This window comes from Sebastes umbrosus, chromosome 9 (genome assembly GCF_015220745.1).
Source record: "Sebastes umbrosus isolate fSebUmb1 chromosome 9, fSebUmb1.pri, whole genome shotgun sequence".
In the NCBI taxonomy this organism is placed as follows: Eukaryota; Metazoa; Chordata; class Actinopteri; order Perciformes; family Sebastidae; genus Sebastes; species Sebastes umbrosus.
In genome coordinates, this window is record NC_051277.1 from 20,670,179 (window position 1) to 20,772,599 (window position 102,421).

Here is a 102,421-nt window from a genome sequence, read left to right on the forward strand (position 1 = left end):
ACTCAAAAGCCTCCAAGAAATTCCAGGAACCTACAGTGTGCATTTATAAATAATGTTTTTAGAGATCACGTGGTCCAAAACACTTTGTATTTTGTCAAAGAGCCCCGAGGAACAAAATGGGGAACGGGCTAAAGTCAGGAGCAGGATATATGGCTAAGTCATTACATCTGACCTAGAAATGGAACTCCCCACTATGGGCTTGGCCAATCAAAGGCGGAGTAGGAAATGCCACTCTAAAAACAAAAAACACATAACACACACCTACTAAATGAGCTGTGTGATTATCTGCCAGAGCAATTATATTTCTGCATATTTTCTCCATACAAAGCAGGTATTTCCTTTGAGTGTTAATTAGGTCATACGAAATTAAAACCAATTATCATATGATGAGGGGGTGTGTTTCCGACAATAGCGCAGGATTACTCAAGGTGAACTATGCTTCATTGTGTGAGAAGAACCGGTTGTTTCTGAGTCACGCAGTCCGTAAAACTGAGTCAGATCAAAAAGTGCGATGAATAAAATGAACAGCCGAGGTAAGGAAAATGTAAGCACTGGTGAACCGGAGATGTGGGAGACGACTGGTGACGTTGCGAGTCCCAGCTGACCTGCACGGTGCAAAGCAGCAAGCTGTGAGGCTACGGCAGGTCAGGTACTTCGTGCCATGCGAGGACCCCTGAGCCTCAGCAGGAAGCGGCAGCACCGTTGCGTGAGAAGCTGGAGGAGATGATGACCTGATACCAACCGCAGAGCAACCGCACTCGGCTAATATCAAGCCGTTAAATGTCACACAGGTTGAGGCGAACAGGCACCGCACAAAAACACACTCCCACTCACTAGACACACACACGCACACACAGAGAAATGCAAAGCTCACACACAGATAAGCCAACACACAACAGCCACACACAAAATTATCTGGGCTCGCACTCACACGCACAGACATAATCCTATGCTTAAACACACACGCAGACACTGACACACACACACACACACACACACACACCTCTACACAACACAAAGACAGGGCAATTAAAGCCACATGTGAAATGAAAATGAGGTGTATCTCGTGTCCCTCCCCATCTGTTCCTGGTCACTAGGCATTAGGACGACTGTCTGTGACAGTCGTGAAGATGTTACCAAGTATCATTTCCACAAACAAAATAAAAGAAACCCACAATAACCACATCTATGCACTTGATGACGTGACACACACCTTTCTGCACGCCAATCTTTGAGCTGATCACTCCCTGTCAGATGCAGTGAATCAGACGGGCGTGCATGCACAAACAAAAAAGGCTTTAAGACGCGTGACTCCACAACTGTTGGTGAAGAATTTCTATTCAATAGTGGATCCCAAAGCCTCAATCACAGCTGCACCCGTACAACTTTATAGGGCAGTAGAGTAATAACTGTACAAAAGACACTTTGTGGGGCCGTGTGGAGTGCAAATACTGTGACTCTATACTCTATATTCATATGAATGGGAACTCTCTAGCAAGAAATCACAGCAGAAATTAAGATTAAGCAAAATCACATGACTAAGTAGGTGGAACATGCAGACTTTTCCACTTTTCTCTATTACAGAACTTACTGTACAGGCCTGACCGCTCTGTAAAGGTCACAATTCATTCATCCCTATTGTTGAATGAACTGTTCCTTGTGCACAGATCTGCTTCAAGTTAAGTGCACGTCTCAGGTTTATTTCTGGCATAATGCAACTGGAGGATCGAAGAGATCTGCCCAAAACAACCTCATGGACCCTCATTGAGTGGGGATGTCTGTGAGAAGCCGAGCAGAGCCAACAGGCTGCTAAACTGAAAAGTAAAAATGAATAAAACGCTATCTGGTATAGAGAGAAAACTTATGATGATCACACATTACAATTGGGACATGCCACAAACACAGACACGCTGATGCGAAAGCTTGTCCAGTGAGAGGGAAAAATAGATCAAATGTCTGACTTGGATAAAAGTGGAATTCCCCCGTCTTTTTAACAGCACTTCCTTTCTCCACATCGTGGTGATTTTTACTGCCGCCACGTCCTATAGAGTCCACGAGCCTGTCTCACAAAGCAGCATTAGTATGTTGAATAACTAACATAAGGGTTAACCCATTTTTGTCTCAGGATGATGGCTCAGTTTTAAATCGAGCTCCGTTGCTACGGTAACCAACACCGTAAACCAAACCTGTAAGGAGCCGTTTTTTGTTCAGGCTTATCAAAAACGTATAAAACGTCCACCTCCTCAACCATCAACTGTGAGGGAAAAACAGTGTGAGAAATACAGTAGATGTTTGTTTGTTACTATAAAACGACACTTTACAGGTAGCTAATGATGCTTCTGTTAGTAATGTATTTAATTTGCTGCTATGGTTACATATTAATTGTGCTGAAATGACTTCATTATATGACTGACAGTGCAGCTCAGGTGCACAAGAGGCCCCTTGATGAAATCTAAAACTATAACTGAGATGACACTGTGCAAGAAGTTTTACCACTGTGCTCTAACAAAGTGCTGCCTTTTTTTCCAAAACAAAAAGAATTACAGTAATAACATGACATCAGCCTTATAATTGAAACAAGGAAGAGAATCTTCACACTAACAAGCAGCTAGTTGTGTAATGAATACCTTGTTTTCTTCACAGCCTCTTTAGTTACACGTCAACCATTTCCTGGACTGTGTTCCAAACCCAATCCAGGCTTAGCATGAGAAAAATGCAGAGCCCTAAAAATAACACCAATTATAGATCCGGTATTTCCGGCATTAAATGACTAGCATCACTTTTTCCTCCATTCTCGTCATTAAAATGTATATCTTTTACTTTGTTTACATTTTGAAACTGCAATATCGTGATTAATAATTTCAACGTGTGTTTTATGTGACGCTGCTGCTGCATGTGACTGGCTGTTTGCCGCAAACCCTAAATCCATCATGTGCATAAACTCATAAACTGGAAAATCCTGGACTGACGCCACTAGCTGATAACCACCTTCGTGAGAGCTGTTGTGCAGTATCGCCAATGTTTCATTTGTGAAGCCGGATAACAGAGCCTGCCTAAGATAAACTATAAACAACACATGTAGGGCTGAAAAACTAAGTCATTTCTAGCACTATTCAATAATGTTGTCAATGTCCCATCAAAAATAATGATGATGCCGATCACAAGTTACTGAAGTCCAAGTAATGTTTTTAAATTAGAGGCTCACAGAGGCACTTTTTAAATAGATTGGTGCGGGGTATATGAAGCCCTCTCTCTTTCTGATCCTTTGTTTCAGGTTACATGAGCTGTCAAACGCACCTCAACTACTCAGCACCGAAACAATAGATTAGAAACAGGTCAACAGTAAGGTGGCGTAGACAGATAATCAGCAGCCAGCTGTTTTAATTAAAAGATATCCACCCAGTCAGTGAGCGAAAAATCTCTTCGGGTTGACATTTCACACGGCTCAAAAACTGCATTCAAACGTCAGTAATGTGTTCATGCTGAGGATAAAGAAAGGCTACTGTCAGTACAGTAGAACACCGACAATCCTCTATCCATGGTTACTACACGAGACAATATAAGACACTAAACACTTAAAGGACACAATACAAAATAAGTAAAGAAATGATTCAAGGAAAGCTGTGATGCAGGTTACCATTTCTTAATATAGTGTTATTCAGCTTTCTATTATGTCAACTAGATTACTAAACTAATAAAGCAAAAAGCAACAATCGTTAACTCATTCTGCTGATCAACTAATTAATATAATGACAAATCATTTCAGGTTTTGAGAAGTTTAGGCTTATTTCAAATATTCTGGAGGAAGATAATAAAATAAGACATAACTCGTCTCACCACATAAATGTCTTAGCTCAAGTTTGTCAAACTGAAACGACAGGTTGGAGTACATTTCTTACCTGGGAAAGCTGGTGGGGTACAAGGGAGAGTTTGAGAAAGCATCGCTGGCCCTGAGCATCGCAGAGTTGTCCACGACACTCTGGATCCTGTTCCAGGCCCCGCCGATGGTCGTCACTGGGATAAACAGGCTGGACACTTGCTTCTGATCCTTCTGTTGCTGAGCTTCATTGCTGCTGGGGCTGACTCCAAAGTGGTAGCTCTGTCCTCCTGAAGTGCTGACCCCACAGATGGAGATGGTGTTGGCGCTGGGCATGTCTGTGGAAGACGTGCCGCTCATTTGGCAATAACTCTGGCCTGCTGACATCTTCTCCTGTTTGATCACACCTTGCGTGCAGAGCTGAATGAAGCCAGCATCTTTTTCTTTTTTCACCAACGCAGACAAAGTGGTTGTAGGAAGTAAGGAGGGAGCTGTTGATACGCTAGGGCTGGACTGGTCTGGGCTTGTCAGACTGCTGCCATTAAGAGCAACAGAGACTGCCCCACTGCCATTAATGCTCTCAGCCACGGCAGGCTTTATGTCCCTCTCTGAGCTAACGTCCCCAAGCAGAGAATCGTCCGCCAGTGTGGACAGGAAGGCGTCATCCCCTACATAAAAGTCTGAGGGGGAGCCAGTGAGCTCGAAGTCTTGGAGCAGGTCCAGAGTGTTGTCACTGAAAAATTTCTGGTTCACGTCCACATCTTTCCCTATGTGATCAAAAGCATGATCAAGGTCAATGGGATCCTGGTCTCCTTTATCCATGGAGAAATCCTCTTGTTTCATGTGGAAGAAATTGGGATCTGATCCCCCAATAAGTGAATCCATACAGGACTGGGAAATGTCTGCTATACTGGCCTCCAACTGGGGCAAATTGTCCCTCAAGGTTTGACGCCCAAACGTAGTGAGAGTCTGTGTCTGGAGTAACTGCTGCTGCTGCTGGAGCTTCTGATCTTTGGCCAGACCCCGGGGCTCTGGATCTTCCAACAAGGGGCCTACTGTGGCGGTGGTGGTGATGGAGGCAGAGGTGAGCTCCTCTGGAAGGGGGCTGTTGCTGAGGCCGTTAAGCACCTGTCCTGGCTGCATCAACGAGCTGGATGGAAGAACGGAGGCGATGGACATAGCACTGTGAGGAGCCACTTTCAGCAGACCTCCCTCCTCAGGGCTTTCAGTGTAGACCAATTTGCTTAAATGGTCATCTCTTCTATATGTTATCTTCTTCACTCCACCTTTGTCCATCTTGTTATTGTATTTTTTGTGTTTGTGTGTGAGGGGAGGGGATAGACAGAGAGAGGGTTAGCAAACAAGGCTAAGTAGAGTACATAACAACCACATTAAAACACAGTAAAATGTTAATTTTCAATTCTTGACTTCATAGATATAGCAGGTATGGAACACTGGGCTGCAAACATGCACTTGACAAAAAGAGAAAATATATCACATTGTAAACAAGCAATCACTACAATTAAATCCTTCATATAATTGTTCTCGGTGTCCCCAAGGTCTAGGGTGGGTGGGATGGGAGGGACCCAAAGGGAGGGATTTGGGGGTGGAGGGAGAGGGGGCTCAGAAGTTTTTATTTAAATGATTTTTTGCTGTTGTTTGTTGTTATATTTCTTCTTCCTGTTTGTTTGTTTTTCTTTTCTTTTTCTGTCGCTGCTTGCCAATTTTTGTATTGATTAGTACATGGACATTTGTGATTATATTCTTTTACTCTGTCGGTGATCTGTCAATTTGTAACACCACCCTATATAATTATGCTTAAATACCAATAAAAAATATATCACACAAATATTGAAACAAAATACTTATTTGGAATATTGAGTGTAGCTGCTAGAAAAGCAATTACTAAGAAATGGCTTAAACCAGATACCCCATCTTTAGAGAACTGGTGTAATGTTATTTATGAAATATTTGTAATTGAAAGAATTACTTTCTCAATGAGGTTTCAAGAAACTAAATCTGAGGACATTTGGAAAGAGTGGAAAAAGTGTATTTCCCCAAAACGCCCGTCTTTTGTTTAATTTTTCTTTTTTTTCTAAATGTAATTTTTCTTTAATTATTATTATTTATTTTATCTTATTTCACATGAAAAGCACCCCATATTATATTTGTGTGTTCTATAATTTCATTGTAAAAAAGTGGGAAAAGTTGGTTCACTTCATATTTGTATCTAATTAAGTATGTTTATGTAAATGTCTGAGTAAAAACAAATAAAGGAAAAACAAAATGAAAAAAGAAAAGAAAATAAGAATTCTACCCCATCATTAGAGAACTGGTATGATGTTATTTATGAAATATTTGTAATGGAAAGAATTACTTTCTCAATGAGGCTTCAAGAAACTAAATTTGAGGAAATTTTGGAAGTAGTGGAAAAAGTATATTTCCCCAAAACGCCCTTCTTTTGTTTAACTTTTCTTTATTTCTAAATGTATTTTTTTTAATTATTATTATTCATTTGATGACTGCATGAAAAGCACCTCAGGTTTTATATGTGTATTCTATAATTTCATTGTAAAAAGTGGGAAAAGTTGTTTCACTTCACATATTTGTATCTAATTAAGTATGTTTATGTAAATGTCTGAGTAAAAACAAATTAAGGAAAAAAAAACAAAAACAAAAAAACACCGGACAAACTGGATTATCAGACATGCACTGCAATGTACGTTAACCTAGATTCAGGTTGTGTACATGCAGAGAGCAAGTAGTAGTAGAGCAAGTCTATATGAGACTAAGGAAAGTTGCCAAGCATGCCCCTCCTGCCTGCCTGCGCCCTTGATAGCTATAGAAAGCTAAAGCTACGTTCACTCCAAGGCCTATAGAAGGAGGCTCGGACACAGGTCTTGTTGAGAAGGATACACGCATGCGCAGTGTACCTAAAGCTGCGGCCGTGAGTTACAATTGGCTGGCCAGATCTTACTGCGCATGTGCAATACACCCCTGGAGATATGACGCGTTCATGACGCAGCCTCCTTTCTATAGGCCTTGGCTACGTAGCAAACGAAGCTAACGTTAGCTATCCCCTTTTAACAAAAACATTCACACGATCGCACAGACAGCAGTGTCCATCTGTTATACACTGTAAAGTAAACACACATAACAACGGGTCCGACCTATGAAAGCACACGCAAGACAAACAGTTAAAAAGCAAAGTTGTCCCAAGTCTAACATATGCTAACTTTAGCTTCTTTTATGCTAACTGTTGCTAGGTAGCAATGTGGCTAACGGTTAGCGCGAGCCTACATGTCGTTGACAGTTAGCAGCTAGGCAACACAGCCCGTTATAACTGCACGTTTAGCGTTAAATGTGCTACGTGGCTGTGTTTGTCTGCAGCTAACATGTATATATTAATGTGAATAAAAGCTCATATTTACCGTTGAAATGACTGATGTGTCCACAAGTCGTCTGTCAACATTGTTTTGGTGTAAAGTGTGCACAACACGCAACACTGACTCAATGTTTGTTAACGCTGCTCCTCAAAGCCTTCTAGAGCTACTTGATCAAAACACGACAACAAAGCACGTCAAGCTGCCTGTGTCTGATCAGTCCAGCTGTAAATAGTCATGCAAACTGCGTTAAACTGACTGAGCTGTGGAGAGAGTCGCAGCTAGCTGTTAAGGAAAGTAAGTAAGGCGCTAACCTCCACAAGAAAAACATACAAAATGGAGAACTGAGTCTGAGTCAACCCCCATGACCTGTTTACAACACGGAGCGCCGCCTGCTGGGCAGCCCGGCAACTGCGACTTGTTATGAGGCTGGAGCCGCTCATTTAGCACTTTGAGGATTTAAAATTAAAAAAAAGCAATCATTACGATGCATATTCACACACATATTTCCTTGGCAAAAAAATAATTCTAGTGCAATTTTTTTTCTTTTTTTTTTATACTTTCTTTTTTCCCTTTCTTCAAGGTTGTTTTCATATATGCAATTTACAGTTCGTAATTACAATAGTTTATAAACCATTTTTTAAGCAGATGAGCTTATAGACAAACTCATTAAGTACGCTAGAGAAAACAACTTCAACATTCAAAATTGAAATAAAATTAAGAAAAATAATAAATAATAATAATAATAATGATAAAAAGAAAGAATAGAGTTAAAAAAAAACAAAAAAACAAATATATAGTAATATCATTTACATGGGCAAACACATCCTCCTTCACGTCAGGTCATCTCCAAGCATATGTATATGTGCATGCCTGTTAACCCATGTAACTATATTTTTCCTTCTGTTTCCATCTCTTCTCAAAAACATCCTCCATATTCCTTATTTTGTGAGTTCCCTTTTTTTCAATATTATATATATATTTTTTTTTTATCATTTTGAAACAACAGAACAAACATTCACAAACGTCCCCAATAATAACATTCTCGGCACAAAGAAACTTAACAAATCTAATATTAATATAAAAGAAGCCAGTATGGATACAGGAAAAACATATTATTATTATATTATTATTATTATTATATACATTGTGAATCACAGATCAGTGTTAGTGCTGCATGTGATGTACTGGACGTAAGGGGACCTTATTCTTCATATATAAAACAAACAGGTCCATAAGTCTACCAGATTCAGGTGAGCACACACTTTTGAATGCATATTTCCAGGTAAACATCCACATATGACCTTTGCTATACATAACACCAGCTTGTGACCTATATAAAACAGCATATAGAGATGATGACATGCATTGTCATGCCTTAAATACAGCCTTGCATCTCACTTCTTCCAAACTGGATTTTCCACCCGACAGTTCTTGGCTTCACTGTGCAGTAATGCTGATGGCTCTATGACAAATTCACTGAGCAGGACCTGAGCAATAATACATAAGTTCCAAACCCCTGTTCTCCTGCTATAATCCAGAAATAATGACTCAGTAACGAGGGTTCATATTTCTGAACATTGCTGGGAAAACTGCAAGGAACATGCACTTTATATGTGCCTCATATTGATGCATTATGTTCATTTTACATCAAAATACATACCTGTGTAAAATTAAGAGGTATTAACCAATGCATTGTTTGACTCTTTTATCAGTTTATTTGAGAGCAGATGGAGCATTTTATATACAATATAAATATATATAAGTAAAAAGAATATACACAAGTAACAAAAATAAAATTGAAAACAATCAAATAAAATAAAATCTATTTATATATACATATATATACTGCATACATATATACATACATACACATACACGCACACACAGCATATACACATACAAAAACACATATACATATAATCAATAAAAGAAAAATCAGTGTACAATTCATTCATTATCCTATTCTATCTCACTATTCACAATCATCCTGCTCCAGCAATGATACAAATTACAAGCTACTTGGAGTGATGGTGGTAGCACCAATCCTTATCCGATCACAGGGATCTACAGTCAGGCCGTTCATAAATTGTATGAAAGGTTTCCACATCATATACAAATCCTCAACTTTACCTCTTACTATGAAAGTCAGTTTTTCTAATGCCAGACTAGAAGACATCTCTTTAACCCATTGACTAGAGTTAGGTCTCAGAATATCAATTCCAGTGCAATTTCATAATGCTATCTGTCTCACACAGAGGTTTTACTTTTTTATTTTATTTTTTATTTAACCTTTATTTACCCAGGTTAGTCCCATTGAGATTAAGAACCTCTTTTCCAAGTGAGACCTGGCCAAGACAGTCAGCAGCAAGAACACAAAGTTGCAGACACAGACACAAATAGAGAGATAAAATACAATTCACAAACACTAAAAGCACACAATTTGCATTAAAAGAGAACTATCTAAAGACAAAATGGGGGGACAAAAAGGAACTTTTCTGGGAGTCAGCTGTACAACAAGGGGGCTAAAAACATTGACATGCCATAGAGTCTGCTTCTAAAGCCTTCATTTTAGATTTAATAATATTTAATGATACCAGCTCCTTGATTTTTAGGTAATTTTGGAGCAAATTCCAGGCTGAGGTTGCAGAATATGCAAAACCCCTTTCCCCAATTTTTGTCCGAGCTTTTGGGACAGAGAGCACAAAGAGGTCCTTTGAACGCAGTGAATTCTGTCCACAATTTGTTTGCGTAATAAAAATACTTAAGTATTGTGGGAGCGGACCCAGAATCACCTTATATATAAGGCTGTACCAATGGGAGAGCCTACAGTCCAAACAACTAAGTAGCCTATAACAGTATGAGGTGTAAAGGCAATCCAGGCAAAGTGTGCATTAGCAGTGAACAAATGGTGCTCATAAAAACAACAGCATGTTTCTCCTCTTACATGATTGTTCACACAGCTGCACACCGTGGGGGCTCCACTGTCCTGCAGCTGTTAGGAGCCTCTGAGACAGACAGGCAAGCTGAGACAGCAAGAGAAACTATGAATGGACATAGTCATCCACAATGTAGTGAAGATGATCACATGATGAACTGAGGTTGTTTTTTTTTTATATTATTATTATTATTATATTTATTTATACCTGTGAAAAAATACCAAAGAAGTGGCCAATAGCTACAGATCTGCTCACACTTCTACTACTGTTTATTTGCATTTATTTGTTTTATCCTACAGTAAACTGAAGCTCACTTCGTGCTACACTGGCCTATTGAGTGCCATGACCCGGACAGGATGCAACACAACAGCTGTTGGTGTATTGGTATAAGTAGCATGGAATAATATGCCATCTAGACTGCAGTGTGATGTTTAAAACTAACCTGGACTTAAAGGAATTATTGTTATGTTTGCTACTGAATAACCAATATCATGAAACTACAATTTCCCAGTTGGTCTACTTATTGTACTGTCTCCAGAGGCTCAAAAGGACACTCAATGTCACTGAAAGGGCCCCATCAGTAAACGATAAACCCCTATTGGATAATTATTAATCAGTAAGCTGTAATGGGTGACCTTCTCGCCTTACTGTTAGGAAAGAAACCATCTATATGTGCATTTTTAAAGATAGCATGAAGCAACTAATGTCTTTATTTAAACAGAAGGGAGCTATAGAGTGTTTTTCAACCTAAACTTGAAAACAGAAAAATACATTTTGTTTCTTAAGACATGCAAGTTCACTCTTCTGCCTCTTTCATCTGGAAATATGAGTGGTTGAAAAGTGCCTGGTAGAAGAGGAAATAGGGTAAGGCAGGCTATTACTGCGCGCATGGGGATAATAACTCTGCAGAGATGTTTGGGCCTGTATTAGTTGTTGCTTTCAAGGCTGCACAACGGTGCATTACAAGGTTTTCTAAGACAGCAAATTCACTGGCTTTTTTGCAAGCTTGCACACCATGGGAACAATGTTTGGACACCAGAAGTATTTTTTTATCAATGAACATTTCATCATAAATCATGTACGATTGTTAAGCTTTAAACCATTTCCAACTCAACAGAGGTATTTTGTGCAGGCAACCCAATGTCAATTGTCACTTTTAATGTTAGAGCACATGCAGATTTCCTTACTTCACGCTCAGCTGGGACCCATATTGTCTTACATTATTCATGCTGAAGTTGCATGAAACTCAACCCTTTCCAAAAGATAGAATCTAACCTGGGAATAGCGCACGAATAAGAAATAAAGTGAAGACAGGAGGCTGGGAAATTGGCTCTAATGGGAGGATGAGTGAGATGAATAAGAAACAGGGTTTATAGCACATGTGGGAAGAGAACCATCCCCAAGCAGGGGACAGGGAATGAACTCCAAGTCTTCTATTATACAAGTCCAACACCAGAGATACACTCACATCTATATGAATATGTTAAACAAATAAAAAAAAAACATATAATAATCTATATATGTCACCATCTCATGATATTAAACAGTTTTTCCTATCTGCACTCCACTGTTAAGGTCACATAATCCTCAAAACATGACAAAATGATGTATAATGTAAGCAGCGAAACCTCACATCACAGGAAAAGAGATCAGTGGTATGCTCACTGTAGCTCTAAATCCCCACTGTTTGAATCCCACTCAGTCCCCTGTGGCTGCTTAGCAACCCCTCTCTAGCACAATATACTCTGAATTAACAGGGTAAAGCGTGACCGCTGCCTCCTCAAAACCACGAGTCAAGGGTGCGCTCCCATCATCAACGCCTTCTCTTAGTGCTGCAGCAAGTACAGGCTCTGATTTATTACAACGTGGCTTCAAAAACACACAACAAACAAGCTGAAAAGCAAACATGAAAACATTGTGAATCACAGATCAGTGCTGCATGTGATGCACTGGACACAAGGGGACCTTATTCTTCATATATAAAACAAACAGGTCCATAAGTCTACCAGATTCAGGTCATCATACACCTTTGAATGCATATTTCCTGGTAAGCACGCACATATGACCTTTGCTATACATAACACCAGCTTGTGACCTATATAAAACAGCATATAAAGATGATGACATACATTGTCAGGCCTTAAATACAGCCTTGCATCTCACTTCTTCCAAACTGGATTTTCCACCCGACAGTTCTTGGCTTCACTGTGCAGTAATGCTGATGGCTCTATGACAAATTCACTGAGCAGGACCTGAGCAATAATACACAAGTCCCAAACCCCTGTCCTTCTGCTATAATCCAGAAATAATGACTCAGTAACGAGGGTTCATATTTCTGAACATTGCTGGGTATTAACCAATGCATTGTTTGACTCTTTTATCAGTTTATTTAAGAGCAGATGGAGCATTTTATATACAAAAAATATATATATAAGTAAAAAGAATATACACAAGTAAAAAAAATAAAATTTAAAACAATAAAATAAAATAAAATCTATTTATATATACATATATATACTGTATACATATATACATACATACACATATACGCACACACAACATATACACATACAAAAACACATATACATATAATCAATTAAAAAAAAAATCAGTGTACAATGCAATGACACAAATTACAAGCTACCTTGGAGTGACGGTGGTAGCACCAATCCTTTTCTGATCACAGGGATCTACAGTCAGGCCGTTCATAAAATGTATGAAAGGTTTCCACATCATATACAAATCCTCAACTTTACCTCTTACTATGAAAGTCAGTTTTTCTGACACAAGTCCCAAACCCCTGTCCTCCTGCTATAATCCAGAAATAATGACTCAGTAACGAGGGTTCATATTCTGAACATTGCTGGGAAAACTGCAAAGAACATGCACTTTATATGGGCTTCATATTGATGCATTATGTTCATTTTACATCAAAATACATCCTTGTGTATTTGTTGTTTTTTTTCCTTTAACTTCTTATGTTCTTTGTATTTGCTTGTCTCCATTTTTGTTTGCCCTTAGTTCCTAGTATTGTCTGTTTTTGTTGATATATATCAGAAATGAGGCATGACACACACCCCACAGAAGTCTGTATCACTGACATGCACATGCTTCCTAATAAAGATATTTGAAACGAAAATACATACTTGTGTAAAATGAAGAGGTATTAACCAATGCATTGACTCTTTTATCAGTTTATTTGAGAGCAGATGGAGCAGCTGAGACTTGGAGAGGGCTGAGATCTGCCCGTGGTCCTGAAATAGGACTTGACTCGGTCAAATCGATGAGGAAGGGATCAATTTTCATATTCAGTCACAGTGTTCTTGGCTGTAAGCAGTGATACTAACTGCCTGGGGGTTCAGTCATGATGCAGAGGAGTGCAACTGATTTTGGTTTATTTCATTTGATGTTTGAGCCATCAGTTGGATAGAGTTAAAGAGTAGTGGTAGATCACCAGCTCCGTTCAGCTGTCACTGCCGATGAGTCTCTGAGCAAGTCACTGCATGGGACCTATAACCTCCTCACCCGCCTCTGGGGATAAGCGCGTCAGCTAAAAGCGTTAAATGTAAATGTGAAAGCCTGTGTGAGGACTCAGAAGAAGGGATTAAAATCGCTGGATGTTAAAACTGCATTTAGACCTGAATCCTCTCCTCCAGCTGCATCATGAAAAACTGCACAGATGCAACCACACCAGCCTGCTTCATGTCGATCTGCAAATGTCATTTTCCTTTAAGATGATGTAAGACATTACTTCATGGGACGATTCTCTCTCTCTCTCTCTCTCTCCCTCTCTCTCTCTCTCTCTGGCTTGCACAGCTTGGAGCAACATTAGTCTACATCTTAAAGCTTCTGCCGGACCAAACGTTTCCGCACTCAGCAGTTTGGAGAGATGGGTGCGCACAGGAGAGTACCACTCTCATCCTCCTCTCTCAGCATCCCAGTTGTCAGGAGCGACGCTCCTAGTAGCATGGATGATATGGGATGCGCGCACATTCTTCAATTGATCTCGGACTGATTGAACCATGAAGCTGGACGCAAAACGGTGAACCTCTCCACAGAAAAACTTCAACCTACTTTTTTTTCGGATGGTGGGGAATTTCAAGAGTGAAGTGAGGATTGCGTTTTGTTTTGAAGTCACAGTAATAATGTTTTATCATCGCAGCAGATGATGTGTGTAACATGAGGCGCTCACTGGTTATTATGATAATCGATTCTGTTCATAAAAACGGATGCACCGTGCACATTTACGCATGGGGTTAAAGGATATACTGTAGGGCACACCTTGGGATTTGTTTTGTCATGAGACACTGGATGCGAGGACTGGAGCTTGTATCGAGACTATATGCTTCTGAGAGTCTGAGAGCATCAGCACCATGCAGCTACACCCAACACCCTGAACTTCTGGTGATCGAGACTTCGTGCAAGATCTGAAAAAATAAAATCATGGCACTGAGCGAAAACTGCAAAACGCAACCTGCAAAAGAGCAAGGCTCTGTGCAAAACCCTCCATCGGATGTTATTGAGCTGAACGTGGGTGGACAGGTGTATTACACGCGCCATGCCACCTTGACAAGCTTTCCAAATTCCCTACTTGGGAAGCTTTTCTCCAACAAGAAGGGCTCTTCAAATGACTTGTCCAGGGACTTCAGAGGACGGTATTTCATAGACAGAGACGGCTTTCTGTTTCGGTATGTGTTGGATTATCTTAGAGACAAGCAGGTTGTCCTACCTGACCACTTCCCAGAGAAAGGCAGGTTGAAAAGAGAGGCGGAATATTTCCAGCTGCCAGATTTGGCCAAACTTTTGTCTTCCGAGGATGCAAAACTATTTCCAGACGACTTGTGCTGCAGTGATCTGGACGATGCATCGCAGAGCAGCGAGCAGAGGTTTTACCAGTCCTATTCCTTGGACAGGAGGTACGGATACATCACGGTGGCTTTCAGAGGAGCATGCACAGGAGGAGGTAGAGAAAGTCAGATTGACTCAAAGGCCAAAAAGTTACCGAGGATCTTCATCAGCAGCAGGATCTGCTTGGCCAAAGAGGTGTTTGGAGACGCCCTGAGTGATAACAGGGACTTGGACAGACCGCCGGATCGGTACACCTGCAGGTTTTACCTGAAGTTCAGGCACCTGGAGAGAGCTTTTGACATGCTGTCAGAGAGTGGCTTTCACATCGTGGCCTGCAACTCGTCCCTGACTGCGTCCTCCATCGGTCATTACGCGGATGACAGGGTTTGGTCCAATTACGCACAGTACATCTTCTACCGTGAGTGAAGATTTATTCCTACTCTATGCTTTCTGAGGTAATGAAAGATAAACTGATGACCTCCAGAAATAATTAAAATGCACATTTTTTTTAAATATATTTTTTTTAATTATTATTTTGAATTGACTTATTTTTCTGTTTTTGTTATCCTTTCCTTTTTTTTATTCTTTTTATTTTTAATTTTTAATTTTTTTTTAAATGTATTTATTATTATTATTTTTAATTTACTTATTTTGTTGGTCCTTTCCTTTTTTTATTCTTTCTTTATTATTATTCTTTTATTTATTTATTATTATTCTTTTTAATTTATATATTTTTCTGGTTTTTTTTGGTCCTTTCCTTTTTTTTATTCTTTTTATTTATTTATTTATTGTATGGTATATGTTTCATTTATGTTGCTATCAGATTTCATTCATTTATATGTATAAATGTAATTGTTTATGAAATTAACTCTGCCTATTTAATGGTGCAGTAATATTGTTATAAGGATGGGGGGTGGGGGGAGGGGAGGTATAATTTGTTTATACAATTTATTAATTGGATTTTGTTCAGAATACCAATAAAAAGACTTTGAGCAAAAAAAAAAAAAAAAAAAAAATGCAAACAGCCAAGTTAAAAACACCGAAGTGCCCCTCCCTCCACCATATAACCATAGGGGAGTGATTCTATAATTAGGGGTACATGTCATGTCCATGGGCTGTATTTATCAATTTTACTAAATATTCACTTCAAGCAATGGTCAATTTTATATCAGGGCACATTTCTTTTTCATTTAATACAAAAAAGTCAACAGGTCCCATCACTTATTTTGCAGAAAATGCATATTCTATACTGGAATTAGCTGTTTTTGTGCTGTCCAATTTGCTAAATGTCAGGTTTTGCTCTTCAGATTAACATTAAAATACAATTTCTTTGTATATTATTTGCATGATGATCAGACAGGGCGTTTTCCTTTATTAAACGGTGTTAAAAAGTTTATCCACACAGCTTTTCCATAAGAAAACCCCATGCAATTTGTTTCTCTAGATTTGAGAGGTGCTCTGCAGAAACTGGTGTGTGTTAGCTCACACCACCAGGAGGCATGGTGGGGTTACAGCACATCCTACTTGAATCAATCCCTGGCAGTGGCTGACTTTAAACTTCTGTTTTGGGGCCGAGATTAAGAGGCAAACTTGCCCACGGGCCTCGGGGGAGTTGAGTCACAATGCTGCTACACTTCAAGTACACATGCGTCATGCGTAAACGCGGCTTATAGCTCTGAAATTCTGATGGGGTTATGAATAATATAGCACCAGTGGGCAGCACAAAATTCACATTAATGCTGCTGCAATATTCTTGAATTATCTTTGCTTTTTTTCACTTAAAAACAAAGTTTGTTCATCAGCAAAATGCCTTAATTAGCTGCAAATATGGTTCTCTCTGCAGAGGGAAGAGAGGAGTTGAGCCATATGGCCAGTTAAAAATCACTTTGTTCATTATTATTGAATGGCTCCCTTTGGATAAGCTGAAGAAAACCCAGTTGGTGGGTCAAGGTTGGTGGTGCAGGAGGGTGGGCTGAGGAAGACATGGCATATGGTTTGCTAATGATTTACCAATGCAGTCTAATTATAACAGAGAGGTTTGCCTTGACCTGCGCAAACAGCCAGCCAGGTAGGATTTTCCTGAGTCATTCAACTTTCTGGAGCACAGCATATGGTGTAGGTGTTCACCCCCTTCCCTATTAACAGTCACTGCCCCTAGGACAAAGACAGAGGTGGTGGGAGGTGGACGAGGAGGAGGTAATGAGACAGGGGAGGAACTGCAATAAGTATAGCATTGGAAGGAAAGAAGATGCAGAGTAAGGGAAGCACATAGAGAGGAAGAGAGGGCGTTTAAGGAAGCAAGCTGAGGGGAAGTGAGGAAGAGAGAGATACGAGCAGATGGAGGGGAGAGGGAGGGATGTGGGAGTAAAAGTTGCATGAGACCTGGCCATGGGGAGAAAGAACTGAAGCAGAAAGAAGAGAGAGCAAAAATAGATTAAAGTAAGTATCAGACAGGAAAGTTCATCGGGTGTGAGGGAGCAGAGAGGGAAAGAAAATGTTTGGTGGTGAGACACGGAAGAGGAGGGCGAGACTGGGTTTTCATTAAAAGAGAGGAGACAAGGTGAGGGTGAAAGGAAACACATATACAGCGAGCATTGGAAGACAGAGGCCTAGTCAGGATGATGGATAGACAGTTCAGAGGCAGACATGCGTGAGAGCCTTTGCTTCACAGCAGCACAGCGGCCCGCATCCACTTTCCAAACTAATACTGTAACCTGATTCTGAATGTGGGACACTGGCTGGCCTAGGGCAGGTAGTCCGAACGCATGTAGACAAGTGCACCTTTGAGGTTGGCACAAAACAGATGTGCTCTATTGTTGTTTTCAGCAGAGCGTTTCACTGCTTTCCTTTTAACCCCCCCCCCCCGCAATCACAGGCTCATATGGAGTGAAACGGGGTTTGTTCAGAGTGTAAAAAGAGCAATCCGGCGCAGTAAATAAATTGAGAGACTTTCTTCCAGCCTGTCAGTTCCTTGGCATCATCCATGTTGCTCTTCTTGCTAAATGCCTCAGTTGTTTTCTACAAGCTCCACTGACTCTCAGTAATAGTGTGGACTCCAATCTCCAAAATGCCAACAGTAGATATTCATCATTTTACTGCATGGCATCATCTGTCCTAACAGTCATGGGACTCATTCTCCCATAAAGTTAAGACCCTCTACTCTCACTTATTGTCATCCAGTCCAACTCAGAAGGATATATGTTGTTGGTTTAAAACAAATGATTCTTGCAGGAAAAGGGCACTCTCCCCAGGTGGCCGCAGTGTCCGAGCATTCATCATGAACAAGAGGTTTTGATCCGGAATGCCATGATGAATAATTCACGTGTATGTCTTTGTATGACTGGTTCACCCTTGAAAAAACAACTGAGCCAGAGAGAAATACATCAAAACTGATAACCAGCACACATGAAAGTGAATGGGACGGAGAATAGAAGTTAGTTTGATATGTATGGATATGTATGGAAGCCCAAAAATGGATGAGAAGTTAGTCATGTTAAAAAAGAAGAAAGCAAGTGGTGAGTCACACTTATGATATAATTGGCAAAATTATAAATAAAAAGTCAAATTTATGAGATAAAAAGTCAGAGGGGGGGTTTCTGAAAAGTGAAGCCAATGCTGAAGTGTCTTACATTTGCATTCTCTCTAACAGCCAGCAGGGGGCGACTCCTCTGGTTTCAAAAAGAAGTCTGATTGTATAGATGTCTATGAGAAAATGAGCCTACTTCATATTTGATTTATTACCTCAGTAAACATTGTAAACATGAGTTTATGGTCTCAATCGCTAGTTTCAATTCTTCTTCAATACAGCATGATGTTCATTTAGTAAATTATGGTCCCATTTAGAGTAAAATAGACCATAAAGCAGGGGATGCTTTAGGGCGTGGCTACCTTGTGATTGACAGGTCGCTACAACAGCGTTGTCTGTGTTTGTGTCTTAGAACTTTAACCCTTTCACAGTGTGTTTTCAGTTCATGAAAGTTCATTATAACCTTTTGGTTGCCTAAAAATGTCTAATTCAGCGTTCGGTTGTACTTAGCTCCACCCTCTTGTGTCACTTCTGGTTGAAAAAATCAAGATGGCGACGGCCAAAATGCCGAACTCAATTCTCAAACGGCAGTCTGCAAACCAATTGGTGATGTCACGGTGACTACTTCTGCTTCTTATATACAGTCTATGTTTTTTACCCCCCTATACTTCCGGACTCCTTGACTTCATTTTGATCTCAGCTACACACCCGTAAAGTTTTGTGACTGCATCTTGCACAGTTGTGACGCTATCGCGGGGATAAAATCAGTCCACAGACAGACAGACAGAAATATTAACACCTGGCAAAGTGCTCAAAACCACTTCAGTGATAGTTCCCGCTACAGCATATGTCTCCAGGATCACATTTTGCCATGATGACATAGACTGACAAGGTGAAAACAATATCAGCCACACGCTGTCGTGGCTGGTAAAGATGAAAAGTCAAAGGTATGAGATAGTTCAAAACTACGATAGAGTAAATCAAAATGATTAGATAAAAGAAAAGTCAATATTCTGATGAGTTTATCAAGAATTATGTAATTTGTAAATCAAATTTGAATTTATCATGGGCATTTTTTTCATCGTGACTAACTTCTCATCCTTTCTTTTCTTTTTTAATGGGCAGCAATGGGCTTCTGGTGATCCTGTCAGGTTATTTGTCAAGCAGGCACGGCGGTCGATTTACATGATAGAGACATTTCGTTTTTTAGATTGTCAGTGACAACATTATTGCTGTAATGATTAACAACTCTAACCTCCCAATTGTTTCTTGGGACCAGTCTCCTTATTGCTTATTATCTCTGGGGAAAGAGGAGAGTGTTGGCTAATTAAAAAGCAATCTGTGATCCCAAAATATTTCCAGTGTCTCCAGCCATGCGGGATAGAGATGCAATTTAGAAAGATGAATGCTAACCTACTTTAAAGGCAATTTGAAATACAAGTCATATCTCAAAATAGGACTCAATTCATCGATGAAAATTATCCGTCGTCATCGACACAATAACCTGCTTTGACATGACTGCTTCCACATCACAGAGGCAGAGCAAACCATCATTGAACAGTAGGGCTGCTAACATCAGGCACTTTCACATCTAAAAGGCCTGTGCAGAAGTGCATTGTCAAAATGGGAGACACGTACAGTAAAGATGGAGAATGATTGTACTTGCTAGGTGTGCTCTGTTAATATAACTGTGCAGTCTTCATTTGGGCGGTGAACGAGATGATGTGTGACCATAATGACTCCTGAACAATGGCCACAATGCGGCCCGGGAAGAGAGTCGGGGGGGGGGGGAAGTAATCAATTGCTTGGGTGTAATGGAGGCAAAGATTGGGCCGTCCGCGGACTCCCAGAAGAGCCTGGTTGGACTGTGGATGGATTGGCAGTGCCTACAAGAGATGGATGGTGCTCCCATGAATAACTCATATACGTCTTAAAGAGCACCTAGGCAGGACGATGGTCAGGAGTGAGGTGCAGGGGTGTGTGCTTGTGCCATTATTTCTCACAATGGTTGCAGCACCTTGTGCACTACATCAGTTCAAGTAGACAAGGCGGCTCACCTTGGGAGTAAATATGAGCTTATTGAGAAGCTGCAGATGCAAAAGGGAAATATATTTTTGGAAATAAATCGCTCACGCACTGAATTTTGAAGGACCATGCTGGTGGTTTTTCATGTTTTAGGTCATTGACTGACTACTAATAGTATTCTTCACATCACTGCTGTATGTTTTAACCCTAACCCTTTTAGTTTTTGAATGAACTTGCAGAGACATAGGACATGCATAAAATCTGTCATAATGAGTCTTTCAGTCACAAGCATACACTAACCCTCTCACACTGTGGTTGTTGCTTATTGATTGTCTTCTGGGTTGGATTTTCCAACTTTTTTGACTGCTGACTCACAAATCACAGATGTTGGGATTGTCCTTGAACGCATCAACAAGGAGAGTTTTCAAAATCCCTGCTAGTAACTTCATTACCAAATGATGATAATGCAAATAAAAAAGTCTAAATATAGACTTTGATGGATTACCCACATTAAGCAATTTGCTCTTCCTATATTGAAAAGACTGCCAGCAGAGGCTGCATTAAAGGTGAGCCATCAATCTAAACATGAAACACTTAAAACCTCCAGTATGTTCCTTTACAAGAGCAGATACAGTTGGAACCTAGTTAATTCAGTAGCTGTTGGAGAACAGGTATAACAGCTCTCACCATCTGACACCCAACACCTTAATGATCCCTCCAGAGACATTTAATGGCTATGTGGATGGTGGAGCTCACAATGTGGGCAGGGCTGAGAGTTTTCTGAAGACAGGGGATCCCCTGTGTTGGTATGCAAAGGTCACTTTTGCAAGGTAGTGACTGTTTTAGCGTTGCTCTCTCTGACGGTGCCTGAAGGTGGCCTGTAAAGAGCAAATAAAAGCATGTTTGGGGGGGTCTACTGAACATAATGCATCCCAAAGACTCAATTAATTTTGAGTCAGTGATGAAGAAATGAAAAGAGGATCTAATGCTTGAGCTTTAGAGTTCACTTTCTTCAGATGTCACTCTTTGAGTATCATCTACTTGACAGGGCGGGATCAGAATCGCCCCTCGTCTTTCCTCCAACCTCTCGGGGCTTCATTTAGGTGATGACAAGAGCTTGGTGAATACTCAGGACACCTTCCTCGCCTTCTCTCCGTCTAATCTTGCTTCATCTTGTGCAGTGGAGGTTGTGTGGCTCCGGGTCAGGGGACAGGCCCACGGGGGAGACGCTGATATAGACGTTTCAATCTGGCTGAGTTGCTTGTTCATCTCCCTGTCAGGGAGAAACTCAGCGGGGCAGCCACCCTCTGACTCTGGGAGGGGACAGCACCCCACTGTCATTAACAATCAGCCAACGAAGCTGTCATTCTCCTCATGGAAAGCAGATAATTTGGGACGGGGCAGTAATGGGACTATGAGAGAGTAAGAGTGTCCTTGAATTACCATGTAAAGCTCGTTGGGTCACTCCAACTATTCCTCTCCAGCTCTTTCCTGTCAGGCTGATGCTGAGGGTTGTTTCAGCAAAGTAGAGCTGACTGGGTGGAGGTAATTAATATTGACAAATTCAATTGTATGCAGATATTACAGACATTATTATACCCGGCAAGAGGATGGCTTTATCAGTTCGGCTTGACACAAACTGCTGAAGTGATACTTTTGCAGCAAATCTTGGTGAAATGGATTTCCCTCACCCTGTGAGGACGGTCACTGCCTTTGCAAGACAAGCCTTTTTTCTGCTGCAAGGACACGCTGGCCTAATTCGTGAGCTAACAAGCATGTAAACTACACTCCCCCTGAGGCAGTAGCAGAGTAAAAAAATATTTGTGACTGGATATGTGAGCTGGAGAATAAAAAGTGTGTTTAAGATCAGAGCGATTCCACTCATATGAGCTTAACTCCCTGACTGGCTGCATGGATATGCATATTTAACCTGCCACAGAATATTACTCCTAATACATATAGCTTTTTTCACCAAACTAATCAGGGCTGATCAGGGCTTTTTAAAAGTTAGGTGCGGGTTAGTTCGGCACCATGGAAACAACCATAACAATGGAGCGCTCACAAAGACAAGACAAATGAGACAAGCTGGCTAGCACACCCCACGGTCTCTCCGCCTCACTCCCCGCCGCTAGGAGACTACTTCACTGGGAGGAGAACGGTCTATAGCTACGGAGACAGACCTTCAGTTAGCAGCTGTAGAAACTAAGCGAGCTGAAAAATTCTGCCTCGGGGAGCCAAAAAATTGTGCTTCCCCAAGGCATCAGTTGCACCAAGGCAAGGTGACAATAGTGCTTAATCGAAGCTACAATGGACCCCTCGGCGAGGATACAATTGTACTGTAGCCTACCGAGGGGTTCACTGTAGCCTCAGCAGGCGACAGGCAATTTTTGTTTTGCTACAGCCACTAACTAAAGGTCCATCTCCGTAGCTGCCATCCGCTCTCCTCCTGGCGAAGAAGTCTCTAGCAGCGGGGAGTGGGGCAGAGGGACCGCAGGGTGCACTAGCTAGCAAATTCTTGTCTCATTTGTAGTCTGATAAACAGCAAACTCATCAAATTCAGTGCCCGATATCGCTATTTTCCAAGCAACTGTAGCTGTCATAGGGACCCAAAATTAAAAAGTTTTGTGAGATCTTGCAATCTATTTTTTTTTCAACTTTTATTGATTTTTCTCCCTCCATGGCCCTCCCGGGCCTCCGTAGTTTCACGCCCGAAGTCTTAGCCAGAGAATATAATTGCACCAGAACCAAGCAGCAACTGAAGCATTTGAAGATGATTCACACCACTCAGCCTCGCAGGATTTGTTTGTGTTTGGGCAAAGAAAGCGAGCATGTTTATTCCAGAAATTCAGAAGTTAAGTGTGTTTTCTGTCTGACTCTGACAGCTTGGATGCAAAGTGACGCTTTGTGTTCAAACCCTATTTTCATTGATTTAGATTGAGGGCACAGTTCACGTCACGGCTGAGATTCAAATTTGAAAAGCAGACAGCTTCGGGTCACTCGAGTGCAAATCTGAAATAAATTGCATTATGGCCTCCTGGTCGTGTGCAATAACAACATGAAATTGCTGAGTGATGAGTCTCTCTTGTTCGTCTTTATTTATTTTTTTGCCTCTCAGATTACATGACCGAAGCACAGAGCTGCTCTGCCGTTAAAGAAATAACCATCACACACCCTTGATGAGTCAGATTAGAGGCTCAGATGAAAACAAACACACACGTCTGGCATGAAAGCCACTGACATTTGAATTTGAGTTTGTCAGAGCCCTCTGCTTTCAGCCCCCATCATGTCCTACTTTTCTGCCATTTAAAACCTCTTAATGGGTAAAAACGTGTCATTTTAATCCAATATCAAGGCAGCTGAATTTCCATAAAACTCTGGTCTCTCTCAGGCACGAGGACAAACATCCCTGGTTCTTTCATTAGAGATAGAGGGGAGTTTGAGGATACCCCGTGTGACACGCCTGCATGCCTCTGTGCCGAACTCGACTCCCTCTCTCTGTGTTATTTATGAGAAGTGCAGACACAGTCTCAGGACCAGCCCCGGTCTTTTAATGTGGTTGGAATATGATCTCTTAGACAGGCTATATGGATCTGAGAAAAAACACAATGCAATCAGTGGCTTCCCTGAAAAGATACCAACGGATTTACACACACACACACTTGTTTAAATGTACCCGAGAAAGACTGTGTTTCCTGACAAGGCTCTTAGTCGTTTCCTGTCTTGGCTCTGAAGGGGACATCAAAGCTTGACACTACACCGCTTTGTCCAAAACACACAGTTTGTGGTTGTGTTCTGAGACAGATTTGTTTTGTCCATGTCCACGTTTCACTTAAATTATTGTCTAAACCGAAATGCAAGCCCAGGTGCTTCTCAGTGGCTTTAATACAATTCATTCTCCTGCATGGCCTGAAAATTTTATGATGCTATTATTGGGTATTGGCTAGTTTCCTAAACGGGTTGCCCCTCTGGACTACAGCATCCATCCATTTAGAAACAATGCTCAGCCTCCCTCCTCTTGATCCTCCTCCTCGCTAAAGCGCCTGCATCCATTTGCCTGGTGCTGCTCGCCGGCTGGATTCAGCTAGATTCATTTTCTGCGGGGGGAAATTGGTGCGCTGATTGGCCCCTTTACTCATGGATTAGCCATTAAAAAGCTGTTAGTGACTCTCTCACTATCAGCTCAATGCAATCATCGCACTAGAGATAAGGTCATTATTACAGTGCGCGCAGAGAGGTTAAAATCCCCCTTGAACTCTGTTCAGTATAAATTGGTGCATGCACTGGAAGGAGGTAATGGACAAATTATTGCTCCCTCTGAGATATCATTGCTGTTGCGTCTGCATCATCACATTGGAAAAAGCCATTAAGAGGTTTTTAGAGTCTGTGTGCACAGGTTTATTTCTCATACACTGTTGTTTATATTACATAGAGCACGGCAGCTCTCAACACTGCACATTTCTACCTGTTAGTACATCTAATTGAGACCATAGTTCAGGTATATTTTTGGAAATGAAAGACAGCAGTGTTTACTGTCTTTACCTGAAAACTTCACAAGCCAGCAGGCAGTACAGCACAGTATTTCTGGTTCATAATTAGATGTGTAGGAGGATGTGAGACGATACAAGAAGTAGGTACAAGAGGAAGAATGAAGACTACTAAAATCCTCTGTTACCAGTGCCATAAAAAAGAATGAATTTGTAAAAGAATGAGAAAATAAATGTTGAAATATAAAGACAAATAATTAAATATGAATAATAATTCTAAGCATTTTCATTTATTTTCACATTTATTTGTTCATTTATTAGTGTATACATTTATTCATATATTTTTAAAACGATATATATATTTATTTTTTGCATATAATTTATTCTTTATTGAATGTATATGTGTGCAAGAATTGACTACTCAGCCTAGCCAGTTGATTGACAGCTTGACTTTTCAAGGAATAGCAAAAGCAATAGGGAAAAGAATAAGTTAAAGTAAAGGAATAAAATTACATTATATAAAAATAGATAATAATAAAAACACAGTAATTTAAATGCAAAAAATACACTAATATACATTTTCTAAAAAGATATAAATAAACAGAATAAATGAAAAAATGCATGTGATAATAAATGAAAATGCTTATAATTATAATTTTATATTTTGTTGTCTTTATATTTACACATGTATTTATTCTTGTATTTATTTCTCTTTGTATTTCCACATTTTTTATTTATTTATTTATTCTATTACTTATTTCTCTTAATATTTCCACATTTATTTTCTTATTCTTATACAGATTTTTTATTTTTATTATGGCACTCCTTTGACTCCATAACTACCGGGTTCACTGCCTGTCCAAACTTCATGACAGGCGGTCAGGACACCTGGGAGAACATCGATTCACTCCACTGTACACTGACCCAGTTCTGTTACCACCCAAGATGAATTATACTTTGTGTTTACCTGCTTTTTCTACCTTGTTGCCTCCCTAAAGGTAGAAAGCACCTTGTCGAGTTATTTGACTCAAAAATAATACACCACCTTCTTAATACAAGGCAGTCAGGTTACAGTTCTAATAAGAAACTGCGACTGCAAAGCAAATTGTTTTGGCTCTGAGACAAGCTTTGCCTTGGGAAATGGGAAAGGTCTTTTAGGGAGCCGTGCTGAACCGCGCTGAGCTCTGGGGCTTCTCCTTATCAGAGGAAGCAATATGCACAGCCCACAAGCTCTTTGAAATTCAGCAATTAAATGTCAAAGCCAATAACTTGCATGTTCTTACATCTGTACCCCCCTAAATACCCCCACACACACTCATCTGATATTCTTTTAAAGATATTTGTATGACATTGAAACTGCTGTGTAGGCATTTGTCAGCATTTGCTTGATCAGTGCAACTGTTTCTTTTGATTACAGCTTGAATCTGTCACCATACAGACAGCTGGGACATTAGTTTACAGTGCGTGTCTGCATGGAAGATGGTCTTGCCGCAACAGAAAATGCACTGCTTGTGGTCAAAACAAGTGACACATGTGTTTGTTTTCTAGGTGGACCCTCAAGGTGGTTGTCCTCTCACTGTGACTGCTGCTGCAAGAGCCACAAAAGTGAACGCGAAGGAGAGAGCGGCACTTCCTTTAACGAGCTCTCCACTTCCTGTTCTGAGACCCAGTCGGAGGCCAGTTCCCCTCAAGGGACCGTGATCTGCGGCCCCGTGAGCCGGCATCCCAATGTCCAGACGCTGGACCGTCCCATGCCCAAAGGACCAGTTCACATGCTGCAGCAGGCAGAGATGCGCCGCAAGACTGACATGCTCCGCGTGAGGACTTTCGGGGTCCGAGACCGAGAGGCCGCGAAGAGGAAAGCCAACAAGGATAAGATGACTCCAGAGCAGGAGATGGAGAAATGCATCCAGGACTTCCGGCGCATTAGGATTCCTGATCGCTTTCCGGAGAGGAAGTACATGTGGCAATCGGAGCTCCTGAGAAAGTACCGTCTCTAAATATGAAGAAGAAGAAAGAGATGGTGGCATCATGTCACCATCAATGAAGAGTATTAACTGCAAAGGCAATAGACCCCGATGCACCCTCTATGGCACATACTGTATTAGAAAAAAAAACTATGGCCACTTTCCCGCCAGCATGACTAGCTGAGCACACAAAGTACAAGGCAGTGTGAGTCATTGATTTGTAAAGTATGCACAGTGTTGTGTATGATATGCACATTTGTAAATCAGGTTACTCCTGTAGGGGCTTACATCACTAACCCTGTTCTCACTTCAGAGAGCCGGTGGTGTACGAACAGCTAATACCACTAGTTGAAGCAACAAAGCAACCTCAGGGGCAACATCGTTTCAATCCATCAACCTATCACATACTGTATGTGCAATTGCCCACAATAGCTGGTTTCTTAAAATGGACGTACCCATATGGTGCTGTGAGTTAGCAATGGAATATCACTACTCCACTGATAACACATATACTTATAGTAGGCTTCGATATCGGCACTGCATGTCATTTCACCCTTAGCATAATTATGCAATATCAAACAAACTTTAAATTCACTGTTTTGTGTGATGGGTAAAAATGGTGTGTTATGACTGGGGGCTGACTTAACTGAGGAAAGCACTGCCTAGATCTGTTTGCCATTGTAAAACTTTTTGTCCAATGTTGTCATTATGTGTTGGATAGATGATGTTGTGTAGGTAGAGTATATAATGCCAATGGATATTTGACTAATCCTTGATTGTAAGTGTGCAAAAAAGCTAATAAATGGGTTCAAATTGTATTTATTCTTAGTGGACCTTCTTGTGATCGTCAGGCTATATTTAGATTGAACATGGGAAATTCCAGTTTTTTTTTCAACAACCTGGGTCTTATATTCTCATAACTGACCAATCACTAGACCCATCACCCGAACGGTGATTGTCCAATCACAGCTTAGCAACCACAACGAAACAGATACTCTGAAGAGAGGAATAAAAAGTAAGGAATGGATTAAACTGTGTGTTTATCTGCTCAAACCTGTAAACGTTTCCTTAGCTCACTGTCGAACCTAACCCAGCAATAGGTGCCAAGGAGCTTTTAATTATCATCTAATATAACGTTTTGTGGGGTTACAGGTTACATTAAAAAAAACCTCACAGACGGAGTTAACCATTTGGTGCATGTTCGTGCACGTGAGCGTGCCCCACTGGTTAGTTCACGGCTGCCGCTCTGCACTGTGCTCATGTGGCGGTTACAGCTGATAACGCTGTCCTGACCGCCGGCGCAGTGGCGGAAGAAGCATAGCACTCACCCTCCAGTTCATCCGAGGTTAACACTGTTAGCTTTGTCAGCAGTTTTGCTGTTGTTTTCACTGCACTGTTAGCACCGTTAGCTATGAGCCACCGGCTGGTCATGTCTTAAAGGTAATCCATAAATTGCGAAATCTGGCAAAAACTTTCAAAAACTCTCGAAAGACTATACCCAACGACCTATAACCTTAAACATTTGAGGTCAATGCTTAACCTTAACTCTTCGATATAAATGCCTAACCTTAAGCATCTCACGAGAGTTCCCCAACTCGTGGTACCTTCTAGACATAACCCTGGCGGCTCAGATGTTGCCATGTTGAGAGCCATGTGGAGGCAATAGAAATGCTCCCAATCTCACATTTAGCACCTTTAAGATTTGAAATGATTTCTGTAAAGGTTATTTGGAAAGCTTTAGGAGGCTTATCCGGATATATGTTGTTTTGCTAGAGTCGTGTCTTTTGAATCTCTACAACGGAGGAGAACTATTAGTCAAAATGGCCCCAATTATGACAACAAGACCCAGGTTGAAAAATACCAGGAAATTCCCTTTAAGTGAAAGCAATATATTCTCATGTTTCTCTGTTCGGAAGTGACAGGATTGTGCAGGTCATCACAATTATTTGGTTTGAGATTTATTTGTATTTACAGACACTGTGTTGGGCTGATAACAAAAGCATCTTGCTTTGCGTTGCACCCACCATCACCATCACCAGCCATCCCCACACAAAACTGGCTTCATTGATGAAGTGAAATAGATCCCTCCTTGTTGACATTTCGATGTGTGCCTCATCCTCTTGGGAGGATCTCAAGGAAACAGGAAGAGAACCATAGCTGTGCATCACAAGCACCATTTATAGAGCGCACTATTTTTAGCGTACAGATTTCTGCAGTGTCGCCGCGTCGCATCCATAAGGAGCGAGGCTTGGGGACCGTATTGCTGCAACCCAAAAAGAACAGGCTGTGTGATGATAGATGAAGAACTGCTTCTCTCTTGGGACAGTGAGTGTCCTCCAACACAAGTTCAAAGCAGAACGCTTTGTTAAGGCTATGAGGTACATTTTGCTCCATGTGCAGAAATGCATATGGCAATAACCAGATTATAAGACATAGGCCTATACCCCCAAAGCCCCTCTACCTTTGTCAGCTATAAGGCATAAATGCAAACTGAAACCTATGATAATCCTGGTCAAAAAAAGACAGCAACCCATATGTTACAGTATAAAAAATAAAAAAAGCTTTTAAAGTCTCTATTTAGCTGCTATTTAACTAAGAAGAGATATGGGTTAGGATGTGAATGGACTTCCAGAAACTTGTAAAAACGGGCATTAGATTTTTAATACTCCAGCAGAGAATAAAATAGCGAGAACCTGGAAGGAGACTGTAACATAATGAATTTGTCAGGGATATAGTGGCCTCTCCTCCACTCTGCACCCGGACCCGTATCTCTTCCTCTCAGCCTCCATTCAATAGGAACACAGCATGAAATCTCTCAGTCTGAAATCCAATGCCCCTTTCCCCGTCTTTGAAAACCAGATCCGCTTTGGTTGGCGTTTCGCCTCGCACTTAGCACGATCTGAATCCTAATACCCCAATGAAAAATCAATGATGTCTGTTTTTTGCATATCAAATATACCCAACGTCACGGCGTGGCCTGACCCGGCCTGGCCCAGGTGACCTTGCCGGCCTATCCCACAGAACTACCTGAACGCAGCCGTTGCCACTCTGCTTCCCTTACAGATCAATAGCCTCAGATCCTGGCCCTGGCCTTACAGTCTTTAGAGACGGTCGATAACCGACATCCTCCTCTAGGATGCAAAGTAACATTAAATCTTCAATCAAAAACCATCACTGCCACCGCTAACCGCCCTCAATTATCCGGCAGGGTTGCCTGCGGGCCTTGCATTTCCCACAACGGCTTTCTTTAGCATGAGACAGGTCTGACAGCGTGATTACAGCCCTTGTATTAGAAAATTACTGCAAAGCCTGAGAGTAGGAGTATTACCCTGCTTATCAGATATTAGGCGACCAGAAAAGACTGTTATTCACACATGGAATAATAGAGGCATGATGTGGAACCAAGCAAACAGGATTTCATTTTTCATACAATTAATATAAGGATTAGATTTGTATTATACCAGCTTTGGAAGAGTCTGTAATTCACTTTGGTTGTAATGCTATAAATCCAAGGTGATAACTGGTGTTATTGTAACAATGTGGAAGATGTCTGGAGCTATACATCAAGGCAGGCGCAGGATAATTTCTGCTACAGTAAGCTTGACATCTGGAATAGAAAGATGAAACATGCAATTTATCTCTTTCTTCTGAATAATGACTGGGAGAGGTCTTGTTGCCTGCAGCACGTCTCCATAAATATCCAAGGCCAACATGTTTTTCTGCTCACTCATCTAATTTTAGATGACTGACATCTCAGGAAGTGAATGGAAACTAACTGTGAGACTTAAGATCTTTCTCCCGAGGTTCACATCTTTGTTATTTGCATAGTTGCTCATCATGATGGCAAAAAAGGGTATTCCCATGACTATGCTACTATTTTCATGAAAAAGGACAGATAACTATTATGTGCAAATGCTTTTGGCTCACTAAAAATCTTACAGTGACTCAAACTGGTTTACCCTGAAGATACTTGTATGAATTATTATTTTTTTATAAATGGGAAGATAGTTTAGTCTTCTTCTTGCATTACAGCCCTGCGGCCCAGTTTTCCCATTAGTGTCACTCCATTTATTTATTTGTTAAAGACATATTGCATAGACTTTTATTTCTGTTAACAGGGTCAAACTCTCCCTTTTTAAGCCACATTGTGCTGTGAGCTGTGCTTACACTAAACCTACATACTTTGTGCTCTTTCATGAGGAGCCTGCAGGGACGTTGTTAGAGAAATAGGAGCCAATTTACAGCCTCCGAGTACATTTGGGGTCTTACTCTGGCCTGATTCTGCCAAGTCCAATGTGTGGAAATACCAATGGAACATATTACAAAAGGGTCCAGGGGAATAAATGACAAAATCACAGTGAATGTCATCACCATCACCCCCTGCAGAAAATTGGGAGCGATATCCTACGTGGTGGGACTTCCCTGATGCAAATATATGGAGAGAGGAAGACACACACACACACATATGGATACGACACAGGCTTAACACATCACCCATTTGTTTACTGATCGCTTAATGGACGTATTCCTCCCTTTAGCTTTTAAACAATTAATTTGACAGTACCATTACCATACTGTCCTCTAATCCAAACTCTTTACTGTACAGGAAAATACAACCAAACTTAAAGGAACGGTTCATCCAAACTACAAAAACTAACTAACTTACCTGTGGTGTTAAGTCATGCATGAGTTTTAGTTTTACCTGTCCTGGTTTTGAGTTGTGTGCTGCCACCCAACTCACCAATACAACGAAGGTGAATAAGTCTTTCTTTGTGTTGCTTAAAGCACTTAAATATTATGTTTAAAAATGCAACAGAAACATCTATTTCCACAAATGGTGTCCTAGTTTCTCCGGAAAAGATTTCTTATGCAGGTTATTTTGGACCTCCAACTGTTGTCAGGTTTGTGGATTATTCAGGATAACGAGGAACCGACTTCTGAAAAGAGATATGAGTTATTGATTTCTATCACTGTGAGCACCACAAACACAACTCCATTCGCATCCATTGAATGCAGGTGGCGGCCGACATCTCAGAGATGGAAATCGCAAAACCTGGGTAAGTAAAGCCAAAACATCTCATGGCTAGATAACAGGTAAGAGAGAAAATATATATTTTTTAAATTTGGGTGAACTGTCCCTTTAATTTCTGGTGGTTGGAGATTTTTTCCAAAACATCACACATAATTTTATTTGAAAAAAATCTTTGGTAATGCTTTATATTAACTTCCTTGTAATAAGCGTTAAAACACAGCTTTGGTGATACCTGATTCTGATTGGTCAATCACAGCGTTCTACGGTCTGTTATTTTTTTTATAGCAGACCGCTGTTATGAATAACTGACCGTTGCTATGAATACAGTTCTGATGTCGGACTCTGGCGGACCATGTTTGTGTCAAATTATTGATTTCTTAAGTAAGTAGCCGTGTAATAAGCGGGATAATGAACAGCTAGTGGGTCATTATTGGGAAATAAACGCATTGCCCTGTTGTGGTTTATTTCACAACAATGACCGGCTCGCTGTACATTATCCCTTACTTAGTTAATAAATAGTCTCTCATAGCCCTATCTCTTTATAGTAAGTTCTGGCTCCACATATTATCATTCTGGTATCGGGGAAAAAAACTCTAGCTTGTTTGTATTTCTTTAAACCAATCACAATCGTCTTGGGCGGCGCTAAGCACAGGATGCACGGTGACCTGACAAAATAGATAGCGGAAGCGGATGAGAATGTCGGCTGAAATAGGCGGCCAACGGCAGATTCATACCCACAGTCTACATCTGGTGAGTCAGACTAGTTAATAGGTAAGATGCTTATCAATATTATTATGTGTTAATAAGACAATATAAGTGTTAATGATAGCATCATAAACACTTTTATTGTTATAGGCTGTTTAAGAACATATATATATATATATATATATATGTATGTATATATGTATATATTAACAATATATATATTTTATATATACTGCATTGACAGGTGTCAGTCAATAGTGCTGACTTCAGCAGGCATCGAGTCCACAGTGAGTCTACTCTTCCTTTGGCGCCCTATCTCAGCTATCAGCTCACCGCTCTGGCGCCAGCACTAGGGTACAACAACGAACACGCACAATCATTCATCTCCTTAGACAACTGCTGTCAGCATTACAGTTAGTTTTATATATGTATTACCTGTGCAGTGCAGCTCTACACACTCTTAGATCCTCTGGGATGCACTCAGCCTTGTGCACTGCACAGAAACAAGGCTCTGATTCCAGGTGCAAAGCTCCTAATTAGACAAAATATCCAGGGGTCTTGAGCAACGAGTGAGGGAGAGCGAGCTATACTCACCTGGGACAAAGAGTCCACGGGTGGGTGAAGAAAGGGAGAGAAATGAGGGTGCGGGGGAGAGGCCACTCCACTGCCTTGTCATGAGGTCAGTCAAGTGAACTTGAAGCTCCACAGCGTTTGTGCAGGTGTGCTTAATTTTTTTTTTTTAAACGTTTCCTCTTGGCAGTTGTAAGGAGGCTGATTTACAGCCAAAGTGTCTTCCACTCGTCATTTTCCCCCTCATTACCTTATCCCTTTCTCAAGGACTGCCCTGGAGAATATACAGGCTCAATTAAGCTGTTCTGACCAGAAATCCCATTGCTCATAAATCACCTCCAAGGGCTACTGATCAGCAGTGCTACACCGCAGCGTAAAGCAGCTCACAGCAGTGTGTGCTGCTGAGCAGGGCAGCAGCTATTATAAATCAAAGGAAGAGTACAGAGTATATTGCAGGGGATAAAATACTGTAGGACACTGTATCGTAAATCTGGGGAATAATCACTGATTGTCAGTGAACTGTGATATCAGACAATGAATACAGCAGGACAGGTAAACAGTTATGGGACTTATACTCACCTTTTTATGTCTGTTGGGAGGCTGAAATGATGGCAAGAACCTTATATACTTTGAATTTTATGATGGAGTAGAGGAGAGAAAACTGAAGATTTCACTTTTCTGTTGAGCCAGATTTTACACACTCAAAATGTGCTGTGCTCAGCTATTGTGTCGGCCTATTAAATAATCAGTAGGGGAACATTGTCTTAATTCCTTCCAACATTTTCCGAGCACTGCGCAATTAGAATTGCATGCCCTAACCATACCTTGAGGTGTCGTTGCTTTATAAAACATCCTCAAATAGCTTAAGAGCACTTTTCCTTGTATGCGTAACCCTTTTTAGCATATAAGCGAGATAAAGACTGTGTTCGCAGTTAATTTATTTCATGCCTTTTAACGAGGGCCTGGGGAGAAACCCTGCTATGAATGCTCACAGCTCAGAGCTATAACTGTATAATCTCAGTGTTAAATTTGAGCATTCAAATTGACTCCAAAGCGATAGAGGGGCTTCAGGTTTAATAAAACAAATCTGAGCTTAAAACTGATGGAACAAAAATCATTGTTGGAGATTTGGTCTGCTGAATTTTCTGTAATTGAAATTTCATCTCTGCTGGGAGGTGACTATCGTGTGGCACACAGCGAGGAATATTCTGTCTCTCCATCACAATTCTTTGAATGCAATCCAATCTATTTTCAGTGGTAATCTGTTGTTTTAAAGGATGGGGGATACAGCACAAGCATAACAGAAGCCGCATATTAATGCCAAATACATTTATTTCCCAGCTATACTCATTAAACAGCATTCTTTTCTCTTGAGAAGTAATTATCTCATTGTCACCTCCTAGTGCAGGACTGCAGGGTGTATTTTTTAAGGAGTATCGTCGAGAGATTTTTTAAAAGCTGAGTGCATCTAAGAAAGCCTGATGTTACAAATGGAGTACCGGATTAAATCCTCCTAGAGATTAAATGTAGCACACAGATGGTGGGCATGTTGCATTCACATCGGCTGACCTGCTACCGTTTGCTCTGTGATTTTCAACAGTGCACTAAACATATCTGCACAGATTACTTAAAAGCATCTCAGGCCTGGAGAGAGACATGCAATTCAGGGAATACATGCAGCACATGAATGTTCTAGTGTTTGCTCGGGTGAGAATGGGGGTCAGAATAAAGCATTGATGCTTATTTTAAGACAGATTAACAATGAACATGGCCCAATAAACATATGGGGCTTAAACTAAAAACAGCCTGTGGAAAGAAAGAAATAAGACTTTTGAAGAGGGACCCAAGCGTGCGCTCATCCAGGCAAAGATACTCAGGTGCAAAACAAAAAATACTGCGGGGCACAAAGGAGGTCTGCACACTGTCAGGCTCCAAATACATATTTTTTTTTCAGTTTTTCTCTTTTCAAAGTGATGTTTCTATAAGATCTTCCTCAGGCAACTGATCTTATAGGTCGAAACGTTGCCTTGAAAAGAGAAAAACATTAACACAGACTCCTGCAACAATTGCATTTTAGAGTTAATGCCACTCTTGCACTTGGTGGGTATTTTACAGACTTATTTCAGTAATTTAAGACCAGTCTATTTAAATTTTAAGCTAACAAAACAATAAAGGATTCAGTATTCCCACACCTGAATTTTATTTCTGATAGTTTGGAGAAGAAACACCATTTAGACCCTCCTTTAGGGAAATAAAATGTACAGAAAATGTAATTGAATATTTAACTGAAACAAGTCTACATCCATGCTAGTGGCTCTGTGAGGCTATAGGCACAGTGGTAGACATGTAGCATGTTCACAATCTTAGTTTAGCGTGTCAGCATACTAAATATTAGCAACATTTGCTAAATACCAATAAACACATCGTACAGCTGAGGTTGATGGGAATATTTTGGTCATAAACCAAAGTATTGAGAACATTAAACTTTTGCCCCCATGGTGGTGCTAGAGAAAAAGTTATGCGATCACAATTCATTGCAAGGGGAACATGAATGTTTGTACCAAATTTCATCGCAATCCATCCAATAGTTGTGGAGACATTTCACTCACAACCATAAATATCAACCTGCCGGCTGTGGAGTAAAAGTCAGAAGATCACCAAAGACGTTCGGACACATCGTCTAGGAACCTCAGAGAAAATTTTGTGAAAATCCATCCAGTAGATGTCCAGTAGATGAGTGAAAACTTTGACTTGCTGGTGGCAGAACAAGAAAGGTCAGGGGGTCACCAAAGTCAGTAGGATTCATCCTCTGGAGACCATAAATGTCATCAAATTTCCATCTAGATAATTCAGTCTTGACCAAAGTGGTGGACTGACAGACATCTCAAGAGCCATGAGCATGACTGAAAATACAATATGAGAAAAAACAAAACAATAATTTGAACATTTTACTGACTTTCTGAGGTGAGGGATGGTAAAGTTGGACTCAAAGTATTTTTAAAATCCTGGCTATGACTACAGTATCATCTCTGCTCTGTTCTTTTTCATCAAGACTTGCGTGCTTGGGTGCTAATATAGTGCTATAATCAAATGGCTGTTTGTGAGTGTAAAAGTGTAAACAACACAGAGCCGAGCAGACGCTGTTAGTCTTATAGCAGTGAAAGTGTTAAGACCCTTGTGCTCTCATTAATCTCTATTGGCCTTTGTCACCGCTCAGAGAGAAAGGCGAGATTACTCCCATCCCCGGCCTCAGACTCTCATTTAGCCACATGCTTCAAGCCATTATTCAGCCATCATAGGAAAGCCACAAAACAAATGGTATTTACCTCAAAGGCCATATTACCTCGGGGGGGAAAGAAGGATAGGAAGCTAGGAAGCCAGGATATGGGAAAAGGAAGCGTCGGGTATAAACAAGAGTTTGAAACTCATCACGGAGCTGCAGCACGCTCACTTCCTTTCTGCCAGCGTCAGGCTGTCATCTGTCATCGGAGAACATGACAAATGGCTGAAATGAGCTGGAGAAGGATTTGACACAGATGTCTGACATCACCATCTAATCCTTCACTGCACGCTGGAAAACGCCACGATGGGATGGATTTGATTGCCATGGCAACAAACTCAAAAAATAATCCTGCAGACCCTGAAAGCCCGGGTGATTGGGTTTGATTTTGATTGTGGTATTAAATCACTGCCTGCTTCTCCACCAAAGAATGACTGATTTCCAAATTAGGGCACTGTTAATTAGTCACCCTCCGTCTATCACACAATCACAGAGCTTACTGGTGTGGGTTTAACCTACAAGCTTCTTACACAGCTGAACCAAAGCCTTAAAAGTGAAACTGATTAAATCTGCACTACAGCTCTTGCTGGGTGAAATATCAACATCTGGACAGTCGTTTTTTTAAAGCTATAAGAGGTCGGGTTCAAGTAAGTGAAGTCAAGGTGAGAGAGTAGGAAAGTCAAGAGTGTTTAGGGCGGGGTGCAGGCGCTGGGTGATACTGAGCTGCCCTGCATGAATGTGTGTGTGTGTGATAAATCCACACTTTGGGTGCCAGCCATGAGTCAGGGACAGGTCTGCTGAGTGATTAACTTTAGATAAAGGAGACTACAGACCTGGCCAAGCAGGATCAGAGATCCTGGAGGTCGAGGAAATAGAGACGAGACTTACATACAGAATGAAGAACAACAAGCCCGTTCTCATTCCCAGGGCCTTTAGCGTCGGTATGAGACGCACCGAACTTTCCATTAACTACAATGTAAACCCATCTGCGTCAATATTAAACGCTCAGAGAAAGTGCGCCAGAGTGTGGCGACGTAGTTTTAATAGCGAAAAGACACAGACCGGGTGGGAGGGGAGGTGGACGGGTCCAACAAACACAAGGCATTCATCCAGGAGGCCGCTGTTTGTGTCCCATACATCACGTTACAATCATCCGTTCATTCATGTCCCATGTTCACAACATTCAGTGTCATTTTAACTGTACAAATGTAGTAGTTTCAAGCCCATCCATGTTGTTTTTTTCCTAAACCTAACGTGCCTAATGCGATCAAAAAGAGTGACGCTGAGGGGTCTGACAAAGCGTCAGTATACGACGAGTTGGGATGAGAACGCGTTGGAACACCTCAACCTCCACAGGATCTTCTTTAGGAAAATAACACAAATAATAGTGTTGAGTAATCCATGTTTCAGTCTCATGCCAGACTACTTGCAGAGCTGTTGCTAAAACACTCAAACCATGACAGAAAGTGAGTATGACAAAATAGCATTCAGTTGCTGCTGCTGCTGCCGTGTGTGTGTGTGTGTGTGTGTGTGTGTGTGTGGCCTATAATGTGTGTGTGTGTGTGAGAGAGCCTGGAGCATATACGTAAAGCCCTCCAAGGGGTTGGTGACATTTCTCGGTTTTGTGCGCCATACAGATTACATCCACTGTTTAACAGGAGTCGTGATCTGGCCTCTAGACGGCATTCACCTTAATCACTTCTGACACACTTTTCCTCACCACCGTGACCGACACATCCACTGTCTATCCAAGAATGTCACAGGATAGTGACTGACAGAAAAGCTTTACTAGTATTTTCAATTTGAATTTTCACATATATATTCCCCTTTTCTTGCATCTCCAACCTACATTTTTGTCCAATCATCCATTGTATGTTGGCCCAACAGGTAATTTCCTGAACAATATCATTTAGTTGAGGCGCTGTACCGCAGATGTGTTTTTGTAATGGACGTGCATGAATAACGATGAGGCAGAGAGAGAAAGGAAAGAGGTTGCATAACCTATTTTGAATGCTCCGAGTCTTTCTCCAAAATTGATACCGAGCAAACAGTGTGACACATGTATCTGCCTACTGAATGGGAATTAGACGCACACAAAAGCACATCAAAGGGTGATTGAGGGGGTTTGTTCCACGAGAGATGAGTGAAAGGAACTCGGCCAGTCATTTCAGACGTGAATTACTTTCATCATCCGCACACATGCGGCAGGCCATAATAATCATGTTACTGCGTTTACTTTGTGAAAGAGAATTTTCCTGTTCTCAGAGTCTGGAGGGACGATAAACAGAGGCCACTTTCTTATTCATAGGCCATGCAGCATACACGCGTACAGGCACACTTGATTTTCGTCCCTCGTGGAAAAAAGCCAAATCTTTGTCTGCAATGCTGCTTCACCTTTAAAACTGATGCTCTGCAGAATTATAAGAACAAAAGCCTTTTGGCGTGTTGCTCTACTGAAAAGACAAAAACAGCACTACATTAGTCCATTTTTCAATACTTTCAGATTTCTCTATCCTGTCTGTGGCGCTCAGTCTCAAGCCCATTTGCTCCTCTTGACATAAATCTTTAAAAATGAGTCACAAATATATTAACAAATGTATAGATTCATTTTTTTTAAATTGAGTAATTTCCCCAAACAGCTGGGTATTGTAGGTTTTAGCAAAAGTTACTCAAACAACAAAAAAGATGTATTTGCTGGGGACTATTTTCAGCTGTGGATTAGTACACATTTGGTACTAGGATGGTGTATGAAAATAAACTACAGCTCCTATGTTCTTCATGATAAAGGAACCAGCTGAGTATCCCTACAAATTACATCCACATTGGACAACTCTGCACCTCACAATTTACATCCACTGCCAACATTCAACGCAGGAAGTAGTGTGCCCTTTATGTGGCGAGGTGAAAGAAAGGGTGTCGACGTCAGGAAGGAGACTGAAATTTGCCTCCCGTCACAGACCTGCAACTAATGTTTGTGTTTTTACTAATCAAAAACATTTCCCTAACCTTAAAGGTGCAGAGTGTAATATTTCTATTCTATTGGCAGAAATGGAATATAATATTAGTAAGTATGTTTTCTTTAGTGTTTAATCACCTGAAAAGAAGAATCGTTGTGTTTTCGTTACCTTAGAATGAGCCGTTTATATCTATAGAGAGGGTCCTCTTCATGGAGTCGGCCGCCATGTTTCCACAGTAGCCCATAACGGACAAATCACTGTGTTTACTTTTCCTACTTGGGCCGAAGTCGATAACGTTACTCGCTCCGGAGTTAACCCCCGCCACTCCACTCAGTCGCTGGGAAACAAAACACAGGAAACCTCTGTTGGTCTGCAGCATTTATTTCTGCACAAACTGCAACTTCCACGTTCACTTGATATTCTCAGAGCTAAATTAACTCTTCCTCCTGCTCCACTAACACACATTCGCCGCCACCGCTCTCTCTCTCTTGCTTCACCATTCACTTTCCATGCACACACACACTATGCTATTCTCCAAATGACCTACGCTACTCTTACAAATGGCTCTACAGAGGGCCATTCATATTTTCAGATGTCGCCAGATGTTACACACTGGACCTTTAACCAAGTGTTGTAGTTACTAACCCTAACCATACCATAACCAGATTTAACCACGATATTTCCTTTATATTATCCATACAGTATTTGCCATGCACAGATATTGTAAAAAGCAAGAGTTTTAAAAAGGTTGACATTGAATAAAATCCGTGATTTTGCAGAATAATCCGTTACTGACGTTCTTGTCTGGCGATGTGGTTGGGGTTTTGGGCAACAGAGGAAAAGGCTCGGTCTTTAGCTACACTGTTGTGCCAAAACATTATATATAGACAGTGCCAAAATGACCATTGTCAGATGTCTGATGAGAAGTTTGTCTGTTGAGATGGAATGAAGATTCTTTATTGTTAAGTACAAAGATGTAGCTCCAACTGCACCGAGGCATGCTTGATGTCCCGCCAACCTTGGAATACAAAAATGTTTGGCATTATTCTAGGAACATTTTCACATTTTTGATATTAATATCCTCTTTACCACCAGATCTTCTTTATTTGGGATGGATATAAACTTCTGTGTGCTTCTCAAATAATTGGATCCGAGACTCATGGGACGGCGACTTCACATTCTCAGTACTGCGCCACAGTGTTCTAGTTTCCCATCAGGCTGGATAATGGACCATAGTGAGGGGAGGCGGTGTCCCGTTTCAGGTCTTTCATGCCAGCACAGGACTGGCCAGACACACAAGGCCTGATTCAGGGACTGAGAAAAGTAGGAAAATAGAGAGAGAGAGAGGGGTAACAATAACAGCCACTCTGTGAAAGGGGGGAGAGCAAGAGGCCTGAAAGAGGAGAGAGGGGAGACGCAAAGGCAGTCCCAAAGGCAGTGAGGAGGCAGCTGGCTCAGAGGTGTGTGCGTCCTATTTTTAGTTTCCCTCGTGCACATCTCCAACTCAAACAGCTGCTGGAGCATTTGCACACCAAAAGACTTCAGCACCGTCGTTCCTGCAGACAAAAAACCCAACAGAAAAGCTTAAACTTTACTCTGGCTCAGGTGTTTCAGCTCGAAGCTGAGGGCCCGCCTCTCAGCACCGCTTCCCTCAGGTTGTTTTTAGTTGAGTTACTTTCACACACTTAAATACGAGGGTGAGGTCTAGCGTAAAGTCACATGAGCCTAGAGTGCTGCTGCTGATGCACACCGCCTACAGTCTGACAAGGAAGACAGCTGTAAATAGCATATAGGTCCCATGTGAGTAATGTATGGAGGGACCCAACAGGCTGAGAGAGAGGTCAAAGGAGGTCATTAATGACATTATGGGATAAGGTGTCACTCTGGTGTCTTCTGAAAAAGCACAAATGCATGTTTTGACTGCGGAGAAAAGACAGAATAGCATCTTTTCCTAAAGAAACACTGAGACGCTCTGACACCGCACAAAATATTTAATTCATGAAATGCTTTAGGACGTCTTAAAATATACCTCGATAATGGCTCCAAACTGAACAGGAGCACCTACTATTGAAAAAAACATTTTATTGTTACCACCAGAATGGATGCATATTTGAAAAATAATGAAAATGTCCCTGAGCCAAACCTCATTTAGGCGATGACTGAAACCATGTCAGAACTGTGCGATAATAAGCTCCTGCAGACGTAGGTAGGGGAGCAACTTAGTGCGCTACCCAGAAGTAAGAAAAGAGGTTGTTTCATTTATTTATCAAATATGAAATATTTATAGGTTTCAATCTGCTGGCAGAGGAGGACCAGGCAGAACAAACTGTGGGTGGAAGAATCGCAAAGTTGCTTTACGGATGGATGTTAATGACAGCATCTGGTGGGGGCTGCCTGCTGCTGCTGCATATATTTTCATCCTAGATTACATTACCAGGCTTTCAGGCAGGCCACTTAACATACCACTCTTTTGTCAGCTGAACAGACAATGGGAGTGGACACCTCACCTGTATAAAAAGGTGAGGTGTCTGCATGTGCACACATGCGGTTATCCAAACAACTGCAGATGTTCCGGTTGAGCCAGTCTGACTGGAGTGCTGTGTTTGTTTGCCCTCCAAACATACAGCCCCACCTCACGTGTTCGCTCTGTGAGAGAAAGCTGACTAGTCAATACATCTTTCAGACGAGAAAGAGAAACAACAATAATGAATCACCTAATCAGCACCTGGGAACCGCTGCACAGCTATGACGGCAGCCAAATTTTGGGTGGAGGATTAGTTCCCTCTGAAAGGGAGAAGTTAATTACGTGGCTCTGATGCACCTAAAGTGTGCTGTTCGATTTGTGGTTAATCCTCATCAAACTGCTGCACGAGGATTATGCGTTTTGACTGACACCTTGTTCAAATTAAACTGGTGAAATACATCCTCGTATACACTTTGAAGCACATCTGCACAGTCAAATGATCAAGCACAGCCACAGACAGAGGGGGGGGGGGAGAAAGCAATACGAAAAAAAAAGGAGGGAAAGGCAATGCCGAGACAGATCACATTCAATGAGTTCGCAGCGCTCTCTGAGTAAGACAGCATTTTAAATAAAACATGAAAGCTGGAGAAGAAGGCACTCCTCCCTATACAGAAGCTTGTGACAAGCCATGATATTCTGAGAGACAGCACACCAAGCTCAGAGGCATCCCTGGGGACACCCTCCAACCTCTCCATCAGATAGTATCAGAACCATCAAACACAGTACCCCCCATCCACACTTCATCCGAGGCTCCTCAGCAGAGGCCAGACTGACCGTCGGGCTGTAAGAAGCTGATAGGCACTTATGCACTGACTTCCTCTGCATGTGCACTCCCTCCTCTCTGTATCTGTGATTGGATGACAGAAGATCCATCACTCACAGATGAGAGCACTACAGTCATCAAGGAGTTAACTCTCAATCCAGAAGAAACATGAACTAAATGAGGTCCTGTTTAGGCTCCCCCTTTTCTCTGCCAGAGCCATTAAACTGTGAGAGGCTTGAGAGCAAGGGCCTGTATCAACATTGATATGAACATGTAAATAAGTCATGGTTAATCTCTCTCTCTCTCTCTCTCTCTCTCTGCAAAAGCCGTATGCACATTTTTAGAATTCCCAGAGTTCTGCTGACGTGAAGAAAGAGATGAAAGATTCATGCTTGTTTTAAAAAATTCAAACAGATGTACTGAACTTTCGGTACATAGCCAATATGGATAAATTATTTAGTCTCCCAGAAAGGGAGTGTGTGGGGTTTGGACTGTGCAAATCCAAACAATAATAAAGCAAATAGATAAAAACCAGTGATTAGACAGTTTTGTGCACCATCAATAACACACTGCTTTGCATGTCTAGCAAAGACTAATACTATGTAGAGTTCATGGTTTATTTGATTTTTCTTTTGTTGTTTCCAGTAGGATTGATGCAGATGAAGCTGCAGAGTTGGTCAGTGAATGCACCAGCAGAGGGAGACCATGTCACATGACAGAGCTGGAAACACTGCTCTGCTTTTCATTTCCCCTTTTCTACACATTTTAATCAATAAAAGTGGTACTCATACATAGCAATTATAGAAATAAGATGTTTAAATATCCCAAAAGCATTATAAGACTGAATAATTTTGATATTTACGCCTATACTTAATGTAAAATAGACCTTTAAAACATGTTTTAAATTAATCCTAATTTAAAAACTAGTTTAGCAATTCTTAACAGTTGTCTTTACATAGAAAATATTTTTTATAATTATTTGACATAAAGTATTATTTTTTTTATCACATTGTTAAATTTTCCTGTGATTAAAGTTAATGATGTAGTAATATATTTGTGAGCTGATTAAAGGGTTAAACTGAGTCGGACATGACACTGAAATGTGATCCAGTTCCTGATGAATGAGTCTGGTTGTGGTTGAGACCTCGTTACCTAGTTGCTTTTTACTTCTAATTTTCACAGGTGGTTTTTCGTGTCGTCATCACAATCTTTTTTTGTGCACGAGCTGCAATGTAAAGCTCACGCGCCTGTCCTGTAAGTGCGTCGCGCGCTGTGCCGTCGTCCCCCGCGCACTGCGTCATGGCGACATGAGGTGGAAAAGTTACGCATTTCCTAACCGGAGTGTGAGGAATACCTCTGTGACAGCCTGCAGATCTACATTTGTAAGTACTTTAATGTTTCTATTCTCTGTGTTATTGAGGCGAATATGATGATATTTCATGTCTTCTGCTGATATTTCCTGTTTACTGTCTCACCTGTGCAGCAGCAGCCAGGTGAGCTAACACCTGTGCGCAAGCAGTGTGTAGTGTTTACATAATAGTAGCTTATCTTAGTCATTTCACCTTGTCAAACTATTGGAAGTTATTGTATTATGAGTATTATTGGATTGTATGCAGTAGAGAAAGACTTTGGTCAGTAATGTTGTAACTCATTCATTGAGTTTCTGACTTTAACTCCTTGTTTTCTCTCTTTCTCTCTTGTCAGCATGGTGGACTACAGTGTGTCAGATGCAGCAGTCTCAAAGAGAGGTGGTGGCCCTTTTAAAATGGAGGAGCTGTCTCTAAGTGCCTTGCTGGAATGCCCTCTGTGTTTCGAGCCACTGGACGTGTCAGCCAAGGTGCTGCCCTGCCAGCACACTTTCTGTAAATCCTGCTTGCAGCAGAGGCACCAGGCTGCCCACTCCCAGCTGCTCTGCCCAGAGTGTCGAGCTCCTGTCTCGGCCAGGACGGTGGAGGAGCTTCCTACAAACATCCTGCTGGTGCGGCTCCTGGAGGGGCTCCAGGGGCCCAGCAGGGACAGACACACAGCCCGCTACGCAATGCCCTCGGTCAGGGGCGGCTTGACTGTCAGGGAGGGTCAGCAGCAGCAGCTTGAGAGTCAACACAGAGAGAAGCAAGGGCACAATGAGGTCAGTGCACGACCCCGGCCTAAACCGCTTCATATCTATAAGAAATATGAACAACTTTGTCTCTGCTTTGGGTGACAAATTATGTGATGAGTTTTTGTTTCTATTACAGGACATTACACAATCTTTCGATGGCCATAACCTACTGTTATTGTCCTAGTTTTTTCAGTGAAACAACATACACTGTGTGATCCCAAAAAAGAATAATTCGCAGGCTCAGTGGTGTTTGTGAATGGGTTAAGCCTATTCAAGGATTAACACATTTGTTATTCAAACATTACAGGAATGTTGACCATATTCCAAAGCCCAACCTTTTTTAGATTTTTAATGCATTTGTTCCTCTCTACTTTGGATTTTAAACACGACCTCCTAGGGTATCGAACGGTATGGCTGTCAACAGATTAAAATATTTAATTGCAATTAATCGCAAATTAATTGTGATTTTTATCTGTTCAAAATGTATCTTAAAAGGAGATTTGTCAAGTATTTAACTCTTACAATGCAAATGTATGTATATATTTATTAAAATCAATTAACAACACAAAACAATGACAAATATTGTCCAGAAACCCTCACAGGTACTGCATTTAGCATAAAACAATATGCTCAAATCACAACATCTCAAACTGCAGCCCAACAGGTAACAACATCTGTCAGTGTGTCAGTGTGCTGACTTGACTATGACTTGACCCAAACTGCATGTGATTATCATAAAGTGGGCATGTCTGTAAAGGGGAGACTCGTGGGTACCCATAGAACCCATTTTCATTCACATATCTTGAGGTCAAAGGTTAAGGGACCCCTTTGAAAATGGCCAGTTTTTCCTCGCCAAAACGTATAGCGTAAGTTTGGAGCGTTATTTAGCCTCTTTTGCGATACGCTAGTATGACATGGTTGGTACCTATGGATTCCTTAGGTTTTCTAGTGTCATATGATGCTACTCTAGCTTTAAAACTGAGCCTGTTACAACCTAAAAATCGCAAATTGCATTAATGCTTTAAAGAAATTAGTGGCGTCAAAACAAATTTGCGTTAATGCTTTATTATCACGTAAGCTTTGTTTATCACAATATTGATATATACCATATTGCGATAGTGTAAATTATCTGGAAAATCAATTTAGAAACTTTTAATGGATGAAATCACCAGACATGAATGTTTGTTTTTGGCTCATCCAGTAAAATAGATACCAGACAAATCAAAGTGTTTTATAGAGCAATCCTGCTCATTGATTTGCAACATTGCCCACAATGTCCTAATACGCCCACACATGTTAAAGGCAGAGCTGCTGTTGCTCTGTGTAGACGCTGTGGTGAAATCTCTGACAGTTGAGAAATGTATATTTCCTCATGGTATTTATTGCCTTCTCTCCCAACCCTATGATGTCTAGACTCTAGTTGATTTATTCCTGACCTATTTAATTACTCACCACTGTGTGTTCACCAAATTGTAATGGGCTTTTTGCCTGTATGAGATTATGTGGCGCATTAGAACTGGAGTGTGATCCAACCTACCAAAATGTTTCCTCTGACGAAGTGTTCCTCCAGGCCTAAAGTGATGAGATCCCTTCAAACCTGTACGAATGGTGTCTATCATTACTCTACAGGTGTATTTAAGACAGAGGATGATTTCATCTCTGTCTCACATCACAGAGAAAATCAAAACCACATTACTCCTGAGTAGGGCTGCCCCCTCGTAGCCGATTAATCGATTGTTTTGGTCTTAGTCAGCTAAGATTTTTGTAGTCGATTAGTCATTTTTATGCTTTTTTCATTCTGAATGACTTATTTCCAAGAAACATTTGAGCGCATCTCTGATAAACACAAGATCTAAAGTGGTGCTTTTGAGTGATTCTTTGTGGAGAAACTCAGTTTCAGAGGTCTGTCGATTAAATCAACTAATCAATTAGTCGACAAAATTGTATGTGTGTTGGTTGCCTAAGAATTTCTTTGGTTGAGGACAGCCCTACTCCTGAGTTTTTTCCTTGTCCTCAGACATGACCTGAGTGAGGAGAGCTCTATATTAACTTATATACAGTATAACACCTATTATACAGGGCAACAGGCGTAGGAAGACCATACTGTAGGAATTTTCCAAATATAGCAAATGGAATGGGAGAAATTAGTGGGTTACGTACAAAGACTCAATGTATTTCATTGCTTTAACTTACTTAGGTCTGGAAAATTATAAAATAAGACTATTTTTAGTGCATGTTTTAACATTACTTATTTGTATAATGCAGGTCTGTGCAACACATTTTGCACTGTCACCTACTTTAAACCCATCAGAGATCTGAGGATCATAAAGGTACTTCACAGCCAGTAAATCATTACGCAGTTTTAATTTGATGCTGATGTTTTATTCTCTGAGGTGATGAGAAACAAAGAAACCTGCCTCCTCTATAGTCCTGTGCATCAACTGCTTTGAGCATTTAAGAGTTTACTTATAATCTGTAGCTTGAGTTCAGCCAGAGTTCAAAAAACGCAGTCAGGTTCACCAGGGTGAGTTTGGGATCATTCTGCCGCCCTTTAAACACGTACTTCAGAAACCTCCCGTGAAAAAACGTTGTACTGTAATTACTAGTGGTGCATCGGCTCAACAAGCCTTTGATTCGGTTCGTATAGCGTCACTGTATCAGGTTCGGTTTGTTTTGCACATTAGGGAGAAGAAAAACATAACCATTTGTTTGAACCCCAAAATATATAATGATTGATTGATAGTAATGATACTTCTATATTTTATGAAGCCGTAAAACAGATTTTATACATAAAATAAGACAGGCTACTTAATAGTCAAGTAGGCCTTTTTTCAGATAATTGGCTCTTCGATGTCTCAGGTACCTCATCACACAATTAGCAGGCCTTCATTTAATAGTGGTGCCACAGTTCGGTTTGTACAGTCATCGAATGGTTAGTTTTTTTACTGTTTGGTTTTGCATCCTTGTAATTTTCTTTACCATCATCGTTTCACTAAGGCCAGACATCACAACAGTTAATTTCAGTGAGCTTATCTCAAAAGAAACAACACGTGGTCTGTAGATAGATTTATGAGGAGGAACCTGATAAAAATTAAGGTCGGCCTGACATTAAGGAGGAAAAGTAGATCGATGTCGGCGGTTTATTAGAATCGGTGTTATTATTGCAGATTGATTTAAATTCCTGAAAAACACCATTCAAATTAAATATAAAAGCAGAATGCATAATTCTTTGAAAAGGGATTCAGTTCACCCTAAGAGACCCAACATAGACCTGCTGGAGATCAGCAGGTCAGCAGTAGATGTCTCATAGAAGTGGTGTACATCATCTGAAAGCTGGGAACCTGAAGATTAATTTGAGATGCAGCTCAGCACTGTGTGACAAGTTGTTCTCGTCATAAATCAGAAATAAACATGATTTCATTAATTAATTGAAATAAATTGTAAAAGTGTATCAAGGCTTAGAACATTATGATAAAGGTATATGATGGTCATCCCCGTGCTCTGTTATGTCTCATAAGTTGTTGCAGCAATTTTTGGGTTGATACCATTTATTACACAGATTTGGTGCTAAATTTAACCATTTGTTACCACCCAACAATTAATCAATAATCCCTCCAGAATACCACATTAAGACACCAAGACCTTGAGGAACACCAAAGAAAAAAACATGCTGTGATTTAGTATCTTGAACTTTTGACATTTAGAGATTTCTGCAAGAATTGCATTTTTCGGTGATCTGATGGCGAGCACTTCTGTTGTGGAAACTTCTCAGAAACCCCCTTATTGTCAGTACACCTAGGAAAGCCATACATCCACTGAATGCCCTAGGTCTCTAGTTTGTGGCTGTAAAATTCATAAGGCTGTGATTATCCTAGAGGTCACCACAGGTCATTTTTTACAGTGAGGTCAAATAAAAAAAAAAAATGGTCTCCCTACAGTGAAATGGCTACTATGGGGACTAACATCATCAGACATGAATACAGTTCGCAGAAATATTAAAATACACCATTTTAGAATAGGGGAAAATAACATATTTATACTTCATGCAAAAAACTGCATTTTTTCCCCCCAAACTGCATGTGATTATCATAAAGTGGGCATGTCTGTAAAGGGGAGACTCGTGGGTACCCATAGAACCCATTTTCATTCACATATCTTGAGGTCAGAGGTCAAGGGAGCCCTGTAAAAGTGGCCATGAGTTTTTCCCTCGACAAAATTAACCCTAACCTTGGAGCGTTATTTAGCCTCCTTCCTGACATGCTAGCATGACATGGTTGGTACCAAAGGATTCCTTAGTTTTTTTTAGTTCCATATGATATAGCTCTAAAATTGAACCTGCTACAGCCTCTGAAAGACAGTAAGGTAAAAATTCATTTTGTGAAACGTCATGCAAGTTCTGAAATATTCTATTATATGCTGTATATAATATTTGCAGAAAATCATTTAGTGTCTCAGGGCCGTTTATGTGCTGTTTTCCCTCAACATCACTGAAAAAGTGTAACTGAAAAAAAAGACATTTACAGTGAAACTTGAGTCAACACTTGATAATATCATCTTAAAAGGGGAAAAGGATGTATATGAGACACATTTGCAAATCTAGATAAGAACATCACACGTCTTTGTCTGCACAAAATCTATTAGGTTTGACACCACGCACCCTTGTTAATAAAACTGAAACTAGCATGTGTTGAACACTCACCGAGAGCCTGTAATCTGTGTCTGGATCGTGGCATTTTACAGATGTGTGAGCCTGTTGTCTCTCTTTTTAAACGATGAATCAGCAAATACCCTGACCACTGTTTGTCACAGTTAAATGACTAAATAAAGAGTGTCGTGCTTCACCTTCTTAAAATACAGTTGTATTGACTCAATATTTTTTCATCTTTAAAACAGAGTTCAGCCTAGAGGGCCTTTACACCCCAAACATCTTTAAAGACATTGATTTCACCATCTTCAGAAATGTATATCATCATGTTAAATAAATTCACCACTTCATTTGAACGTACAGTAGCTGATTTGTTTTCATCTGTTTTTCAGCTTGCTCTCAGAGTTTCGATGCATAACCGACGTGGTGATTCGTCAGGAGAGCTGGTCCTCACGCCTGCGAACGGTATCACGCCGAAACACAAAGTGGATGAGGGTTGGCACCACGGAAACGCCAGCGACAGTAGCGGTGCTTCTGTCACTGCCAGCACGCCGCAGGCCGTCAGCCAGATGCCTCAGCTGCAGCCCCTCCAGCAGTCCCAACCTCCGGCTCTCTGCAGGGCGCTGCTCGACTTTAACCCCGAAGAGAGGAATCTGGAAGACAGTAAATATTGTCTCAGCTTCCTCAAGGTCTGACTCTCTAACTAATGACTTAACACAGCAGGAACACTTACTCACTTTAATAGGACTCAGTATTGTATATGTACACTTGATCTTTTAAAATACTCACAGGGTTTCCTACTTTTTAATTAATGCATAAAGAAAATCATTACACTTCAGGGAATAATGAAGCATTAACCTTCAAGGGAAAAGATCAAAGGTGTTATTTCACCTTAATTCAACTATAAATAATGAGTGTTGCTGTTGTTTCGGCCATCATCTACTAACTAACTTGATCTTAAGACGAGATACATCAGGATCTGGGTGGCTAACCACCTCTGCTAAACAATTACCTGGGTAACCCTAGTGCTAAAATGTCAAGTGATAGCTCATTTTAGTCATGTATGAAGAAAAGAATATCAGATATTTTATATTCTACCGATCATTTTCTCGATTAATCTTTGGTCTGTGAGCAATCATTGGATTTATAAGAGAGCAAAGGTCTTGTTTTGTCCAAAAAACAGTCCAAAACCCAAAGGTATTCAATTTATTATCATGGAAGATTAAACAAATCAGAAAGTATACACAAGTGGGAGACTGGAACCAGTAAAGTTTTGTTGCTGATTAATTTTCTGTAGATCGACTTGTTTGACTAATCGTTGCAGCTCTAAAATATTTACTTTTTACAGTTTCATGAATTCTAGAATTAGCTTTATTTCCCTGGATATTATCATTGCTTTTAGTTCTTTTCACTGCTTTGAGAGACTTGTGGAGCTGCAGGCTCAGACCTCTGCTGCAGCGGTTGTTACTAACCCTTAAGGGTTTCTGAGGCGGTTATATAAGGGCCTCAGTACTCTCCATTAAAGCACACTTGCACTCAGTTTTTTTTTTTTTTTTCAGTTTTAATGCAGACGGTCAAATGGTTTTTAGAGCGAGGCTGGCCACAGAAAGGACTGGGCCGGCAGACACAAAGCCAGTTGATGTCACATGCTGCAGGAGAGATGTAGAGCTCGGAGAGTGCTCAGTCTCCAGGGCGAGCACACTCTGTCATAAACACCTGGCCAGTGGTTTCTCTGCCTCTCACCTTGTCGCCACTTTCTCTAAGTTCAGTTGTGTGTCTTTTCTTTCTGGTTTACAGGGGGACATCCTTACTGTCATCAGACGGGTGGATGAACACTGGATTGAAGCCAAGCTCGGGGACAAAGTTGGAATTTGCCCTCTGCAGTTTACAGAGGTGAGCTCTCTCTCTCTCTCTTTTACTTCCTTCATTGTTTGAATGTGGGTCGCGGCCTTTTCAGCGTGATCAAGGTCGACACCTGCCGTTTGGCACTCCGCTCTGATGGTGCAGCTCTTGTAATGAATTGAACCGTAGATGTCGTCGCTGGATGTCATTAATTCCAGGTCACTGCCAGGGCGCTACCTTGATTTTCATTCAAATCTTTGATTCATACGTAAATGTCACTCCTGCGCTGCAAAGTGCTGAGGCAGAGAGATAATCTGTGTGAAGCCTTGCTGTGTCTGCAGCTGCTCATTAGTGTGTGACTATGTGGCTTGCTCAGGCTGGCAGCGCTTGCTTAGCTAGCTGACTGTCATTTGTTTTCCTCTGTACTTTCTGCCTCCAGGAATTAACTTCATCCGTGCCGGGGAGAATTGTATGTGTTGCTACAGTGGGGTTAATGTGGTGCCTTATTCAGTTCTTGTTTACTTCCCCCACTTGTCATCTGCTTTAAAACAGTTTTTTCCTAATATTTTGTCTCTTATTATTAGTCCTCTCCTCTTCTTACGCCTCCTTTCATCTCCTGTCCACCCATGTCTCCTGCTAAAGCCCCGCCTCAGTGGTGCTCTTCATCATCTTCTATCTGTACTCTATTCTTTCATCCTCCTCTTCTCTCCTCTCCCCTCTCCTTTCCGAGCCTCTCCTCCTGTCGTGCAGCCAGGCGTGAAGACACAGTAATGCTTTCTCTGCTTGGGTGGCATAACAGCACATCACTGTGGGGAGTGAAAGCATTAACCCTGCCATGCCTGTCAGTCTGTGCAGCGTCTCTCTGAGCACCAGTCAACCCTCCCCGGCTTACTGGCTGGTACTTATGCTCCCGTCTGCCTGCCCGTCCAACAAGTTGTAGGGGTGAGTGGAGTAGTGATAAGTGGGTGTATTTAGTCAGCCGTTTCGCTGATCAGCAGGAGCAGATAGGAGCAGGTAGGAGCGAGTTGGAGAGAATTCTCTTGACTGAGGTTTGACTATTCTGTGTTATCCTGATTTTCACTGTGGTATCTCTTCATGTGTTCATCTCTTCCAGCCAAACACGGTGGCTGCCAAACTGCTAGAGGGGAAGAGTCGGAAGGGGAGTGACTCAACAGAATTTTACCATCGGACCGGGAGCGGGGGCAAAGACAAGGCCACTGACGTATCCAATGCGACCACCCATTACGGAGTCTCTCAAGTCCCAGCGAAGACATCCGTCATCAATGCTTTGCCCCTCTCCAACCAGCGGAAACAGCCCACAGCCAGCAGCATCAACTTTTATCCGACTACCAGAGGAGAGACAAGCAACATCAGCACCTTCAACAATTTCAGCCGTCCGGGTCAGCCACACCACCTCTCTGTGTCTCTTGCTGCCCAGGGCCATTCTCATCCCTCGAGAGTGAACTCTCAGCGAACCAGACGCCACTCTGACACCACACACAGACACCTACAGGTGAGTCATGTGCCAACTAGGACTGTCAATTGATGAAAATATTTAATCGCGATTAATCGCATGATTATCCATAGTTAATCGAGATTAATCACAAATATATTACACATTTTTATCTGCTCAAAATGGACCTTAAAGGGAGATTTGACAAGTATTTAATACTCTTATCAACATGGGAGTGGTTAAATATGCTTGCTTTATGCAAATGTATTTACATATTTATAGAAATCAGTTAACAACGCAAAACAATGACAAATATTGTCCAGAAACCTTCACAGGTACTGCATTTAGCATAAAGAATATGCTGAAATCATAACATGGCAAACTCGAGCCCAACAGGCAACAACAGCTGTCAGTGTGTCAGTGTGCTGACTTGACTATGACTTGCCCCAAACTGCATGTGATATATGCTATATATGATATCATAAAGTGGACAAGTTTGTAAAGGGGAGGCTCGTGGCTACCCATAGAGCCCATTTTCATTTACATGTCTTGAGGTCAAAGGTCAAGGGGCCTCTGTTGAAATGGCCATGGCAGTTTTTCATCGTCAAAATTTAGCGCAAGTTTGGAGCGTTATTTATCCTCCTTTGCATTAACATGTTATTATCACATTAACTTTGACAGCCCTAGTGCCGACATATCTGCCTTTATGCATGCTATAGAGATGATGTGATAAAGTTTCTTATCAGATTCCTCTTCCTCATAATCGTTGAGCTAAACTGCGTCTGGCTTTTGTTTTGTTTGCAGTGATTTGTTTTAACAGAAAAAACATGTGGTCGGCAAACGGCACGGAGGTTTTCTGTGAGATAATAGATGTTTTTATCTGAGTCACCGAAGGATCCCTCAGGGGCGCAAGGAGGGAACCATGACACTAAGCTTAAGGAATGAAAGAGAGGCATCGCCCTTATGTTGGCCGCCACATGATTAAGTGGCTCTCATTGAGACAACACAGATGTGGAAAAGGGCTAGATATGAAAGGAGCAAGGACTGAAGGTGAGAGGACCGCAACTTTGAAAGGTCTTCACTCAAGACTCCAGGGACATAAGCCAGGGTTTCCCCTCATCGATGAGGGTGTGTGTCCTTTGTCTTTCTTCAGCTCAAGGAGATAATATAGTACTTGAGGGAAGTTGTGTACTTGTCTTATTGTGTCTTAAAGCTCCTCTGTAAGTGTAACACACATAGAGGCCCAGTTTAAGTGCTTCTATTAGCTTCTAGGAAGGACAACGCTACTGAAAAACTGAGCTCGCCTTTACTGCTATCATGTGATCTAAATTAATCACAAGGGTGTGTGTGTGACAAAGTCTCAAATGCTCTTGAAACCGACTCTTGAAACTTTCAGCTCTTTCAGGGCAGCCTTTGGCATCTATGAATAAAACCTCTGATCATACATTTAGAAATATTTTGTTCTCAGCTGGCTATCAGGATGAAATGCTTACCCACTCTTTTCATGTGACCAACATGATACCTGCTGCATATTTTATACAGCCTGTATCGCATGGCAGGATGATGGATGGATGTGGAACATCTCCATGAGACATTTTTGTGGGCATTCAATTTCTTTAGTTATGTTTACATGACCAACATCTAGATAAAAACACTGTGAAATAGCATGCTGCGAAAAATGCTAAAAGTATATTAGTTCTGATCACATTAGCTTAAATGTTTTGGTGGATATATTTCATCTCAACAATCTCATGCAGTCGGACACGTAGTCATTCATTTAAATTAGAAACAATGTAATAAGATACTGTGAATACTGCATAAAATCATAGCCAGCTAGTGTCTGAGTGCAGCGGCAGCATAAAAGCCTCTGCAAGGCTTAATAATGTAACCTGCTGCCAAGTGCCCTGCCCCCTGAGATAATGATTTCCTTTGATTCAGTTGGAATTTCACAGCTCTACCCTGCAATTATACATGTCAGAGCATAAAAATGCTAAACCTCATGCAGGTCGGAGAGGAACCAGGAGAGGAAGTAGGGTGGAGGAGACTTGTGAACAAGATTAAAAAGCAGGAAATGGAGTAGATAAGACAGGAAGAGGAAACGGTGAGAGGAAATACTGAAAAAAGAGGTGCTGTAGTGCTGGGAAGAGAAACGGAAAACAAACTGCAAAAAGGCAAAAGACAAGAAGTATAAAGAAGGAGGAGGAGAAATGAGAGATAGATGTAGAGAGTGGGAGGCTTGGAGAGTCCCTCAGCGTGTCTGCTTATCTCTCTCATGCTGATGATGATGAGTCACTGGTAAAGTTGGTTACATAACAGACCCCTCTCTCCCCTGCCTTCAAACTCCTTCCTCTTCACTAAGCAGGTAACACTCACTCTCACATCAGTGGGCCAGTAATAGCAGACAAGCCACGCACCCTTTTTTAAAGGAGCGGAGGGCTCTGGCCCTAAAGCCGAGGTTCAGCTCCCCACTGACCACGCCGGCATGTGTGCTATTCTTAGTGCTGCCTCCCAACAGCTCACACCTCTGGCTCCACTGTTTCAAAGAGAGAGAGAGAGGGATGCGTCTTCCCACGGACTGTGGATGAAAAGACGCGTATTAGTGTGAATATTGGCATGGTTATGTAAGAGCAAAATTTAGGATGGAAATGAGCCAAAAGCAAAAACATCTTCAAATGCAACATAGAAAAGTTCAATTTCACATCATACTTCACTGGTACACCAGTGTTACAAAAAGCTTATTGGTACTTAGTTCCTCTTGAAGTCTGTCAATTGACTAGAATCGACCTGAAACGATGAGTTGAGTAAACTATTAGTTGATCGACAGGAAATGAATCAGCAATTATCTTGGTGTTTGATTAGTAAGTAGGTTTATTTATATGGCACCTCTCAAGCGCAGAACGCCACAAAGTGCTTCACAATACAAAAATAAGGTAACAAATATTTAAAGAAATGACTGAAAAATCGATACCGCAATATTTTACGTGGCAGTATTGTATCAATACATGGATGTCAAGTATCGATCTTTTATTATATAAACCAGCTGCTTTTCTTTCTTTCAGAGAATGTATCGGGCTCAGTCTGAAAGATACTGGTATCATATGAAACTAAATAAACCTAAGGATTGATTGGTACCGACCATGTGATGCTAGCTTGTCGGGAAGAACGCTAAATAACGCTCCGAAGTTAGGCTGAATTTTGGCGAGGAAAAATTGGCATTGCCATTTTCAAAGGGGTCCCTTGACCTCTGACCTCAAGATATGTGAATGAAAAATCTGAGATGAACAGAGTAAAAAATGTTATCTTATTAGATAAAACAGATCCTATAGACCTACTGGCTAATATAGTTGGGTGCCTAACCTTGCAGGATCACCAAGATCTCAACAATCTTGAATTGAATTCTGAATTTGATGGATAGCCACAGTGCAGAGAAATAGAGATCACTGTCACATGAGACATTTTAGAGGACTTGGTCAAAAGCTCAGCAGCAGCATCTTGGACCACCTGTGAGCAGTCCCAGATGTTTCGCTGAGGCAGGTGAAGGGGGAGTTTTATTTGAGATGGAATGAAATAAAAGCAGGGATAAATTGTTTTTTAAATCATTTTTCAAGCAAACATTCTCTTGGTCCAGCTTCTCAAATTTGAGCTTTTTCTTTTTCTCATATAGTAAACTGAATATCTTTGAGTCTTCGACTTCGACAATACATGCAAATTGAAGACGTCATCATGGGCTTTGGGATATTGTCTGAGCATTTTTCACTATTTTCTAACAGATCAAATGATTAATTAATTAATAAGAAAAAAATCCCCAAATTAATCAATAATGAAAATAATCCTTAGTTACAGCCCTACCATACTGCAAAAAAGCTGCAGTTATTGTAAATAGGACAATTTCCATTAGTCTGCCCAGAATATATTCCAGAAAATTTTACAGAAAATTGTATAATTATCTCCTAATAGATCAGATCCTGATCCCTAATAAAACTTTATTTAATTGTCCAATCTATTACGCTTTTATTCAAAAAATATTATTTTATTTAAAATGCAGTAAATCAGTGATACTGTCATGAAACTTCAATATTTAATAACGTATTTTAGGCCTACATAAAAATTTAATGTAAAGACTCTTTCCACCTCAAACTCGTTCACAACCCAGCTTCTGCTTCTCTTGGCTCATCAACTAAAATGTGATTGTGAATAAAATCCAAATATTTACACTTAATAAAAATGTTCTACACAACATAATTGCTGCTGGTCCATCACCTGAGCCAATGAGCTCCTAGACCAAGCAACAACCAGGCGTTTAGTTTGGTGATCGCTGGTGGCCTGGCTCATCTCGAACAAGCCTAATGTTACTATTTATAGAGTTTGGTGACATTACTTTATTCACAATTCACATGTCAGTAATTAATTCACTTTTTTTCATCTCACAGAAACCGTATTGGCTATCCTGTGTGTCCAAAACCACATTTTATTTATCTTTTTTTTCCACACTTTAACACACACTTTATGAGCTAGTGTTGAGCTTTGCAACAATATCTTTTTTGGGTGGGATTTGGGGATTTTTCATCCACTGTTTACGTCGCTGAGCTCTGTATCAATTTGGACATTTGTTATATTCAGCCTACATGCAGGGGGAATTATTTTCTTAAAATAATTACAAGTAAGGAACCTGGTTATCGGCTGATGCACTGAAAGACATTATTCGAGCGAGAAACTCAGTGTTCAAAATTAGATAAATAGATTAGACATAATGAAATAAACAATCATATGAATGAATACAGATTAAATTTCTAACATAACTACTGCTGGTTGTTTGTTCTTGCTGGCAGGAGAACACCAAAAGGTGAACATTATTATTCTGTTAATTTGTCTATTTATGGCAGCATTACTTCTGGCTGCAGGAGTACTATCTCAACCATTTACACTAAATAAGACTTTATTCACTGCATGCAATAGCGGAATTACTCTCTCCATGTAAATATAGCCACTGCCACTGCTGGGTCACTGAACCTGGCCATTGCGTGACTGCAGCATAGCCGACGCAGTATCTGATAAAACGCAAACCAAGAATAGAAAAAGGACACAGAGTAATGACAAGAAGTAAATAATTGAATGCATGAAAAAAAAGTATTACACAATTTAAGAAGATGGCAGTGCTTTGCTGTTAAAAGACTTTATGTCCATCCTGCTGCTTCTGCTTTCTCGCCGTTTCAGCAACACGGAGAAATTAAGGCAAGGACAGGAAGTTCTCTTTTCTTCAGGAAGTTGCTTTTAGTGTAAATGTCATGTGAATGTCACAAAAGACTCATAGCCAAAGCAACTTTAGATAACAGTGATGCACTCTCATCCATCCACTCTCCTATATGATGGAGTACATTATATCATAACTTTATCTCGCTTTCTTCTGCCTCACAGCACTGCCTTTGACAAGTGAGGCTGTGCCTATAGCAATGGCTGCCTCTTAATTAGGACTTCTTTTGTGCTTCTTTGAGGTGCAGTGTGAATGCAGCTTAATGGTGGCAGAGCTGCAGGAGGTATGGAGGGAACCCCAGGCCCACAGGCCAGCATTAATGCTTTAGTGCTGTAAATAGCAGCAGCCCTCTGTAGACGTCACTGCGGAGATAATAGCACTGGGAAAGTTGTCTTTGCCTCTCTGTAATAGTACAATCAGAAAACATTATGTGTGGGGTTTGCTTGGTCAGAGGACAAAATAAAAAAGTATATAATAAAGATCTCACTAAATGGCCAGTCTCATTTTGGCAATTAAGTAATTAGGGATTAAGTTTCATACTGTGTTGTTAACGGCTCTGAGACACACCTCAGTGTCACTCCCTGCTAGTCACTGACTGTGTCAGGCCTGACTCACAGCCTGCTGACTTCAAGCCTGTCAGAGTTTCTCAGCTTTAAAAAGAGCAGCTCAGATCTATGAAGATAAAAATGCAAAAGAAGTCTGCCAGGACATTATATATATATATTTTTTAGTGTTACTGTATTTTACATAACTTCAAATGTATACATCATCATTTCTTTATAGTTGAAGTTGGAGTTAATAACATCGAAAAAATCGTATCTAATATACAGACAGGTGACAAATTAAAGGAAAAAAAACCTTTCAAAATAGGTGATGAGTAAGTAAACCCTGCTATGGCCTTGGCTGTCACCATATCTCAACCCAACTGAACACCTATGGGAGATTTTGGAGCAACGTGGTAGATAGTGTCTCCACCACCCTCATTAAAACACCAATATTTTGGTTTAGTTCTGCTTATTTGACATTGTGAGAAGGAAGATATTAAAGGATGGGTTCACATCTTTGCCTGTCTTAAAATAGTACACGCATTCCCTTTGAAACTGTTTTTGCTTGCTGTGATCATTCCTCCTGCCAGGCACTTACCGTCAGTCTCAGCCATTAATCCGTTTTTTCCACACTAACTGACGACCCAGAGACACTACGTCATACCAATGTTGTTTTAGTATTGGCTCACAAGCCTTGTTAGAAGTGGGAACCAAACGTTAGATATCTTCCACAGAGATAAACAAAACATTCATTTTGGACCCGCCAACATTTTTTAAATGATTATTTCACAATCATAATCATTTTTTTCAGGAAAAGCCATACTTTTATTCGGCACCCTTTTAAAGTTCTGTGGATGTATTATTTTTAATATAATATTTGTCTACATAAAAATGTTATCAATAAAACCTTTAAATTCAGTTCAAAATACTTTATTAGTCCATTAAAGCCGAAGTGGGTAGAAATGGAGTAAATATGATTTAAAAAAAGTTATTTATATAAAACGGTTACTATATCCTGACAGTAGTGCATGAGACAGGTAATCTGAAAAAAAATCATGTGCCTCTGTGTCCTCTGGTGTCCTCCGGTGCTCCTAACAGCATCAGCGAGATTTCACAGACCGGAGGAAAACAACCAATCAGAGCCGAGCTGGAGTCTGCCGTCTCTGAGCAGCTGTCAATCACTTGCGAACTCCAATCAAACGGTCAAACTAGGCAGCGCCAATTATGAATTAATATTCTGTAACTGTAATGCCTATTTCTCGCCTCAAATGTTGTCAGAAACATCTTGTAGTGCACTGTTTAGCTGTGAAATTAGAAAGTTTACCAAGCACAGCCCACCAGCTTGAACACTCAATAGGAACACTCTCTCTCTGAAATGACCTGTGATTGGCCAAAGTCTCCCGTCATGGTCTAGATTTTTTAAAGTCTGAAAACAGAGCCATGAGGAGGTGCAGAAGTGTAGTTTTCTCTCAGAGCACTTGAATTACAATATGCTGAAAGGTTATTATGACATTTTTGCCCAATGATGCGTAAAAGCAAGTTTGCAAACAGAAATACAATAAATTCTTAAATAATGTCCCATGCATCATCGTTTGCGTTCCATATGATGATGAATTTTTAATCCCTCCCATTACAGAGCGAGAAGAAGATGAGCAGTGAGACTCCACCCACCATCTCTATGGCTCTGGTGAACCCTCAAATGTCCTCTGCCTCTGCAGACAGCAAACACTCCTCCACGCAGCAGCTCTCCATCAGTGTGTGAGTCACTGATTTAAACATTATATTAATGATATGATAATGTCAGATCGCAGGTGCAAGATATGAATAGAAAAAGAAACACTCAAATACCCATAAAAAGGCAGTATAATCTGGATTTATGTCGTAGAAAGTGTGGCAGTGACATAGACAATCCCCCTGTGTGACTCCTCAGGTGTGCCGTCCTGTACTCCTACAAACCACGACGGCCTGAGGAACTGGAGCTGAGGAAAGGAGAGATGGTGGGAGTGTACGGAAAGTTCAAGGAAGGTTGGCTGCGTGGGTTATCGCTCAGAACGGGCAAAGTGGGCATTCTGCCCAGCAACTACATCACGCCTGTGCTCAGGTGAGAGGCTGTGATCCCTGACTGCAGAAAGTGGGAGCTGAATGACATTTGCATTCAGACAGTAATTTAGTGTGGGCAGGACGACATGTCATCATGAAACAGAAATAAAACACTGATGTTGGTGCTTGGATCAAAACTTTAACTCCAGTACAAGAGATAGATAGTTCAGTATGTACTAAAGTGTCTCTTTGCCTATGCAGAACCTCAGCCAGACTCCTGGAGACCAAAGCAGCTATTGCGTCCTCACAGTACAACACAGTAGCTGGAAAGAAACCCACAGCTGCCAAGAATCCTGCTGTGGTCCTTGCTCTTGATAGGGTAAACTCTGATGGAGCGATTTACTCATCAGGACAGATCCCATCTGTACCAAATGGAGCACAGCATGCAATGTCATCCACTGGCGCTGGAAAACCGTCCCTCTATGGGGCTTCACAAGGTTGGGACACTGTGAGGCGCATCTTTAACCCTCACAGAGGTGAGTGATAAACATCTACCTTCTAACTGCTTGATTAAATTAGAGATTCTGCCAGGTTGTCAATGAATGCCTATTAAATGTTTTTTTTTCAGGCTCAAACCACTTCTCCCATACGTCCAATCTGAACTTCCCATCCAACTCGCAGCACTTTGCACAAGTTCAGACGTCTGGCTACTCGCCTGCCCTGCAGAGGAAGAAAAACTCTGGCAGACCACGCGGCTGGATGACTGAGTCAGCAGCGCCCTCTGCTGCTGCAGTCTTTAAGGACAGGAACTTCACTGCTTCACATGAGCATGACAGACAGCCTCCGAATGGGCCTCATTCAATTCTAGTCAGACCCGACTCACACAAGAATAATACAGACAAGGTAATGTCATACTTGTGATTTCTTGCAAGAGGCATGAGCATGCATTTGTCTGAAGCTAAGTACTCTGTGTTCTTCATGTGCATCTGCATGTGCTTTACAGTAAATATTTTACTCCCCTAGCCGGCAAAGTCAGTGCGGTTCTTCACAGATGAAGACTCCCCTCCTCCAAGGCGTCGGACCGCCTCCTGGTCGTCAGGAAATCACGTTCCCTCCAACAGCCGCCCTGGCCCCCCTCTGTTAGAAGTGTGGGCCCCATCGCTCACGCTGGGAAGAGACGGACCAGGGATCATTCTCAAAGAAGGAAAAGCTCCTATTCTCAGGAAAGGCCTTGAAAATGCCAGTTCGGATCTAAATTTGAACCAGCAGAAACCAATATTGTCACAGCCGTCGCTATCAGCCGTGTCGGCTCAGTTCAGCCCCAGCAGGTACGTTGAATTTATCTGTTCGTCCTTGAAAATAAAAAGCATGTTAATTATCAGACAGGGTAGACTTGAAAGTTTTTCATTGATTTGACGGACTGGACAAAAACCTCTTTGCTTTATTTTTTTCCAGACACAGAGTGACCACAACGCATTTAGCCCAGACGGACTCAGAGCTCAGTCTGCTTCAAGGAGACCTCGTCCTCGTGCATAGGGCTCGACCCGATGGACGCGTTCTGGTTACTCAGGAGAGTAGCGGGCAGACGGGCTTATTCCACAGCATTGTTCTTCAAGCCCTCGAGAGGCTCAGCTGACTGCACTGTTATGTATATTTCTATATTCCACGTGTTCAAACTGCCAAATGACTTGAATGATCTGCTGAACAACAAGATGTGTGTTGAGGTCCAAAGGTTAATACTGCCATTGACAATCCTTTGTAGGAGGTGTTTATTTTTGTCCTGAATGCATATGAGAGTGTGGTTAAATCCTCCAGAGATATATAGTGTGTCCTTTAATGTATGTGCATGTTTGTTACACATGTACTATTATAAGACTTTACACAGAATCCCACCTAAAGACTGTTCCTTGTTTAATACCCATGTTACACACATTGGTGAGTGCCTTTGTCAAAACCCACAAAGAAACAAACTATATTTAAATATATTTAGAGAAATTATGAGGTAAAATATATGTACTGCCTATGTGGTAATAAACTATACATAAAAATGTTTTGTATTTTGGTGTATTTTAGATGTTAACTATAATCATTTAACTAACTACAGTACCATAATGGAGAAATCCTTGCTTGAATGCAAAAGTCCTGCATTCATATCTTCAAATACAAATTAAGATATATGAGTAAGCAAAGTTGGCCTAGCTGTTCTTGCAGCATGTTAAAATACTCATGCAAGAACTATTCTAGTATTACAGCAGAGTTAACCACTCCATATTATGTTTTGGGGGTTACCCTATGTTCTACATGTTAGCACTTATTCTGCAACCTGGCTGGCTGCAGCAAGGCTAGATTACCTACAACTAGAGGGGCCCCACTAGTTCACTGTGTGTCAACTGGTTTGTGGTCATTTAAATTTAAAAAAGTAATTGAAATTGTGCCACTAAAGCACAATTTCAGTTAACGTAATATATCAGGTATATATATTAAGGTGGAGCGTGCCTGATTTTATCTTGAAAAGGGTCACTTTGTCAAAATTAGGATTTTATACCAATATACTTTCTGTAATAGTACAAGTAGATACCAATATCTGGAGAATGACTGAAAGAGACATAGGCAAGCTTTCCAGCTTTCACAATACCGGCCTCAGAAAGATCATGAGGATATTCTTGCCTAGGAAGATTACAAACCATGAACTACACAAAACGACAGGGTGCTTGGACATGGAAACAATATTGATAAGAAGAAGATGGAGATGGCTTGGACATGTATTAAGGAATCCATCTGATGACATGACAGAAGTGGCATTGCGTTGGACACTAGAGGGAAAACGCAAAAGAGGGAGGCCCAAAACAACCTGGAGGCGAACCATCGAAGGAGAGATGAAGACGAGAGGATACAGCTGGAACAGCATTGAGAAGAAAGCAAACAACAGAGATGAGTTGAGATCCTTAGTCCTTGCCCATGTGCCAACCGGCGCAACAACGACCAAGTAGGTAAGTAAGTAAGATACCAATATCAATATTTGATGATTATAAAAAAAAGAAAAGAAAGTCAGAACATTGTATATTGGTGTTTAATTTTTCACATAAACACATAAGAAACAAACATTTTAGATGACAATCCTTTAAATTTCATTATTAAAGAGTTAGTACTGAGTGGGACATATTGCAGTTGAAAAATTAACTTGTTATTTTATGTCTTCATTTATGTAATGGAAGACACTGTTCCTAAATAACCTCAAGCATTGCTTTGGGTTAGTCTTTACTGCAATTTGTTGATAGCCTACTTATCTGTTCACATATACACAATACCAATATATCGGCAATTAGCTAATATCGGCCTGGCCGATTTTATTATCTGCCAATTTATCACATTTAGCAGACCTTGTCACCTTAACCATTAAAACAGTGACCCAACAGTTTTGTCTTCTGACAGATAACCTCTATAAACAAATGATGGCTGAAGTACTCGTTATGTCTTGTGATGCTCTGTTGTCTGTTCTCTGCTGACTTAAGGATAATGATTCACTTTACTATTTTTTCATGACTGCACTTATCTGTGTGTTTTGTATTAGTATGTATAAAGGCCTGACTATTTTTGTGTTTGGGGCTCACTTGTTTCAGTTCACTCAGGTGACTGTGCTTGTGAGTCCATCTGCAGATGCTTTTCTTATTAAATTTACTTGAAAGACAAGTTGTGACCTTGGCTTGTGTCTTGTTTTAATAGAAACTGCCACCACAATACTTCCCACCTTGGCCTATGTATGTCCCCAGTATATACATTGAAGCAGTCAGTGTGACCAGCCAGCTGAAGACCCTCCATCCACCTCCCTCTCCAGCGCATGCGCAGTGTGACGCAGCCCTGACAACAAGCTATCGGATGCTAGTCTGTCTCTGGTATGGGCGCTGCGCTGCGGATTCATCGGATAACCTAGAGTCAGATGAACAAAGCCTCACATATTTCACTGTCACTATACACATACTATAGCCGCCTTTCCGCGTTCTCACTATGCCGGTAAGTCGACCAGCCTGTCTGCATGTTTCTGTTGTTTGTTTGTAAGGGGTTCCTCCCTTCCTCCTCCTCCACCGACCTACCTCTCTGATGTGATGCTAACCGGGGTAGCATCGGTAGCTCACCAGTAGCCAACAAGGAAATGGTTGGTGGGTTTTGCCAAGGGGTTTTGCCAGTCACCACAAATCGAATTCGCGCGAAGTGTTAACAGCGTGTAGGGGTTTGACGTCAAATAATTTTCCAAATGTACCTTTGTCCATTTATTGTGCAAACCTTTACCTAAGCTAACGTCATCTTCAATGTTACTATGGTTAGCGTTTGCCTGCCTAGCAACCCAGCCAACGGTCAACCAGCCAACGCTCAACCAGATAACGGTCAAGCGACCAACGTTACTATGGTTAGCGTTTGACTGCCTAGCAATCCAGCCAACGGTCAACCAGCCAACGGTCAAGCGACCAACGTTAGTAAGGTTAGCGTTTGTCGGCCTGGCAACCCAGCCAACGGTCAACCAGCCAACGCTCAACCAGATAACGGTCAAGCGACCAACGTTACTATGGTTAGCGTTTGACTGCCTAGCAATCCAGCCAACGGTCAACCAGCCAACGGTCAAGCGACCAACGTTAGTAAGGTTAGCGTTTGTCGGCCTGGCAACCCAGCCAACGGTCAACCAGATAACGGTCAACCAGCCAACGGTCAACCAGCCAACAGTCAGCCAGATAATGGTCAAGCGACCAACGTTACTAAGGTTAGCGTTTGCCTGCCTAGCAACCCAGCCAACGGTCAACCAGATAACGGTCAAGCGACCAACGTTACTAAGGTTAGCATTTTCCTGCCTAGCAACCCAGCCAACGGTCAACCAGATAACGGTCAAGCGACCAACGTTACTAAGGTTAGCGTTTATCTGCCTAGCAACCCAGCCAACGGTCAACCAGATAACGGTCAAGCGACCAACGTTACTAAGGTTAGCGTTTGCCTGCCTAGCAACCCAGCCAACGGTCAACCAGATAACGGTCAAGCGACCAACGTTACTAAGGTTAGCGTTTATCTGCCTAGCAACCCAGCCAACGGTCAACCAGATAACGGTCAAGCGACCAACGTTACTAAGGTTAGCGTTTATCTGCCTAGCAACCCAGCCAACGGTCAACCAGATAACGGTCAAGCGACCAACGTTACTAAGGTTAGCGTTTATCTGCCTAGCAACCCAGCCAACGGTCAACCAGATAACGGTCAAGCGACCAACGTTACTAAGGTTAGCGTTTATCTGCCTAGCAACCCAGCCAACGGTCAACCAGATAACGGTCAAGCGACCAACGTTACTAAGGTTAGCGTTTGCCTGCCTAGCAACCCAGCCAACGGTTAACCAGATAACGGTCAAGTGACCAACGTTACTAAGGTTAGCGTTTGTCGGCCTGGCAACCCAGCCAACGGTCAACCAGATAACGGTCAAGCGACCAACGTTACTAAGGTTAGCGTTTGTCGGCCTGGCAACCCAGCCAACGGTCAACCAGATAACGGTCAAGCGACCAACGTTACTAAGGTTAGCGTTTGTCGGCCTGGCAACCCAGCCAACGGTTAACCAGCCAGCGGTCAACCAGATAACGTTCAAGCGACCACAGTTACTAATGTTAGCGTTTTCCTGCCTAGCAACCCAGCCAACGGTCAACCAGATAACGGTCAAGCGACCAACGTTAGCTAGCTTGTTTAGCTATACATGCCCTTATGTCCATGTTGTTTAACTGGAATTGTACATAATTGTACATAACTTAGCTTCTGCAGGAAGGACAGCTGAAAACACCGGACACTGAGTACAAATATAATATCACTATCATGTGCAATACTACTTTTTACATTCTCATGTGCAATATCACTGTTCATTGTGTGCAATATTAATGTGCAATATTACTTATTTTTCTGTTGGTAAGCTTACTTTACCTTTTTTATTTTACTTATCTTATTTACTCATTTTACTAAATGTATCTTACTTAATTGTTATTCTATTAAACACTGGTGCTAGAAATAGTACTTTTTTATTTTATAACTTGTTGTAATTTTTGTTGTGTTTTTGAGCAATCTCTGGTACAAGAATTTCCTTCGGGATTAGTAAAATTCGATCTTATCTTAACGTTACACCCTATGGCATAACAATACCTTATCAATGTCCGGTTTTTCTTTTTTTTCAGAGCAATAAGCTTGAGAAACCTGACAAGCAGGAGGGGAATGATAACGTCAAGGTGGTGGTGAGATGTCGTCCCCTCAACCAGAAGGAGAAGATGATGAGCCACAGACAGGCCGTCACGGTGGACGAGCACCGTGGGACCATTACAGTCAACAAACTGGAGACTCCCCATGAGCCTCCCAAGACCTTCACCTTTGACACCGTGTTTGGACAAGAAAGCAAACAGCTGGATGTCTACAATCTCACTGCCCGCCCCATCGTTGACTCAGTATTAGCGGGATACAATGGTAAAAATTAATGTGACATAACATATGATTTTTAATTAATAAACCATTACTGTAAATGTGCATCATCTGTGTAATGACTGCATCAACTGAGGCATTTTAACACACACTCAAACATGCACTTAGTAGCCTCTAATAAATCTAACCCTCAACTTTGTGTTTTCATTATTAACAGTAATATAATAACTACTATTATTAATTGTATCTTTAATATTCATGTTCTACACCAGCACTGGCACTGTGATTTTATGCTCTGTTGTCCAATTTCAGGCACCATTTTTGCATATGGGCAAACTGGCACCGGAAAAACATTCACCATGGAGGGTGTGAGAGCAGTGCCAGAACTCAGAGGGATAATCCCAAACTCCTTTGCTCATGTTTTTGGTCACATTGCCAAGGCAGAGGGTGACACAAGGTAAGAGAGCAATCAATCAGCCAACATTCAGTAAAATAAGCCAAATATATTTTGTCAAGGCACATAATTAGTCCAGTTCCCAGTGTGTACATCAGCGCCAAATTAAGTGTACTGAAGCAAGAGTTTCATCTGAATGGACTGTTATGAGTCTTACTGAATTAAAGACAAGCGTTTGTTTATCGCCCTGCAAGTAAGAATACCACCTATTCAAAGATGGCTTCTTTGAGAAAGACAAAATTGTAAATAACAAATAATGGTGGAGAGGGTTGTGCATTTCTAATTTTACTGAAGTGAGGGAGCTCATGTATTTTCAGAAAATACCAAGTATTTAAAAAACTGATTATCATCTGTTAAAAGGATTGTGAAAGTTTAGCCCACTCACTTTCAGATATTTATTTTGATTAGACTGCTTATGGGAGGCATTTTTTCTGTTTTAGGTCTTATTAGCAGAATCAAAGACTCCATGTAAACAGAGTTCTTTTCAAGGGGCACAAGTATCATGAGTGAAAGATGTATTTACAAAGCCTGTTTTGCCATTTGTTGCTTTACAGTTCAGCATTTATCTGACTTTAAATACACATTTAACTTCTACAGGTTTTTGGTTCGTGTTTCGTACCTGGAAATTTACAATGAGGAAGTGCGAGACTTGTTGGGCAAAGACCAGATGCAAAGGCTAGAGGTAAAATGATGTTTAAAACCAACACTAAAACATAGAGTTCAGTGATTCATATCAAAACTGTTTTGCAAGATCTGTCATAAAAGGAAATGCAGTCATTTTTTTTAAACAGGAAAACAAGCAGAGGATGACTGAACAAATTTGCTTGTATTAACTGTTTGATGCTGATGACAGGAGTTTTTCATAATATAGTTTCATTTTTTCCTCACAGGTGAAAGAAAGACCAGATGTTGGCGTGTATATCAAAGACCTCTCTGGTTACGTCGTGAACAATGCCGACGACATGGACAGGATTATGACGCTGGGCCACAAAAATCGTAAGCAGAATAACTGACAGCATGGAGACAGAAATACATAGTAATATATATATATATATATATATATATATATATATATATATATATATATATATATATATAATGATAATAATAGTAGATTTCTTTATTCAAAATCCAGTGCATGCAAACTATTAAGCAATGGGCTTATGTGCAAAGAACACTTGTGCATACTTTGCAGCTTGCTTGAATAGAGAGTGCAGAGATAATCATTTAAAAAAAAAAAAAAAAAAAATCTAATTTTAGCTCAAATCTTAAGTCAATTTTATTTGTATTGCCCAAAATCACAAATTTTCCATAGGGGGCTTTACAATATGTACTGGATAGGACACCCTCTGTCCTTTACAGTACGACCCTCTCATCGGATGAGGAAAACTCCCCCCAAAAAACCCTTTTAACAGGGGAAAAAAATGGAAGAAACCTCTGGAAGAGCAACAAAGGAGGGATTCCTCTTCCAGGATGGACAGATGTGCAATAGATGTTGTGTGTACAGAGGAGTAACAACATAATGAAAATACAACTTAGACAATCCATATGACGAAAAATGAATACATATAATGTGAACATATATGAGAAGATGGATCCACAAGGATGTCATGCAGCTTCCAGGCGTCACCAAACAGAGAGCCTGAGCAACATGACCTCCTCACCACCATGTAACCTAGAGAGAGGACCAGATTTTTGTTTTTATTTCACAGTTGCTTTGGTAATGTAAACGTATGTTTCCCAAGCCAATAAGCCCCTTAAGCCCTTTTAAAGTTCATAAGTATGTTATACACACTCATATGAGTCATATTGTCTGATCAAATGATGTTTCACTGTGTTTAGGGTCTGTCGGTGCCACAAACATGAATGAACACAGCTCCCGTTCTCATGCTATCTTCACCATCACCATCGAGTGCAGTGAGAAGGGTGTGGATGGAAACCAGCATGTGCGCATGGGAAAGCTTCATCTGGTTGATCTTGCAGTATGTATCCATGGCCAGAAATGTTTGAGAAAAAATAAATTACTTCCTAGAAAATAAGATGATACAGATGCAACTAGGATATATGCCATATCGTCCACAAACCATCTGACCACCACCAATTAATCTGCCACCCTACCCCTACAGGGCTCCGAGAGACAGGGCAAAACTGGAGCCACAGGTCAGCGTTTAAAGGAAGCAACAAAGATCAACCTCTCTCTCTCCACGCTGGGTAACGTCATCTCTGCTCTGGTGGACGGCAAGAGCACACACGTGCCCTACAGGAACTCTAAACTGACCCGTCTGCTGCAGGATTCACTGGGAGGAAACTCCAAGACCATGATGGTAGAGTGAAAGTTTGAAAAGTGCATGCGTCTTAGAGTTGCACAACAAACTGAAGTGTTCTAAGCAACAAATGCTTCATTTCAGAGAGCAATAAATGTGCTTATTGACATTTTTTAAGCATTTTGTCATACTCGACTTTGACATTATGATTTTTTCATCACTTTTTAAATGACATACTTCTCCCCACCAGTGTGCAAATATAGGCCCTGCAGACTATAACTATGATGAGACCATCAGTACCCTGCGCTACGCTAATAGGGCTAAAAACATCAAGAACAAAGCCAGGATCAATGAGGATCCTAAGGATGCTCTACTGCGCCAGTTTCAGAAGGAGATTGAAGAGCTAAAGAAGAAACTGGTGGAAGGTAATGAGCCAGGCAGTAAAATAATCATGCCGATTATTTATTTTTTTAGACTGACTTGTGTTGTTTTAAAACATTTTGTGCGATTCTAGGTGAAGAGATCTCTGGCTCAGAGGGCAGTGGATCAGAGGAGATGGATGAAGGTGATGATGAAGGAGGGGTGGCAGGAGAAGGCCGCAGGAGAAGGAGAGGTAAGAATTTGTGATTAACGCACACACGGATGCAAGTGTGCATTAGAGCAAATTACTGAAAATGTGTTGATGCAATCTGCATAAGCCTGTGGGGAGTGTTTTGTCATGCAGTGGTTTAACATGTGGTTTGTGTAAATGGTTGGATACATATCCGTATCATTTTTGTATATCTGGTTTTATCTCTTGTCAACGTGTTAATTTTAATATGAGTCAGCATTCAGTTTCTCAGAAATGATCATGCTGAAGTTGCTTTTAGGTCACTAGTTAGGCTCTACTCTTCATTAAAAGTTTTCCATAAACATAACACTGTTGTCATTTAGGAGTTTCCCTTGTATTCTCACCTTTTACCCTGCTTGGTTTTTGAGAGGAAGTAGAAAAGTAGAACAAGCATAATTAGGTCAACACATTATGTTGCAATGCTGACAGGAATGTTCAACGATGTTTTATATTGGTTGTTTTTTAATATTTTCCAGTTGATACTATTATTCTTTCCAATACTGTATTATTAGCTTTCTCTGAATTAATAATAACCAAATCATTCAGCTTCTATGAGGATGGTGCTGTGCTGTATCTACAATTCGCATGTGTGTGCCTGCAGCTGCGTCATTTGTTAGACCTACATAAAGCACCAACATTTTGCTTCAATCTCTGACGGCTCTCTACCTCTACGTGTTTCTCACTCTGGGCTTTGGTGGGAGGGATGCTTCCTCTGCTTCTTTTTCAGACAGTAGCAGCAGCAGCAATAGCTCAGAATTTGCCTGCTGCTCCTCAGGGCCACCCCCCACTGAGGATAAACCTCATAATAGTGAGTTGGAGCAGCACTCTGCTCTACCAACCCACCTGCCCACAAACTTAAGCCCTTTTCACACATGCAACGCGTAAAATTGCTGGTTTTTAATGTAAATGTAAGGCAGTGTTTTTGGCGTTTATACTAAGCTCCTCTATACGGAAAAATTCCATGCTGAGTCGGTCACTCGTGACCAATCTAGATTTTCTTCATACCCTGGTGGAATCGCTGCCGGAGGGTATAAATTTGCAAAAAAAATGACACCAAGGATTAAGAGTGTATCAGTTCTTATACTGTGCAGGCTGTCTAACTGATTAGAAAGCAGATTTTGCAGCTGATTGACTGTTTATCTCCATGACTTGATTGCTGAGTGCAGACAGTGCTTTGGGAGGCTTGCCCCCACTTATGCACCCCCAGTAGTTGTCAAAACACCCTGTAGCTCCCCTCGAGAAATGTTCCTTATCAAGTTTATCATAAATGAAATATGACAGAGGACTGTGCTGTCTGTCAGCGGCTAGACTGCTTTACTTAAAAAATGGAAAAGATTTCAAAGTTTCTCTCTTCAATTCCAATTTTGCTTACTGCATGCGGTTTGTAGCTTAAACTGGTTTTCTGTTTATATTTAGTAAACAGTTTGCATAAATGAAAGTGGAAAATTGAGAGCAACTTGACTAATGTGTTTGAGTGTGGTCATATTTTTTTTTTGGATGGTAGTGCTGTATATGTATGTAGGTGGTTTTCTTGGGGTTTTTGTTTTTTTTATGATGTCATCTACTGCTTTGGTTCAATCATTCGTAGTATTTCCTCCTTAAAGGGGGTGTGAAATTGTGCAACTGTTTGAATTTTCACATTTGAATACAACAGGCCTGCATGAAAATTTGATAGACCTTAACATCAGCAAGCCCAATTCTGTTTACCTTTTTGTAAGATTATCTATTTATTTCAGTACAATTTTAGTGGTATTTGGTAAAAAGTTATTTTCGACATATTGGCAAGTGATTAGCTTTTGCCTCAGAATCAGAATCTGGCTTATTGCCAACTAGGTTTCACATACAAGGAATTTGCTTTGGTGAATTGGTGCATTACATGAACATAGTAAGAGAAAAGAAACTTAAAAATAAAAGTAAATACAAAGTCAGGAAATATATAGAACAGAAGAAAATTACAATAGAAATACGAAAATAATTCTATGAAATAAAAAAATATGTACAATATATCAGGATTAAAATGAAAGCTGTTTAAAAGATTATTACAATAAAAATATGAAACAAATACTATAATTCCAGGATTGTAATCCATTTTTTTTCTTCAGGAGTTATTTTATTAATATATAATTTTTGGGCCTTATGCCTTTGATCGTACAGACAAAATAGAGAGATGACAGGAAATGAGAGACAGGCGCCTTAACCACTAGACCACCAGGGCTCCCCCCTTTAAAAGATTTCTTAACATCTTTTCTATGTGTCACATGTATCCCATAATTGTCCATCACCATTTCACACTATGTGTTATAAATACCGATCCAGATCCAAATGCAGATTAAAATTGCTACGTATTTTCTATTATTAAAATAAAATGTTTTTTTTTTTTAATTAATAACTTTAGAGGGTTGTGCAGCCAAGGTAGAAGGAGGTATGTGATCTCTTTCAGTTTACATTTCATTATTGATTCAGGAATTCACAGAAGAGGTTTTTTTTATTGAACCAAAGTAAATCAACTTTTTGGTAACCTTCTCTGTTAATGTTCATTTAATTGACTCAAGCTGTTTAAGGTCGTGAGTGGGCAAATTGCCAGAGCAAATTTTTCCCAGAGCATTTATGGATTACAGTGCATGTGTGAAAGGGGCTTAATACTTTCCCTGTGTCTGTGCCACTCCTGTAGGCTCACATCCATATCCCTCCACTACTACTGACCATGTCCCAAATATTTTACATGGAAATGATTGCGAAGGTTCCTGGTGTGCAAGTGTTGATAAGGATGTCTTGGGACAGATCCATGAATTTAAATGGGACCGTTACACCAATCCTTCCAAAGAATTGGCACAGTCTAATGTCAAATTTCTCCTACTTTTTTCCTAGCATTGTTTCGATATCATAGACTGGTTCTGCATGGCGATTTCATATCCTCAGATTCAGGCTCCAAGTCTGCCAGGCTTTTTTGTGTAGCATCTGTAACTCCTGTCCCTCAAAGATGTAATTCACCCACATCATGTTTCATTATGTGAAGTGATGTTTCTTTGTTTTTTTTACCTCACATCTATCCACTGTCAAATTTCCTATGGCATTTTGATATTATTAGTGAAACTTCTCTTTCTCTTGTTTGACTTGTCTTTCTCCCACTCCTTGTCCCATATGTGGTGTTCCCATATGTGGTGTTCCACTCTGTAGAGTCATAAGACTTTCGAGATCACTCTGTAATGTGTTTCTCTCTGTCTCTCTCTCTCCTCCTCCTGGTGCAAATGCCGCCTGTCTGACTTGCTATACACCTCTTAATTCAAGAAGAAAGAGGTTGGTGTAAGAATCTACATAGTCATACTGTCCTGTAGCACTGGTATCTCTACTCGCACAAATTACCCAGATGGCCGCTGTGTTTCAGTAGCTTTCACTAACTCTGACTAATCTGATAACGGAGGTTTATTTTATCATCGCTGTTAACATTTTTGTCTGTCCATATACGACTACCACCCATGTGTCTCGTGTTCTCATTTCCATAGCCACCAAGTCATTAAGAGAATCCTGCACTTTATATAGTTTCCCCTTATTTTCAAATGTTGCTTACACTAACAATTATTCAATACTGTGCATTAGCAAGTCAGAACTTTGCGCTGCTGGATCTCACTGGCACTCAGTCTTAGTGTTAATTTAACTTCTGTAGTGCAAATGTATGCTCTAAAACCGCACATATTAAATAATACTAATGCTGATTAAAGACCACAGTATTGAATGAATTAATCTGCATTTAGATCATTGTAACCTATATGCAGGCAAGTAAGTTGGTATAGGAAGATGCATCTAAAGCAACCTGTCAATTAAAGACACAATGGTTTCCCGTGTGTCTCTCTCAAGGGAAGAAGAAGGTTTCCCCAGACAAGATGGTAGAGATGCAGGCAAAGATTGAAGAGGAAAGGAAGGCCTTGGAGGCTAAGCTGGACATGGAGGAGGAGGAGAGGAACAAGGCAAGAGCGGAGCTAGAGAAGAGGGAGAAGGACCTTCTGAAAGCCCAGTAAGTTAACTTTTTTAATTGCGGTATTCATGATGATACAAAACAAATAATGTGTAATGTCTCCTTTAATTGTTAGTGGATGTGGTAATGTAGCTTGATGCCTGGTCCACTTCTAACCCCTTAGGCAAGAGCATCACCTTCTGCAGGACAAATTGTCGGCCTTAGAGAAGAAGGTGATCGTGGGTGGGGTGGACCTCTTGGCCAAGGCTGAGGAGCAGGAGAAGCTTTTGCAGGAGTCCAACAATGAACTGGAAGAACGTCGCAGGAGAGCGGAGCAGCTGCGGAGGGAGCTGGAGGAGAAAGAGGTGAGGATAAATGACCAAAAAACGACCAATTGAACTACCAAATACTTCACTTAGTGGATCAGCTGATGACAAGCATGGCTGATTTCAGTGATGATGCTTTTTTCCACTGCGGGAATTTTATGACTCTGTAGCGCAAATGCCTTAATACTTGCACCGAAATATGTGATGTAAACACAGTAATTGGTACACAGATGAATTAGATTGATTACGCTCCCTTCAGGCTATCAGAAATGATCAGTATTTAGACAATAGACATGTAAAATGAGTATAAAGAGTACTTACTTAGTCATTCATGCTGTTTTCATTCTGATTACACGGATGTGGGCATTAGTTACATCATATTGAAAACTCCAGACACTGTCATGCTGTAACTGTAGTGAAGTTAAAGTTGTAACCAAATACTGTGTCTACCGATCATCCTGGAGTTAAATGCTTGATGCTGTATTTGTTTGTTTGCTAAGATGTCTTAAGTAAAAAATGAAAGAACAATTTGACCGAAATAAATAAATAAGACGGCGTTCGATCCCCAGCTCCTTCAGTCCGCATGTCAAAGTGTCTTTGGGCGAGACACTGAAACCTAAAATGCTCCCAAAGGCTGCGCCATCAGTCTATGGATGTGTGTGTGAATGAGCATTTAGATCGGATCCTGATGAACAGTTTGGCACCTTGCATGGCAGCCTCTGCCATCAGTGTATGAATGTGTGTGTTTGAATGGGTGAATGCTGACGTGTCGTGCAAAGCTTTTTGAGTGGTAAAAGACGAGAAGGCGCTATATAAATGCAAGTCCATTTACCATGAACAATTTGACTTCCGAAATTAGAATAGTACTATCATTAGCCACATATCAGCCATCTACATCTCTGCCAAAAGGAAGGTTGGTGGCAAGATATGACATCAAAATCTACATGAGATATCCTGTTAGGTGTCTGCTACCGTTCTTCTACTGCCGTCAAACTCAACACTAGCTTGATTCACATTGTGGTTGGAAAATATGGTTAAAAGATAATACTCACTCTCTCACTTTCTCTGTGTTCAGAGAAATGCCAAGGGAACTTGTGTCATTTCAGTTCAAAGTGATGCAAACCTCAGGATATGAAAACAATTTGTTACACACAAAAACAGTTATTTAGACATTATTTTGGCTTCTGCCCTTTATCTATGTAGGTTCTTCACAGTCATTACCACAGACTACATCTTGCTTGCTGCTGCATAATCCCTAATCCCTCTCACTCTTAAAACAGCAAGAACGTCTGGACATAGAAGAGAAGTACACTAGTTTGCAGGAGGAGGCTCAAGGAAAGACCAAGAAGCTGAAGAAAGTATGGACCATGCTGATGGCTGCCAAATCAGAAGTAAGCATAACATAAAAGAGCAACACTCATCAACATTCATACAGCACATAGGATCATTTGCCCCAAGACTCTTATGAGAGACTGAATTTCTATAGAAAATACAAAAAAAATTATTCACTCAGAGCTTGAACTGATACGTTATGAAACGAAACAAAATCAACCCTTTAGTCTTGATTGATCAGGGGAATGAAACAAATTGATCCCTTGGTTGCTGCGTGTTTTGTCTGTTAGATGGCAGATCTGCAGCAAGAGCACCACAGAGAGATCGAGGGCCTCCTAGAGAACATCCGCCAGCTGAGTCGAGAGCTGCGGCTCCAGATGCTCATCATAGACAACTTTATTCCCCAGGAATACCAGGTGTGTATGTGTTTGTGTACTTCCATTTGTAGCACTACGACTCTATCTGATTTTCAGTGTTTTGCCTTTGCTAAATACCTATGACTTGTATTGTTCTCTTGCATCAGTACATTCAAGGAAGAGGCATGAAATAAAACAATCTGCTTTGGTCACTGACAGACTATTTAGGTTGTGTTGGAACGGTTCATTTTCATCCATATAGCTGTTTTTTCTATTATGTGATTAATAACCCGACACAAGCTCCTGGCAGAGAAGCAGTTAATACAATTGATCCACTGACAATCAATATAAATAAATGCATTATAAGATTCATGTAGTAACATATGCTTAGGTTTTTTTCTTTTATGTAAAGAACCTCATGGACCTGGCTTATACATCACTCACACCCTCACAAACCTACCAAATTATGAGCATGTAGCAGGCTGCACACATTGTACAAACACATTGGACCTCCCTCCAGAGGGAGAGGAGGCACACAGTGACACAGAATATGCTTCAGTTAACAACATTTTTAGATTTTTGCAGGTTTTAAATGTAAATAGAAAAACCTTAAAATGCACACACAAACAACAGCTATAAAAAAAACTGCAAAAGCGAAGCAAACTTTTTGCGCATACAAAGTCAATGCAAGGACACAAATCTCAACGCTGACAGGCTTTCACACGGCGTTCGACTCGCGCAACAATTTCGTGTCGCCTGGCGCAAATTTGTGTCATTTATTTAAATGTTTCAACTCAAGCGAGAAATTTGTCTGACGCTATCTCGCAAAAGCCTCCCTGCGTTGAGATTCTCCTCCTTTCGTCATTGACGTCGAGACGTTGTTGAATGGAGGAAAAAAAACTATTGTAGTCGTCTGTGGGCACCCAGAGCTCTACGATAGTACCTCTACCTCTAGACTGGATGAAAATCTATGTGGATAAATGTGTGTGTATAAACCACAGACTGTCTATGGTATAAGCAATAACGTCGCTGTCGTATGCATACCTAGATGGCGTTATTTTTTTGCTTAGCCTAGCCCTGATTAAGAAAACAAGCATTTTAAAAGTTGTTTGCTTGTCGTCTTGCGGACAGACCTGACAAAGCATGAATTCAGACTTTTTACACATCGGCATCATTATGTAGTTAATTTGGCATCCTTTTGATCCATTTATTGCAATTAAATCACGACAAAATCTGTTTATTTTGCGTTCATACCGCTGTAGTAAACTAGATTGATTCAGCCGACTTGTGACTTGCTAGATACAGTGAACACAGCTTGATGCGCCTTCAGATGTTGTTATGAATCCAGACACGACGGTGTGTGGTTTTCCGACGTATCTGGGACTTCCACAACATGTAGAAAGCAGCAATAGTGGTTATTTTGGCCATTGTTGATGAAACATTGGAGGTAATCCCGTCCTCCTCTCCGGCAGGCCTAATAAACACAACAATGTTGCGTCTAAAAACGCGTGGAAAATGCCAGCTGTGTTCATCCATTTGCCCAAGGTGCTGGGAGGTTGCGCTCCTGTTGCGCCTGCTGTTACTAAGCAACCAAAACCTGCGCGCTGTGATGGCGATTGTGTCGATTTGTCTGTGTCAGGTTGGCTGACCTTTCAACTGGATGTTGTGACGTTCTCGGACAGAAAGTGTGAAGCAAGTAAAATAGTCTGTGGGACAGATCATAAAGCTTTGGGTAGCCCTGCAATAAAATGATTAACTTTTCCATATTTACAGTTGACTGATATTTACCTGATAAAGAAAAGATATCTGCTGGCTGTGATTTGTTGTCGTCACATGACAAGCGATGCGCGCTGCAGCGTTCCAAAAGTTGAACAATTTTAATTATATAATGGGCGCTTTGGAACAGTTTGGTTTTGAGTGCGACAATGTGCAACAATGGATTTGAGGCCGCAAAAAAATGTGCATGTGAACGGCCCCTTTGGGGGACTTTTGCATCAGTGACAATGTCTGTCCTTGCTTCTAGTTTTTTTTAATTTTCTCATGTTTTCCTGTGTAGGAGATGATAGAGAATTACGTGCACTGGAATGAAGACATTGGAGAATGGCAGCTGGTGAGCTCACTTTGCATAACTCATGCACACACTACAACTTAAAGGTGCAAACTGAGTTAAGGACTACTTCTCAGTGATGTGTGTCTTTGTTCTATGTCTCATGCTTTTCAGAAATGTGTGGCATACACTGGCAACAATATGAGAAAACAAACCCCTGCTCCAGACAAAAAAGAAAAAGATGTGAGTTCTTTGCACGTTTTTTTGTTCCTACCTGAGATTGTTTTTGTGTAATGGCTGATGTAATGCTTTATGATGTATTGTTGACCTCTCTCTTCTTCTGTCCCTGCCTCCTGTAGCCATTTGAGGTGGATCTTTCCCATGTGTATCTGGCCTACACAGAGGAGAGCATGCGGCAGTCACTGATGAAACTAGAGAGACCCAGAACCTCTAAAAGTGGCAAGAGTGGCCGACCCAAGACTGGGCGCAGGTAATCTACTTTCTACACAGACAGCCTGAAGCTTCACATCCTGTTAAGCATTACTGATGCACCAGTCCACTGTGTAGTTTCTCCTCAGTCTTTGGCCTGTACTTTTGTCATTTCAAGAATCACTTATGCAGATGTGATTTAATGCACTTTCAAGTACACTTAGGCACGTATGCATCTCTGTTGCTCAGATTACAAATCTGATTGAATCTATCTTGGTTTCCTGGGGCTACATGCTAGAATGAAGTCAGCCCTCTTCCAGTCCACCGGGTGCTGGTTATGCACCTGAAGCTGTAACTATAACTTGTACAGTTTAGCAGTTAAGTAAACAGTTTAGAAGGCTAGCTAATAACTATCAGTCTAACTTACACAAACACATGGATGACTCGCGTGGATTTACTATAAACGAGTCTTCGCAGACTCTCTTTGATACGGCCCCCTCACCCATACAGATCATTGAGTGGTTGTTCCGATCAGAGATCTGATAAATGCTTCAACAGAACTTTTGACGCCTTCCGTTTGACCGTACACAATAAACTTGTGAGCTGTTTTTTTTTTTTTGCTGTTACATAACGTGTGAAAGGGGCGGGAGATGGCTGATTTCAGCGTAATTTCGATATCACGTCAGCTGCCATTTTCACAGGGGAATATCTTGTAAATGTCCAATTCCACGGACTGTTCACCAGTGCAGTTACACTTAAGAGGGGTAAAGATTGTTTATGCATCTTAGAGACACTGATGCATTAATATCTTCTCAACATTGGGAAGTGGTTTGAATAATCAGATTACAATCCGTGTTTCTTGGTTTGCATTTTCACTCTGCTTTTTTTTATATTGGATCGTTATCTGATGCCCTGGTTCTGTGGTAATTTGTTAACACTCTTACCGGTTATCTGCAACTTCCCTTGCTCGTAAAATGTTTGCTCCTTGCGATTAACCCTGTTTTTCTGTACTTGAGTTACACTACATCATACTACGATGAGCAAACAGAAGAGTTATTGGTTGTGGATGTTTGGTCGCTCTGTATAATTAGTCTGCTGGTATTTATAGAATGTCGATATGAAGCATTAGCATGATGGTATTTGCTGTGATCATGATATACTGTTATTCTAAGAAATGAAAAGGCTGAAAGTTCCCCGAAGTCGTTGATTACACTAATCGTGTACCTATCTCCACACAGGAAAAGATCTGCAAAGCCAGACGCTGTGATCGAATCCCTTCTGCAGTGAAGACGCCGTAGAGGAGAGCTTGGTTTCTCTGCAACTTTTGTGTTACTTTAGGAAAAGAAGTCATTAGTCTAGTCTGAAGAATTTATTGTCAAACATTATTTAAAAGATTATCTGAATACACTGTATAGCTGGTATGGTTTTAAATGTGAAGGAGCTGCACTATGATAGGATTAAGACCTCTTGGCCAAGAGGACTTGTTATTTGTTATAGTGTTAGACTTCTCTGTGGATGTCCAACATTTTAATGTTGCTTTGGAACACATTTCAGTGGCAGCAGCTACTGTTTGAATTCTTTTACCTAAGCATCTCTAGCATTAAGGAAGAATTTACCATAAACCTATTTCACTTGCAACATCATTGGTTTTGAAAATGACCAACACTCTGAAAGAAGATGCTGAAAATAGAGTTGTGGACATGAACTATAAACTGCATTCATATCCTCTGAAATTTGTTGAGTGTATTTAACACACCGTGGGCCATATTTAAACCATCTATGGCACATGGTCTAAAGTGCATGGCGCAAGTGCATTTAGGGCGTGTCCAACTCCACTTTTGCTAGTTAAACGGCGCATAATCTGCACGCAAAGTAAGGCGCGAGGGGCTAAGTGATTGTATTTAGTCTCTTAATTAATCGTAGGTGTGTTTTGGGCGTAAAAGTAATCAAACCAATCTGAGCGTCATCGCTCATTCCCATTAAAAGCCAGGTGCTCCTGCACAGCAAAATTGGAGAAGCGAGTGCTTTTCTGATGAGGAAACCGATCTGCTCAAAGTGCACAATGTGAAAATGCGTGAGCAGATGTACGGCATCCTAGGTGGGTGGACCCTCTGCCTCCCAATCCTCCGTCCCATCAACAACTCCATGTGACTGCATATGAGCAAATGCACCTATTACCTATTTAACCGGTGCAGGTTAAATTCATTATATGATAATGAGCACTAAGCTAAATATGATAAACATGTATAACTTTAAAGTAGCCTACATCCACACTCTTACACACAGAAGAGAGGGATGATGAGAGGAGACGCCACAGAGGTGTGTGTGCACCGTGATCTCTCCATGCAGGGGCGGAGCAGAGTGCTGTCCTGTATTTCCTGTATCTAACCGAGGAGGAGGAGAGCTGCTCCGCGTCCCTGTGTGTGTAAGAAGCAGAGTGTACGCGTGTTGTGAACCAGCCTGTGTATGCGCATCTTATTATCTGAACAATGCGCCCTTTAAATAGCAGGAAAATACAGCGCCAGACTTTATATACCAGGCTTTTGTTGTTCAGTGGCTTTCTGCTTCCTCAAGATAGCAATGCGGCAACCATGCTGCTGACCACACCTCATTTTAAGACCAACACGCCCATGGACGCACGGATGTACACAAGTACACGTGCTACTTTCACAACGTGTGCGCTGGACGTGGAAACGACAACTGCGTCGGTCTGAAATTAGCAATGACAGTTGCCCTAAGTGTTTTGCGATGAATACCACCCCGAATAAGTTGTAACTTCTGTGTTACTGATTTCCTGCTATGTGAGAAACTGATTTATGTTAAAACGGCCCTGCTGGTGTGAATACATTATAATTGAATTCTAATTAAGGGTGTATTTTCACCAAAATTAAAGCAAATGATTCTACTCTGAGCACAAGCTGCAGCCTTAGTGTTTCTTCCAATTGAATACAATAAATCATTAACGTGGAGAGAGAAAAAAAAGGATAAACACTAATGTGGAGGGAACTAGGAGAGGAGGGTATATAGTATCAAGTATGTGACTTAAAAGTGCATTTTATAGAAGCATATGGGCATGCATGCCGGCCAGCTCTTATGTTAGTGCCATTCGCTAATCTAAGCAAGTTATCTTTTTTTAATTTATTTTCAAAAGTCAGAACCCTTTATGTTATATTGAAATACACCTTACATACTGTACGCCTCAGTTTAATGCACTAGTAAGAGTTTTTTTGTGTGGAGATAATTCAATTGTATGATGTTCTGTAGTGGAGGCAAACTGACTTTTATTTTGTATCATAATGTATGTCAAATGTTTACATCCATCAAACTCCTGGATATTTTATTTATTAAATTATTTTACACGTTTATCTCACAATATTGTTGCTCTTTCTCTGCGATATTCCTAGTTGTTTATTGGTGCTTTTAAAAATAGGGTTTTTAATGCCACGTATTCTATCTTTTTAATTGAATCAGTAAAACCCAGTAAGTAATTGTTGTCTAAAAAGTGGCCTCATGTTCAAAAGTCTTGTTCTTCAGTGTGAAACAGCTGTTACTGGTTGACTGGACAGTTCTACTGAGAGTGAGGCTGATACTTAAAACATTATAAGCAGGCAGTAATGAAAAATATTGACTTTAACAACAAACCACTGTGCCATTATAATTTATTGATGTATAAATATGAATAATACAAAAATAGGATATGAAGGAAAATAAATATGCCGTTTTACAATAAATAGAAATAATTTATATTTAACATGTGTTACTTAAATAAATAAGACATATCACATATCACAGATCACTCCTAATAATTCATCCATGTTTTGTTGCGTTGTTGATTGCTTGAGCTAAACAATTTTTGATATCTTCCAGGAACTTGTTCATGCAAGGTCTTGTCCAAGCTGGGTCCAGGTGACAGTTGACTTCTTTCTGCATTTAAATAATTATGACAATATTAGTTTTAAGCACACAGAGATGTAGCTGAACATATGTTTGACATTAAAAAGCATATTCATTGTTAGAACAGATGCATTTTAGAGTCACTGTAAACCATTTGAAATTTCATTTATGAACTTTAGTTATGGACTAAAAAGCATGTTCAATCACATTGAATTCCTCTTTACCAGCTTGTTGTACTGAACCAGCTGTCTTATGAGTGTGGTTACATTCCCATACACAGTCTTTGACAGTTTGGTTTTTTTTATTTCTGTTGAATTTTTCAGAGACTTCTCAGCCAAACAGAAGAACTCAGTCTGTGAAGAGAAAGACACAATTAGTAAAGGCATTTAACAAGCTGGAGTTAAGTTAAGAAAGCTTCATCTTGAGGAGTTCACAAGTTCCCATGCAAAGTGTGGAAACCACATATGTCAGACAAATATCATGTGTACAATAATCACAACAGTTAGAAAAGGTTTCCAACATACCGTACATGTTGGGAAGCCATCTGGTATTACTCCTGGCACTGTGAAATTCAGCTCCTTCAATGACTAGATGAGATGTATAAGTCAGTATATTATAAAACAAACAAACCAACCACATGTAGTTTAGTAGTTTTCTTACCTTCTTATGCAGGAGGTTGTTGACTGTATCGTTTATGGCAGTCAGCCAGTATTTTGGACTAGGAGTTGTTGGTGCAGGAGTTGTTGTTGGTAATGCGTAGACCATCACGGCCATCACGGCCATCATCAGTGTCAGACTTTGAATGTTCTTCATGTCTTTTAGAGAGACTGTGAGCTAGCACTGTCAGGTTGAGCAGAAAAGTTGAATACCCCACATACTCTGTGTTGCCACTTATATATGTCGTCACCGTGCTGACACTCAGTGATACCACAGGAAGAAAACACCAAATAAGGGCCAAAGGATGATTTGTATCAGTTTTACTACTATGTTCCACGCGGTGCTGGCCGTTATTACTAAGTATTACCTGCTAATTCCTTATCAGTAACGCTCTCACCACAAATTGCTGGTCATGACCTACTCTTAACATCTGATGAAGGTTGTCCTAATGTGTAAGGATGGAAAAAGACAAAGATGCTGTCATTTTTTTTCAATAATGTCTTCACAGATGAATTTAACACTTGTCCTTTTTCACACTGGACAAGTTGACTTGTTTCAACAGAAAATCACAGGTAGAACTGATGAAATGAATGATGACCCGGTTTCTTTAAAGTGTGTGACAGTGAGCCAGGAAGCAGACATTATTAATGTCATTAATATTATTAGAAGCACCTGTGCTTGTTACGTCAACATGTCTGCAGTGAGTAGGCACGTAGGAAATCTATATCCCACACATTAGGAAGAGGAAACTTTATATACCAGGCTTTTGTGGTTCAGTGGCTTTCTGCTTCCTCAAGCTAGCAATGCGGCAACCATGCTGCTGACCACACCTCATTTTAAGACCAACACGCCCATGGACGCACGGATGTACACAAGTACACGTGCTACTTTCACAACGTGTGCGCTGGACGTGGAAACGACAACTGCGTCGGTCTGAAATTAGCAATGACAGTTGCCCTAAGTGTTTTGCGATGAATACCACCCCGAACAAGTTGTAACTTCTGTGTTACTGATTTCCTGCTATGTGAGAAACTGATTTATGTTAAAACGGCCCTGCTGGTGTGAATACATTATAATTGAATTCTAATTAAGGGTGTATTTTCACCAAAATTAAAGCAAATGATTCTACTCTGAGCACAAGCTGCAGCCTTAGTGTTTCTTCCAATTGAATACAATAAATCATTAACGTGGAGAGAGAAAAAAAAGGATAAACACTAATGTGGAGGGAACTAGGAGAGGAGGGTATATAGTATCAAGTATGTGACTTAAAAGTGCATTTTATAGAAGCATATGGGCATGCATGCCGGCCAGCTCTTATGTTAGTGCCATTCGCTAATCTAAGCAAGTTATCTTTTTTTAATTTATTTTCAAAAGTCAGAACCCTTTATGTTATATTGAAATACACCTTACATACTGTACGCCTCAGTTTAATGCACTAGTAAGAGTTTTTTTGTGTGGAGATAATTCAATTGTATGATGTTCTGTAGTGGAGGCAAACTGACTTTTATTTTGTATCATAATGTATGTCAAATGTTTACATCCATCAAACTCCTGGATATTTTATTTATTAAATTATTTTACACGTTTATCTCACAATATTGTTGCTCTTTCTCTGCGATATTCCTAGTTGTTTATTGGTGCTTTTAAAAATAGGGTTTTTAATGCCACGTATTCTATCTTTTTAATTGAATCAGTAAAACCCAATAAGTAATTGGTGTCTAAAAAGTGGCCTCATGTTCAAAAGTCTTGTTCTTCAGTGTGAAACAGCTGTTACTGGTTGACTGGACAGTTCTACTGAGAGTGAGGCTGATACTTAAAACATTATAAGCAGGCAGTAATGAAAAATATTGACTTTAACAACAAACCACTGTGCCATTATAATTTATTGATGTATAAATATGAATAATACAAAAATAGGATATGAAGGAAAATAAATATGCCGTTTTACAATAAATAGAAATAACTTATATTTAACAGTCTTGATTTGATCCTGGACGTGAACAGCATGCGATATCTCTCAGGAATTTGTTCATGGGACGTCTCCCCCAAGCTGGGTCCAGGGAACAGTTGACTTTTGTCTGCATTTAAATAATTATGACAATATTAGTTTTAAGCACACAGAGATGTAGCTGAACATATGTTTGACATTAAAAAGCATATTCATTGTTAGAACAGATGCATTTTAGAGTCACTGTAAACCATTTGAAATTTCATTTATGAACTTTAGTTATGGACTAAAAAGCATGTTCAATCACATTGAATTCCTCTTTACCAGGTTGTTGTACTGAACCAGCCATCTTCCGAGTGTGGTGACATTCTTATCCACAGTCTCTGTCAGATTGGCTTTTTTTATTTTTGTTGAAGTTTGCGGAGACTTCAGAACCTCCTCAGCCAAACAGAAGAACTCAGTCTGTGAAGATAAAGACTCAATTAGTAAAGGCATTTAATAAGCTGGAGTTAAGTTAAGAAAGCTTCATCTTGAGGAGTTCACAAGTTCCCATGCAAAGTGCGGAAACCACATATGTCAGACAAATATCATGTGTACAATAATCACAACAGTTAGAAAAGGTTTCCAACATACCGTACATGTTGGGCCGTTCGCTGGTGTTACTGCCTCCACTGTGAAATTCAGCCGCTTCAATGACGTGATGAGATATATAAGTCAGTATATTATAAAACAAACAAACCAACCACATGTAGTTAAGTAGTTTTCTTACCTTGTTATGCAGGGCCTTGGCTAATCTGTGTATTTCATTCAGCCAGTATTTTGGAATAGTAGTTGTTGGTGCAGGAGTTGTTGTTGGTAATGCGTAGACCATCACGGCCATCATCAGTGTCAGACTTTGAATGTTCTTCATGTCTTTTAGAGAGACTGTGAGCTAGCACTGTCAGGTTGAGCAGAAAAGTTGAATACCCCACATACTCTGTGTTGCCACTTATATATGTCGTCACCGTGCTGACACTCAGTGATACCACAGGAAGAAAACACCAAATAAGGGCCAAAGGATGATTTGTATCAGTTTTACTACTATGTTCCACGCGGTGCTGGGCGTTATTACTAAGTATTACCTGCTAATTCCTTATCAGTAACGCTCTCACCACAAATTGCTGGTCATGACCTACTCTTAACATCTGATGAAGGTTGTCCTAATGTGTAAGGATGGAAAAAGACACAGATGCTATCATTTCAACTGTCATTTTTTTTCAATGTCTTCACAGCTGAATTTAACACTTGTCCTTTTTCACATTGGACAAGTTGACTTGTTTCAACAGAAAATCACAGGTAGAACTGATGAAATGAATGATGACCCGGTTTCTTTAAAGTGTGTGACAGTGAGCCAGGAAGCAGACATTATTTATGTCATTAATATTATTAGAAGCACCTGTGCTTGTTACGTCAACATGTCTGCAGTGAGTAGGCACGTAGGAAATCTATATCCCACACATTAGGAAGAGGAAACTTTGACTGACAGAAACAATTCCTGTCAGCTTCAGTTTAATTTTTACTCTCATTCTTATATTACAGAATAATTATATTATTATTGAAATACAGTAGTTTAACAAAAAAAGACTAAAAATAATGTTACTTAAAATGATTGAAGTAAGAGGTGAAAAAACAGACTAGTTAAGATAAGATAAGATTAACCTTTATTAATCCCTGGAGGGAAATTCAGGTGTCAAAGCAGCAACATCAGCAAACAGAGTGAAACACAGTAGAGGTACAGGTATACAAAAAAATAAATAAATAAATAAATACAGCTATAAAAGTTACAGAGTGAATGGGTGAACATAGTGTGTACAGTCCGTCAATAAATAAATGTAGTATGTACAATAAATAAATGTAATATGTACATATGTGCAGTCTATAAAGTGGTATATAGGATGTATAGTGTAAAGTAAGTGTAATGTGCGCCAGTGGTTAGAGTCCATGATGGTTGCAGATAGTGCATGTTTAGAGTTCTTAAAGTCCTATTAGTTCTCATATGGGGGTCAGCCTTGGTTGTGGAGCCTGATGGCTACCAGCATTAAAGACTGACCCAAGTTGAGGAGTACTTAATTGAAATTGCAATTTTGGTTCATTAAACAAGACAGAAGCTCAGTTTGAATACTAATGAGTTACTGGAAGTTTAAGCTGAACTTGAGTTCATATCTCTAACACATTCACATCTCCACATTTTACATACACTGAAGAAGAGCCCCATCTTCAGGTGATATTTGTAACTTATCACAATATTCACACCAGTGCAGTTTATTTAAAGACGCACCCGAACCACAGGACAGGTAGAGATGCTCCAAATAATCATGTTCTTTCACTTTTGTGTATTTAGAAAGTTGTAATGTTAAACTCCAGAATACAAATGTTTCATAAAAACATATGAGTTTATGAAATATAATCCATTGCTAAAGAAAATATGTGGTTCCCAACCTTTTTGTCTTGTGACCCCTTCACGAAAAATCTGTGTTTGGTCGGGTCCTCTTGTCATGTTTCATGTTGTTAGCGGTTCCACTAAAAGAGACATTTCCCCCTCTAAACTTCTCCGATGGTTTCAATAAAGAGGTCACATGAGCCAACATTTTACAGAGAAAGCAAAGATTCAATACAATTTGTACAGCAGAACTTTGTTTTTTCCTCTTTCTTACCCCATTTATCATCTCACGACATGCCAAATGTGTTGTGTGACCCTGTGGAGATGGAAGTTGGGAATCACTGGATCACACTACTGTTGGAGAAGTAGTTAAAAGTAGCTCAACCTCAACCAGCTAACAGTAAAATCCTGTTTAACAGTGGTGGAAGAAGTACTCAGACCTGTTAATATGTTTGAGGTAGTTTTAGAAACAGTGTAGTAGGGCTGCACCTAACGATTATTTTTTTAACGATTAATCTAACGATTATTTTTTCGATTAGTCGATTAATCTAACGACTAATTCATCAATTATTAGAAATATTTTTTTTATAAATAAATATCAAAAACTTGACTCATTATTTCAATACTTTAGTCAAATATCTTCTCTTATAAACATATACATAAAGCAAGAATATTATTATGGCATTATTTCACAACAAAAAATATCCCAGTCTTTACTGGTAATCTGTTTTCAGTCCAACATACAATTTCTCCAAAATAAAATTAAAACAAGAGCTTGTATTGTAAATTCATGTAAAAGGAATAAAGTGCAATGTTCTTTTTGTGGAAAAAGTCCTCCACTCTGCTTTGTCTCATCCTGAAAAACAGACACAGAAAGCCATTAGAATAATGATAATAGTGGCACATTTTAAAACAGGTCTAATTTCCACAGCACTGTTATGTTATGACATTAGGCTAATAATAATAATAATAATAATAATCCTCATCAGTATTTTTACTTAAGTACTTAACTTAAAACTTAAGATGGTTTAGACATGGATTTATTTAATCACTGTAATAATATGCAGTTAAGATAAACACTAGCAAATGTACTTTTGCATCAGTGTGGAGAAAGAGAAATAATTGAAACTAATTACAGACTAACAGTCACAGACTGTAGAACAATATGTAATGTTACTATAAGCCATTTTCTCACCCGTACATCGCCGTTAAAGTAAACAGAAAAAATAAAAGGCCGAATAACAACGTTAGATGACGCGTGGAGTAACGTTACGTTACGTTACGTTACTATAACAGTGGTCCATAAAATACTTTTAACATGGTGGTGATAAAGAAACATTTTAAAAACAAACCTTAAATGACTGCTGCTAACAGAAACACATCCGCGCTTTTACAATCTTAATAGAGCATGCCTGGGGGATGAAAAGGTCAACAGGACTTACGGCGGTGTGTTGCTGCTGTCTCCTTCACGCAGCGCTCGGGATGCCTTCTTGTCAGGTGCTCGTGCATTGCACCTGTACTGCTGTAGTACGCCATCTCCATCCTGCACAACTTACAGAGCACCGCATTGTTGGGTCTCTGTTTGAAGTATTCCCACACCTTTGATGAACGTTGGAGAGGTTTTTTGACGCTTCTCGCGCTCTGGGGGAATCAGCATCCATGCTCGGACCGGGCGCAGCGCATTTTCATTACGTCATCCGATGCGTCGACGCACGTTACGTAAATCGACGTATTTACGTAATCGATTACGTCGACGAATCGCCCCAGCCTTACAGTGTAGACATTGCATTAAATCAAACATCAAACATATGCTGATCACTCTGTGCAATAATTATATAATTATCTGACCGACACATTCTGCAATAATCTGGCAAGACTGTCATCTCATCGATATACGTATTGTATTTTTATATTTTATATTGTATTATCTCTCTTTTTTTATTTTATTATCTTTTTTAGCACCTATGGGATTGTCACAATCTAATTTCGTTGTATTACACAATGGCAATAAAGGGCTTGAATCTTGAATCTATATCTAAAAAACTATTTAAGAAACTTGAATTTCCCTAGGGATCAATAAAGTTACTATCTATCTATCTATCTATCTATCTATCTATCTATCTATTTATCTATATATCTATCTATCTATTTATCTATTTATCTATCTATCTAACAGAATCAGAATCAGAATCAGAATCGTGTTTATTGCCAGGCGTAAGAGGTACACAAAACATTTAAATTCTGCCAGTATACAATATACAAAATAAGCTATAAACAAAAATAAAAATAAACATGATATAATATATATATATATATATATATATATATAAAATATCTATCTATCTAATATTGCTACAATATGTTGAGAAACTTTAACTGCCCAACTATGCTTTAAGAAACATAGAAAATGTTCAGTTCAGTTCAGACAACTTTATTTATCCCCAAGGGGGCAATTCATTTGTAGCATTCCCAGTCCATACATCCATACATACAACAGACAACCAATAATTAGTTCAGTCAAAGGAAACATATTAAAGGCATGGGGCAGTTGGAGGGACAAGTTACAATAAGAACCATATAAATAGGATTATAGCAATAAAAGCCCCAAAATAAGAAGCTATATAGATAGATAGATAGATAGATAGATAGATAGATAGATAGATAAATAGATAGATAGATAGTAACTTTATTGATCCCGAGGGAAATTCAAGTTTCCAGCATCACAGTTCCATAGTGCAAAAACATTTTAGTAAAAAGGCAGTAAAAAAGTTAGTATAAAAGAAAATAATAATTCTTGCAGAAATCTCAAAATGTCAAAAGTTTTGATACCAAATCACAGCATGGCTTTTTCTATGGTGTTCCTCAAAGTCTTGGTGTCTTAATGTGGTATTTTGGAGTGATTTTTTTTTTTTTTATCATTTTTGATCAATTCTTAAGTGGTAAAAAATGGTTAAATTTAGCACCAAATCTGTGTAACAAATGATATCAACCCCAAAATTGCTGAAACAACTTATAAATAGATAAATAGTAATTTTATTGATCCCGAGGGAAATTCAAGTTTCCAGCATCACAGTTCCATAGTGCAAAACATGTTAGTAAAAAGGCAGTAAAAAAGTTAGTAGTGCAAAGTACAAAAAAATATACCAGATATAAAAATACAAGATGAAGAAAACTGTTAAAACTGAATATAGTGCAGGGTAACAGCTGTGATATAGGACTATTAAAAAAGTGAATATAGTGCAGAAGAGACTGTTAAAAATGAGTATAGTGCAGGGAAACTCCTAGTTAAACGGCGCATAATCTGCACGCAAAGTAAGGCGCGAGGGGCTAAGTGGTTGTATTTAGTCTCTTAATTAATCGTAGGTGTGTTTTGGGCGTAAAAGTAATCAAACCAATCTGAGCGTCATCGCTCATTCCCATTAAAAGCCAGGTGCTCCTGCACAGCAAAATTGGAGAAGCGAGTGCTTTTCTGATGAGGAAACCGATCTGCTCAAAGTGCACAATGTGAAAATGCGTGAGCAGATGTACGGCATCCTAGGTGGGTGGACCCTCTGCCTCCCAATCCTCCGTCCCATCAACAACTCCATGTGACTGCATATGAGCAAATGCACCTATTACCTATTTAACCGGTGCAGGTTAAATTCATTATATGATAATGAGCACTAAGCTAAATATGATAAACATGTATAACTTTAAAGTAGCCTACATCCACACTCTTACACACAGAAGAGAGGGATGATGAGAGGAGACGCCACAGAGGCGTGTGTGCACCGTGATCTCTCCATGCAGGGGCGGAGCAGAGTGCTGTCCTGTATTTCCTGTATCTAACCGAGGAGGAGGAGAGCTGCTCCGCGTCCCTGTGTGTGTAAGAAGCAGAGTGTACGCGTGTTGTGAACCAGCCTGTGTATGCGCATCTTATTATCTGAACAATGCGCCCTTTAAATAGCAGGAAAATACAGCGCCAGACTTTATATACCAGGCTTTTGTTGTTCAGTGGCTTTCTGCTTCCTCAAGATAGCAATGCGGCAACCATGCTGCTGACCACACCTCATTTTAAGACCAACACGCCCATGGACGCACGGATGTACACAAGTACACGTGCTACTTTCACAACGTGTGCGCTGGACGTGGAAACGACAACTGCGTCGGTCTGAAATTAGCAATGACAGTTGCCCTAAGTGTTTTGCGATGAATACCACCCCGAATAAGTTGTAACTTCTGTGTTACTGATTTCCTGCTATGTGAGAAACTGATTTATGTTAAAACGGCCCTGCTGGTGTGAATACATTATAATTGAATTCTAATTAAGGGTGTATTTTCACCAAAATTAAAGCAAATGATTCTACTCTGAGCACAAGCTGCAGCCTTAGTGTTTCTTCCAATTGAATACAATAAATCATTAACGTGGAGAGAGAAAAAAAAGGATAAACACTAATGTGGAGGGAACTAGGAGAGGAGGGTATATAGTATCAAGTATGTGACTTAAAAGTGCATTTTATAGAAGCATATGGGCATGCATGCCGGCCAGCTCTTATGTTAGTGCCATTCGCTAATCTAAGCAAGTTATCTTTTTTTAATTTATTTTCAAAAGTCAGAACCCTTTATGTTATATTGAAATACACCTTACATACTGTACGCCTCAGTTTAATGCACTAGTAAGAGTTTTTTTTGTGTGGAGATAATTCAATTGTATGATGTTCTGTAGTGGAGGCAAACTGACTTTTATTTTGTATCATAATGTATGTCAAATGTTTACATCCATCAAACTCCTGGATATTTTATTTATTAAATTATTTTACACGTTTATCTCACAATATTGTTGCTCTTTCTCTGCGATATTCCTAGTTGTTTATTGGTGCTTTTAAAAATAAGGTTTTTTAATGCCACGTATTCTATCTTTTTAATTGAATCAGTAAAACCCAGTAAGTAATTGTTGTCTAAAAAGTGGCCTCATGTTCAAAAGTCTTGTTCTTCAGTGTGAAACAGCTGTTACTGGTTGACTGGACAGTTCTACTGAGAGTGAGGCTGATACTTAAAACATTATAAGCAGGCAGTAATGAAAAATATTGACTTTAACAACAAACCACTGTGCCATTATAATTTATTGATGTATAAATATGAATAATACAAAAATAGGATATGAAGGAAAATAAATATGCCGTTTTACAATAAATAGAAATAATTTATATTTAACATGTGTTACTTAAATAAATAAGACATATCACATATCACAGATCACTCCTAATAATTCATCCATGTTTTGCTGGGTTGATTTTTTGACGTGAACAGCATGCGATATCTCTCAGGAATTTGTTCATGGGACTTCTCCCCCAAGCTGGGTCCAGGTGACAGCTGACGTTTTTCTGCATTTAAATAATTATGACAATATTAGTTTTAAGCACACAGAGATGTATCTGAACATATGTTTGACATTAAAAAGCATATTCATTGTTAGAACAGATGCATTTTAGAGTCACTGTAAACCATTTGAAATTTCATTTATGAACTTTAGTTATGGACTAAAAAGCATGTTCAATCACATTGAATTCCTCTTTACCAGGTTGTTGTACTGAACCAGCTGTCTTTCGAGTTTGGTTACATTCCCATCCACAGTCTCTGTCAGTTTGGTTTCTTTTATTTCTGTTGAATTTTTCAGAGACTTCTCAGCCAAACAGAAGAACTCAGTCTGTGAAGATAAAGACACAATTAGTAAAGGCATTTAATAAGCTGGAGTTAAGTTAAGAAAGCTTCATCTTGAGGAGTTCACAAGTTCCCATGCAAAGTGTGGAAACCACATATGTCAGACAAATATCATGTGTACAATAATCACAACAGTTAGAAAAGGTTTCCAACATACCGTACATGTTGGGAAGCCATCTGGTATTACTCCTGGCACTGTGAAATTCAGCTCCTTCAATGACTAGATGAGATGTATAAGTCAGTATATTATAAAACAAACAAACCAACCACATGTAGTTTAGTAGTTTTCTTACCTCGTTACGCAGGAGGTTGTTGACTGTATCGTTTATGGCAGTCAGCAGGACTTTTGGACTAAGAGTTGTTGGTGCAGGAGTTGTTGTTGGTAATGCGTAGACCATCACGGCCATCACGGCCATCATCAGTGTCAGACTTTGAATGTTCTTCATGTCTTTTAGAGAGACTGTGAGCTAGCACTGTCAGGTTGAGCAGAAAAGTTGAATACCCCACATACTCTGTGTTGCCACTTATATATGTCGTCACCGTGCTGACACTCAGTGATACCACAGGAAGAAAACACCAAATAAGGACCAAAGGATGATTTGTATCAGTTTTACTACTATGTTCCACGCGGTGCTGGGCGTTATTACTAAGTATTACCTGCTAATTCCTTATCAGTAACGCTCTCACCACAAATTGCTGGTCATGACCTACTCTTAACATCTGATGAAGGTTGTCCTAATGTGTAAGGATGGAAAAAGACACAGATGCTGTCATTTTTTTTCAATAATGTCTTCACAGATGAATTTAACACTTGTCCTTTTTCACACTGGACAAGTTGACTTGTTTCAACAGAAAATCACAGGTAGAACTGATGAAATGAATGATGACCCGGTTTCTTTAAAGTGTGTGACAGTGAGCCAGGAAGCAGACATTATTTATGTCATTAATATTATTAGAAGCACCTGTGCTTGTTACGTCAACATGTCTGCAGTGAGTAGGCACGTAGGAAATCTATATCCCACACATTAGGAAGAGGAAACTTTGACTGACAGAAACAATTCCTGTCAGCTTCAGTTTAATTTTTACTCTCATTCTTATATTACAGAATAATTATATTATTATTGAAATACAGTAGTTTAATAAAAAAAGACTCAAAATAATGTTACTTAAAATGATTGAAGTAAGAGGTGAAAAAACAGACTAGTTAAGATAAGATAAGATTAACCTTTATTAATCCCTGGAGGGAAATTCAGGTGTCAAAGCAGCAACATCAGCAAACAGAGTGAAACACAGTAGAGGTACAGGTATACAAAAAAATAAATAAATAAATACAGCTATAAAAGTTACAGAGTGAATGGGTGAACATAGTGTGTACAGTCCGTCAATAAATAAATGTAGTATGTACAATAAATAAATGTAATATGTACATATGTGCAGTCTATAAAGTGGTATATAGGATGTATAGTGTAAAGTAAGTGTAATGTGCGCCAGTGGTTAGAGTCCATGATGGTTGCAGATAGTGCATGTTTAGAGTTCTTAAAGTCCTATTAGTTCTCATATGGGGGTCAGCCTTGGTTGTGGAGCCTGATGGCTACCAGCATTAAAGACTGACCCAAGTTGAGGAGTACTTAATTGAAATTGCAATTTTGGTTCATTAAACAAGACAGAAGCTCAGTTTGAATACTAATGAGTTACTGGAAGTTTAAGCTGAACTTGAGTTCATATCTCTAACACATTCACATCTCCACATTTTACATACACTGAAGAAGAGCCCCATCTTCAGGTGATATTTGTAACTTATCACAATATTCACACCAGTGCAGTTTATTTAAAGACGCACCCGAACCACAGGACAGGTAGAGATGCTCCAAATAATCATGTTCTTTCACTTTTGTGTATTTAGAAAGTTGTAATGTTAAACTTAAGAATACAAATGTTTCATAAAAACATATGAGTTTATGAAATATAATCCATTGCTAAAGAAAATATGTGGTTCCCAACCTTTTTGTCTTGTGACCCCTTCACGAAAAATCTGTGTTTGGTCGGGTCCTCTTGTCATGTTTCATGTTGTTAGCGGTTCCACTAAAAGAGACATTTCCCCCTCTAAACTTCTCCGATGGTTTCAATAAAGAGGTCACATGAGCCAACATTTTACAGAGAAAGCAAAGATTCAATACAATTTGTACAGCAGAACTTCGTTTTTTCCTCTTTCTTACCCCATTTATCATCTCACGACATGCCAAATGTGTTGTGTGACCCTGTGGAGATGGAAGTTGGGAATCACTGGATCACACTACTGTTGGAGAAGTAGTTAAAAGTAGCTCAACCTCAACCAGCTAACAGTAAAATCCTGCTTAACAGTGGTAGAAGAAGTACTCAGACCTGTTAATATGTTTGAGGTAGTTTTAGAAACAGTGTAGCCATTGCATTAAATGAAACATCAAACATATGCTGATCACTCTGTGCAATAATTATATGATGCTGTGCAATAATTATATAATTATCTGACCGACACATTCTGCAATAATCTGGCAAGACTGTCATCTCATCGATATACATATTGTATTTTTATATTTTATATTGTATTATCTCTCTTTTTTTATTTTATTATCTTTTTTAGCACCTATGGGATTGTCACAATCTAATTTCGTTGTACTACACAATGGCAATAAAGGGCTTGAATCTTGAATCTATATCTAAAAAACTATTTAAGAAACTTGAATTTCCCTAGGGATCAATAAAGTTACTATCTATCTATCTATCTATCTATCTATCTATCTATCTATCTATCTATTTATCTATCTATCTATCTATCTATCTATCTATTTATCTATTTATCTATCTATCTAACAGAATCAGAATCAGAATCAGAATCGTGTTTATTGCCAGGCGTAAGAGGTACACAAAACATTTAAATTCTACCAGTATACAATATACAAAATAAGCTATAATCAAAAATAAACATGATATAATATATATATATATATATATATATATATATATAAAATATCTATCTATCTAATATTGCTACAATATGTTGAGAAACTTTAACTGCCCAACTATGCTTTAAGAAACATAGAACATGTTCAGTTCAGTTCAGACAACTTTATTTATCCCCAAGGGGGCAATTCATTTGTAGCATTCCCAGTCCATACATCCATACATACAACAGACAACCAATAATTAGTTCAGTCAAAGGAAACATATTAAAGGCATGGGGCAGTTGGAGGGACAAGTTACAATAAGAACCATATAAATAGGATTATAGCAATAAAAGCCCAAAAATAAGAAACTATATAGATAGATAGATAGATAGATAGATAGATAGATAGTAACTTTATTGATCATGAGGGAAATTCAAGTTTCCAGCATCACAGTTCCATAGTGCAAAAACATTTTAGTAAAAAGGCAGTAAAAAAGTTAGTATAAAAGAAAAAAAAAATTCTTGCAGAAATCTCAAAATGTCAAAAGTTTTGATACCAAATCAAAGCATGTCTTTTTCTATGGTGTTCCTCAAAGTCTTGGTGTCTTAATGTGGTATTCTGGAGTGATTTTTTTTTTTTTATCATTTTTGATCAATTCTTAAGTGGTAAAAAATGGTTAAATTTATAAAAATAGCTTTGCGTAGCAATAAGGATATTAAAGGTATTACAAGGGCAGGGTTGGAACATAACGTCTCGCTATACGCAGACGATATGCTACTCTATCTGTCTGACCCACCCTCCTCTCTTCCTGCAGCTCTTAATCTCTTAATTGAATTTGGCAAAGTTTCTGGCTATAAAGTAAATACACAAAAAAGTGAATTGATGCCCATAAATTTGGCAGCAAGAGACTACCTGTTTATTCGTACTGTGCCGTTTAAAGTGTGCATGGACAAAATTAAATATCTTGGTGTGTGGGTCACATACAATTTTAAAGACCTCTTCTCAGCAAATTTCCCTCCTTTCCTGTCCTCTCTCAAGGAGGATATTAATCGTTGGGATCTGCTACCCTTATCTCTGGCAGGTAGAATTAACGCTATAAAGATGAACTTATTGCCTAAACTTCTTTATATGTTTCAGTCTATACCAGTCTTCTTAACTAAAACATTTTTCATTTCCCTGGATAGAAAGCTTTCTTCTTTCATTTGGAGTAAGAAGAATCCACGTATACGCAAAGCTATACTACAGAGACCTCGGCAGCAGGGGGGGCTTAGTCTGCCAAACTTTCAGTTCTACTATTGGGCAGCAAATATCAAATTTATTTCCTATTGGATGGAAGGAACTGAAGTAACAGCTGTGCCTGACTGGCTAATACTAGAGAGAGACTCTTGTAAGAACACCTCATTACTTGCCTTATTATGCTCTAGCCTGCCATACTCAGAGCCTATTACTAAATACACTTCTAACCCAGTTGTTATTCATTCTTTAAAAATTTGGAAACAATTCAGACAATCCTTCGAGATCTGTAAATTTTCAATACTGGCTCCCATTGTAAATAACCATGCATTCCTGCCACCTTTGACGGATGCCTTATTCAGTGGTTGGCAGAGAAATGGGGTTTGTTCATTTAAAGACATGTTCATAAATGTCTCATTTGCCTCTTTTGAGCAGATTGTTCAGAAATTCAATATTCCCAGGTTACACTTTTTCAGATACCTACAAATTCGCAGCTTCATGTCTTCAAATATCATTCAATTCCCTACACAGCCGCTAAACACGCTCCTAGACTCAATCAATGACATCACATCATCCAGAAAGGGAAAGATAGGTGACATATATTCCTTATTAATGAGAGAAAATATGACAAGTCTTAACACCCTTAAAAATCAGTGGGAGGGGGACCTTGGTATTGTCATTTCAGATACTATCTGGTCAAAGATGATGAAGGGAATTTACTCATCTTCCATATGTATGAGACATACTGTCATGCAGTTTAAAATTTTCCACCGACTGCACTGGACCAAAGTTAAACTATCCCAATTCAAATCCGATATAGACCCCATGTGTGACCGCTGCAAGCAGAACCAGGCCACTCTAATTCACATGTTTTGGGATTGTCCTAAATTATCTAATCTTTGGCAATTAATTTTCAATATGCTTTCCAAAACTACCGACAAATTCTTAGAACCATCAGCCTGTCTTGCTTTGTTTGGGGTGGTACCACAAAATTTTACGTTAAACAACAATAAACTAAACCTTCTATCTTTTGCTACGCTGGTGGCCAGACGACAAATTTTGATTAGATGGAAGGATTGCAACCCTCCAAAATTTGCACAACGGCTCAGAGACATGTTATATTTTATTAAGTTGGAGAAAATTAGGTATACTATCAAAGGGTCAGCCGAGAAGTTTTCATTGATCTGGCAACCTTTTCTTAGTCACGTTGACTCTTTAGACTCAGATAACTTTGTGGCTGATTAAAGTTTGATGTATGTGTGTGTATGTATGTGTATATGTATGTACATATATGTATGTGTATGTATATATATGTGTATATATATGTATATGGATATTTGACCAGGAATATTTCAAAGGAAAAGTGCCCTAAATGATGGGGGGTAATGTCCTAGACCTCTATCAATTTATCATGATTTATGTTTATTTATTATTATTATTATTATTTTTATTTATTTATTTATCTATGTATTTATATTTATTTTTGTACACTTTTTTTTTTTTTTTTTCTGAGTGCCCTCTGGGTATTGTCATGGGTGGGGGTAAGGGGTGGGTGGGATATATACCAGTCCAAACATGTTTGTGCAATGGATTGTAAGAGTTGTATTAGCAAAATGTATAAATAAACTGTGTTTAAAAAAAAAAAAAAGGCAAAGGCTATTAGACCATCTCCAAGCAGCTTGATGTTCCTGTGACTACAGTTGCACATATTATTCAGAAGTTTAAGGTGACTGGGACTGTAGCCTACCTCCCTGGACGTGGCCGCAAGAGGAAAATTTATGGCAAATTGAAGAGACGGATAATACGAATGGTAACCAAAGAGCCCAGAACAACTTCCAAAGAGATTAGAGGTGAACTCCAAGGTCAAGGTACATCAGTGTCAGATCGCACCATCCGTCGCTGTTTGAGCCAAAGTGGACTTAATGGAAGACAACCGAGGAGGACGCAAATCATAAAAAAGCGAGACTGGAATTTGCCAAAATGCATATTGACAAGCCACAAAGCTTCTGGGAGAATGTCCTTTGGAAAGATGAGACAAAACTGGAGCTTTTTGGCAAGTCAAATCAGCTCCATGTTCACAGACGAAGAGATGAAGCATCCAAAGAAAAGAACACTGTACCTAATGTGAAACATGGAGGAGGCTCGGTTATGTTATGGGGCTGCTTTGCTGCATCTGGCACAGGGTGTCTTGAATCTGTGCAGGGTACAATGAAATCTCAAGACTATCAAGGCATTCTGGAGCGAAATGTGCTGCCCAGTGTCAGAAAGCTTGGTCTCAGTTGCAGGTCATGGGTCCTCAAACAGGATAATGACCCAAAACACAGCTAAAAACACCCAAGAATGGCTAAGAACAAAATATTGGACTATTCTGAAGTGGCCTTCTATGAGCCCGGATCTAAATCCTATTGAACATCTGTGGAAGGAGCTGAAACATGCATTCGGAGAAGGCACCCTTCAAACCTGAGACAGCTGGAGCAGTTTGCTCACGAGGAGTGGGCCAAAATACCTGTCGACAGGTGCAGAAGTCTCATTGAGAGTTACGGAAATCGCTTGATTGCAGTGATTGCCTCAAAAGGTTGTGCAACAAAATATTAAGTTAAGGGTACCATCATTTTTTTGTTTGTTTTTTAAAAATGATTTTGTTGAACCACAATTCAAAAACAATGTCTGATTTTCATTAGTTCATTTTCAGTAAATTTTTATTTATTATTACTTTTGTCAGTTTCAAGTTATTTCAGTGACCATTGTGGGTTTTTCTTTCTTTAACGGAAGGGTACCAACAATTTTGTCCACGTGTGTGTCTCTGAAAAGCACCCCATGTTCTGTTTTCCTTATAAATATAAATATAAATGCCTACCTTTACCCCAAATAATAATGCACCCAGTGTACTTTAGACTAAGCTACTGGAGTTTCCCTGCACTATACTCATTTTTAACAGTCTATTCTGCACTATATTCACTTTTTTAATAGTCCTATATCACAGCTGTTACCCTGCACTATATTCAGTTTTAACAGTTTTCTTCATCTCATTGTATTTTTATATCTGGTATATATTATTTCAGTGACCATTGTGGGTTTTTCTTTCTTTAACGGAAGGGTACCAACAATTTTGTCCACGTGTGTCAATAGATAGATAGATGGATAGTAACTTTATTGATCCTGAGGGAAATCCAAGTTTCCAGCATCACAGTTCCATAGTGCAAAAACATGTTAGTAAAAAGGCAGTAAAAAAAGTTAGTAGTGCAATGTACAATGTGCTTTTTCTATGGTGTTCCTCAAAGTCTTGGTGTCTTAATGTGGTATTCTGGAGTGATTTTTTTTTTTTTATCATTTTTGATCAATTCTTAAGTGGTAAAAAATTGTTAAATTTAGCACCAAATCTGTGTAACAGATGGTATCAACCCCAAAATTGCTGAAACAACTTATAAATAGATAGATAGTAATTTTATTGATTCTGAGGGAAATTCAAGTTTCCAGCATCACAGTTCTATAGTGCAAAACATGTTAGTAAAAAGGCAGTAAAAAAGTTAGTAGTGCAAAGTACAAAGTACAAAAAAATATATCAGATATAAAAATACAAGATGAAGAAAACTGTTAAAACTGAATATAGTGCAGGGTAACTCCAGTAGCTTAGTCTATGAAAGTGCACTGTATGCATTATTATCTGTCCTGCAGATAGTCCTCCTATAGATCTCATCATACATACTACGAGCATGGTGATAAAACAGGGAGGATCCTTGCACACCAACTTCGCCAAAAAGCAGCAAGGCAGGCAATCCCTGAGATCCGGGATGAGTCTGGAATGGTCTGTATAGATCACTCTGACATTAACTCACGCTTTTTGAGGTTTTATCATAACTTGTATACATCTGAATCGTTGAGAGATGATTACTTGATTAAATCATTTCTTCAAAGTGTTGAGATCCCTCATATAGACCCTGTGACAGCTGCCGAGCTAGAGTCTCTGTTTTCAATTGGAGAAATTGAGAGGCCATCAGGAGTATGCAATGTGGACAACTTATTATGTTATTTAACCCTCCTGTTACCTTCAAATTTACTAACATCTTTTATCCTTGGGGTCAATTTGACCCCAGCAATTTAAACCTCCAGAAAATGATTATAATTCAAATTGTTACCCAAGTTTATGTGTCAGGTACTTTATGTTTGTTTGTTGACTACCTAAATAACCCTTTAAATAAAATTAGTATCTTCACGGGAACCATATTTTGCCGCCCCCAAAGCGTGGGGAAATATCAAAGTTCTCGATTGATGTTTCCCCTCCCCCATGTCGTTTGAACTATCAGTGGTTCTTGCACTACTACAGTTATGGTTATGTTAGGTTAGGGCCCTAAAGCTTTTTGAAGATTATAAAGTTGCATGTTATAGTGACCTCAATATCATCCAAAACAAATGTGTGTAAAATGTTGATATTTCTTATATGTTTTATACAGCTAAAACAGCCTGGGGTCAAATTGACCCCAAAGAACACCGATGCGTACAGCATGTGTAGAGGACATTGAAATCATATCATCATTTTAATTTTATGTTTACCCAGTTGTTCCCATTAAATTAGGAAAAGTCATTAAATATGAAGCAAAAAAAATGATGTCAATCATTTATTTAGAGACGTTAAACATTGAATGGGGTCAAATTGACCCCAAAGATAATATGAGGGTTAAACAACTTATAAATAGATAGATAGTGCAAAACATGTTAGTAAAAAGGCAGTAAAAAAAGTTAGTAGTGCAAAGTA

The 102,421-nt window shown here is 39.9% G+C and overlaps 4 protein-coding genes and 1 long non-coding RNA gene across 13 annotated transcripts in view; 3 read left to right on the plus strand and 2 right to left on the minus strand.

Moving 5' to 3' along the window:
- nr3c1 (nuclear receptor subfamily 3, group C, member 1 (glucocorticoid receptor)) overlaps positions 1-7,546 on the minus strand; it is a 23,025-nt gene extending 15,479 nt beyond the window's left edge. Inside the window, exons 1-2 of the mRNA XM_037781190.1 lie at positions 7,249-7,546; positions 3,900-5,113 (exon numbers count right to left, since the gene is read on the minus strand). Coding sequence (XP_037637118.1) covers positions 3,900-5,113 — 1,214 coding nt within the window. The 5' untranslated portion in view covers positions 7,249-7,546. The remainder of the gene's footprint in view (positions 1-3,899; positions 5,114-7,248) is intronic.
- Positions 7,547-13,246: 5,700 nt separating this feature from the next.
- LOC119493842 (BTB/POZ domain-containing protein KCTD16-like) lies at positions 13,247-27,807 on the plus strand. The gene is made up of 2 exons (XM_037779319.1): positions 13,247-15,405; positions 26,571-27,807. Exons 1-2 carry the CDS (start codon positions 14,583-14,585, stop codon positions 27,020-27,022), a joined length of 1,275 nt encoding a protein of 424 aa, XP_037635247.1. The 5' UTR covers positions 13,247-14,582; the 3' UTR covers positions 27,023-27,807.
- A 15,617-nt stretch (positions 27,808-43,424) lies between these two features.
- On the plus strand, positions 43,425-62,747 carry sh3rf2 (SH3 domain containing ring finger 2). Of its 2 annotated transcripts, XM_037779297.1 has the most exons (12): positions 43,425-44,202; positions 44,525-44,948; positions 49,959-50,255; positions 51,364-51,459; positions 52,255-52,350; positions 52,523-52,921; positions 60,294-60,415; positions 60,588-60,758; positions 60,959-61,233; positions 61,326-61,600; positions 61,721-62,025; positions 62,153-62,747. In XM_037779297.1, the coding sequence occupies exons 2-12, from the start codon at positions 44,526-44,528 to the stop codon at positions 62,331-62,333; spliced, it is 2,640 nt and encodes an 879-aa protein (XP_037635225.1). In that variant the 5' UTR covers positions 43,425-44,202; position 44,525; the 3' UTR covers positions 62,334-62,747. The 2 variants fall into 2 exon arrangements, with proteins under 2 accessions (XP_037635225.1, XP_037635226.1); XM_037779298.1 differs by lacking the exon at positions 52,255-52,350 and having other exon boundaries at positions 43,426-44,202.
- Positions 50,083-65,187, minus strand: LOC119493833. 4 transcript variants are annotated; one of them, XR_005208031.1, is made up of 3 exons: positions 64,789-65,187; positions 55,276-55,436; positions 50,083-50,219 (listed from the first exon to the last, which is right to left on the minus strand). It is a non-coding gene; the product is annotated as an uncharacterized LOC119493833 (long non-coding RNA). The 4 variants fall into 4 exon arrangements; XR_005208033.1 differs by having other exon boundaries at positions 50,095-50,219; positions 55,235-55,436; XR_005208030.1 differs by lacking the exon at positions 50,083-50,219 and adding an exon at positions 52,619-52,754 and having other exon boundaries at positions 55,235-55,436.
- On the plus strand, positions 64,518-82,263 carry kif3a (kinesin family member 3A). Of its 5 annotated transcripts, XM_037779303.1 has the most exons (19): positions 64,518-64,708; positions 66,886-67,168; positions 67,436-67,580; positions 68,175-68,259; positions 68,468-68,573; positions 69,420-69,559; positions 69,704-69,901; positions 70,092-70,266; positions 70,356-70,454; positions 71,179-71,259; positions 73,740-73,748; positions 74,307-74,463; positions 74,588-74,768; positions 76,010-76,120; positions 76,352-76,477; positions 78,474-78,527; positions 78,639-78,707; positions 78,824-78,954; positions 80,132-82,263. In XM_037779303.1, exons 1-19 carry the CDS (start codon positions 64,703-64,705, stop codon positions 80,178-80,180), a joined length of 2,205 nt encoding a protein of 734 aa, XP_037635231.1. In that variant the 5' UTR covers positions 64,518-64,702; the 3' UTR covers positions 80,181-82,263. The 5 variants fall into 5 exon arrangements, with proteins under 5 accessions (XP_037635231.1, XP_037635227.1, XP_037635228.1 ...); XM_037779299.1 differs by lacking the exon at positions 71,179-71,259 and having other exon boundaries at positions 64,520-64,708; XM_037779300.1 differs by lacking the exon at positions 71,179-71,259 and having other exon boundaries at positions 64,520-64,708; positions 73,743-73,748.
- Positions 82,264-102,421: the final 20,158 nt, after the last annotated feature.

Bases quoted from the DNA above. Each gene is read 5' to 3' on its own strand.
- LOC119493842 (XM_037779319.1), top strand. From the start codon at position 14,583: ATGGCACTGAGCGAAAACTGCAAAACGCAACCTGCAAAAGAGCAAGGC. The intron at 15,406-26,570 runs GTGAGTGAAGAT...TTTGTTTTCTAG, and splicing joins CGCACAGTACATCTTCTACC to GTGGACCCTCAAGGTGGTTG.
- sh3rf2 (XM_037779297.1), top strand. From the start codon at position 44,526: ATGGTGGACTACAGTGTGTCAGATGCAGCAGTCTCAAAGAGAGGTGGT. The intron at 52,351-52,522 runs GTGAGTGGAGTA...CATCTCTTCCAG, and splicing joins CCGTCCAACAAGTTGTAGGG to CCAAACACGGTGGCTGCCAA. The intron at 61,234-61,325 runs GTGAGTGATAAA...TTTTTTTTTCAG, and splicing joins CATCTTTAACCCTCACAGAG to GCTCAAACCACTTCTCCCAT.
- kif3a (XM_037779303.1), top strand. The intron at 70,267-70,355 runs GTAATGAGCCAG...GTGCGATTCTAG, and splicing joins AAAGAAGAAACTGGTGGAAG to GTGAAGAGATCTCTGGCTCA. The intron at 78,955-80,131 runs GTAATCTACTTT...ATCTCCACACAG, and splicing joins CGACCCAAGACTGGGCGCAG to GAAAAGATCTGCAAAGCCAG.